Consider the following 144,179-nt stretch of genomic DNA (forward strand, 5'->3'; position numbering starts at 1 on the left):
TAAGTGAGAACAGGAACTAATTAGTCTCCTGCATGTTCTAAAACATTAAATGTAACTATAAATGGATAAAAAGTATGATGTATTGTTCTTTAGTAAATAAAAATTGTAATCATTGGTAACTAAACAGTTTGCTACAAAGCACTAACACTGGAGACTCCTTCCACAATGTGAAATAAATGCCGCCACCACCATTTTTAAAAAAAAATGTAAAGCGTCCGCTGTACACGTCCCGGTGAATGAGCTGTTGCTATAGAAACGATAATGTATTAGAACGAATGCATTAATGTAAACCTGTGATTTGCAGCTGCATTACTGTCGGAGCTGCTGTTCTAGAAAATTAATCAACACCTTCTGACCAATCAGGATCAAGAATATTACAACCAACCGTAACACACGGGGCATGGGAACATTTTGGTAACAAAAAAAAAAAAAAGTATCACAGCAGGAGCAATTACGAAGGAACACTATTTATGCAATAAAGAGCTCGAAAAACAAACAAAAAATGACAGGAAATGACTCACACAGAGTGAGCTATAGTCCAGAGATAAAACCCTGACGTATGAAACAACCTGACCAAGCACAAAAACAGCCAAGATACAATGTTCTGAAGCTCTGGCTTTAACTTCTCACCCTGCGTGACTCATCCAAGTGCTTTAAAAAAAACACAATCCACGCCAAAAAAAAGAGGCGCTGTCTCTAGCTGTTTGCCTCAAGTGCGTGTTTACCTCAATCATTTGTTCTCTGTCTCTCTGTCCATTATTTATCCCCGATTTACGCTCCACTTAACAGAGGAACAGATCTGAAATGTTTAAACGTCACGTTTGTATGTCTGTATGCCTTTCACGAATCTGAGGCAAGTTTTTAAACGAGGCACAGAAATGAGTCACCACTAATTGTCTGTAAACAGGATTTCAAAAAGCCCATGAAGCCTGTTGGTACATCTGTCTAAACAGGACAAGTGTGTGTGTGTGTGTGTGTGTGTGTGTCTGTGAGAGAGAACACAGTGAGAACACTGATCAAAGAGAATTAAAAAAAAAATCCATGATCATGCAGTTTGTACAAGTTTTAACTTGTATCATTAGCAGCAATAACGCATTCGAAGCAAATATTCCCATCACTCGTTTAACGCTCCTGTTGACCTTCACCTCAGGCCTGGTTTACACGCCTGCGTATTTGTGAACACGATTCTAGCGAGTGTGAGGACCCCAGGCAGGAAAATGCTGTGCTAGCATTATATTCCACACGCTAGATGTAGTGCTAGTTCAATCTTCCCAAATTAGATAAACCATCGTTCCATCACGTAAGCTTTTATACGCTGTATGTAGCTCAAAAAGACCAAGACGGTTTGAGGAAAATGACGAATGTTTCCAACCAATTCGACGAACCAATTCGTTTATGAAAGCCAGCTAAAGAATGAAAATGACACGCTCTTAGATAGCTGCTTGCTACAAGGCTGATATTGTTCCACATTAGCATGACATTACTTTATAGCTTAGCCTACAATCATCATCCATAACTACTACGTTATTCGTTTATCTCCACCAAATTCTACATTCTCTTTTCCACGTCTTTCTTTTTTCTTTTCTGGCTTCCAGACAGGTTTATTTCGCTCAGTCTGAAAAGCGTGACAATTCAAAATAAACATACACAAGTCCCTCATGTTAGCAAGATGGAGCCTGTTTGGGGGGGGATTTGACATTTTCATGCTTGGCCTGTAGCTATGCCTCTGGTGCCACATACACATCATCTTTCATTTTTGCACGTAACGTGAAACTATGGGGCGGAAAATAAAACTGCAGAATGAAAGCAGAAGTAGTAGATCAATACGACTTATTCTGTGTTGCAAATCACAGATACTGCACTATTAGGTAATGAAGTTAATCTGATAAGGGACAGTTTGGGATTTTTCAAAAAAAACAAGTATATTTAACACTGGATATTAAAAGAGGATATATAATAAGCCCCGCCCACTGTATATTCCATGAAATGCAACGAATTTTATTTTTGAATTTTCATTTGTACGTAACAGTCATGTTAACTACTCCAACACTTTCGCTAAGTAACCTAACCTAGCTAAACTTAACCTCAAACACTATTTTTTTTTTTATGATTTGAGTACTAAAACACATGCTGCTGAAAAATAATAAACAACGGCTTGGCGTGACAAAGCAGAGTTCTTGTTAACACCCCAAAGTTGATGATTTTCCTGTAACAGCACATCCTGAAGTGTTTTATTCCTCTAAGTACATTTTTTTAAGTGCTACAACTAACCCCAATGTAAGCAGTGAACTGATATATATTTAAGGTGTATAACTGTGGAACACTTCAAGGTTGCCAGTTGCACCAGCGTCAACACGGCACAGCGTCGAGGGGCTTGTAACGAGAAAGCTCATCCCATATGAATGGGTTTTGGTGACGTTTGTATCAGAGGTGTTCATTAAAAAGGGTGTTCAGGGAGACCTCAGGAGATCTGTGCACACTGTTTCTAAAAAAATATTCTGTAGGATCTTCTATAGAAGCTTTACATCATTGCATTTAGAAACGGCTGACTAGCTGCTGAAACATTGCTGCTTTTCTTCTGTATTCATAATTCAGTTAATAACGTGTAAAGATGTTAATATCGTGCACAGGAAATGGAAAGACTTCGATCAAAATACCAACAAAGATGAGAAAGCAGCTTAGAGAAAAGTGTTGTATAAATCAAGATATATTTTTACAATTCAGAAAAATAAATTGAACACTGAAAGAAGGAATATAGCCATGTGCAAAAGCAGATTTTATCTTTAATCTTTTTTTTTAAAAAAAACTTGGTGGTGGTAGTTCTTGGGATTACAAACAAAGCTTGAAGAATAAAACACACTATAATAGCGCTATATATAACTGTGTAAGACTGTTTTGGTCAGATTTTGTTAAGTGGCTTTGGGTTTGACAAAGCTGCTATATAAATATAACTTACTATTAGCATTTATGAGCACAAATTGAACAAGGAAAGGAGGAATATAACTATACCCAAAAAATAGATTTATGGTCCAGCCAGTTGATCAGTAATCTTTTTTTTTTTTTTTTTAAAGTCTCTCATTAAACACTTGGTGGTGGTAGTTTTTGGGTTTGCAAACAGAGCCCCAAAAATAACACACAATAGGCATTATTATTAAAAAAAACAACAACAAACATTTGACATATATAAAGTGCATGTGTAAAGTTCTAACTCATAAAACTATATAGTGTTTAGGTTTACAAACAGAGCCTCTAAAGGACAACATAACATTACACGTAACTTTTGAAGTCTTGAATAAAAAACTGCACTAGAAAGTATGAGAAAGTATCACAGGAAAAGGAAATACTTCAATCAAAGCTAACAAAACAGAGCCAACAAACCCCTGAACCCGTTTAGCAGGAATCAGCCTAACACACTGCGTTATTTTGCTTCATTATCAAGCTGTCCTAGCATTTAAACCCAAACTGGGACGTGTTTGGAGAGCTGAAGGTCGAATGGGAGCGAGGGATGGAATGGAAAAGTGCAGATTCCTGCTGAGAGCGAACGTCACACACACACACCCCTCTGCGGAGAGATGGCATTTCCTCAGTGAGGACGGAGTATAAAAAAAAAAAAAAAAAAAAAAACACCATGAACAAACGCACAGCCACCACACAGCAGTCAACTCAGAATTCTATCAGAAAAAGCCATCTTTTACATCCGTGAAGATCACAAACTCATTATAAACATCGCTACGGAAGCCATTCAGGGTGGATTTTTCTTTTAACATAGCACTAATGGCTGTGGCAGTCTGGGTGATTAGCTTTTTATCTTAGCTAACATCGCTCATACTCATACCCAACGGCATTTCATTGTCCGTCTTCCCAAGAGCTGCTGTTCCATAATCATCAACCATTATTTTATCTGATTTGTGTGGAACGGTACAACAGTTGTAGTAAGCTAAGTTGTAGGTCTGTAAGTTTCCTCACTAACCGCCAGCAATACACGAGTGCTGTTTTATTTTTAATCTGTTTGATGACTTACATGATGTCATTACATTACACGCAAAATTTCAACAGTTTGTAAATAAGTTTATTGTTTTAAATTAAATAATTAATGTAAAGATATCACAGTGTCCACAATATCCATCAGAAAATGTACTGTGAGACAATTCATCACGATCTCCATGTTATATCATCATATAAGAATATACCTGGGTCCTGGTGAACGAGAGAGGACTGAATAACAGATTTGCTGATTCATACTCTGACTTGCTGAATATGAAAATTTGGCGCATTTTTGGCCAAACCATGTCTTTAAGAAGCTTAAAAAGTGCGTAAACTCCTGGATTAGAAAAATCATATCACAGTCAATGCTAACGAAACAAAGTTAAACTCTTCAATACAGAGCTGTAAACAACAAGATGACAAAAAGTATGTGTGTGTGTGTGTGTGTGTGTGTGTGTGTGTGTGTGTGTGTGTGTGTGTGTGTGTGTGTGTCCTTAAGATTTTTACATCAAGACGATTTGACTTTCAGATTCCTGGACTACAGGAGCTGTCGCTCAGAGACACGGCAAAATACGGAAGCATGAATTTGGATAATTATTTCAGAAAGAACAATAAAGTAAAAAGAAGAGGTTGGACTCAAAAATAAAGTCTTATCAGTTATTTACTTCATGTTGTCATGTGATCAGTATCAATATACTCAAAATATCAATGTATACAACAGATTAGCACTTGAACTTGAGCTTCCAGCCGCCAAAAACATGAAAATTAAAGATCGCAGGTTCTTCAACTACCAGAATGGTTAAAAAGGTTAAAAAGAAAGTCGTGCAGAAATTTTCAACACAATACACTTCATCCTCAAGTCACAGCTTTCAAGAAAACCAACACTATTTTGAGTTTACACCTTATAATCAGCCGCCAGAGCAATTCAGCAGCTAATTATAAGGTTTACGAGACTGTAAATCTGTTAGAGAATCTGAGCAAGGAGTCACGGCTGAATTCGCTATTAAAAATGTACAACTGCACGCCTTTGGATGTCGATATTTACACATAAAAGCATCTGTTATCACATGGTTAAGCTTAAAGACAAATAAAATCATACATTTAAGATATTTGCACCAATTTATCATGATTTATTTCTGCAGGCCACAAAAAAGTTCAAAAACAGTTCAAGGACGTTTGTAAGGAAACAGTGCTGTTGCCTGCCTTTTCCATGTTAAATAATTAGCAAATGTCTTTTTTTTTTTAAAAAAAAAAAAACATATTTCACATTATTTCAATGTGTTTTCTCATATTCACATAGTTGATTTATTTATGTTACCTCTGAAAAGACACCATTTCCCATTTGAATGTCCAAAAAACCCATTTTTTCTGCAAGAGAGTCTTTGTTTGTTAAATATTTTACATGACATTTACAAAAAAAAGATGAAAAGACAGAAGGAAGGACTAAAAATAAAATAAGCACTAAAAGTTTACTTGACTATGCATTCAGTTTAATTATTTCTGGACGCAACAATGGAGTTGGATGTTCGATACTCTCAAAAGTGCATTAAAATGTTATTTATCACAATTTCAATTCTGTATCATGTAAATTTCTATCTGAGTTCCAGCTTTTAAAAGAACATAAACATGTTGCTGAAGATAAAATTATTCAAGGCCTGATTTAAAGTATGCAGCAGTAAGAGATATCATTGTCTATGATACACAAAATGTATCACATCATTTAGTTTGGCTAATCGAGCGCCAAAACCAGAGTCACAAGGTCAAAGGTGTGTGTAAAAGTTCTCTATAAACAAAAATTACTGTTAATATTCACAAAAATAAACTGAACACTGAAAGAAAGAATATAACTCCAGATTTCACCCTCTAGTCAGTCGATCAGTGCTGCAAAAGGTCAAGTTCATTTTTTTTTTGAGTTGAAACCTGGTGGTGGTAGTGTTTAGGATTACAAACAGAACCTGAAGAGTAACACACACTACGATATCGCTGTATGCAACTGTGTAATGTTGTTTTGGTGAGATTTTGTTAAGTGAGTGTCAGTTTCATAAAGGTGCTGAATAAATATAACTTATTTTAACAGTTACAAAAATAAACTGAACAAGGAAAGATGAAATATATAACTATGCACAAAAAATGGATTTTATCCTCCAGCCAGTTTATCAGTGCTATAAACTGCTATAAACAGACCCTGAGAAGCAACAGATACAGTAAATGATATTATAAACATTTACGAAAATAAACTGAACATGGAAACAACATGTTTCTGCATGGAACTATGTGGAAACTACATACTACAACTGTACGCAAAAAAGGTACGATTTTATCCCCTAGTTGGTTTAACTGATATTAACAGTGCAGTTGTTCAGTGCTATAAAGCTGCTGTAAAGTTTGTTTTTTTGAGTTGAAACTTGGTTGATGGCAGTTTTTGGGATTACAAATAAAGCCTGAAGAGTAACATACACTACAATAGCTCTAATCATGACCAGTAAACTGTGTAAGATGGTTCTGGTCACATTTTGTTAAGCAACCTTGACTTGACTAAACTGCTGTATAAATAAACCCCATTATTAACATCTATTAATACAAACTGAAGATGGAATATAGGGTGGAATATAACTATGCACAAAATATTTTATCCTTTAGCCAGTTTATCACTGCTATAGAGGTTTAAAAAAAAAAAAAAAAAAAAACACTGGGTGGTGGTAGTATCTGGGTTTACAAAGAGAGGCCCAAAAGTAACACACACCATAAACATTATTATAAACATTGACAAAAATTAACTGAACATGGAAATGAAAATATAACTATATGCCAAACAATAAAAGACGTCATCCTCCTGCTGGTTTAATCAATAGAAACAATGCAGTTGATCAGTGCTGTAACTATTTCTTTTTTAGGTCCAGTTTATAAAAACACTTGGTGGTGGTAGTTTTTAGGGTTTACCAACACAGCCCCAGAACCACACATAGACACACACACACACACACACACACACACACACACACACACACGCACAGCAGTTTATGTAACTATTAAAGCCCTGAATTCTGCTGAAAGTAGAAGAAAGTATGACAAAGTACCAGAAAGCAGCAGAAAGGTGACCAAGGCTCTGATCAGACCTCACATAATGAACTTTTTTTTTTTTTTTTTTTTGCCCAGCAGGTTGCTGTTTAACTCTGTAATGTGCAGTGTTGGATATTAAAAGCTCACACATGAGGCATGAAGCTGATGTCCAGGGTAAACTCACCTCTACAGTGTGAAAGGCCAGTTAAAGGTTAAAGTGCAGTGAGGTTCAGCTCCAGCATCACCTCCACACTGAGAAATGAAGAGCTACTCCTTCTCCTTCTCCTTCCTCTCCTGCTCAAGTCCAACAGGTTGATCCAGGCGCACATCCGAGCCCCAAATCCTCCGATTCCCCTCCAAAACTCCCTCTCCTGCTTCTCTGCACACTTCTCTGGTACAGTAGTAATCCTCCCAAACGTCTCTCGGTGCTTTTTGTCCGGCTTTAATCACTCAGAGAGCGAGTGCACTGCGTTTGCGCTTCTTCTCCAAACTAGTAAGCCATTGCAGCTGAGAGGGATTGGCTTCCCTGGGGTTGCCAGATCCTTATGATTCACTAACATCCAGCTCTCAGAGTTGCCAGATCCTCCCATTTTACGCACTTTTTTTTGAGGGTTGCCAGATCACCTTTTTCCACTTAGGCTTGAGGTTGCCAGATTGGTTGGTTTCAGTGATGCTAGTCCAACAGGCTTAAAAATTTACCTTGCTGGTAATATGCGAAATTCCCAAAAATATATTTTTGTTGTTATATTGAACGACACATTTATGCTATTTGCAGTATAACACATGACTACAATGGCCTGCTGTGTGATGAGCAGCTGCCATTTTAATTAACTCCTTAAACTCGGCTCAGTCTGGTACCGGCCCGACAGCCATTTTACATTTTTTGGTGAATTCAGAAACTCATGCATGCATCAGAATAAGCAATATACTGTGTGAAAGGCATGAACTTCACATTGCATTAAAATGACCAACTATTACTAACTAATGTTTAGTTAAAAACAGATGCCTATTTTTATTTTTAAATGCATAAAAAATATCAAAACATTTTTAAAAAATGATTCTGTCCCATAGCTTTACAGTTTCTGTACTCCAGCAAGCTTTTATCTGCCTTGCTGGAGGTGAGTTGCACGTAGAAAATCCCCTCTAATATGCTAAATGTACATTTATTAAGAAATATAGACATGCCTAGAAAGAAATATAGGATTTGTAGCGACCAGGAACTGTAGTGTAGTGATATTTAGCTGTGTTTAAATCAGACATTTTTGTGCAATTCCTCCTCATATTCCAGATGATGTGATGCTACATGCTTTGTGCTAGCTCAGGGGTGTCCCGTCTAATCCACCAAGGGCCAGTGTGTGTGCAGGTTTTCATTCTAATCAAGCAGGAGCCATACCTGAGTCCACCTGTTTAATCAGTTGTGGCTTCTGCTTGATTGGAATGAAAACCTGCTCCCACACGAGCCTTCTCCGGATAACACTGGACATCCCTGTGCTAGTTATTAGCACCAATTTCACTTGATGAAGCAAATAAGCAAGACCAGCAAGTAACATCTCAATATCTTTTTTATTTCTATTCAATTTGTAGAATCTGTGTGCAAAGTATGTTTGGTGCAAGAGAGACAAGGAAACCAGAATCGCTCTTCTGTTCAACTTGCACTACAGAAACACTGTTAGACCTGTTGTAGAGATAATGTTACCATCACATTAGCTCCAAACTGTTCAGATTATTTGAGTAAAAGTTTAAAAAATGAGGTGTGTACAGCTGAAAACATTCCCCTAAAACTCTTTCATTTATTGGATGCAGAGCCAGCAGTAGATAAATGATTAGATAATTATATTAATATCTAATTTGAAACATTTTGTGCATCACGTCCAGATTTTCTGTTAATCAGTCCAAATCTCCAGAACTCACGTCATTTCCGCAGCACTACAGCTCTGTCCTTTGGCTTAGTTTCTCAGCTCACATCTACAAAAAAACTCAAGACATGTTTGATTCATTTTCTGCAGACGAGTCGACTCAGAGTCTCTCAGACACTCTGAGACCCCGGTGTGAGCGCCCGAGTGTGTTCTCACCTGACTAAAGAACCTCACCGAGAAGAACACACCAAGGTTCCTTTCAAATGTAATAAACACTGGATATGCAAACGCGCCTTTAGAATAGCAAGCTCTGGCGTATCGGCGTAATCTTTAACAGAACTTTTTTATATGTCTGGAAATTTTGAAATGTTTTCGTGTCATTATCTTTGAAAGCCAGTCTACACTGGGTCTCGCAAATTCCCTCCTCTAAAATGGAATAAAATGCATATTGATAAAAGATTTCATATTTTGGTTGCATTTTAGTTGCATAATAATACACATTACTGTGGAAAAAAACAGCAGAAGATCGAAAAGCAGACCAGATGTTATTCACTTTAATTACATCAAGGATGAAGAAAAGAGGGGAAAAGCTGGCAATCTGGCATCCCTGGCTGCTGCTCGTGGCTGGGAGGAGATGAGGAGTAATGAGACACCTTCCTGCCATTGACTACTGGGTGTTTGCTGTAATGCAAGATCACAGAGCAGAGTTACCAAATAAATAAATAAATTAATTAAATAAAAATAAAATTATTGGCTAACAAATGACTCCAATAAACTTTAACTGTTTAATTAATTAATTTTATTTTCTTTTATTCATTTAAATAAAAAAATAAACATTATGTTAATTAATTATTTGCCTGCATTTATAATTTGAAGTATCTCTCACTGATTTATTTGTTTGTTTTGTTTGTTTGTTTGTTTAATAATATAGCCCACAAAGCATCACAGCAACATTCCATGTGTTTCTATAGCAACCTTTTGACCTGCTGATGTTTCCTGAGTCTGATATCAGTCGACCAATGAGATCACAGAGACACTGTGACGTATTTAACCTCATTATCCTAAGGACAAGAAAATACAGAAGTGAATAAATAATTACTACAGAGGTAATGACTGAGGAACTCAATGAATATGAAAACAAAAATAATAGATATATCAATGATAAGGAAATAAATAAAAACAAAAAGAGTAATGAGGTTTTAAAAAAGGAGCCATAAATAAACAGTGAACACAGAAATAGTCGTTATTGATTATTAATTAATTAATGCATATATTTAATATATTTATAATCAACATATATATATATATATATATATATATATATATATATATATATATATATATATATATATATAAAACATCAATATTCATATATTTATTCACTGACATATTCATTATTTTCATTTCTACGATTTTTTTTTGATGCATTACTTAAAATGAATGTAATTTTTTTTTCTTACTTTTTTTTCACTTTTGCTTTTCAGCTCTTCCACACCACACAAACACACAAGCGGTGTCTCTATAGAAACTACTTGTCCATCGGGAGCAAAACACAACGAGGAGGTGATGAAGTGTCGTGTCCACTGGGGCTTTTTGTCTTACTTTGTCTTCTCCTGTTTCAAAAACACAAACTCGTTCACCTTCAACACTCACAGACATGCAGAGAGTGTTTGCACAGCAAAGCATCAGTTAACACCTACAGTACAGTGTGGGATGAACGGTGGATTAATTAGTCTGGATTTAGTCTTGAACTAACATGTGTAGTATTAAATAACTCCCTTAAATGAACAACTGAAAGTGTGTGTAACTCCGGCTGCGTTCTAAAAGACTGAGACATGACTGAAGAACTGGATGAGTTCTGGGTGAGACTAACTTCTATGTAAGGTATTAAACACTCTGTGTCCTGCAGTTAAAGGAAAATAATCAACGATGGGGTGGTGTGATGAAGCGGAGTTACTCTTACCACCTTGAAGTGGATTATTTTCCTTAAACAGCACATCCTGAAATGTTTTATTCCTCTTATACCACAGCAATTTGCCACATCCCACTCTTTATCCATTTACAGTATAGTTACATTTAATGCAACAAGTTAGTTCCTGTTCTGACTTACATTATAGCAGCTATAAACAGTTGTTCCCTCACCAGTATCTCTTCTTTTCTCTCTTGAAGTTAATAAGACAAAACAAACAAACAAACAAACAAAAAACCCACAAAAAAAAAAAAAAAAAACGTAGCTTGTCATGTCACCAAGAAAATTAACATGACAGAGTGTAAAGCCCTGAAGACTTTCATGTGGTGGAAAAACCTACCGACTATTGCACTGATACTGGAGACTCCTTCCATAAATGTTACGTAAACATCCCCCTATAGAAAATGTCACTACATGAACGATTATACATCTGTTACGTATCAACACTTTATTTCACAGTGTAAGTTGTTACTATAGAAACGATAACGTATTAGAACAAGCGTATTAATATATACCTGTGATTTTCAGCTACGCTACAGTCAGAGCTGCTGTAATAGAAAATTCAACAGCACTGGTGTCACACTTGAAGATACCTCAGCCTTGTAGTTCCACCTGAGAAACTGAACATCTTGGTTGATTCAGTACAATTGCACGAAACAGAAAATTAGATTTTTTTTTACTGAAACATTCCTTTAATTTTCTACTGTAGGTGTAAACACAACTCTGGTGCAGATCCATTAGGTATTCAAAGTCATGCGCCCTCCTCCTCTTGTCTCTGCTCGGTTGCCAAAGACGTCCTCAGGAATGAGACATAGGCATTCAACCTCTGAATTCCTTGGCCTCGTCTCAAACGGCCCCCATTTCCCCTCCCCCTCCATCGCTCGCCTATTCGCTCACCTTTGAACCAGCGATCTGAGTAACACACACACTCTCTCCCGCATCACTGACATCATCTCTGTTTCAAAGAGAAGGCATGTTTTCTCACATATCAGCCCACACTCAGGTTTTTCTGCATGTTTGTGGAGGACACTCATTCAGGACGCCTCAATACATCACACTTTCACAGACATGGTGTGTTTTAGCACTAAAAGCTCATGAGAGGTTGTAAAAATGGCAGCTGATTTCACAATGTTTCCATAAAATGTTTCCACAGAAATGGATCACACGTGCAAAAAAAATCACACCTGCAACATAAACATTTCTCAGGAAATGTAGTTTCAGAGATGTGTATGTGTGTGTGTGTGTGTGTGTGCGCGCGTGTGTGTGTGCATGCGCACTAGAGCGTGTTGGCACGGTGTGGATGACTAAAAGAAGAAAAATGCCGTTTCTGGCCACAAATGGCAGGGTAGGCAGGATTTTAAACATCACACTCTGGAGCAGAACCCGGAGCTGAGTCAAACGGGGCCTATTTTAAACCCAACCACAGAAAGAGAGAGAGGAAAGAAAAGATGGCGAAGGAAAGGCAACAACACGTGATTATGGACTGAGATTTGATCGTTTTTTTTTTTCCTCAAATGCAGAAAAACACTGTGTTACGTCACCAAGTTTACTTAAGATATACATCATAAAGATGATCAGTTGATCTATTTTGGAATTTCATTGCCTCTTTTCTAAAGATTCTTTGAAAAATACCCCCGCAAACACACATTTTTATGTTTTTTTGCCAGATTTCCAGTGTTTAAAGATTTGAATAATCAATGGCAGGTATTTAGTTCTTGTTATGAACATGTAGACTTCATTATTGACTTATACAAATCCAGAGTATCTTTTTTGTTTTCTTCATTTACACCACAATTTTTATAACAGGCCACTGTGAGGATAATAACATAGAACAGCATACAACACACAATACACAAAAATACAATAATATAATAACACAGTGTAGTATAGTACAGTATAGTATAGTATAGTACAGTATGATATAGTATCATTATAGCAATGGAATATTTTAATAAAGTGTAATATTGCATAGTTTTGCATAGTGTTGTTTAATATGGTTAGTTGCCCTGGTAAGAGCATCTATCAGATGTATAGTATAGTACCGTACATTAGGGCACAATGGTACACAGATGGTGTGTGCACAAGTAAATCTAGCCTTTTCCCTTCAGGGTCCATCAAAATCCTGAATGCTAGTGCAAGAAGTCGAGCTTTCTGAATCCTGATTGGTTGCGTCTTTGTGAAACACGTCATGGGTCTTTTTCAGTTTACACAGAGACCGGATTTTCTCCTCTGAGCAGACATGTGATTGAAGCTGTTGCAATGTGATGAGAAACTTCACTAAATATTTAAAAAGTGGTCTAAAAAGTGGTTTAAAATAACTTACAACAACTTTAATACTATAGAATTACACTTCTGAGCAAAAAAAAAAAAAAAAAATTAGCAAGATAGATGAAGGAGCTTAGTATGGGAGCTTTTCCCTTTAGTTGCTTTAAACGTTTAAGCCTTGTGGCCCTTGATGGGCTGCATGAGGTGGGGAGGATAACCAAATAATCACTAATCTTTTAAGAAAAATAACATCCCAGAAGATATTTTTAGAAAATTTTTAGAAAAACACAGACATGTGTTAGTTTGAATTTTACGTCAAACATTTTAATCATTATCATGATTTTACCTTTGAGTACAAAAAGACTATAGAAGTGAATTCCTGTTTCTAGCTTTTCCCCAAACAAACAGCAAATGGAGGCACAGGAGCTCTCAGGAGTGCATCTGTTTCATTCCTGCTCATTTACTGACCAGTGATTTGTTGTTAAGACCATTAAAAGCTTCATATTTGCCCTTTTGGGCTTGGCCCTTTGTTTTTTTTTTTTGCCCAGGAGTGTACACTCTCTCTATGTAATAGACAATAATTAACTAATACTATACTATAGAAACGGCAGCAAAATTAGAATATAATAATACTTTAATATAATGAGTATATTATTATTATTATTATTATTATTATTATTATTATTATTGGTCCAAGCATGAAGTGCTGGAATTCTTGTAAATTGTTATTTTTAAAAAAAAAATATTATTTTATTATTTTATTATTAATAAAATAATAGCAAACTATAACATATTTTGAATTATTATTCCAAAATATTTGTTCAATATATATTTAATTTATTTAATTATTTTTGAATTGTATTTTTTTAATTCATATTATTTTATCCATATCATTTAATATTATTGGCTCAGTGTTTATTGTGATTCGTGAAGGAATCATTCGGGTTAATAAACTGCAGCTCTGCTCATCATGTTCAGCCTGTTTACAGCAGGAAATGGTCTGTCTTGCTAATTTCTTTCGGTTCAAGTACAGTGTGTGAGTTAGAAGCAGGCGGGCCATTTCTCAGCAGGCCGTGCAGGTCGGCATCTTGGGGGAGGTAACACAGCACAGGTTTGGCTACTGGCCGAGAACATGAAAACCTCTGTGGGGAGACCAGAGGGGAGAAAAAAGAAGGGAAGAGCGGAGGAGGAGAGCAAGCCGTGTGATTGGTGCGCTCAGTAATGGCTTGTCTTGGCTCTGCAGATTTGCTTCAGTCAGCAGTTTTACTGCTGCTCTGAAGAACATGAAGTTAAAACACCAGTTAACCTCGAGAAAAAAGTCGCAGATGAAAACAGAGAGAGAGTGAGAGAGAATGTACTGAGACAGAAATACTGAACTGCTTTTAACATTATGGTATTACTTTACATTTGTATCCCTTTATAGCTTTAAAAGAGCAAAATGAATTTATACAGTGAAACGTATCTAACAATCAGGAAGATTCATAGCTACTAGTTTAACCCTGTACAACCTGCATGCTTGAATCATCACACACTCGCCTCAACGGACATCGTCTGGCTTAGTAACACCATTTTATTACACAGTTTCATATAGCGTAATAAGCCTTATTGTGCTTCTAACATACAATTTCATCTTCACACGTCAGTGCCTGGCCCCCTACCTGAGTCTGTGGCGTGACACCAAACTCAGTGCTGAGGGGAAAAAGTGTTTAGAAGCTATGAATGTTTTCATTTCTGTGACTTTATTTCCCTTTGTCCATTTTTTTAAAATAACAAATTACAGTTTCAGGCACCACAAAAACAAATCTGAGATACTGAACAACTCCATTAAGCCTTTTAACAGCAATAAATGTCACTGCGATGATTTTTGCAATACAATGCTAAACTGGTAGCTATAAACTTCCATGAATTTAGCTTTGTAACATTAGCTTTGTTGTTGCTCTTGTGCAAATCTGTCTCAGCTGATCAACTACATTTAAGGTAAAGGGGGAAAACTGTGTTGTATTCTTAGCCAAACCTTTCTTTTGTATTCGATATAAGCAATAAAACACTCCATGTCATGCTGCTATTGGAAAATAATCAACAACAGGATGGTGTGATGAAGCCGGGTTACTGTTAATACCTGGAAGTTAAATATTTTCAAAGAACTCCACACCATGAAGTGTTTTATTCCTCTTATACCACATCAATTTGCAAAGTACATATTTTTATTCATGAAAAAACAACATGTCATACTTTTTATCCATTTATAGTTACATTTAATGTTGTGGAACTTCAAGAAGTTAGTTCCTGTTCTCACTTACATTATAGTAGCTATAAACAGTCATTCCCTCACCAGCCTCTCTCTTTTTCTCTCTCTGTCTTGAAGTTAATAAGTTAAAAAAAAAAAAAAAAGCAGCTTGTCATGTTACCGAGAAACAGCAAAGCGTAAACTCTTCTGTCCTAAGAATATCTGAAAGTCTAAAGTTACAGCTTTACCTCTGACTGTTATAAAGCTCTAACAATGGAGACTCCTTCCATAAATTTTAAATAAATGCTTTTATGATGTGCGTCTGCTGTACAAATCCCTGTGCGTGAGCTGTTACTATAGAATCATTAACGCATTAGAATGAGCACATTAATATAAACCTGTGATCTGAATTACAGCTGATGAAACATCATAGCTGTGCTGTTATAGAATCAAATCTTCCGACTGAGCAGATTCGAGAATTCAGTCAGTGCTATGGTGTAAATAAAAATGGCCTACTTCCTATCGTATAGCAAAAATCCTCGAGTTACACTGATAGTGTTGAAAATATCCCGGATGGTAAGGATGAACATATTTGGTAATATGAGTGTAATATAAGACGAGTTTAGGAAGTGTCATGAAAGAAATTATAACCACACCAGTCATTCTTGGAAAATGTGAGTCTCTGGAGCATCGGCTGAGATAATTTACTGCAGCAGGAAGTTGAATTGTACTTGCAAAAGCTCCCAAGTGAAAAAAAAAAAAAACAAAACCAGGAGAAAACCACAGCAGGGGATGTGTATCAGTATCAGCATTAACATCACTGCCTCTTTCCATCTCGATAAATCACACACTGATGGCCACACGGTTGGATTTCAACATTTTCTCATTTAGAATGAATCATTTTTCCAGCGATTTTGCTGAATGGAAATTACAGTAGCTGCTAGAGCACGATGATGAAGCGCACTAGTCGAGGCTATACGGAAAGTAATCATGAGCTGGGACTGAACCTGTGACCTTTAGACTCTCAGACTGTAATGAACAGTGCTTCTGATGAGTCGTGGTAGATAACTTTACTTAGTCTACGCCCTTCCTGTTCCTGCCATGCAGGATCCACATAGAGATTGGTGTCTAGTTACGATATCAAAGAGATGCTCTTTCCTGTGTACTCAAGTCCTTAAGTCCAAATAATGAATTTAACATGACAATTAACCTTCAAAATGATAAGTCACAAAAAGATTAGCCTTTTTTTTTTTTTTTTTTTTTAAATAACAGTGTTAGAAAGCACAAAAAAACAAAGCTGAGATACTGAACAACTCCACAAAGCCTTTTAACAGCTAAAATTGTTGGCTATAGACTTCCATTGCTGAGCAACTTGAGCCTTGTTGTAATGTAAAAACTGAGTCATGTGTCATTTCTTTCCTATAACTTGGGTAATTTTCCTATGACCTTAATTCCACCTGCGTCTTCAGATCAATTTAAGCTCACTCTGTTTGTGCTGGAGCGCAAAAGACACACAAAGTGCAGACATTGTAAGGATTCAAATAATCTGTCATGCTATAATACTAAAATAATCAGTGATAAGGCGGAGTTACTGTTACCATCACAAAGTGATTATTTTCTATATCAGAATGTCCCGAAGTGTTTCATTCCTCTTATACGCAGCAAGTTGTCCACAACTGCAATTTTTTTAAAGCATGCCCTGCCATAATTTTTATGCATTTATAGTTATATTTTTTAAAATGTTTATTCAGTATCAACATGCTTAATGTACAGTGCACTTTCCTGAGGAAGATAAAAATACAATCATTTTACAGAACATTGTGTTACATGGATTTGCTTCAAATGACCTTTCCTGTTCCTCCTCAGAAGTTTGTGTGAATGAGTTTAGAGGTGGTGATCGCAGCAGGGTGTGTGTTCATGTGGTTGCAAAAGATGGATTGCATTTGACCTCCACAGTGACATCACGTTCATATTGACATCCACAGCGAGGTCACATTCATATTGACCTCCACAATGACATCATGTTCATATTGACCTCCACAATGAGATCACATTCATACTGGCATCCACAGAGAGGTCACATTCATTTTGGTGTCCACTATGACGTCTTGCTCATTTTGATGTCCACAATGACGTCGTGTTCATGTTGGGGGCCATGACTTACTGCTACCAAAATTCGGTTTGTATAAACTGTACTACACAGGGGATGCGAACTTGTGCACTTGGCTCTGTGAAACAAAAACACTAAGTTAATAAATATGACACATAAAATAACATTATAATCTCTAACCTTGTCTCTCTCTCTCTCACACACACACCCACACACACACACATATGATATAAATAGTGTAATTATATAAGTAGGTAGATACAAAGGTACATGGCATGAACACACACCTATCGATGTGTACAGTCACACTGATATATCATCACACCCTTCAGTTACGTAATATCCCATTTTTTACAATGATTAAAAACAAATGTTGCCACCTGAAAAACAAACAGCACAGCGTCAGAGGGTTAAAGCTGATCTTATCAGCGTGCCTCGAGCAGGGTTTGGAATGAGTCCAGACCAGACCGGCTTGTTCATGAATCAGGAAGCAATTAAACCCCGAGTGCTTCCTTCCTCAGTGACGTCCACGTCCACTACATTTCTAGTGCACTACTCTCCATCTAGTGGGTCTGACGAGTTATTACACGGACGAGCTTCAGAGACTGGCAACTAATTCTCATCTTACATATAAACTCTATCACCTTCTTTACAGTTGCTTTGCATCTACACCATTACAGTCTGAGAGTAGGAGTGAAAATGCTTCTATTTCACATTCTTTACTGATTTAGTGTAAAAGTTTTCATTACAAATTATAGCAACAATTTGAGTTTGGCTTTGGCCCGTCCCCCTTTTGCGTAATGACTGTAACTATAAACAGATAAAAAGTATGACTTGTCATTTTGTAATAAATGCTTTTCAGAAATTTGGTTTTCTTGCTTTTTGAGCAAATTATCATTTTGATCATTTTAACAGTTTAAGGTATTTTTTTTAAATTTAAATTTAGTATTGGTATTTTCCAGTCTAAAATCTGTTCATCCTTTCTTTTCTTCATCTCTTTCTGTTCTCTACATCTCTTTCTCTTAGTATTCATCCTTTTTGCTACAAATATTTGCCCTTTAAAAAAAAAATTAACTTTCTCTAGAAAGTTTTCTCTAGAAACATTAAAAGTTTTAACTGTAAGATTTTAAGAAGAATGTCTTTTCCTCCCCCCAAAATTTAAAATCCAAAAACGATTTTAAAAATTACATTTAAAAAATTGAGTTTTATATAAGTTTTATATTGACTTGTTATAAAACAAGGCATTTATATTTTCCAGTCTAAAATCCATTAATGTCCATCCATTCTTTTCTTCATCTCTTTTTCTTTGTGCATTTACTTTTTCAAATGTTTGCTTTTTTAAAACCTCAGAAACTTTTTAAACTTAATGCTGGATAAGATATTTATCTAACTTTTCAAGAAATGTTAAAAATGTTCATTACAGGCTTTTAAGAAAAATTGTTTTGTTCAATCCTTACATGCTTTCAAATTGAAAATGTATTTTTTATTCAAATGTTTGACACTGATAAGCCAGTTAAACATATTTAAATATTTTAATTTATTTATAAATAAATATTTTTTAAAAACTGAAACATTGTTTTTAGATTTTTAAATACGTATTCATAATGCATACAGTTGCTGGACCATTTTAAATTTGGTTAGAAATTTTCTCAAGAAATGAATCTAAAAACTAAGTGAAGCTTCATGAAAAGGTTTTAATGCAACACTTTTAGCATCAGTGCAGAGCTGCTCACTTTAACAAATCAGTTTTATGTGAGTAATTAGGATTATAGTGCTCACAGAGGCATGATGAAAAAGACCTTATAAAGAAGCTCAAGACTTTTATTAAACATACAGGACTTTTAATAGATATCTCACTGTCTCCAGGTGTCCAAACGTCACTTCTTCCTCTCTCTCTCTCTCTCTCTCTATCTCTCTCTCAGTCTCTCCTTGTTTAATATCTGTCAGATGTGATTAACATCCAGGAGATGTAATAAATGGAGGTTAAAAGATGTGATAAATAAATGAAAAGGAAAACTACATTAGAATCGACTGATTCCATTGTCAGGAGCTGTGTAAGTCAATCTCATGCAGTAAAAAAAAAAACTTTTTCATGTTTTTTTTCACACACAGAGGAAGAATAAGGAGTAACACAATCCTGAAATCTGATTGGTCGAAAGGGATTGATTAATTTTCTGTAACAGCACGGCTCTGATGTAGTGCTGATATTCGAATCACTGGTTTATATTAACACGCTTGTTCAAATACAATATCATTTCTATAGTAACAACTTGTATGATGGACGCTCCATATAATTTATTAAGCAAATAGAAATGTGTAATCATTGATACGGTGTAGGTTTTTATTTGTAAGGAAACATTTGTTTAACATTTATGGAAGGAGTCTCCAGTGTCAGTGTTTTTTAACAGTCAGAGGTAAAGCTGTAACTTTTTCTAAAGTTTTCTGAAATCTTCAGGACAGAGGAGTTTACACTGTCTAGCTTCTCAGTAACAGAAACCACAAGCCTGTTTTTTTTTTTTTGTCTTATTAACTTCAAGAGAGAGAGAGAGATACGAGAGAAGCTGTTGTTTCACAGATGATCCACATCATTAAATGTAATTACAAATGGATGAAAACTATGATGTGTCATTCTTTAGTAAATACATTTACTAATATTTTTTGCTTTTGTAATATTTTCAGTACAATATTTCAGTAAAATAATCAGCATCAGGGTGGTGTGATAAAGCGGAGTTCCTGCTACAACCTGCAGGTTGATGTTTTTTCTACAACGTCACGTCCTGAAGTGTCTTTACTCCTCTTACACCACGGCAATCTGATAATGATTATTAATCATTTTTATTTATTAAAGAAAGACATGTCGTATTTATCCGTTTATAGTTGTGGAACTTTGGTGAAACAAGATATACTCAGAGTTTTTTTTTTTTTTTGTATTTTATGGCTTTCCACTTCCTGGATGTTGTTTGGCCTGATTGCAGCAACTTGACCCTTTTCGACTTCCACATCCATCCAGCCCATTTTGTCCCTTATGGCTTTTCATAGCCTCAGTCTCTCTGGCGTCACGAACAGCTCCGTCCTGTTGCCACAGCAACCCCTGCTCCCTCCTAGTCTCCCCCTGTTTTTTTCCTTGCAATGGTACATCCAGCATCCTGCAGCACAATGGTCGCAAGAGGACAGCGGACTGTGTGATTCAGCATCGCCTTTCTCGGCCACCTCTCTCTCTTTTTTTGTTCTTTAATCTTTGTTTTTCATCAGTCTCTCCATTTTTTTCCGCATCATCGTGGTGTTGATCCATGTAGCCCAATCGGGATGTTGTGAATAAGAGCGTGAGAGTGTGTGTGTGTGTGTTTGTGGGAGAGAGAGAGAGAGAGAGAGAGAGAGAGGACCGGGATCAGCTGGCGCGGAATGGTAGGTCGATATGATGCTGATGCTGATGCTGATGCTGGGGATGCAGGGTGGGGTGATGCTGTGATGCTGCTTCTGCTGCTCTGTAGATGCTGATTGAAGGTTAAACATGTTTCCTGTAGTTCCAGTGCCTTTAATTCCTTGAAAGCCAGAAGATGATTGTGATTGTGTGCGTCGTCGTTATTTGCGATTAAGTCTCGCACAGTATATCGTGGGTTTTGCGTCATCGCGATATTACCGATACGATGCTGCGGTATGATGTATCGCAAAATATCCCTAAACGTGTTACTGTGTGATTATCCTGACCTATCTTCAGATGCTGTGTGTGTTTGGAAGAAACAGATGGCTCTGACACACATGATGCAAATACAAATGCAAAATAAAAACCACACAGATCGATTGGTTTAAAATCATTTGGATTAAGGAGATTGTAATATAGAGCAGTTTTATATTATGACCTTATGACATTACCTGACATCATATTATATTATTGCTTCTCGGTGATTCTGCTGCATCCGATTTTCCCTGCACCATGAGTGTGTTTTTTTTTCTCTGCATCCGTCGTGTTCATTTGGCCTAAACACTACCCGAGAGGTCAAGTGCTCGCAGGGTGCGAAAATGAAAGATGACAGAGATGTGTTAAGTGGTTGACCTTTTCAGAAATGTTCTAACAGCCCGTCTGTTTGAATTACATTTCAGTAGAATAAAGATTACGCTGAAGATTGTTCTCAATGTGGCTTGTTATGAAATCCTGAGCATTTTTCTGAGAGATGCGCTGAACTCGTGGTGTTTTTCTCCTCTGGCTTTATTGTGGTGCACCTGATTGCTGTCTTTTTTTCCATCCTCTTCCATCTTGGAGCCTGGAAATGAGCATTTTTGTTTTTGCATTCTTCTATTTACCACACAAAACAATCTGTTATGTTATTAACAGTAAGATTAACCTGATTTCCTCATGTTTTACTATTATGATAGATTTGAAATGAACTCATATCGGGCTGTAGTCAGCGGCCACAACTAACAAGTTACGCTAATATTTTTATTGTTGAAGTTCCTTGTATTCAGAGTCAGGTTACGCAGGTATCTAAGTCAATTCTTTTTTTTTTTGCTGTCAGATGTAATATGATATAATATCGTGAGAATGAACGAGAAGACGATATAAATTGAGCAGTGAAATAACTCTCATAAGAGTCTAGTATTTTGCCTATACATTGATGCATGAATAGTCCTAAATTTGGTTTCATTTAACAAAATGGCTTCCACACTCAGTATTCATTATTCATCAGCTTATAAAATAGCACTTGATCCAGCGCGTCCTATTATTTTTCTATTTTTTGTTCTTATATCATGCTCTGACAGTTAATGGTACGCACAACTTAGCGTAGCCAAGAGATAAGGACAGGAATCTGCAATCCTGCTACCTGAGACACGCCCCTGTTTTCAGCAAATCCCGCACAGCTGCCTAATTAGCGCTCAAGTCTATAGTTGAGTCTGGGGTCTAGATACTAAAGAATTCAATTTCGGCATTAAATTCTCATCATGCACTTGGAATATGGCCCATCATTACTGACCTGTTTTCACCCATGTGGGATAGCTACTCAAAGCAAAACATTTTGAAATGTTAGATTTAGAAGTTTGATGAGATTTATTTTATTATTTGTGTCCATTTAAAAAATTTCCATTAGGCTTCTGTGTATGTTTTAGCAAAAATGACTCTAAGGCTACAACGAAGCTTAGACCTGTTAGAGATAAAAAGAGATACATCAAGGAGAATGCGGAGGAATGGATAAAAAATGGAGGAATGGATAAAAAATGAATGGATGGATGGATAAATGAATTAATGGATACAGAAATCTTAAGAGGCGCAATGTCTTGAGAAGCCTCTAGGTGTATTGTTTTCAAGGTAGATAGATGGAGATTGATAGATGGATGGATGTTCACAGAACACATTCATTCAGTGGCCTTTTTTGGTCTCTCTCTCTCTCTCTCTCTCTCTCTCTCTCAGCTGTTAGCATTCCTTTATTGTCCGAGTGTGTGATGGCAGTCGGTGCGAAGGATGTCTCAGTATGAATTATTTAAAGGCCTAACTGGGGGCTCCTTAATGCATGTGGCTCGAGCTTTTCCGCAAACACTCTCCCTCGTCAAACTGACCTCACTCTCCAGGGACGGACTCGTTTTCTCAGCTGAGCACATAATGGACCTCCGCTTCAAATGGCAAGTCGGCAGTAAAAATTCCCCAAATTCCCTTTCGTAAGCGTGACGCTCATGAAGATCGCTGGCGTGGTAGTGACCAAATCATTTGACCAGGAAGTAATGAAATGTGTTACATTGGACTGCAGAGCATTATACTTTTTATAGTAAGGCATTTCAGTACTTATTATTGTGTGTGTGTGTGTGTGTGTGTGTTTTAGAAAATGCTTCTTTGTTGGCATTCATTAATGATATTGTTTCAGTTTATGTATTTGAGCATTTGAGCATATGTTATGCAATTTCAGATCTCAGTGAATTATTATTGCAGGGTTTTACTTGTGCTAATCAGGTCTTTATATAATTCAGCAGTAGCTGGAAAGTAGGATAAACCATATAATTAATGCTAACAAAACATCTAAATTGCTGTTAGAGACGTATAAATAGGACAATATATCAGTGTGGAGCTACTGTGATAAAAGAAATGTATAAACCTGTAACTACACAATAAATGTTATATATGTATTTTTATAGTTGAATAGACAATGATGTAAAAAAATACTTTCAAAAGCAAGCATGCAAGGTCAAATTTTACGGATATCATTACACACTAAACAATGTGAAATGTAAGGACTAAAACAGTCATTCCCTCACCAGCCTCTTTTTTCCTCTCTGTTGACGTTAACGGAAAAAAACACACACAGCTTGTCATGTTACCGAGAAACCACAAAGCGTAAAATCCTCTGTCCTGAAGATGTCTGAGTTTTACAAAGAGCTGACACTGGAGACTCCTTCCATACACGTTAAATAAACATCTCCTTACTTCAAGAAAACTTCAACATATCAACGATTGCACTTGTTTATGTGGAACTTCCGCTGTACAAGTCTCTATATAAGTTGTTACTATAGAATCAATAAAATACGAATGAATGCGTTAATATAAACCTGTGATCTGCGATTTGATAAAACAGATCCTATTGTTACCAGGTTATCATAAATTTCCATACCACGTCATTCATATTTATTATACTTACAGTTAATACAGTTAATAACAGATAAATATCACTGTCATAACTATCACAATGATATTATTAGGCTACAGTTTATCAATCTTGTTTCACTGAGGTCTTGGTCTTTCAGCAGGAAAGCGTATAAACACCTGCATATTTACCTTATAAAACAATGATTTATATATATAAAGTCATATTACCTAAGGACCTTATCAGAGAAATGGTGCAAATTATAGGACATATTTTAGTGTTTAAACCTGAAACACATGGTATATTAGCTACTAGAAGGTTCAATTTTGCCCTTTAACCAATCTCTAAACACGTTACTGTGTGGTTTAGCACCCTCTCTCCCTCAAAATGGCGGAACCCTTGTAAGTTTTTGATAGCGGTTGATGCTAAGTTTATTAGAGTGTAATTTTACGTGTACAAAGGTCTGAGGAAAATGTTGGTCTTCTCTACAGTTTTGTATCAATTTTTTTCTGTCACATGCTGTTATATTGTCTGTAACAGCTTTGTGTGATCTAGCATGCCAGATAGCTAGTGTCATTTTAGCTGTCATTTAATAGCAGTTGCAAGACCATGATTGAAATGTTTATACTTTTGTTTTAATAAACCCTTAAGGTGGAGATGAGGGTTCAGTCAAGGGCACTAGATGAGGGAAAGTCGATGTGTATTAGAACGCAGCCCAAATCAATATTATTTGAGGTCGAGGTTATTAGTGTTTTATTATTAAGCCATTAACCCTCATTATCTATTCTCTGCTTAATTAGATATGGAAATATATTGTGTGTCTCTCCCTTTCTCTCTCTCTCTCTCTCTCTCTCTCTCACACACACACACACACACACACTTCTATACAGTAAGGTGTCAATGCCAATGATGGATGATGTCATTTGGTTGTGACAAGGTTCTCATTATAACAGAAATCAGAAGCATTGTGGGGCTTGACCTCACACACATTTTTATTCTCTCTCTCTCTCTCTCTCACTCTCTCTCTCTCTCAGCAGACGGAAACCCAGACATTTGCTGAAAGGCTGTAATTACAAAAGTATTGCTTAAAGTAGGAAAAAAATCATTACAATGTATCTGGACGTTATTACAAGTCCAAATAATGATGTTGTAAAATATTTATAAGGTGTATGACCGACTGTCGTTTATCTGAACGGTTCTATGTTTGAGGCCTCATGGTTCATTAATGCACTGCGGCTCTACGTGGCAAAGTGGAACAATCTAGAAATTGAGAACTTTTGGCATCTCACAGCTCCAGGATCCTGGGTTCGATCTTGAGTTCAAGTTTCACATGTTCTCCCTGTGTCCGTGTGGGTTTCCTCTGGGTTCTCCGGTTTCCTCCACAGAGACGGGCATAGAGAGAAAATGAGAGAGAGACAGAGTGTGTGGGAGGTTGGTCTGCTGTCAGAATAGCTTGGAGGAGTGTGTGTGTGTGTGTGTGTGTATGTGTGTGTGCACACATGGTGTGATTTTGGTTGTGCTGATTAGAATGAGGGGAGATGGAAGGATGAGAGAAGGATGAATGGAAACAGAAAGTGAGAGAAACTGAATAAGCAGCGCTGTGCAGAGATCTGTAAAATGATTCAGGGAATTGCAGCATCAGCACGCTATTCTGTGTGTGTGTGTGTGCGTGTGTGTGTGTGTGTGTGTGTGTCCTGTATCCCATTATTTCTTTAAATCACTGAGCAACATTTGGTTAATGATGCTTGTTGATCATATCTGTGTGTGTGTGTGTGTGAGCTTCGTTTTAATTCACACACTGAATAAAAAGGTAAAACGAATATTCATACATCGCTTGTGGGTGTGGCTTGTCCCACGTTTTTTTTTCTTTTTCTTTTTAATTTCTGATGAGAAACGATTGTTTGGATTTGTCGCTTTATCCGATCGCCAGGATTAGTTTGGTGAAACTTTTAAATTTACACATGGTTCTTTTACCCAAAATGCAATCAATCAGACATGTTTGGTGTTTGAAGATAGCTTCTTAGTTTTCTACTGGAGCTATGAGGCTAATCTAGCTAACAAGTAATTAAAGTCTCTCTCACCCCAAATCTTTTCTATTTTCCTTGCTTTAAACATTATGAAGCTGTAAATGTTTAATGTAAACGTAAAACTAGCTGAGTTACCTTGTATGCTACTGACATTCTTATTAGAAACCAGCATTTTTACTTTGTTGCCTAGCAACAAGCCAGTCATGGTGGTATTATTATTATTATTATTTTTTTAACAGAGACGATTGTAATTTGAAACGAAATATTTCATCACTTCACCTTTGTCTCTAAACTTTTACCCCGAGTCTAGCGTTTTTCACTTTTGGTAAACGCACTGTGATGAAAAATAGAACAAATCCGTGAGGAATATCAACATTTTCCTCGGATTAGTTTGTAAATCTCAAGGAAAAGATTCTGTACCTAGATGCATTAGCATGAATGGCTAAATCGTAAACTCGACGTTGCCAGTTATGCAACAGAACATTTATTTTTGTCCTCCTGATGCTAATGAGCTGTAGTGAGTCACCATGTGTTTGTGTAACGAGGGAAGATCGTTCCAGCGGGATCGCTGTCTAACCTTTACTGCGTCAAACTGTCTGTGTCTCATTCTCCGTGTTGGAGTGTGTGTTGTGTCTGTGGTAGATGAGAGAGAGAGAGAGACAGAGAGACAGAGAGAGAGAAAGACAGAGAGAAAGAGAGAGAGAGAGTATGGAGGTCACGAGGATAATTGGTCTCACTCGCCTGCAGACCATCACTCAAACAGATCCTGTGCATGTATGTGTGTGTACAAAGTACAGAATAAAACATTCCCTGTCATGCTGTTATAGGAAATTAATATTATAATATATTAGCTTTTAAAGTGTTAGCATAATAGTGTGTTCAGAACCTAACTAGCTATGTACTGTCTAGCTAGCATAAGCTAATCTGAATTGTTCATAATATGCTAATCCATTCATCCAGTGTCCATGTTATAATGGTTTTCTTTTAAATGCACGAACCTACAAATGTGTTTTTAATCAGATAATTCTGATAATATTGGTGTTTGGATCAAACTTGTTAATGCAGTGCTAAATTTACATTTTCCAAAGTATGATGTGGTATTGTGGAAGTTTTTAGCTGAAGAGCCAGCTAACTAGCTAACCTGGATAGTGTCACTGATGAACAAAATAGTTTTGGTTGTTATGGTAACATTATAAGTTGACAGCTTTTGCTGATGGTAAATAAATCAGAGAGAAAATAACAATGCAATTCAAGACCTAGATACTGTATCTATGACTAATAGTGATTAGCGGTTAACTAGCCAGCTAGCTATTTGGAAATAAGGGTAGTATTAGCAGGTAACTAGCCAGTTAGCTATTTGGAAATGAGGGTAGTATTAGCAGGTAACTAGCCAGCTAGCTATTTGAGAATGTGTTTTTGTGGAGATACAGCAGCCCAGGCTTTAGTAAGGTTAACATTAGTGTGTGTGTGTGTGTGTGTGTGTGTGTTTAATACAGAGGTGAGGTGTAAAGTAAATGGAGTGAAGAGTGCATTAGCATTCAGGAGCTTCTGTATGAAGTACTGACAAAGGATAGTGAGAGGGAACGAGAGTGAGAGGCGGATGATAAAATGAAGAATTATAGCCTCTTTGCAGCAGCATGGACCAAGCTGGTGTAAGAAACGCTCTGAAAGATAAAGACAGATGGAGAGAGAGAGAGAGAGAGAGAGATAGCATAAAGTGATGTGTATATACTCTTAAAGCTTCTAGAGAGGAACAGAAAATACAGTAAAACACACACACACACACACACAAGCTGATTATAATGCACCTATACGTCATTTATTTTTTTTTTTTTTAAATCTGCACCAGTGGAAAATAGACTTGAAAGAGAGAGAGAGCGAGAGAGAGATAGCATGACTCATTCCAGATGAAGTGCACACACACACACACACACACACACACACACACACACCCACACACGCCCAAACAGACACACACACACATGCAGAGTATAAAATGGAGCGATGCTGCAGCACACACTAAATCTACAGAGTGGAAATGAAGGGTCAGTTAAAATAGCCTGGGCCTTGTGGGATAGTGTTCTCTAAAAATTCACTCTCTCTCTCTCTCTCTCTCTCTCTCTCTCTCTCTCTCTCTCTCTCGTTCTGTCTCTCTTTCTCTCTCTCTCTATCCCACCTCATTAACGGAACACACTCACATAACATTTTTCAACCCAGTCTATCGATAGACTGTAAACAACAGAAACCCTGTTTACGCTTTACCTCCGACTGTTACAAAGCGTTGACGCTGGAGACTCCTTCCAAAAATGTTAAATAAACATCTGCTTACAGAAAACTTCACAATATCAGCTGTTTATTTTAAGCATCCCCCATACAAGTCCATGTGAATGAGCTGTTACCATAGAAACGATAACGTATTACAACGAGCGCATTAATATTAACCTGCGATTTGCCTTGCAGCCGGAACTACTGTCCGAGCTGCTGTTATAGAAAACGAATCGACACCTTCTGACCAATCAGAATTCAACAGCGCTGTGGTATAATAAGCGTTGAATATATAATATGCTACTATATAACAAAAAATTTTCCAATACAGTAAAAAGTAGTTCCTATTTTGTGGTATCCCAGTGCCATCAGAGCCACATCACTGCAGGATTCTTCCATCTGAAAAATAGTCCCATCTTTAAACATACACAGGTTTCTAGTTTAATTTATAACTTCTTTAGCTGAAGAATATTACAAATCATACGTTTGACATAAATGTTTATTGCCAGTATTACAGATAAAAAAAAATCCACTTCCGTTTTATTAAAACAGAATGGATTTAATACGTCTATTCCTCCATCCTGTAAAAGGGAAGAGTGGTTGATGATAAGCCCACATTTAAATTCATACTCACACACTCACATCCCCCTGGGAGGACAGGTGCAGTGCTGACGAAGGCTCCTCATTGGCCGCTCGGGCTCTGCCCCCCACTCTGAGAGAGCCGTGCCGTGATTGGCCGAGCCCAGCGAGAGGCAAGCCACGTTGTTGCCACAGTGTGTAGAGGAAGTCTGATATTAACCGAGAGCCTGTGGGCGGCCTGGATTGACATTTGCTTTGTGCGCTGAAAAGATGCTGTCTGTGTGAAGGAGTCTGTTCGGCTGTGCTCTTATTCTCCTGCGAATGTGGAGGAGGCCGAATGCAGTGGGCTGGATCATGTGTAGGCTTTCAAATTACCACTAATAACACTAATAAGTGAAGCTCAATTCATCCGCTTTGTGATAAATACAGAAAAAATAAACCCCAAACTATTGCTTCAAATTAGCCGAGTCTTGTTTGGTTGCTTCTTTAGTTTTGCATCTAATGCACTCTCATTTTCTGTTTAAATCCTCATTCCTATTTATTTTCAATGTTCAGTTCTGCTACGCAACCATCCGTCCATCTGCTCGTTCATCCATCCGTCCGTCTGTCTGTCTGTCTGTCAGTCACCGTCACACAAATGGCACATTTCAGCAAGTCATAAGTGTCCTGACTGCAGTGCGTGATAGAAATAATTACAGAACATCACTAGGACGCAGTCAGAATTAATACTCAAATTACAGACATCAGTATTCAGATCTCTGACGTAACTACAGACTCACTCAGAAGGGGCGGAGTTTGTGTAAAATAGAGGCATGTCTCTGTGATTTCTGAACTTTAACTTGTTTGATTTTTCTTGCATGATATCAGCTCGAGCGAGGAGCAGTATTAATTCCAGTGGCACCATCTGACAGTTTGATGTAACAATAATATGTCACGCTGAAATTCAAGTTCTGGGCTATAAATACACTCAGAAAACTATGGAATGCCTTTTGAGGCCAATATTAACTACATAAATATAACATTATTAATTAATTAATACTATAGTCCCTTTAAAGGGAACAAAAAAGTTTTTTTCACATGGAGGATATGGGAGGAGATATGTCTTAATCTGAGACGTATCTTAATTTTTATAGATAAAATTATTAATTAATTTAGTGAGCTGTAAGTGTAGGAAGCGCATGTTCATTCAGTTTATCCTTCAACGTGTGGGCATGTTTTCTTTACAGGAGAATTAGCAAAAACATTTTATCGATTTGACAAATCATAATAGTTATTTAGTAGCTTGTGGCTTCATTAAGTAAAAATAATTGCTACATAACAGGATGTGCTAGATCAAATGCTATTTTATAAGCTGCTGAATAATGACTAATGAGAGAGGAAGACATTTTGTTACATTAAACCGCATGTTATATATATATAACATTATAAGCAGGCGCATAAGTCATCTCTGAATATGCAGAACTTTCCCAACATAATCATCATCATGCTGAACATGCTTTCCACACACTCAGTCTTTACTCTACACGTACACTGAAATGATTTATAATCCCACTATCCGGTATCTCCCAGAAGACAAGAAGTTCCCTTTTGAGTCAAGATTTCTTCCTCATATCATCTCAGGGAGTTTTTCCTCACCACTGCTTGGTCATAATGTCTATTATTAAACGTATTATAAGAATAACATCAAACTGAACTGGAAATCCCAGTGCATGTCCAATTGGTTGGATGAATTTTTGAGCAGTGATTACATTAGGGGCTTAATGAAAGCGCTGAAACAGTTGTGGGCAGGCTGATAACAAACCCCAGGCTCAAATTCACAATCCTAATCCAGCTCATCATTCAGTATTATAATCTTAGGGATTTGATGAGTGAGAGCGCTTCATGCTCTTTTTTGCTCTCGCTGTCTGCTATGTTTCCCTAAAATTTTATTTCTCTTACTTTCATAGACAATCTCTCTCTCTGTTCTTTGTCATTTACAGGTCAATGTTTAGAAACTATTAAACAATTAACAGAACTCTGCAGGAGCTGTATGCACACTGTGTGATGCTAATCAACATGTTATGCTAATCATGCTACTAACCAGTGAGATTAGCTTCCCTTACTAACTTAGCAAAGGAGTTTTTCAGTTCAGTTTCATTTAAAGGAATGCTAATGCTATATAATGTATAGACATGTACATGAATAATAACAAGCTAAAAGCTAAAATTCAAAAGCAAGTGCTAGATCCAGCAATGTTAGCTAGCTACCTCAGATCAGATAGACTTTTAAGTTTCTCTTAAAACTAAGAAAACAAGAAACCATTTTGTCTGAGTGATGATTGGTGAATGGTAATCTTCCTCAGATATATTAGCATCTTTTCAAACCGCTAACATGTAGCTACTTCTTTTTAACACACAGCACTTTTCTAGCATTACTACTGATGTAGCTGATTATAATAACATGACAATTAGCATATTAAAGGCTAGTTTCATGCTGAAACACTCTTTTACATTGGCAGTAGTGCTTCTTAGCCTGTTTGATGCTAGCCAAGGTTTTTTCACATAAATAATTAATTAAATAACGGTTCAGTAAAATTGATCTGTTCCAGTCCCGGAGAGAACCCACGTGCCATGGTTCTGTGGAACCCCCAGTTTATCAAGCATACGTTATTGATTTCTTGGTTAATGAATGTGCATGTACATTCTGTTTGTTGTGTTTTCTGCAGCTGTGTTCTGTTTCTAAAGATGCTTTTTTTTTTTTTTTTTTTTTTTTTTTTTTTTTTTTTTTTTGTGGATTGCATTCGTACCTCCATCTCAAGACGTCTAATTAACAAACACGGCTGCAGAAAGACAGGTTAAGTGCGGAGCGTAGGCATTGATCAGCGACAGCAGAGTGAAATAAAGGGTAGAGTAGATGCAGGTCCAAAAGACACGCTCGCCCAGTGAGCTGAAAAAATCTGCAGTAAAATGTCAGTACATTTCTCTAGTTATGTGATTTCCACATTTCTGAGTCTTGTTTTGTAATTTCTCAAAAATGGGTTTGGCTTTTTTTTTGTTTTCGACCCTGGTCTGTCTGTTTTCGTGATCATTATGTTGTCTGCTTGGACCGACATAATGGATCTTGACTGACAAATTCAGAAACGCCTGAATAAAGAACACTGAAAAAATTAATTTAAAAAAAGACAATAATGCCCTGTGGCTGTGAGTCAGAACTACAGAGTCCTGAAAAGGCCATGAAAATAATATTTTTATTTAGTTTTTAACCTGAACCTGAGGTAACAAATCAGGTCGTGAAATCATAACGCATGTGCACGATTTACTCTCCTCACACTCTCAGTTTTATGTGAATTATATGTGAATTTATTTTCTAGTAATTCTAGAAATGTGGTAGTGATAAGATGTGAAGTGAGAAGATACCGAATTATTATTATTTTTTTGTTACTTTATAATTCTAAAATAGATACTGATAGATACTGATACTGATTTAAATACTAGCTCTTCTTTAAAAAATACTGATTTTTTAATGAATCTGTATCCTAGTTATTCTACAATTCTTAGAATAGCTAGTAAATTATTTTAAAGAATTTTTTAGCTATTTTACAATTGTTTAAATAGATACTAAATTATTATTATTATTATTATTATTATTATTATTATTATTATATTTCAGTTATTCCAGATGGTTAGAGTAGATTTTGGTTCTTATTTTAAAACTGTGAGAATAGTTATTCTAAAATGTATGTGTTAATTCATTTTCTAGTTAAACTAGCACAGGTAATTATTTTTCTAGGTAATTGAAAATGACTAGAATAGATAATTAATTTCTAGTTGTTGTTGTTTTTTTTTAAGTTATGTCTAATCATAGAATGATTAGAATGGTTGCTGAATTATTTGTGGTTATTGTAGAATTGTTAGCGTTAGATTTAGGTTGGACTAAATCATGAATAGTTTTTTGCATTTTAGATGAGGAATGGACTTTCTATTCACGATGTATAAAATAATGTATAGATAATGAATTGGCTTTTGTTGCTATTTAAGAATTGCTCGAATAGAAAAGTGATGGAAGGAGGCATCCTTACTGAAGCGCTATTGAACAGATCATGCTAACAATAGCAGATAATGAATGAGTAAGACTAGATGTTTAGGATAGCTAATGAATTCAGAACACTTCCTTATTAGCCATTTTACAGACATTTTTAAAAAATAATTATATCTCTTCTATTACACTGACATTTACAGGGTAGGGTGTTGCAGATGACTTTTATGCTAATCACGATAACCTAAAAAAAATAATTGGATTATTACATTCCATAGATATATATAGAAATATATGTATATTAGAAAGACACTGGTGTTTCATAGATTGAGTCTATTTTGATATTTACCCCTCAGTGAGGAAACCAGGGAGTGGGGGGTAGATACACCCCTCCTGTACACTGACCTACAGCCATAATAAGCTCCACATAATGAGTGGAGTATTGTCAGAAATGTCAAGCATTCAGGGTTTATGGAGGTGGATGCTGTGTGTGGCTTTTTCCTGGAATTTTTCCTGAATTTTTACCAGGCGTGATATCTAACAACACGCTGTGTGACACTCATAGAGGGTTTCTACGAACTGGGGCCTGGACCAAAACTTATAATGAACTCGCTATACAGTTATTTTCCAATTCTTATATCTGTCTTTGCCGTAATTTTATAGCGAAATTAAATTCCGGAAAAATGGAACCGCTTGTCAGCCTGCCCTTTATTTGCCTCCACATTTAAAGCATTCAAGAGTAATATGTTACGGTTTCTATAGTAACAGCTCATTTTCTATGGGGGTGGCGGTCACTACATATATACTACCCCTAAACAACATCCTAATAATATAGAAATTATTATTATAGAAAAAGACAACTGTATAATCATTGATATGGTGAAGTTTTCTGTATGGAGATGTTTGTTTAACATTTATGGAAGGAGTCTCCAGTGTCAGCGCTTTGTAACAGTCAGAGGTAAAGCTGTAAATTTCCAACATACGCTTTGTGCGGTTTCTCAGTAACATGACAAGCTGTGTTTTTTAGTGGTGAGGAAACGACAGTTTATGGCTGCTGTAACGTAAATGAGAACATTAAATGTAGCTATAAGTGGATAAAAGTATGATGTTCTTTAATTAATGAAAAAATAAACAAAAACAGCCTTAAGAACAAACAAAAACAGCCTTATGCTCTAGGAGGCGGGGCATAAGTGTCCTTTTTTGTCCCAGGCTTGGAGATTTCACACCACAGCCCTGGTGACCTTGATGTTGTGTGTGTGTATGTGTGTGTGTGTGTGTGTCTGTGTGTGTCTGTGTGTGTGTGTTTGTGTGTGTGTAGTGGATTGGGGGGTTGGGTTGGGCGTTCCTTCCCTTTCAAGCTGTCACTGCTATTCTCCGATAATGATCCTCCTTCCGTACTGCACCTGCCATGGGCCTGGTGTCGCACATCACTTCCTTGTGTGTGTTACTTGGTGTGTTTTATGATCTGGGAGTCATCTGTAAGCCAGACACACACACACACACACACACACACACACACACTGAAATGGGGCAGATGGCAGGAGGTCCCCTATGGTGGCCTCAATCCCCAATCTTCATTGATGCATACACAAGCAATGGTTTAAATTTGATAAACATGCTGCAGTTTTTGAATCTTAAATCTATTTACACTTTCTGTGACGGCCGTTTGTATAAAGACCTACATTCATAACATATTATAATGCATTCATTATACATTATACAATATATATAATGCATTCATTATTGTAACACATTATACACATTGTTATACTTATTTCTGAAAAGGCATTACAGTTTATAGTAATGTTTATAATGCATTTATAAATTGTTAACAGAATACATCATGAGTAATGTTTATAACACATTATATCGCTAATACCGAAGAAATTCAGTTGCAGTTTGCTTCATCGATTATGTTTAGTCTAAAGTAGATTTTACGCTGTGTGTGATTCCTTGTGCGTTTTTTAAGATCGTTACCTGTCACACTGTGCAATCTTGTCTGAATTCTGTAACAGCCTGAGTGATAACGTGTGTGAGGCGTGTGAGATGTGTGAGATGTTCCAGGCCTTGAGTCGAGGTCATGTCCTGTTATGATTTGTGAAGTGAGAGGATTGAAGATGAGGGAAATGGAGCTGCTACTTCTGTATAAGATATAACCATTAATCAAGCCACCGTATCAATAACAGAGACGGATTTGCTTCGTTGCTGGAGTGAAATCCATTTTGCAGAAATTCACTCATTTTCTCTTTTGAGAAATCCTGATTTTATATTGATTTTTGACTTACGAGGAAAGAAAAAAATCATTACAGCTTTTGGCGGTTCTTCTAAAGAAAGCAATATTTGGAGATGACTTGTGTGCACTCAAGGGATGTTCACATTTTAGACCGATCTCTCATTCTGAGAAAATCGCTTATTTATCTTTGTTCTTGTGCTTTCTTATCTCTCTCCGTCTGTCTGCTCGCTCTCGCTTTTATCTCTCTGACCCTCGCCCTTTCACAGCCCCCATCCTGGCCCTGTTTATTCTGCTCTCGGCATTACATGAGGCATAGTGGAAGCGAGGTTATTCATTTCTTTGCTGAAAAAAATGGTCCAATGATTTACACCAACATCGACCAAATACCTGAACAGCACCTTAAATTAAAGCAATGGTTCAGTGAAAAATCAATGTGTTCAATGTGTCCTTAATGTGGCTAACAAAGAAGTCATGATAAATCTGTTCTGCAAAGACACGCCCAATAATTCTGGATTCTGATTGGTCAGAAGGTGTTGATTAATTTTCTTTAGCAGCAGCTCTGACAGTAGTGCAGCTGCAAATCACAGCTTTATATTAATGCACTCGTTATCGTTTCTATAGTAACAGCTCATTCATAGGGACTTGTATGGAAGACGCTCCACATAAATGGATTAAAAATGTGTGTAATCGTGTAGTTTTCTGTCAGGAGACATTTATCTAATACTTATGGAAGGAGTCTCCAGTTTCAGTGCTTTGTTTGGAAGGTTTTCCCCCCAAAAAAGCAAGTGTTCAGGACAGAAGAGTAAAAAAACAAAACAAGAAAAGCCCCAAGCAGCTGGATTCATACACATTTCCTTTCTGAGTGTGGATTATTGACTGGATTATTGATTGTATAAGATACAATCCTTTAAGTATACTATCTTATGAGTTGTTTTTGTGAACTCTCAAATTACATGAGACATATTTTCAATAAAAAAAGATGATTAAAATAGTCTTCCTACATAAAATCCATTCACAAATTTTCCGTAATGAATGTGAACAAACGACATAATTAATGTCATTAATTATCATCTGCATCACTTCCAGCTTTCCAGTACAACTCTGCCTTCAAAATATCAGGAGGCGGAGCCTATGAGGTGAAGTAATCCTACTTTTGACTTACCTCGGAAAAACGGGAAGTCTGAGGCTGGAAACACGTCATTTTGTGCCTCCTCAAATCGTTCAAGAAAAAATGGACGCCTCAGTGTTTGTCTTTTGTTAGCAGCCAGCTAGCCTGAAAACAGTGATCTGTATAGACGGCGTTATAGATTGACACTGTTTATGCTGTGAGCATGCTGAGACTAGCATGACCAAGTAGGAATTCTGAGTTGAGGGGGTGTGTTCTTTGTTTTTTCCGGAGATGGGAAATTATGAGTTCGAACCTTTAATCAAATGCAGTATAATATTAAACTGAGAATTAATATTACACCAAACATGACTCGCTGATCGACTACATCTGGAGTATGGGGGAAATTCTCTTAACATTCCTTTAATGCGTTTTTATTTTGATCTTTTTTTTCACCAAGATTTTGTCGTACGACAGATAAGACTACATTTCACACATAAAGAACGAGAACAATAGAAAAAATTGAGCCGAACAAGCTTTTGGAAAAAGGCAGGAAGACAACAAAGACGTTTTTGTAGAGAAATCATCATCATTTCCCCCTTTGCCCCTCGTTTCATGCCACATTACCTCACCTCCTTTTCCGCGCCCCTCATTTGCATATTCATGTAATTACACACTGCATGATGAGATGATTAATAAGCACCGAGGAGATCAGTGGGGTTTCTGGCCAAACTCGGATGACGAAGGTGATTGATATTCCGTCTGTCTGAAGGCTCGGTGCTAACGCTCAGATGAGTTGTGAGTCCTCGAGGAAGAATTTATGGAATCGTATGAAATATGGAAGATTGGCTTTCCGATAAAGAAGGACTTTACATTATTCTTAAAACCAGGGAGACGGTCATGTGACAGGAAGGAGCTTTGCATACATTATTTATAATTAACATGTCTGGCTTATAAATATGCAAAAGAATATATTTATAGCCTTTTTTCGTTACTTTAATTAAAATAATTCCCCATCATTTTAATCGTCAAGTGGCCCATGTCTCATTACGAATATGTCCTCAGCATGTCTTAAGCATAAATAAAACAGATTTGCTTTACGAGTCAAACTGAAGTCTTTAAAGCAGCCGTTTGTCATTTTCAGGCGAACTGCAACTGCAAAAAATAAATAAATAAAGAAAAATACACTCCTCCCCCATCCATTCAAGTGATCACACTTCCTCTGTTGAAACATGTTCATGTCTTTTACAGAAAAGAGAGAGTACTGGAAATGAGCTGCATTGTTCCAGCAGTGGGCGGAGCAAATCAAGCTCATTTCTGGGCCAGAAAAATGTAAATCGAAGTTTAAAATTAAAAAAATAATGAATTCTGTTACATGCAGTTCTGCAAATCTTTTTTTTTTTCTTAGATATGTTTAAAATGGTGTCATTATTATATGACTAGAAGAATGTTAAAAAATGACAAACTGCAGCTTTAATTCTGACAGAAATGAAGATGAGAATTTGTGGAAAAACAGATTATAAGGAAATTCAAATTGACTTCAAACTTATGAAGTCATTTTTTTGTCTATGTGTTTTCCTTTCTGAGTTCGTCTTGTTTTATTTGCAGTTCAGATATGTCTTTTTTTAAATTCATGCTTCAGATTTGTCTTTTTTTTTTTTTTAACCAAAGCGTTCGGAGTCTTATTAGTGATGCATCGTTTATCTGAACCCTGAAATGCCGCATCCACCGAATGTCAAATCCTGACTGGGGATTTATTCTACTTGAGGAACCTCTTGGCGTTCCCCCTCCCCTATCTGTTTTTTTTCTAGTCATGTCTCAGTAATCGTATTATATATTAGACGGAGAGGGCGCGTGGTGAAAGCTAATGCCCTGCTGCAGCAGGAAACGGTGTGTATTCAGTGATAGAGTCTGTCAACACTTCAGCACGGCACCAATAACACAGCTTCTTAGCTTTTTTTCCTGGGAAACTGAAGATACTGTGTTTTAAGACGTCTGTTTTAGCGCTGTGGCAGATGCTAGTGGAAATTAGCATCATGTGGAAACACAACCGTTTGTCACAAAGCGTCACAAACCATCACACATCCGTCTGAGACACTGAAGATGACGTGATGCTAATCCGGTAGCTATAAGCTTGCGTTACATTTTAGCTACATTAGCATTGGAGCAAATGTTAGGCATCAAAATGTTTCGGTGGTAGTTTTGCTCATCCAAGGTATTACACACACACACACACACACACACACACACACACATACACACACACACACACACAGTGGTCTTGGTGGTGTGTCTAGGTGATGGACATTCTCCATCTGCTGTTTGGTCCTGAGTGAAGGATCATTCGATGTCACCTGATCATCACCACTTAGCAAAATGAACTTCTCATGTGTCTCAGGAAAACACACCCACACACACACACACACACACACCAGGGGGTTACTCAGGCAGCAGGGGGGAACAAACTTGGTACAGTCCTCCACTCATCCACTTCCTTCTCTTTTATCTTCGTCCTTGTCCGAGTCCTTGGAAACGGGACTTCCTGTTCTCTCCATCATTTCCACATTTTTCACAGATCAGTGATAAATTCACACACTCACAGCCATGTGTCAGATTTATCAGATCTCACTACGATACACTGATGCGTCCCTGACCTTCCCACGATCCTCTGCCTGACCCACTGACTGCTGGAAATAGATTCATTTCTTAAAGATTCCTTCTTTAAGATTTCTTGTTTTATTGTTATTTTTTTCTTTCAAACTCTTTTTTTTTACACTTTTACATTCTAGATTTTCTCATTTGAAAATATATTAATATATAATACAATTATTACATGTTATTGATTTGGTGGAAATGAAAGGAGATGTTTTGTAACATTTCTGGAAGGAGTCTCCAGTGTCAGCACTTTTTTAACATTTTCCATCATGGGAAAGTTTTGGTATTATATTGTAAGGGCACTTCAAACAGCGAGGGGAAGTGGCGAAGGGTGCATCATTTATATTAAAGAAATCTTCATAGGTTTGATACAGAACTGCTGAAATGTTATCTTTTTAGATTTTGGAAATATTACAATATTGACAAGCCATGTTGATATGGAAACTGTTTATGACATCTCTATAAAGCCCAGTAATACAAAACCATTTATTTATTTAACGCTATTGTGATTACTTGCTGTAGTTTTTTTTTCTAGTCCAGCAGCAAGCTGAATCATTAACCTCAGGGTGCTTTTAGTGAGTCACACCTACAGAATGCTTTGTAAATTCAGAATCTCTCGCACTACATCTCTTCATTTCTGTCTTTCTCTCGCTCAGTCTATCTGTGTGTTATTTCTACAGGTGTATTGTCCAGTCATTCCCAGCTGAAGCTCGCCCTGCGTATCAGCCGTAATGCTCGTTATTTTAGAGGCAGTCTGGCTGAACGGCGCTGCAAATGGCCCTGTGTGTGTTTGATGGTGGCCGTTAGACGAGAGAATGGACACACCGATGCTGTCATTCAGTCCCTAATAGCAAAGGAAATAGACATTTCAGACTCGACCTAGCTTTAAAGTGCGCTGCATGTGGTGTTATTTAACTGACTCTCACACGGAGAAACGACTGCTGCATTCAAGTGCATGTCTCGATTCTGATTGGTCAGAAGGTATTGGTTAGTTTTCTAATAACAGCAGCTCTAAGAGTAACGCAGCTGCGAAGCACAGATTTATATTAACACGCTATGGTTTCTATAGTAACAGCTCATACTGTTCCTCGGTAACATGACAAGCCGTGTTTTTTATTTCTTATTAATTTTGAGCGATTAAAAAAGAGAGGCTGGCGCAGTTTATATATGCGTTAACGTAAGTGAGAACAGGAACTATGATGGACATTGCGTAACATTAAATGTAACTATAAATGGATAAAAAGTACAATGTGTTGAACACGAATGAATAAAATCATTGTAATTTCTATAAGAGGAATGACACACATTGGGACATGCTGTTATAGGAAAATCATCAACGTTGTTGTGGTAGCAGAAACTCTTCTTCATCACACCACCCTGTCCTTGATTACTTTCCTATAACAGCACGACATGGAGTGTTTTTTTTTCTTATTTATCTTCCATCGTGATGAAAGTTCTCGGTCCAAATCACGAGTTTCAAAACCGTTTCTGAAGCTCCCACTTGTAACTAGGGTTGGAATCTGTATTTACAATAATTCCCAAATTTGTGTGCACAAAAAAGAGGAAGTGGGCATGTTGCAGGTGATTTACAAGGAGTACAAAGAGTATTTACGTGAATTACATCACATGCATAACGATCTGTAAATACAGGTCTTGAATGTGCGTCTAGAGAGACTCCCGGGAAGAATGAAAGTGAAAACAAAAATAAAAACGTCGTCATCGTTGGATGTATGAATGTGCAGCGAATATCTAATATAAAACCAACTTTACCACGGTTATAGATTATTGTCATAATTTAAAGAAACTTTTTGATCAATTTTGTGGTACTGAGGGATAATCTCATTATAATGAACTTCTGCAAATTTAATACATGCCCTTCAGACGTATGAATTTGCACATGCTGTCTTTGTTTTAAAGAGTGTTTTACAGTAAAAAGCCCACCATTACATATTGATTGAGGCAATCCTGCAAAACAACACAGCACATGCTATTTTGTTCATTTGGAAACAAAAACATCAACAATCGCCAACAGACGCTGTTAGTAAATCAGCTTACACCTTTACTGGGCATTTTACTGTAAGATGCTGTGCAATAATCGTTAATAAATATTTCTACTTTATTGCTGAATTCCTAATTGCACAGTGATTTTAACAGCTGTCAATCATATTTAATCATCTCTGAGTAATCCTATTCACAACGAACGCCTTCTCAGGAAGACGAGTACAGCGTGTGCTTTTGGCTGAGGATGATGACGCATACGCAACTTCTGCTGGTGCCTGGAAAACTCTGATTAATATTTAATGCTGAACCGTGGGGTGTTTTATAAAGGCAGTGTGTGTTTAGCCCATCAGAGCCTGGCCTCCTGTAACAGGAAACGCTCGGGGAAAGCAAAGGAAGTCATCAGCCTGTGTTAGCATACTGCTATTTTTGGAAACTTCAACGCTGTCATCATCATCATCATCATCATCATCATCATCGCTGTGCAGGGTTGATGTAGATTCTAAAGATGAATCTAATAAAATGCAAGACTTTTATTCCCTCAGGATTTAGATTCAGAGATGAAAGCGGCAGCTTGAGGTGAATGCGTTTTCTTGTTTTTTTCACACTTAGGAATTTGCTTCTTCCACCAGCGCTCATGAGGGATAAAGCCTGTGAAAACAGCTGGAGACGTTGTTACACGTGGGCTTGTCTCTTTAACCGTTGAAAGTTTGAGAAGAAGATTTATCAGGCTTTCATTTTACGTACACAGTTTCGAATGCACAAAGTGACTTTGTCATCAATTCGCTTTTCTTTCTCTTTACAGAACAGAACAAATGCTGCCTGTGTATACAGCTGTGCATTTGTATTGCTTTACTTTACTGGAAATTGCCAGTTTTCACATCCACTAAATAATGTGATTCATTTGGTTATGGAACATTAGGAATGTGTAATTCATCGTATTTTAATAGTGATCACGATTTCCTCAAATGTTTAAATATTATTGATGAACTTAGATGAGATGGTGGATAATATCGGAAAAATATTACCACAATTTTTATGATAAAGAATATCTCAAAATTTAGTTACGCTAACAGCAAAACAGTACAACAGCTTTTAAAAAGAACTAAACAAAAACACATTTTTAACATTCAGTCAGTTACTGAGAGCAAAAATGCAGGTGAACAATGATGCAGCCAGACGTAATATAATTTATCACAATATCAATTTCATATTATCTTATTACCCAGGATTTTATTTAATTTTTTTAATTGAATTTTTAGAAATTGCATACAGTATAAAAACTATACTTTTCTGCTGAATTAAAATTCAGATGCTTGAAACATTTTTTTGTAAGTGTTAAATTTATGATTTTAAAATTTGCTTCATTTTGATTAAATTCCTATAAAATACTTGAATAAAAAATATTAATTTTTTTCACAATAAGCGGGCTAAATAAATTTTATTACAGAACAAACTTTTCAGTGAAAAAAAGGAATGGCATTACAAAATGCAGAAATTAGTGAATTGGCTACAACCTTTTTATTTTAATGCTTATGAAAATAATCAAAATTAAAATGATTATCATTTTTGGTGCTATTGTACATATCTGTGAAATGTAAACAAATATCTTAATAAAGCACGATCAATAAGGTTCATTGATTATTTTCCTATAAGTCCACTCTCCTGAAGTGTTTTACTCCTCTCACTCCAAAGCAATTTGCCAAGGATTACATTTTTAAAAATAAATTAGCACCACATCATTACATATTTTATCCGTTTATAGTTACGCTTAATGTTGTGCAACATCATTAAAACAAGTTCCACTTTAATCGCTTAATTAAGCATTAATTAACACCTTCTGACCAATCAGAGTGCTGTGGTAGAAACCGCAATATCCTACAGACCTGTGGGGAAACTTCTAATCCATTTATCTTTCATTCTCAGTTGTTGTGTTTTTCTGTTATAACAGAACTGTTCATGTACAAGCTGAAGGTCTGCTTCATACAACAACTTGAATTCTCTTCATTGTGTGTGTCTTTCAGGTATTTATGAACAGACATTTCTTATACAACTGCAGTGCACCAATCCTGGATGTGAAGATTGCCTTTTGTCAGGTGTGTGTTCCATACAGGTAAAATAAAAGGTAGAGTATTCATTCACTTCCATTCTCCTGCTTCATTTTGTTGTCAGTGTGTCACTGTCTGAAGTATTCATGTGCCAGGGTTGCCAGATTTCAGCCTGACTACAGCTTAAAAAAAGAAAAGAAAAGAAAAAAAGAAGGCACAAAAGACCTGAAACTGGTACAAACAATGTTGGTGGTACGTGACAGAAAAGTGAGAGTATAGATTAAATGCTTCTTTTGTTGAAAAAAAAACAAAACTCACAAGTAATAGTTTGAATCACCTGACTTTTCCTTCGTGTTCTCTTCGCATCCCATCTTTCTTTATTTAAAAAAAAACAAAAAGCACGGAACTACGTACAGATTTAATTCTCATTTCTCCTCACCGTGATGATGTCGCTAGCCTACCTATGTAAAAAATCATTACTGTAACATCTGTACAGTTCCCACTACAACAGAAATGGGTCTGTGTATTGTAGATACACTGTCTGTGCTTACACTTTCCCTTTGTTTGCTATTGCTAATGTTTGCGGAAAACTGATTAGATGTGATTTCTATTATTAGAAAGATCGGTGCAGACTTGCTTTTTCCAACCTTTCTCCAAAACTGGTCCATTTTTGTATAAAATCTGCCACCCTGGCAACCCTGGTGCTAACTTTCAAGTGCTAGCTTTTCAAATAAAAAAAAAATCAACTTTTCAGAAATTGTTAAAATGTGTCTCATTTTGTTGAAATCAGGGATTAGAAATGATTTATTTTTCATTTTAGGAGCAATATTTGTACGTTCCTGCTGTAGCGTACTATTCCCTCCTTCTTTAGCCGGAAACTGTTTAGAACAAAATAAAGACAATGCTTAATAACGTTCTTTACGTACGATCGCGACTCTGCTTATAGGAAGCCTACGGGGTAAATAAAACCAAACACTGCATTTAACTAGAAAGATATATTTGACATTTCCAGCGCATCCTTTTACTTGATTTGTTGCTTGCAGAATTGTAGGAGAAATACTTTGTACACAGATTTTCCGCCGCCCCGTCTTTGAAATTCTGGCTACAGCGGCTAGCTAGCAGCAGGAAGTGACGAATTCTGGACAGGAATTTAGGGCTACTGGGAAAATGTTTAGGTTTAGGCTGTACTTTTTATGTAAAATCATGGAAATGGAAACACAACCTTATTAACTGGTTATGCACTTTTCAGAAATAAAGTTTTCCCTCTAGAACAATGAAGAGTGGTTGTGTTTGCATTTTTGATTAAAAGAGCAAGTGGCTGAATATTTGTAGGATTTATATGGAATTATCATCGTGACCAGCAGATGAACTGATTAGAATATGTAATTGATCCAAACACATTTGGCATCGAGTTCTACTTGTTTTGGTTCTGGTTTTCGTTCCCTGTAAGGTTTCTAATCCATTATTGAAACACTAACTTATTAGCTAGCATAATTATCCAATGAAGTTGTGTGTGCCAGAGCACTTGTGCTCATTAAAACCCTGTGTATACACAGGTAATGAATGTTACCCGTATTCTAATCACACCTGCCCTGTGCTTTAATAAGAGATAGCATTTAGCGAAAGTGTGTGTTAATCAGGGCAAAATTAGTGTAGCCACCAAATTAGCAGAGGTCCATCGTAGTGACGGATGAGTCCCAGGATGAATATATTCTCTCTCCTTCAACAATCGTAAACCATCAAACATGTTATTGCAAAACCATAGAGACATTTAATCTGTCTTTTATACTCAACTTAGCACACGCTTGAACACTCTTTCACCCCAAATCGATACTTGAGTATCCATGTGCTCAGTTATATCACATAAGAAAAAAAATACTGAAAAATAAAGAGATATTAAAACTTTCTGCTCCAAATCAACGAATTTAAAGGCTCCAGTGTGATTCAGTGTCTTGTGTTTGTGTGTTGTGAGGCTGTGGATGCTGGATGGCCTTTGCCAAAGTCCACATCAACACCCACATGTGTTTATCTATATTTCATGCTCGCAGTTTATATTTAGTCTCAGTCCTCCAGCTGACCTGATGCTCACTCTTCATTTTAGTCCGTTTCTGTCTGCTGTGATGCTAACAACTTACACTGAAATAAACAGGGGATAACTCCTTAGCTTTAATGGTGTTTGTTTTCTGGGTCTTTGTCTCTCTGAGTCGCCTCATTTGTCTGTTCATCACCCATGTACTCGTATAGAAACCTAATCATTTTAATTGTACAGCAGTTGGCTATTGTGAACATTGGACTCTGGGAACATGGGACACTGGGAATATTTGATATTGGGAACATGGAACACTGGGAACATAAGACGCTGGGATATTTGTCTGGGAACATCAGGGTTAAGAAAGGACTGTAGCAAACACTTTAGCTTAGAAAACACTACAGTGCTGAACTACAGTGCTGGAAAATGCTCTTGTCTTATATATCCTTAGTAATTGTTTTGTAATGTCGACGAATGCTTCTTTTTCCTCACAGGGTTTTGGTAAACAAGTTGATGTGTCTTATATCGCCAAGCATTACAACATGAGCAAGAGCAAAGTGGACAACCAGTTCTACAGCGTGGAAGTCGGAGACTCCACCTTCACGGTTCTGAAACGGTACCAGAACCTCAAGCCCATTGGTTCTGGGGCTCAGGGAATAGTGTGGTGAGTACACACAGTTCTCTTTATTTCCCACACATACTTGATTTACATGATATGGTTTTGTTTTTATTCTCTTTGCACATAATAATAGTGAAATTAGTAATAACATAAAATGAATACGGGTAAATTAATATGATATTTGACATGTTAAAGAAGCTAAGATTTGCATTCTCTTGTGATGTAAGATACTGGCAACATAGAACCTACAGAATGTAGAACATACAATACTGGGAACATAGGGACCTTTGGATACTTGGGAACATTAGACTCTAGGAATATTGGGTTCTATAAACATAAAAACTCTGGGAACATATAGTCCTGGGAATATTGGACACTGGGAACAAAGAACCCTGTTAACATAAGGTCCTGGGTATGAAGGACTCTGGTCACATAGGGTCTATTGAAACATTGGGTCACATAGGGTCCATTGAAACATTGGGTCCTAGAAACGCCTGAACAATGGGAACATAGGACACCAAGAACACAAGTCCCTGGGAATATTGAACCGTTTGAACCTAGGATAATGGGAATATAGGGTTTTAGGAAAATAGCATCCTGGAATTGTAGATTTCTAGGGACATAGAATAAGGCCTTAGGAACGTACAACCTTGTAAACACAGAACTCTAGAAAATCAGAACACTGGGAACATTAAGCCCTAAACCATAGAAACATGGACATTAAGAACATAGGACAAGGATGCTAGGCACATAGAGCATAGGAATATAAGACCATTAAACAAATTAATCTGGTAATATGGAACCTTGGCACCTGTGAGCACTTGGCACCCTGGGAACATATAGGACACATATAGGGTCCACAGGAACCTGTGGTTGTAGGGATCTAGAGACAAAAGACCTTGGGAACACTGGGCCCTTGAAATGTGGGACTCTGGTAACACAGGTTCTTTGGGAATGAAACACTGGGAATGTAGAGTACTGGGAACATTAGACTCTGGAATATTGGGCCCTAGAAACATAGGACCCTGGGAACATAGACCCCTAAAACATAGAAACTTGAGAAGATAGGACCGATAAGAACATAGGACCCTAAGATGTAGGACCCTGGGCACAGAACCATAGGAAGATCCCTGGAAAAAGGGAACCCTGGGAATGTAGGACTATGGTAGCATAGGTTATTGGGATTATTAGATGATGAGAACATTGGGTCCTAGAAATATAGGAGCTCTGGGAGCACAGAAGTGTAAGACATGGGGCTGTAAGATCTTAGGGTTCAGACGCTGGGAACATAGAACTTTGGGAAATAGGATCCTGGGAATATACTGTAGATCCCACTTAACGTTTAGTTTTGAGCTTTTCTTTAAAAACTGATAACTCAAGGTTGTGTGTTCCAGAGCTTTGGAGCAGAAAATCAAAATGCTGCTTCAACATATTTTCCTTTGATTTACTTCGGGGATGTTCCACACTTTAACAATGTTTAACATTAAATGCCTGCTAGCAGTCTGCTAATACACACCACACGTGTACACATCTCTGCAGGGCGTACGGTGGTATTAGATGCTTTTGTTTCCTCTCTGACAGACGATGAAGTAACAGCCTACAGTGAAATGACGCATGTGTTATAACTGTAACGTGCATTTATTCATGTTTTTACGGTAGGTGTGCTTGGTACAAATAGAACATTAGCATTGTTGTGGCTGCACTTGTGTTGCATTAGCATTAGCGTGGAGCTGCTTTGTTATTATTAATAACTGTATGACAGTAGATTTATTATAAAGAAGGTTAACATAAATATATAAAAATAATCCATTCAGAGAAGCCTGCCAAGTCGAGCACATCTCTTTTGTCGCTTTTTCTCTTTTTCTTTTGCGATGATGTTTGAAGCGCTCGAACTTCCTCCCACAGAGTCGTGGGAAATCTGACTGGCTGCTTCTTTGAAGATGTCCGTCACGCGGTTGTCGGATGCAGCGTCCTCCTCCTCCTCCTCCTCCTCGTCTTCATCGCTTCCTTTTCTCTCTGTCACGTTGAGTTTTCTCTCTCTCTCTCCTTTCCCAGGCATTTTGGTGGTTGTGTAAAGCAGACTGGACAGCTAATGGAGTGGTGTGTGTGTGTGTGTGTGTGTGTGTGTGTGTGTGTGTTTAGTTGGCTGCAGCAACTCGGCCTGGCGGACACACAGCCATAATCTAATTTAGTGGCGTCTCCTCAGCACCGGTCACGTGACTCGGACTGCCTGCCAGATTATTCCAATCAACACATCATTGAGAGAGAGAGAGAGAGAGAGAGATAGAGAGAGAGAGAGAATGTGTGTTAAGGATCAAGGATAAGAAGAAAAGAAGGAATAAAAGAGGTAGGGGTTCAGAGGGAGAACAGAGAGACAGAGAGAGAGGGAGAGACAGAAAGAGAAACAGAGAGACAAGGAGAGAAAGGAAGAAAGAGAGACAAAGTAAGAGAGACAGAGAGAGAAAGAGAGAAAGAGAAAGATAGATAGCATGAGCTAGGGTTACAGATGAAGGAGAAAAGAGGAAGAGGGGAACTAGAAAAGAAAGAGAGAGAGGGACACAGAGAGAGAGACAGAGGAAGAGAGATCATGAAATTGTTTTTTTTTTTATATTAAAGTAGCTTTAATGTATGAAGAGAGAGAGAAACAATGTGGGTCTAATTTTTATTTTTAATATAGTTTAAAATATAAAGTTAAAATATTCAGAAGTGTAATGAATCGCCGTCATGAGAAAAAAAATTGAGTCAGAATGTTTGAGCACTTCCAAGGTCTGGGGAGTAAAAAAAAAAAAAAAAAAAAAAAAAAAATCTGTAAGTGACTTATTCATTTTTTGTTCCACGCTGTACAGGACAAATCCTGAGAAATGAGAGGAAGTAAGTACAGTTACTGTGTACAGTGTACAACTGCAGGAACAGGATCAACACAAAAACAAAGTCATTTAATGCGAATGTTTTTTCACAATTATCTGGTTTGATTCGTTGGATTGAGTGTGACAGCGTTCTGTCTTCTCCGCTTGACATAATGCATAATGCCTCATGCAGAAACGCACAAGCGAGGCATCGTCTTTGGCATCTTCCCACTTCTCTCTGATGGGTCACTGTGGCTGCCAAACGCAAAAAAAAAAAAAAACACACAAAAAACCACAAAAAAAACCCACTCTCTCTGGAATATTCTTCTGTTTCCATGGACACCGAGTCTGTTTCTTTATCCATATCCATATCGATCTCCTGTTTTATAAGCTGGGGTTTTGTAGCTATTTTAATTTGACATGAATTTATTAACCTTCCGTTGTCTGTATTATAATTTGGTTGAGTAACGACCTTTAATTTTTTTTACTCGGGTGACATTTGTAAAGTAAGAAAGATGTTAAACATGCAGAAAAAATAATAAATAAATCACCATTCTGCAAATTAATGTTTCTTTTTAGGCTAGCAAATTTCTGTCACTGTCGTGTGTGTGTGTGTGTGTGTGTGTATGTGTGTGTGTAGGTGGGCATGTTTCCAACAGTGTATATATTCACGTCTGTGTGTTTCTGTGTCTGTGAGTGCGAGGGTGTGTGTTGTGAGAGTGTGTGTGGAATACACTCCAGAATTAGCAAGCACACAGCTTTAGCCATCTGCTGCCTGACGTCCTGCAGAGCGGTGGTACACTTTCTATAAGCTACACAAATTCTGTTCAAAAATTGAAAAACAAACATGTTACAAAATCATGATGCTAAAAAATCTGTCATTAAAATAAACATTTACCAGAAATACATCCTTAATTATGATTTAATTCTAACTAAAAGCTTTCCTCCTGATCAGAGCTGTGTGGGCGTGGGCATAAATTCATCACAGTATATATAGCTAGCTGGCCAGCACTGCATCTAGGACTTGGAAGGCTCTTCTGGGATGGCTTTCAGAGGTGTTCAGTGGGGTTGAGGTCAGGGCTCTGTGCAGGACACTCGAGTTCTTCCACTCCAACCTTCACACGCCATGTCTTCATGGAGCTCGCTTTGTGCACAGGAGCATTGTCATGCTGGAACAGGTTTGGGCCTCTTAGTTCCAGTGAAATTGTAATACTACAGCACACAAAGACATTCTATACAATTGTGTGCTTCCTACTTTGTGGCAACAGTTTGGGGGAAGAGCCACATCTGGGTGTGAAGGTCAGAGTGCACATACTCTTGACCACAGAGTGTATATACTACAGTGTATAGATAGTGTTTATATTAAGGGAACGCTTTGCCAGCGAAATAACGTTAACTGCAATTGTCCAGAGTCCCAATGAGACAGAAAATGGTGCTTGGCTAAAAAGACAGAGATTATAGGAAATTGTGCCCTTATTTATTTTTTCAATTTCATTAAATACACCATTTTTCATATTTAACGCGAAAGGTATGAGGGAAGAGAGTGTGAGAATGTCAGTGTGATTTATTATAGAGCGCGCACACACACACACACACACACACACACTTCATTGCTGGTGATTCTGCATTTTCAACGCTCTCACACCGTATCCCCATGTGGCCACCACACAGACGTCTGACTTTAATTTCCCATAATCCTGCCAGACACACAGGATGTTGCTGAGCCCGGCAGTTTTTTTTTTCTTTCTTTTTTTTTTTTTTTTTTGTAATTGTTGAGAAATTACTGTAATATTGTAATACTAAAGGTACTGAAATATATTCACTGGGGTATTTTTTCTACTGATGAGCAGTGGCTCGAAGGTTAAAGAGTGTGGATAAACAGAAAAGGAAAAAGAAACGAGATTTAAAAGCATTTTCAGATGATCTCTAAATTCTGCTCCAGTCGAACCAGACAGCCGTGTAAAAACACTGTGTCGAAAAACACTGCTGTACTCATTTTTTCATTTTTATTTCACTTCACTGCTTTTGCTCAGACCTTTCTACTTATTGATCTGCTTTCATTAAACACAAACATGTTGTCTTTTCTACTTTAGACATCATCCATCAAACACCATTATACATGTTTACAAATACAAATAACCACCAAACACCAAAAGCAATATCTTCCATTAAACGCTAATATTATAAAACTAATTTATTCAGCAGCAACCAACCTTTAGCTGTAACCAACAAACACCAACAAACACCAACAAACCAACGTTTATCAATGAACACCAACATTCAGCTGCAAACACCATCTGAAATCCAACAAACATCAATACTAGCATTTACCATCTAACACTAAAGTTTACCACCGAACAGCAGCATTCACCAGCAGACACAACCAACAAACATTCAACACCAACATTCATTATCAATATAAACATCATCCGACACCAATGTTTACCAGCATTCAGCGGCAAACACCATCCAACAAACAGTAACCACCAACACCAGCATTCAACATCTGATACCAGTGTTTGTCAGCATTCACCAACAAACACCAGCTTTACACGGCAAACACCATCTAACAAACAGCAAACACCAAGAATAGAATTCATCATATGACACCATCACTGACCAACAAACACCAGCTATCTCTATCAAACACCATAATTCTCCAACACACACCAACATTCATTCTCCAGTAAACAGCAGCATATGCCATCAAACACCAACATTAAACATTAAATACCAACATACGCCATTAAACACCAACATTAAACATTAAATACCAACATACGCCATTAAACACCAACATTAAACATTAAATACCAACATACGCCATCAAACACCAACATTCACCATTAAATACCAACATACGCCATTAAACACCAACATTAAACATTAAATACCAACATACGCCATTAAACACCAACATTAAACATTAAATACCAACATACGCCATTAAATACCAACATTAAACATTAAATACCAACATACGCCATTAAACACCAACATTAAACATTAAATACCAACATACGCCATTAAACACCAACATACACCATTAAACACCAACATTAAACATTAAATACCAACATACGCCATTAAACACCAACATTAAACATTAAATACCAACATACACCATTAAACACCAACATACACCATTAAACACCAACATTAAACATTAAATACCAACATACGCCATTAAACACCAACATTAAACATTAAATACCAACATACACCATTAAACACCAACATACACCATTAAACACCAACATTAAACATTAAATACCAACATACGCCATTAAACACCAACATTAAACATTAAATACCAACATACACCATTAAACACCAACATACACCATTAAACACCAACATTAAACATTAAATACCAACATACACCATTAAACACCAACATTAAACATTAAATACGAACATATGCCATTAAACACCAACATTAAACATTAAATACCAACATACGCCATTAAACACCAACATACACCATTAAACACCAACATTAAACATTAAATACCAACATACACCATTAAACACCAACATTAAACATTAAATAGGAACATATGCCATTAAACACCAACATTAAACATTAAATACCAACATACACCATTAAACACCAACATTAAACATTAAATACCAACATACGCCATCAAACACCAACATTCACCATTAAATACCAAAATACACCATTAAACAATAACATACACCATCAAACACCAACATTAAACATTAAATACCAAAATAAGCCATTAAACATCAACATTCACTATTAAACACCATCACTCACCATTAAATACCAACATTCTCTGTCAAAACTATAATTCTCCACCACCAACATTTTCAAGTGAGCACCAACATTCACCATTAAATGCTACTATCACCGAACACCAACATTCACAAAAACTCCTCTACACATGATATTCACCAACATCCAACATTTACCAACAAGCACAGTAAATCTCCAACACTCAACACTCACCATTAAATCCTAATATCACCAAACACCAGCAGTTACTATCAGACACCAACATTCACTGAAAAAACACCAACATTCTCCATCAAACACCAGCAGTCACCAGTCAACACTGGTCTTGGCGCACGTCATTCTCCAGCACACATCAACATTTACTTTTTTGATCAGAAAGTCCAGCAGTGTTTTAAACTATATTATTATTCTCTTAGAAGCAAATAAACCCATTTTGAGACCCTGCAGTCCTTCAGGGATGTCTTTTTTCCCCAGCCTTTTTATTATTTAACACTGATTAATTTAGTTATTTAGTAGATTTCGATAATTATAGGTAAATTAAGTCACTTTGGATAAAGACAATAAGACGATAAGGTTCAATTTCATATGGAGAGAGCATTTAATAGAGAACTCATTTTTATTTTGTTCCATGTTATGAAGGTTGTAATGGTAGTAAGCTTCTGGGCTTTCGTTTGTTTTCATCCTTGGCGATTTAATATATGTATAATAAATTGAGTATTTAATTTCATTTTTGTCAACTGTATTTGCTTTGAAGTGTCGGTACATAGCGTGGTTTAAAAAGTATTTGTAATTTTTTTAAATGATTTATGTATAGCTTTTTATTTATTTGATAAAAATATTCTATTAATTAATTTTTGGTAAACTGTAGAATCATCAGGAGCGGTTAATATATTTATTAATTGATTTTCTTAATTAACTGATTGATTGATTTGCTTTTTTTTGTCATTATATCTTTGCTTTTCTTTACAATGGTTCTTCAAGATGTCATTTTTCACCACAGTTAATTAATAAGAGGAATAGTGCACTTCAGGATGTGTAGACTTGTGTTGTCCGAACTGTTCATTTACATATTGCACACTTCTGTGAACTCAGTGTTGCAAAGTCTGATACTGAGATAACAGTTTGTGTGTGTGTGTGTGTGTGTGTGTGTGTGTGTGTGTGTGTGTGTGTGTGTGTGTTGACAGTGCTGGATATGACGCTGTCCTGGACAGAAATGTGGCTATAAAGAAGCTCAGCAGACCTTTCCAGAACCAGACCCACGCCAAGCGCGCGTACAGGGAGCTGGTGCTCATGAAATGCGTCAATCACAAAAACGTGAGTAAATCATCTCTCAAAAAAAAAAATTAAAATGTCTTGGATGAAAACTAAAACACTCATGTGCTGCTCAAAGCACATTTTAAAATAACCTTTTTATTGGAATTCTGTCATTTTTAAATCCGAACACAGATATTTGGAATAATAAACAGATACAGACATTGCATTACAAGAGAGAGAGAGAGAGAGAGAGACAGAGAGAGAGAGATACAGAAGGAGAGAGAGAGAGACAGGGATAGAAAAAAAGACAGATATAGAGCATTACAGAGACAGAGAGAGAGAGAGAGACAGAGATAGATAGAAAACAGATATAGAGAGATTTAGAGGCAGAGAGAGACAGAAAGAACAGAGAGAGAGAGAGAATCATGGATAAAGAATCAAGGCAATGTTGCATGCTTTTCATAGATCCTAACTGTCAGAGTACCATAATGCACCAGTTATTCCCCCCACCTTTCTCTCTCTCTCTCTCTCTCTCTTTCTCTCTCTCATGAATCAGCAGTGTCCTTGACTCACTCAGAACAGAGAAACAATGAAAGACAGGATAGCAGGACACGATTGAACTTAGAAAGAGGATTTTTTTTCTCCTTGCAGGCCGTTTGCTCTTGCATTTTCCTAACCAGATCCTGTTCTCTCTCTCTCTATCTCTCTCTCTCTCCCTCTCTCTCTTTTCTGTCTTTCAGATCATCAGCTTATTAAACGTTTTCACACCGCAGAAATCTTTAGAGGAATTCCAGGATGTGTAAGTATACATTAAAGACTTGCACACCACACACACACACACACACACAAACTCACACACTTCATGTGTTGGTGTTGTAGAGTTCATTAACGCTCCTGACTTACATAACTGCAGATTCCATGTGCAGTCTTTTCATTTCAGTGTTATTGATCACAGGGCTACATTACACCTACAGAAACTCTTCACAACTAACAGAACTTACACAAAGGTTTATTCCAACAGTTGTGTGCCTTTGGGTTTGTGTGTTTGCTCTTCCTTCGTTCATTAGCATGTGTGTCAGTGTGTGGTGATGCCAACACGCTAATTTATTCCTCTCAGACTTAATCAAGAGCAGAATCGATTGGTGTTTGTAATGAACGGGATCATGCAGTAGACAGAAAGCGGCAGGGAAGCGTCTCTTCTCCGCTTAGAGCTCAAAACAAATGACTTCACCTGCAATCGAACGCTTAAAACCGTAAACCTGTTTAGAAAACACAATAATTGTTCAATTTAACAATGCTAATTATGGTGCAAGGTGAAAATGTTCCCATGAACGCTGGCAAAATAAAAATGCACACAGTGTTCGAGATCTACAAGGCTAACGTGGAAAGAAAGCTAGCAGTTTAGCACTGTGTAACAATATTTGTGTAAAAACGTAAAACAGCAGAATACGTCTAAATAAAGCTTCAGGTCACGCCTCACTGAAGAACTGAGCTACGAGTATGTCGCTTGTAAGAAATGACACACACGGTGTTGTGCTTTTATAGGAATATAATCAACACCAGGGCGCTGTGATGAAGCAGGGTTACTGTTACTGCCTCAACGTTGATTATTTTCCTCTAACAGCATGTCCTGAAGTGTTTTCTTCCTCTTATACTACAGCAATTTTCCAATGAATCGAAGTTTTATTGATTAAGGAACAGCATATACGTTTTATCCATTTATAGTTACATCTAATGTTGTGGAACATCCACGATATAAGTAAAACTAAAACTTCCAGCTTTACCTCTCACTGTGACAAAGCACTGGCACTGGAGACTCCTTCCATAAATGTATAATAAACATCTCTTTACAGAAAACTACACCATGTCAGTAATTAACAAATTAATATAAACCTGTGAGTTAAAGAAAAGTCATCAACACCTTCTGACCAATCAGAATGCAGAATTCCACAGCACTGTGGTATAATGTGTATCATAAACATAAAGATACTGGACAGTATAAGCTTCCATTACCTGCTAGTAGAATTAGCCTCGTGGCTCTGCTGCAAAACTAAAATTTTTTTTTAAAAAAACAAAAACTAGTTTTGGGCAAATTGTGTGCGTTTCATTTTTGGCTGACTTGTTATTTTAAAAGCGCTGTAAATGAAGCAGACTTTCCGTGTTACTGCTGACTTGGTCACAATCATTAATCAGCAGCTCTGTTCTCGGCGTGAGAGGCCGTAAAGATTGTCATTGATCGTCAGCGGGGGCTTTGTGCTGAGATCAGGACGGGAATGAAGACGTTTCACTCACGGCAGAACAGACAGCAGGAGTTCGTTGTCAAGCCGGAGGTGATTGTCAGTGTGTTATGAGTGGATAAAGTACCCTTTTATGGACTTCTCTCTGGTGTAGGTACCTGGTGATGGAGCTGATGGATGCTAACCTGTGCCAGGTGATTCAGATGGAGCTGGACCATGAGAGGATGTCCTACCTTCTCTACCAGATGCTCTGTGGCATCAAACACTTACACTCAGCCGGCATCATCCACAGGGTGAGAGAACCAAACCCAGCGACCAAAATGACCATTCAAAATGAGCCTCGGAAGCTCCACCCACAGCCACCTTAGCGTTTGAAGCAGATTGTACACTTAAGACCATTTCAAACCAGACGTTTCTGTCATATGAAGTAATCATGAAGTGTCACGTCACATTTCAGTCCACATTGGCCACGTCAAAGCATTGCGCTGCCCATGTTTTACGCTTCGGCTCAATTTTTTTCCACTTGTGCATGAGAATGAACCGTAAACACCACGGAAATCTATTGAAATGACAAATTCGAACTTTCTATATGATGCAAACTTTAATTAAGTTCATAATCTAGAGACATGTCATGATTGTGTAACCTGTAGTTGTGTAACAAACCACAGCATGGGTTCCCAGACTTTTTTAGTTCCCAGACTTCCAAATGTAAGCAAACACGTGAAACCAGACTCAAACTGCTGCTCATGCTGCATCACAGGGTGGTGTAACACACTTGGAGGAAAGTGCTATCTGCCCTCTTCCGCATACATGAACTCAAAGACGTGTACGATTTGTTAGTGTTGCTCTGATTGGCTGGAGCCCTGGCTTGTGAGAATAGGTTCGTCATCAATGTCAATCACTGTACATTCTTTAAAAAATGTTTCTCTTCAGAGTTATAGCTTTTGTCAAGGATTGTACATAGAGCCTTTCCAGCTGGCTTTACACGGTATAATTTTCACTCTCGCTGAAAAGAACCGCACATAGTAAAAGAATTCTTCTGTCACGAGTTGAAAGAACGATGGCCACCTTAGTGCCGACATAGTTGTGGCAATTTCAGAATTGTTTTTTATTAGAATCTCAGAAGGAGAGCTTCTATAAACCTGCTTTGTGGAAATATCCCTAATCGTATTTTTAAAATGACTATACAAACAAAACTGAACTGGATCGAAGAACCACTTGCGTGTAGAGCAAAGCATGTAGAACTAGCGCTAGAACTAGCAAGACTTCTGGTATCTCTCTCTCTTTAACTTTAGCTAGCTTCCTTTCACTGCATTGTAGGATTTGAAACCTAGCAATATCGTGGTGAAGTCGGACTGCACGCTGAAGATTCTGGACTTTGGGTTGGCGAGGACCGCCGGAACCAGCTTCATGATGACCCCATATGTGGTGACGCGGTACTACAGAGCCCCGGAGGTCATTCTGGGCATGGGGTATAAAGAGAACGGTAGGACACAGCAGCACTGGTGCTAGTTCTTTATTAAGCCTTGAGTGTGTGTGTTAGTGTGTGTGATTGCCTCTGCATGTGTGTAATGGCGGTTGGTGTATAGATTTCCTGTCACAGCCAGACCGCCGGAGGTCTCACTGCACTACTGGCTTTAATTAGCGGAATAGTCGTTAGCCCCTGACTTTTCCAAGCTCACTAATTATTTCACTGAGCTGATTTAAAATCAGTTCTGCTTCAGAAATCTCACTCTATCTCTTTTTACTGGTGACATGCTAATGCTAATGCTAACCCACTGATGACATGCTGATGCTAACTCTTCATTTCTCCCTCTTTTCTGTCTTCTTCCTGCTTCTATGCCTGCAGTGGATATTTGGTCAGTCGGTTGCATTATGGGTGAAATGGTGCGCCACAAAATCCTCTTCCCCGGCCGAGACTGTATCCTTACAAACAAACAAAAATTATTACTGTTCTTATAAGGTATACTGTGATACGGAAAGCTGACCTAATGAAACGGTTAGCCGTATGCTAAACTGCTATAGATGATTTAGGTGAAACTGTCACTATATTTCCAGTGTTGCTCGTTGAGATTTCAAAGAAAACTTACCTGTTGCAGTTAACAGTCATACTGAGTGCACTTCTTTCACTGAATTCTGGATTCTGTGGTATAAAAGAAATAAAATACATGACAAATTGATAAATACTAGGTCTAAAAATGGCTGAACTTGGTCGAAAATAAGGAACAGAACACTTCAGAACATGCAGTTGTAGGAAAATAATCAGCTTCAGGGTGGTAACAGAAAGTCTCACCAACCCATAGTTGATTATTTTCCTATAAAAGCATGCCGTTTTGTTTTATTCCTTACATTCCATTACACTCATTGTTTGTTCAGCCATTTTTAGACCCTGAAAATAGAATTAAAATATAGTTTATATATATATATATATATATATATATATATATATATATATATATATATATATATATATATATGTATATATATATATATATATATATATATTTTTTGTGATTTTTTGATTACATTAGCTGTCATTAGCCATATACTCGGCTGGCTAGTTTCCTCGATCTTGCAAGCAACTTACCGAGCTAATGTTAACAATTACCAAGGACTCTAATGAACTTTATATGGTTTATATTTTGGTTTATATTATTTCACATAGTACAGATTTCTTTTATTGGGTTGAGAAGTGAATTAAACCTAAAGCGTAGACAATGTTTACTCTGTCCTGATTGGTTAAAAGCAATGCATACTCATTTGCATAACGGTAAGCTCTGCTGAACTTTATCTGCTGCACGGCAAGCTAGATTGCTCAGCTAATGTGTAAGTGTTCACATGCCATGACGTTAATGACACCTTTAAAATGGCTAACGCATTCTTCCGTCCATCGTAGCGTAGCAGAACATGCTGATTCTGTATTCATGAGCTAAACGAATTGTGCAGTTGGCTAGCTAGAGAACGAGACTTTTAGTCTCACACAAGAGACTTTTTCTTGCTATTGTCTTTGCTGGAGTGGAGGAAAATCCGGTGATTATTGGCAGTCGTTGGTTCATGGATCAGCTAACGTTAGCTAACACCAGTTTTTTTTTTTTGGTCATTCTTCTAAAAGGTATGAACATTTGCAAGAACTTGCTTAAGTGCAAAACAAACTTTGTTGCTTCGACAGAGTGAATTTTTTTTTCTGCTTTCTTATTAAAGTGAAGTAGCATTTTTATACATACGTATAGTGCCTCTAACACTGCCTCACCACTTACATACGTAGCTAAGTGATCAAATTGATTCACTTAGTGTTAAATGAACTCCAGACCCACTTTAGTCCACTGAGAGTTCATTTGAAGCTGTAGATTTAGCGTATAATCGGTCTAATGCTGTCTTTCTCTGCAGTACTGCTTTTGCCTGTTGTTCTCATCTTTCGTCAGCTACCAAAGACAAACAGATTTGTCAAATCATATTTCTCTAACACGCTTCCATCATTCTCTGGTAATAAAAATCCAAAACTGACGGAAAGGTGTAGAAATGATAAAACAACACACAGACTGAGTCAATAATCAAATGATATTCATTAAAGGACGACGACAGTACTACAATGTGACAGTGTGTGTTAGGAGTGTACATGATGAACATGATGGAAAAAAAAGGAAGCAAGCAGCACGTGAACTAAACATTCACATTGAGATTCAGTTCATATCTGAATTTCTCAAACAATCAATTTTCATTTTATATTCCTGAATTATAAAATGTATTTTCCACATGTCTATTAAAGGTACAGTCAGCATTATTTTATTTGTGTTTTGTGCAGACCCCACGTCACGTCTGTTTTCCACCCACAACCACGCCATGATACACACTGCCCACATTTCACTGACAATATGATTGACACCACTTTCTTGTGATTGGTTGCATGTTGGTGGCCACATCGTGCTTTTTCTTCTCCTGTTTACAACCGGCCGTTCGAAGAACAGGAGTTTCTCCTCGGGAGTTTCAAAAATTGTCCAAGGTTGTAATTTACTTGCTGCACCTTTAACGACTAAAAACAATCATCTTGGTAGTGGATTAAATCCAGACCGCTTGCTCGCTGACCATTTCTGCTGTTTATTTTTTTATTTTCACAGCAGTTTGCTTGTGTAGCGCAGCCTGCTGCTGGGTGGAATGTGTTAATTACGGTCCTGCGTGATTAGGTAATTGCAGAGGCAATACGAAGTAAACCAGGATTAATTGTGTGTGTGTGTGTGTGTGTGTGTGTGTGTGTGGTGTCTCATGCACACACACACACTCCTGAAAGTCTCTCATAATCCCATTACTTTTCTGAAGGAATATTTATGATTCACAGCATCCGCATGTTCCAAGTGTCATCTCTGTGTGTGTGTGTGTATGTGTACATTTGGTAGTATTTTGTCTGATGATAGTTAGTTCCCTTGTTTGTCTACCTCAAAATGGACCTCACTGTAGACAGACAGTGAAAAAAGAAATGGGACACTCCCACATCCGATGACTGTAATGCCCAAAAACGTATGAGACATGATTGACTTTTCACTTCCTGGTGTGAACGCGGCTTCAGCGCTGTTTATCCCAGTGGGTAGTGGAAGTGTGTGATTAGCAGTAGTGTGTGGTAGTGAGTCACTTTCAGTCAGAAGGAACCTTTTCCCATCAGGCCGTCATTTGTGAGGCTGTCTGACGTGCACGCTAGTCAATCACGTATCTGTGTGTGTGTGTGTGTATGTGTGTGTGCTGTAGTGGACATGTGGTCTGTAGGCTGTATCTTTGGAGAGTTGATAAGAGGCAGCGTGCTGTTCCCCGGCACTGATCGTATCCTTCAGACACTCTCACGCCGGTATCAGTAACTAGCTCTTTAGCTTGTAGGTAATGTTTAGCTACCTTAGTGACAGACCCCTGGCTAAAGCTTCCTAGATTTTGCAAACAGTTGCCAAATCTTTCATGATTTAGCTATTGCTACTTAGCTACTCCAATAACAAACCCTTACCCTATTTTTTTAGTTCTATAAACCATAGCTAGCTGTGCATGTTTACCTAATTATCTTCTACGACTGCACATCATTGTAATACCTTAGGTTACAGAGAGATAGGAGCAAACTATCAATCTATTGATGCTAGCTATTCAGCTATTAATGCTAGCTACTTTTGCTTCCTAACAAACTAACATATATGACAGAACCTCATTGCAACACTAGCTAGATAATTTAATAATACGTTTTAGCAGACAGTTACCAAATTTTTAATTATTAAGAAATAATAGCAGCTCACTATCAACATAGCTAACAATTGAACTGTTAGTGCTAGCAGCTCTAATAACAAACCCTTATCATTTAATAGTAGATTATTTAATAGTAACTTTAATCAACATCTTATGATCAGAATCAATAATTTAACTGTTATATGTTATAAGCAAAAATTGTTTTGGGCTATTTAGGATAGATTGTGGTCTAAGATGTAACCAAAGATGCAATCAAACTAGCGTAGCTACCATTTTCATGGCAGGCAGTAGCCAAGAGACGGCTTGGTGTCTCAAAGCCCTACATAAATAAAGATAGAAATACATGGATGATCATGTGAAATAAAACATACTGAGGACTCAATTCTGTGAGAATTTAATCGCAGAGGATATGAGTTTATGTTATGTCACTTTGGCAGCAAAACTCGATTAACAGCTTATAATTTCAGTCAGAAAGCCATCATGTGAAAGAAGTGATGTCGTCTTTCTGCTTGCATGCAATTTGTGTGGTGTCTTTACCAGACTGCGATGGAGAGAGAGAGAGAGAGAGAGAGAGGGAGAGAGAGAGAGCGCGTTCCGGCAGGATGAGGTAATGTGTTCTCGGATGCCCGTGTCATCTGTGGGATCATGGGAAACCAAGATAAAAAACACAGTCATGTGACACCCCAAGGGGAACCGAGCTCCCTGCAGCCACGCTCTTCTTCTTAGCAACGTATATTCTGGCCTTCTGTTGCTAGGCATCCACATGCGTGTACACACACACACACACACACACACACACCTCTCTTTCTGTTTCTGTTAAGCAGACATGTTTGTCACACCTCGCCAAAAATCCGCCATTTAACAGCAGCAATGTCAGGTGGAGGATTTCTCCTTTAATCTCTCTCTCTCTCTCTCTCTCCCTGTCTCTCTCTTTTTTTTACTTCTCCTTCTCTCACTCGGTTTCTGCCCCCTCCTTCGCACTCTCTCATTCTCTCTCTCTGCTCCAAATTGAAGGTCCTGAAGGATTCTGAATAACTGTCAGAGCAGAAACTCAACAAAAGGTCTCTCTTAAAGAGCCAAAGAAATTAGCAATGCAGATGAAGCCCAGGATAAATCTTACAGAATGCTTCATTTGGCCCAGTTTATGCCTTCATGGCATCTACCACAGCTACAGCATCAGTACTGGTCCATTCATCCACCTGTTTATATGCAAATTCTGAACTTGTGCCCAAGAAACCAAGACCTGGTGACCACAAGGTCATGGAAAAATGTTCACGGGGTGTCTGGAATTCAGTCAGAGTGAAGGTTTTTATTCGCTTTTTGAGGCTGTATGAAGACATTGTGAGCAGATAAAGGATATAAAGGAAATACTTGAGCAGGGTAACAGAAAAAGCCAGGAGTGGTATGCAATATGTTGTTGGGCAATGCTAGAAGGTTTTGAGGTCAAATCCCAAAGACGGTCACTTAAACATAACCCTTAACACCATAGCTTATTTTTTAGTTATTCATCTCAAAGCCCTTTTTTGGATCAAGGGACTTGTGGACTTAGGTGAACCTCAGGGCTATGTCACCTGGATATAGATCTAAGGGGAGAGGTCAGGTAAAGAGCTATCCTAATGACCTCCATTAAAGGTACAAAAAAACTAAGTGTACCCTGCCCTGATTAGGGTTACTAGCCAGACAAGGGGCCTGGTGTCTGGGCCACCCACATAACTCAGTCATGCTCAACCCAAAATGGCCAGATGTAGCCATTTTGTGGGCTCGCCACCTGCAAGATGAGAGAAAGGGCTCAGATGCAATGCCAGTCCGAGGGGCAGGCATATGTTGCACAGTCAGTCTAATCTAGACCCTTGCAATTTAAAAGCAGCTGCAAGAAGCTCTGGCTAGAAGACTGCTGGTGTCTGCCATGGTGGTAATTGTAAATGAAGGGAAGCTGACAAATTGAATAATACTCATGGAGTATTCCCCTGATTCATGTGAGAGGTATATGGGAGCCAGAAGGGCTGCAGCAAAATCAGTTGCAGAAGCAAAAGGTACGAGTTTGATGGTTCCCGTGAGATGGCCCCAAAGATGTTCAGTACCTCAGGAAGGGGAGATCAATCCATGCACAAGCTCTGCTGAGCAAGTGCGAGGGAGTTTTGACCTTTACTGAGATATTGTTAAAGTGATGGTGGGAGCACCTTGAGGAACTCTGTAAGCCAGGGGACATGCTGTCCCTTCAAGAGGCAGTGCCAGAAATCTCTGGTGTTTTGGAGTCCATCTCTGTGGGTGAGGTTACTATGGCAGTTAGAAACCTTCATAGTGGAATGGCTGGATGCTGGACAAGGCTGGCGTTGTGTACTTGACATACCTCTTCAGTGTTGCATGGAGAGCTGGAGCAGTGCCTTTGGACTTTTAAAAAAAATAATGAGTTTGTTCCAATTATACTGAAATGACACTTCTCGGCCTCCCAAGAAAAGACTATTTTTAATCTAGGCTTTAGATAATTTAACCTAGGATTCAGGAGGAACAATGAGTTCTAGCACCCAGGGCACCCAGGGCATGGAACATTGGATGAGCTGGTTACTTGTGCATAGCTTTATAAAGCCTTGTGAATATGCTAACCCAGTCTACATGTATTTTGTGGATTTGGAGAAGCCCTATGATCATGCAACTCATTTGTTTGGGTCACTACTTTTTGGCATTAATTCACAGGTTTTAAGTTGGGTGCCAAACTCCAACAAGGGGGTCTCCACACCTGCTTGTGGTTTTCATGGTTTTCAAGGATATCAAAACACTGCCAAGGTTGGAAAATTGCCCATTATGGGGGGATAGAGATAACATCCCTGATATTTGCAGATGATGTACTTTTGACACCACCTGGGGTGGACCTCAGACACTTACTCTAATGTTTGACTGCTGAGTGTGAAGGGGCTGGGATGAAAATCATCACCCTGCCCCTGGTGGAGGAGTTTAAATACGTTGGGATCTGCCAGGTCAGCAGCACCAGTGCTATAGTTGTGGTATCAGTCTGTGGTGGTGAAGCAGAAGACGAGATTTTGTATGAAGCTCTCTATTTGCTAGTCAGTCTACTACCCTATCATCACCTTTGGGTAATGAGCTATGGGTGGTCACAAAAAGTATAAGGTCATAAGTACAGGCGGCAGAAATAAGGTTACTCTGCAGGGTTGCTGGGCTCTGAAATAGGGTGAGGAGTTTGACGATTCAGGAGAACCTCAAAGTAGAGCTGTTGCTCCTCTGAATTGAGAGGAGCCAGTTTAGTATGCCCCCAGATCAGCTCCGAGGAGAGCTGTATCAGGCATGTCCCACTGGATGGAAACCCCTGGGCAGACCCAGGGCCCGCTGGAGAGATTATATCACACAACTGGCTTGGGAACGTCTGGGGATTACCCCAATCTGGTTTGACCTGTTGGCACTGCAACACTCTCCAAGAAAAAGGAAAATGATTGGATGAACGAAAAGCTTCTATCTTTCGGGTTTGTCCATTTATACTGAACAGTTCATTTTTATGATGCATCATCTCATTATTGTATATAATACTGAAGAAAAGAAATTCACATCTGTGAAGGCTATGAGTCTACATGATTAGTCCTGCTTCTTAGGGGTTGATGTTTGGGGCTTTTTTTTTTTTCGTCTTTTTTTCCCTAACTGTGGTCATGCTCAGACATCGATCAGTGGAATAAGGTGATTGAGCAGCTTGGCACGCCATCGCCTGAGTTCATGAAGAAGCTCCAGCCTACAGTGAGGAACTACGTGGAGAACCGACCTAAATACGCTGGTCTCACTTTCCCTAAGCTGTTTCCCGACTGCCTGTTCCCTGCAGACTCTGAGCACAACAAACTCAAAGGTATATCTGTGTGACCGCAAGGCCAGCAGTTATTTTTCTCTGTTCAGTATGCTTTTCTTTACTGTCTGTGGGTGTAAAACACTCATTTCTGTGAGCACTTGTAAGATGAAGGACCCCTAACACTAATTACTTTTCTAACACAATAAAATAAAGTAGATAAACATCTACTCATTAAATAGTTCTGTCTGTGTTTTTCCTGTTGGTGCATCTTTGAGAATCTCTTGTGATTATATTTATACTGCATTTTGGGAATATATGAGACATCTATCAGGCACAGAGACATATATTCAAATTTTTCACATTAGCCTAATTGTAATATGCCCACTTTTTATGGGAAGCTACACTACTTAACGCTGAAAATCTTGGGTGTTGATATAAGCACTTGATAGTATTCTCATGCTATGGCCTGATTTTTCATTAAGCCTACTTAAGAGAGGGTTAGTTAATTAGTTGAAATTCTGAAAATAAATATTTTTAAGTACCTATAAAAAAAATAATGAGGTTACTTAGAAGAAAAAAAAAAATCAATAGATTTGTCTTAAATGATAATCGTAGACACTTCCCTAAATAGACAGCACAGCGAGATAGATGTGTGTGTACTCTAACATCTCTCTCTGTGTCTCTGCAGCAAGTCAGGCCAGAGATCTGCTTTCTAAAATGCTGATCATCGATCCTGCTAAGCGGATATCAGTGGACGAGGCCCTGCAGCACCCCTACATCAACGTGTGGTACGATCCGTCTGAGGTGGAGGCGGTGAGTATCAGATCCACTCAGTATTATCGATCAGTAAACCTGGAGTCATGCGTAGCTCGGTTATTTGACCCGATGGCCTCAAGACAGAACAGAGTGGGATGATTTTATATAAACTCGCCTACTGATACACATGCCAGCAGCACAAAAAAAAAAAAAAAAACAACTATCTAGCTATATTTTAAGAAGGAAAACTTATCCATAAGCATAAGTGTTACTTTATCTGCAATCAAGATCAAGACTCCCAGGTTAGGTTTCACTTTAATTGCAAATGGAAAGGTAGCTGAAGTTGCTTTCATAATTTTTTTGGTATATAATCTAATGTAAGCCACAGTGAAAGTGAGCTTTACTGAAACCAAGCTGGGAAAGTGGAGATGGAGAGCAGCTCTGAATTTGCCAGAGCCAGAGAGTTGTCATTTCATTGTGTCGTAACTTGTCGCTGTTGCACTGCCCTAGGAAACGAATGGTCACCTTGTCGTGTGAACTCCGGCTTATTTATTGTAATGTACCATCACTTTAATGAACATACAGTCCATAGAAATATAACAAAATTTAACTCATCTGTTTGACTCTTCTCTCCCCTTCTCCACTGTCACACTTTCACTGATGAAGGCCAAAGATCTTCAGATATCCATGGTAAATAAAATTTTTGGTCCAAAAATACGCTTTGCACCCACAAACCTCTCTCATCTCCAACAGATTTGTACAGATATTTAAAGTACGCTACATGTGAAACAAATGGAGTGGAGTTTTAAGGCAAAGAGAATTAAGTAAAACAGCAAATGTGTTAAGCCATAATCCTGCCCTGCCCCTTTGGGAATTTAAGTACCTCCCACTTTACATACTCTTCACATCGTCCTTGAAGGGCTGGTTGCCATGGCGAACATGGATGTACAATATGTATCAGCCATAAAAAAAATTAAAAAAAAAAAACAGTTGATTGTCAGTTGGTTCATGTCACGCATAGTTTAACTGAGGTCACTCTTACTAGACTGACTGAAATAATTCAAGGTGATTTGCAGTTGTTTTTTTCTTCACTTTTTATCTCTCATTGAAGCATATTTCTCATAAAGCACCTTTTACTGTTCATGCCATTGATTTAAGACTCCTACTCTGATTCTCCTACGCTTACTAACATTTCAAAACGCCAACATTCATCCTCAAAATCTGATCTGAACATTCACTACCAAATTGAAACCAATATTCTCCAACAAACACCAGTTCTCTCCAACAAACCTTCTCCATCCAATGCCAATAGTCACCATAATTCATCATCTAACAACAACATTCACCAAACACCAACGTTCATCATCACACTCTGACATTTTCTGACAAACACCATCAAACACCATCATTCTTCATCAAACTCTGACATTTCCTCAACAGAACACCAGCATTTACCATCAAACTCCCACATTTCCACAACAAACACCAACATTCATCATCAAACTCTGTCAATACCTCAACAAACACCAACATTCTCTAAAAACACCAGCATTCTCCATTGACACCAGTATTCTCCAACAAACCTTCTCTATCAAACACCACCCTTCATCATCAAACTATGGTATTTTCTTGCCACCAACATTCTCTAAGATTCCCCAGTATGTGCTGTCCATTGAAAACAACATTAAAAAAAACACCATTTCTTTCCAACAAACCTGAACCATCAAACAATCACTATTCACCACCAAACGCCACAATTCAGCATCAAACAATCACTATTCACCACCAAACACCACAATTCAGCATCAAACAATCACTATTCACCACCAAACGCCAACATTCGCTATCAAATATCAAAATTCAACAATAACTAGAAACAGATGTCAGGTCAACACTGCAATTCATGAACACATCTCCAACAAACCTTCTCTATCAAACACCACCCTTCACCAACAAACACTAACATTCACCATCAAACACCACCCACTACAAACAAATGTCAGCCCAAAACCCCAAATCCTAAACACTGCAGTTAACACAATCTACAGCATCAGATAAGCACATGGGTCATGAAAGACACACCTGCTTCTGGTAGCTGTTACCTTTGCTTTGTGCCGACTTTATCTAGGTGAACTTTGACCTGTGAATTCACAAGCCTCAGCTTTGTGAGCCAATAGAAAACAAGTGGGCGGGGCTGTGGGCTCTTAGTTGGTTAAAAAATGAACATATTATTCAGGAGTGGTTTCTCCGAAATGTTTCTTCTTTTCTTTTCTTTTTTTTTAATTTTACTGTTAGGGGTTTGTGGTCAAATACTGAATTTTTCTCCCCTCTTTTTATATAACCTCTTTATTACAGACTCTGAAAAACAAAGACCATGAAAAGGGATAAAGTGATATAAAAAAAATGACAAAAAACAACTTATTAAAAAAATCTCAATGTAAGTTACATCTATTGTAACTTATGAACTGAATCAGTGAGTGTTACAGCAGGGTGTGTTAAATCACACTCTGCTTTGGCTCTCAAGGTCACTTGAAGATCACAAATGAATAATCTGATAGTTGTGATACACGATCATGTGACATCACCACTATGTTTTCTACTTACATTTTAGGCTTTACGTAGGCAACTGCTTAGCATCAAATACTGGTTTAAGTCCACAACCTAGCAAAGTTAGCTCTCAAAGTTATCTAACACAGCACTGTAGTAACATTAATCAGCTGCCTATATAAATTATCAAAAGTTATTATTACCTCTCTAGCAGTAGCTAGCTAAGTTTGCTAGCCGGGGCTAATTTAGATAATATTAGCTAATTTAAAGTTAGCTAATATTATAATATATTGTGTAAATTTTGAAGTTCTTGAGATGGCTAGCTAACACTGATTAGCAAGTTTACTGTGTCATTAAATTCATTATGTTATGCTAAGCAGTGCACTGAAGTAGAAGCATAGAAGTGATGATGTCACATAATCAAGTTTGCGATTGGCTTAAGTTGAATTTAAGCTCCGCCCCTTTTTAACCAAGTGATTCTTTCATGTCTAAACTTATGTCTAAATTTAAAATGTCTAAAATGTATTTGATATTTTCTGAATATGTGCTGTTGTGTGATAAATCATACTGTGCAAAATTCATCTAAAAATATAAATTACAGCATTGTTTACTATACAGAAAAAAATATTCCCATTGTATTTCAATTGCAAGAATACAATTGAGGTCTGAAGTTCAGTTTGCTAAAATAAAATGACCTTGGCATCTTATCCATTTCGGTTTCTCTCCCTTCAGCCTCCTCCTCAGATCTACGACAAGCAGCTGGATGAGAGAGAACACTCCATCGAAGAGTGGAAAGGTAAACCCATAATCCGCTCGAGATTCGGCTCCACTCCTGTAAGCCCTCAGAGATCAGGTTAATCACACCGGAATTTCACATCGGAATGTCAGGGATTAAATCTCTGACGATTTTAATCACACTAGAAAGCATTATAGACGAGACCTGCACATCAATCCCACCGAGTCTCTGTGAAATAATACACAATAATAATAATAATAATACACAGAGTAATACACAATAAATATGTATTAGTGCATGGGCCGGACATGGGAAGATGATTATTAGCTCTTTTGTCTCAACTGACATTAGCTTTGAGGAGATGAGGACAGGTTCAGAATTTTTTTTATGTATTATTTTATAAAATAATAAACTAGAGCACTAGACTCCCTTGTCATTCTCAGGTTGAATAAATAAGAGAAGGATGGGAATGTAACACTGCTAACATCACTATTTTATTCCAGATTTGCAAACCCGTAAAGCCATTTTTACAGGAATTCTTTAAATTACTGGAAGCTACTGAAGAATGAAATGAAGTGGCAGTTTGAGGAGAGGATGAAGGGTGATGAGAGTTATAGTAGCATTGCACAAGGGCTAAAAATATATAATATAATCACACTTTTAGATAAACCTCAGACTGATGTCTTTTTACCAGCTGTGTGTGTGTGTGTGTATGTGTGTGTGCGCTTCTCATTGAGAAAAACGTTACGCAATATTATTTGCAAAAAGACATGGTGGTTAAATTGATTTTTCTCCTCTCCTCTCTCTCTCTCTTTCTCTCTCTCAGAGCTGATCTATAAAGAAGTGATGAACTTTGAGGAGCGAACGAAGAACGGCGTGGTGAAGGGACAGCCTTCTCCTTCAGGTACTCTCACTGCATAGCCTAAGCTCTCTGTAAGTGCTGCTTCTCACGCTCCTCCTCCTCTTTATCATCCCTCCATCCTGTCCATCCCATCCATCCCTCCATCCGTCTTCCTGTGACACGAATCAAACTACGGCCGGTTTCATGCACTCAGATTAAACCAGATGATTCGAATTATCCATTAAACTAAATTCAGCTAAATGAAATGAACTATTTTAGGGTTTTTTTTCTGCATGTAGGAAACCAGGCCGTGTTGTTTCGTATATCTGAAGCATGTCAGATGTTCGTGAATTAATATCTGAACATACCAACAGCACACAAATCCATTATTGTTTTGTATGAAATAAAAGACCCAAATGCTGTTTATAATGATTTAAAGGCTCATTGAATGCATCTTTAACAGCAGTGAGATCCTGCAGTCCCACTTTAAGTGTCTTCACCACGGTGCTGTTGAATTCTCCATTCTGATTGGTCAAGAAGGTGTTGATTCATTTTCTATAACAGCGGCTCGTAGTGCAGCCGCACATCAGTGGTGCAGGTTTATATTAATGTGCTCATAAGAGCTTAATGCTCCTCGTAATATAATTCTAATAATAAACAGAATAAAATGAGTTGTTATTTATCATGTTGTTATGTTTTGTGTATGTTCCGCAACACTGAATATGTTGTGTAGCCATAAACGGATAAAAAAGTACATTCTTTAATAAATAAAATAACTGTAATTATCGGCAAATTGTGTGGTGTAAGAGGAATAAAACGCTTCAGGACGTAGTGTACCTGGAAAATAATCAACTTCATGGTGGTAACAATAACTTTGTTGCTAAGAATCATGCTGATTATTTTCCTATAACCGCACACCCTGTTGTGTTTTTTTTCAACTACAAAGTGGGAATATACGAATATTTTTGTAAGTTACCATATATTCGTATATATACAAATTTAAGCTCAAAGTGGAACTGTATCATTATTCATTTAACATTCAGCTTTCTGCTACCGTTCCACTTTCAAACTTTAGGAGGCGGGGCCAGGAAGGGTGGAGAAATAAGTAATGGCAGTTGTTCAAGATTTCAAGATGGCCGCCACCAGACATACGTTTAGAGTAAAACAAACAAACAAACAAACAAACAAATTTCAGGCACCAAATATTTCAGATAAATGGGGAATTGTATAAATTTGCTTATATATTTTTATTAATATCCTTGTGAATTTTTATGTGTGTTTGTGTGAATACATGTCCACACACACACACACACACACACACATACACACACACACACACACACACACACACACACATACAAATAATTATAATTAAGACATGATAATTATGATAATCCATATAAACACCTTTTACTAAATTACTAGAAAAGACTTTACTAAATTACTACATTAATTTTGCATTACATTAAGTTTTCATATAAAATCTCAGGTCAGTTATGAATTTTGACAATTAACCACTGAAATGAATTATATAATAATTAATTCATTCATATGTTATTTGTACTCAAACATGTGCAGATCTTCATTATCTTTCACTATTTGATTCATTATTTAAAATTCATTATGTAAAACACAACAATTTTAATTATCGATTTTGTTATTTAATTTGTTAGCATGATTAATTAAAACTGAAGTTTATTGCTTGCATGTTTATTTATGACCCCCAGTCATTTTTACACACTTTTATTTAGACTTTAGTACATTACTGCATTAATTTTGCGAACACTTTTGGTCTGTAAAAAAAGGTCTGTATTTTTTTGGTCATTACCAGCCTGCGTTTTCTCACATGGCCCGAGGAGGGCGGTGTTTTATTGAACACGAATGCATTATTTCTTGGCTGCTGTCCAAATGGCTGCAGCGCTGCAGGAGACTCTGTGTCTCATTGTGCAGCTCGGATAAACTACACGTCTGTCCTCGTTCTCTTGTGCTCTCAGGATTTCTCTCTGTCATGATACAGAGGCTACACGAGCATGTAAAATCTCTCCATGCAGCGCCATTTCTTTTAAATCCTCACATCTGTGCATCGCTCTCAGTATCAGTCTCACTCTCTGTCTCACTCTCTGTCTCACTCTCACTCCCCCCGCCTTTAATTAAGCAGATGGATGGTGCTTGTGCTGAGCCGAGCAGACGCATTGCAGCTCGACAGCTCCAGCGTGGCTGTATTTCACCGCAACGTTTAGGCTGAAATTGAGCTCACTGCTTGATTGACCGTGTCATTTCACGCACAGAAAAAAATACTCTCTCACTCCCATTATTTAGATTTTTCCCAAATTCAGTAAAGTATCAATAAAGTACATCTATCTATCTATCTATCTATCTATCTAACTCATTGTGTCTTACTAACTAGTTATCTCAAGATATTATCTCATTATCTCATTATTTTTACATAATAGCTCATTATTTTGACTTAGTAACTCATTATTTCATGACATTATCTTGTTGTTCTGATTTCGTAACTTGTTATTTTGACATTCTGACACGTTATTTCAAAATATTATCTTGTTATTTCAAATTAGTATCCCATTATTTTAACCGTTACATCTCTCTATATATAATAACACGTTATTCTGATTTACTTACTCGCCATTTCAAGACATTATCACATTATTCCGATGTACTAAACTCTTATTTCAAGACATTATCTCATTATTCTGATGTACTAACCTCTTATTTCAAGACATTATCACATTATTCCGATGTACTAACCTTTTATTTCAAAACATTATCTCATTATTTTGATTTAATATCTCATTATTTTGACTTAGTAACATGTCAGGATCTCATTATTTCAAATCACAAACATACAATAATGAGATATTAAACTAAAATAATAAGATAATATCTTAATATAGCAAGTTATGACTTGTTATGAGCTTGTAGAGTTTTTTGTTGTTGTGTCAGTTCCACAAACACTGCAGCCTGAGGCTTTGAGGCAGCGTGGTGTTCTTGATCTTCTGTATCCCCTCTGGCGTGAGTTCTGCCCCGAGTGTTGACCCGACTAAACACCAGCGTTTGTTTAACGCTCCCAAACCACACAACTGAAACCGACGCCTCTCATAAATTCTGCTTCTCTTTTTGATTTTATTGGGGGCTGCTGCATCTCGTGTCCCTCGTGGCGCTGAAATCATAAACGGCAGATTTATGACCTGCTCAGGCCACCGTAAACATCCTCTATATGGCATCATGTGTACGGCATCATTTATTCTGGCAGGTTAGAGGAAGAGGAACGGAGGTTGCAGGATAAAATGTGGGGAATTGGGTTTCGCTGATTGGATGCACTTTGATCTGATCTCGTTCCTGCTCGAGCTCGCGTTAAAGCGCTGGTTCGGATTTAAATCAAACTGGTTGAGAAGAAACACTAAAGTATAAATAGATCATAGTGATGTGAATTTCAGTGAAGTAGTTTTACCTTTAGCTTTAGTTCAGTGGTTACAAACCAGGACGTCCCCTATTTACTGATTTATTTATTTATTTTCATTTTTTATTTTTAACATTTTAGTGTTACGTCACTCATTAGGAAATTATAGATTTTCCTGAAAAAAACACAAAAGTCTTCAATGTAGGCAAACTTAGCTAATCTTTATTTTCCTATAACAGCACGTCCCGAAATGTTTATTTCCTCTTATACCACAGCAATTATACCACTAACAATCGTTTATTATTAAAGAGTGACACGCCATATTTTTATCCATTTATAGTTACAAAAAATTGTGGAATGTCTGTGAAACAAGTTTGTTCCTGTTCTCACTTACGTTATAGCAGCTATAAACAGTCGTTTCCTCACCAGTCTCTCGTTTTTCTCCGTCCTGAAGTTAATAAGACAAAAAATGCAGCTTGTCGTGTTACAGAGAAACCACAAAGCGTAAACTGAAGATATTACAGTTTACCTCGGACTGTTACAAATCGCTGATACTGGGGACTCCTTCCATAAATCTTAAATAAACATCTTCTTACAGAAAACATACCATAGTTTTCTTTGTCGAGCATTAACACTTTAAAAAATATATGTTTATTCTTAGTTAGCGTGCACTGTACAAGTCCCTGTGAATGAGCTGTTACCATAGAAACGATAACGTATTAGAAAGTGCACATTAATATAAACCTGTGATTTGCAGCTGCACTACTGTCAGAGCTGCTGTTATAGAAAATTAATCAAGACTTTAAATGTCTAACCCTAACCCTCTATCAGAATAGAGATTTCAGTAGCACTGTGGTTTAATGTAACAATATAAAGTGACACCATTAGAGGTTCATTATCGTTAATGAATTCATTATCATTAATGAATTAATGATCAAGAGGACAAAAAAGATGCAGTAGAAGCTGTAACTTAATTCATGTGACCATTTAGCATACTTTACCTATTTAACAAAATGATTTTTACCGAATTTAGCCAGAACAGAGCAGTGATTCTCTTAACATTTTGCAGTGTGGACATTGTGCTTATTTTGCCGTCACTGATTTACTGACCCCTTTCCAGTCCTGTTTATTTTCATGTCCTGCAGCTTTTTTGCTGTTCTGAGAGCACACTGGCAGAGAGCGTGCGGTTTGATATTTATCTCGCAGTGTATCAGCTCCATCTAGTGTCTCCGTGTCTCATCAGCAGATATTCCCATTTTAGGCTGATGCAGGATCTAGTGATTTGAGAATGAGTCGACTCTTCGAATTAGCTCCTTAAGGTTAACGTTGAGAGCCTAATATGAGCCGTTTTTTCTTTTTCTTTTTCTTTTTTATTATATTTTTTAAATTGTTTAATATAGATAGCAATGGCATTACTCCTGCAGTGTAATTTAATCAAAATGTTTGGAAAGCTCATTGCAGTGTATGAGCCGTTTGTTGTATTAGTGTAAATTCATTCCATTCATTTCCAGTAAACTTATTTAGGATGCTGTTATTATTAATTAAATCAAATAAAACTTTTGTTTCTTCATCTGTTCTAACAAGAGAATGTCCTCTGAGGCAGAAACTTGTGACTTGTGTCCTCTATGTCATTGATTATTCTAAGAAATGGTTTCTTTCAAAATGTTTCAAAATTTGTCTTGTCTGGAACAAAATAGCACGGTGGGAGTCAAGAGTCGACTCTTACTGGTGAGCTGAGTCAAATAATCTGATTCACTGATTCACTGGAATGAGCCATAATTCCCATTGGGATCAGCCTCTGTTGTTGAAACCACACAAGCTGAGTGTTGGTGGTTAGCACTGGTGGAAAATACACAGCAGATAAAACAATATGAAAATGTCCCGCATTTCTCCAGGTCTCTTTTTTTGAGAGTTTACTGAGCAGCCATGATTCTCAGAGTTCCATGATCTTGTCCTTCATCGTTGCAGTCTCTGTTGTAGTCTTCGTTGTCTCTCCTCTCACATGTCATTTGTTGTCACTTGTTTCATTCGTTCATCACAACACTGACATTTACACTATGACAATTACTATATGTTTTTAGCCATGAAAAAAATCTTTATGAAAATATTGTGAGGTCTCGCTCAATATTCTAGCAATATGGAAAAAACACGAGGATATACAGTAAATAAAACAGCTAAAAAAATGGGCTCCCAAGTGGCCCTTCGCACTATCGTCAAAAGAGATCACGAGTTCGAATCCCCACAACGCCGTCCATGACCTGGAGAGCAAAAGAGCAAAGATTTGGCTGAGCACTGTGGGTGGGAGGGGCATACTCTCTCTCCCCTGTCAATCACAGTGAAACTAGCCAATTGTGAGCATCTGTAATCTCATGCATGTGGAAGAGGGTAGATAGCGCTTTCCTCTGAGTGTGTTCCGCTGCCAGGTGATGCAGTTGGCTAGCTTCATGTGTTTCAGAGCAAGCACATGCTAATTACCCTAATGACTGATTTAGGGAGAAAATGAGTATTTAAAAAAAACAAAAAAAAACACGTTGTTAGCATACGTAGTTTTCCACTAGTTTGCTTCAACACACTTGACTTTAGATACCATATTCTGATTATTTAGTAAATCAGAGTTTAAATCAGATTTAAGGTGCTTCTTGACGCAAGGGAAACACTATGAAGACATGAGACATGTCACCCAGCCATGTGTCTCTCCTCCCTCCACCTCATGATTCTCCTCCATTTTTTTTTGTTATAACCATTTCCTTCTCTCCGCTCCTTCCCCGTAGCACAGGTGCAGCCGTGAACAGCAGCGAAAGCCTCCCTCCATCCTCATCCGTCAACGACATCTCGTCCATGAGCACCGACCAGACCCTGGCCTCCGACACGGACAGCAGCCTGGAGACCTCGGCCGGGCCGCTCGGCTGCTGCAGGTGACTAACCGCCTGCCTGCGCAACCCCGCCTTCTTTAGGAGGTGATCTGAATGATTTCACAAAAAGAAAAAAACGCCTATCCAACGCCTATCTGATCCACTACTCTGCAAAAAGAAGTTGCTCAAATATTGTCATTGTAATCCACAGATTGGATTCTGTTTAACGATAAATTTAGGAATAACGGGAAAATAAATAATAAAGCCTGCATTATTGTTCAAAGCAAACTAAGAAAATGGAAAAAAGATGCTGATGTATGTGTATATTTATGAATCCCTCACTAGTTGCTTTGCTTTATACTCCCTTCATATGGCATCTGATAATGAAAAAAATAATGTAATGCTTACCGAGGCATCTCTGTGAAGTGTACGTTAATACGTTAACCTGGATGATCCCGAGTAAACTGCAAGCTTTCTGTGCTCCTTCAATCGATGTGGCAAGGTGGGCTTTTGTGTTTCTCACTACTCAAATATATATAAACATGATTTCCCCCGTTATACGACAGTTATGTTTGTGCTGAACCTCTTTAACCAGAGGAATTTGACCCGAAGACAATGTTTTTTTTCTGGGTGTGAACGTAAAAACCCCTCTATCTCTTGTATATATGTAATTCTGTACAGCTGCAAGGCATGAATGGGACTGACGGCCAGTATCGGGAGTTGTCTTGCGCACCTTGCCACATCACCGCTTTGACCTTTAGTTGCCCTTGCCTGTAGTCTTCTTGCATGACCAGAGAAAAAAAATGAAACACTAAATATAAACATAACCCAGTATATTTGTATACCATGTAAGAAAATGAAATCTGCTGGAAGCTGCGAGGCGAACGGAAGGGTTTTACGCTGGCGAAGTGGTCGCGTGTGTGTCCTTGTATTCTGCAGGAAGCCATTGTGAGGGAACAAGTACTATCACACATAAACCTCCATCAGGGTTGCCAGGATTGCAGTTTTTACACCGGATTGGGCTAGTTTTGGGATTTGGGAAGGTTGCGGTTGTAAGAAGCCGGAAATATCTTGTTTCCACAAACACAGGCGATGGCAAACAAAGCGAAAGTGTAAACGCAGACAGCTTATCTACAATGTACAGAACCATTTCTGTTGTAGATATATTGCAAATATTAGAGTGGAAACAGAAAGAAAGAGGGAAAGAAAGATTAAATTGTATCTGTGAATTGCAGATACTGCAAAGAAATGCGCGCGCACTACGGTGAACTTGTTTTCCACGCAAAGACAGACTAAAAGCGTCTCCTTTTCTCAATGCCCAAAGGTTTTTGGGCTTTTTTCAAATGTTCTTGGGCTGGAAATATTGACCTGGCAACCCTGACCTCCATCCTGCTTTTCAATTTATTTATTTTTTTACAGTTTCTTAGTTTCTACACTTGCATAGTCCATATTTCCTCAGAGCGTGTTGAGTGCACTATGAGCGTGCATGTGCTGAGATTAAAATACATCCACTGTTTCGCCTTACTCGCTGCTTTGCATGTCACTCCTGACCTTTGACACCTCAGATCGGTTCTCTTATGGCTGTTGCATGTTCAGGAAAGGGCTTTTTTTCCCAAAGTCGAGCAACTTCGAAGTGAGCGCTGTGTCAATGATACCTCATTCTCTTAGCTTTGCATTCGAATCATTTCATTTTTGCATTCCTGGTGCACGTCCATCTAACTAGCCATCGTTGCATTTTTGACATTTTGTTGTCTGAATGGAATCCAAATGGACTTACTACCTAAAACAAGGAATCTGAAAGAAGTGGGCTTTATTTATTGAACGCATGCGTTTGCCTGAATTCGGGTAGTGCCTTTGAAATAATGCAGTTTCCTCTTATTTATCAAAATAATTCCAGAGCAGTGAAGTGTGGAGGAAGTTCAGGCGAGGTTGCACAGGCAGTGGCTTTGTCACAATTTGAACATTGCAGGTAATTCAGAGTTGTCGTACGTTGGCGGTGCCTGGTTTGTCGGGTCTCTTCCTTCTTCTAACCTCTTTGTCTAAGTATGCACATAATCACCAGATCTTAAAAACCATCTCCTTCCCTGTCCTATGAAAAAAAAAGAATGAACCCTGACATATAATTGTTGCATTTCTAAATAATGTATTGTAAATGAAACCTCAACCTTTACTCACTCGCCTGATGTTTTTTTTCAGTTATAGGTTAATGATAAGCCTTATTCAATAAATGTCATGACGTACACAGTAAGAAAATGGATCATATAATTTTTGTTTTGTACCTGTACTTGTCTGATTTGACCTGTGTACCAAATCATTTTAATAAAGGAATGAAACGCACATTTTTTTTGTTTGCTTATACCGATTGTTAAATTAATTAGAGCCATTTCTGATTCTTAATAGTGGTCATTTTTTAAAAACTGTATTGTCATTCTGCAATTACACTGCATTTAACATTTACTGTGTCACATAGTACACTTACATTTTGTACAGGCCCTGCTGGTGACATCCCTACTTAATAAAAAATAATGTGTGGCCAGGACGTAGTAATGTGTGGGAATGAGATCATTAATCATGACACAAGGGAATGAGATAATTAAGTCATAACCATGACATAGTAAAGTAAGGGAACGAGATAATTAAGTCGTAGCCATGACTTAGAAACATGAGGGAACGAGATAAATAAATCATGGCCACTACTTACTAATGCAGGGGAACGAGATAATTAAGTCGTAGCCATGATTTAGTAACATGAGGGAATGAGATTCTAATGTTCACATATATACAGTGTTTTACAGTAACCACCAAACTCTTAACTTTTTCTAATTAATAAGAAAGTGTGCAAGTAAACCTCTCTAGTGTCTACACTACGAAACCAGACAAGTGGCAGCTTTTTTCCCCTCCAAGCGTGTAATGGTTACCGTAAAACCCCATATGTATTTGAACATGCCCAACATGAAGATAAAGCTTTATTATTAAATTAAAATAATAAATTATTATTATTTTTAGTTGATCTTGTTCCCACACATTACTAAGTCATGGATGCATTATTTTTATTAAGTAGGGATGTCACCAGGGAGCGCCGTAATTCTGAAGTCAAATTTTATTGGCCCTAACATTCAACCCTTAGGAATACCTACAATAATGATTAAAGCCTCGATTTATTTTCTTCGTGGTACTGTGCATGTAGAAATTCTACACTTTCAAAGTGTGCATGTCTATCTAGGCACAATTGATGGAATTGTACCTTTAAGTGCTTACTATCTAATTGAAACATACCATTTTATTTACCCAGTAAGGCCACTGATTTTATGTGTTAGTGTTGCAAAGTTTGATTTTTGGGCTTTTTTTTTGGGCATTTAATGTAACAAATGTCACAAATATAGCTTAAATTGCATTTTGAGGAGAAATTTATTTGGCCCCAAGGGTGAACCCTGAGGAATACCTAAGAAAATGATTATTTTGCTTTTCTTTTTCTTGGTACTGTGTGTAGAAATTGTATTGTTAATTCTGAAGATAAAAAAATGTAGAGGCCAACCAAACATCTGTAATTGTCTTATTCCCAAAATGAGTTTTATTTCTATGACATTTAAGTGGCATATATATATATATTACTCAGTACTAACTGAGCGCTAATAGTCACACTTAAGAAATCTCTCCAAGGCTGAAATCTCTGAAGTCAAATAACCAAGTATTTTTCTTTAGCACCATTCACACAATCACCATTGAAATTATTATATATTTATTTTCTTAATTTTCTTTTGCATGGTAAATACAAGATGTGCAGTTTTCTGTTGTAATTACTGACATTTGAAACACTGACGTTGATACACAGGTGCCGCCATTAGCTTTCGCTCTTTCCTGAGAAAGAAAAACACAACAATGTGAACATGATCACACTGTGACGGGTTCTGAGAGGTCTCCAGGCTATCAATAAAACACTTTTACAACAGGGTGCACACACACACACACACACACACACACACACACAAATACACAACATATAGTAGCGTTTGTATTTCAATTGTAACTAGTTGTAAACTGTTCTGTTGTGTATTCACTTTGATTCATTAGAATAGGATGAGATGAATGTGGTGCGTTGTCATGTATTTTTTACAATCTATTTTCCAAAACACGACCCGTATATATATATATATATATATATATATATATATATATATATATATATATATATATATATATATATAGCATTAACAGCTGGGTCAGAAACAGGGTTGATCTTGGTTTTTTTCCCAAATCTTCCAAATCTCTTCAAAATGGTGCCACAAATATTATTCATTCTGTGCTGATGATGCAAATCTGAAGATTGGTGTGTTTTATAAAACAATTCATTCGTAACATCCTGTAAAAGTTGGAGAAATATGTGTCGTGTGTTTGAAAACCCTGACACAAATTTCTCCAAACAAACCTGACATTTGTATGTTGGTGTTTACTGGACAATGTTTGGCCTGGATTTTAGTCCTCAGAATATGGGAATTTTTACTCAAAATGTCTCCAGAAATTAATGACAGTGTTGTGGTTAACATTAATTGTCATCTAATGTGATTTTCTTTTATATTAATTACATTTTGACTCTATGCTGCTTTATATTCATTTCAAAGAAACAAGCATCTGTTGCTTTTTCAGGCATGAAAGAAATAAAAATTAGTTGTAATCACACTGAATTAAGAGCTGGTATTATTAAAAATACACAGGCACAGTTGGCTTAACTGTACCTTCAGTTGCTTATAAGTTTAACTGGAAGGTACCATTTGTTTTGGGTTCTTTTGTTTACTCGGAAAGGCCACAGTTCCCTCCTCGCCTGGTGCTGGAACCGTGGTCCTGACCGATTTACCTTTCATAACAATTCTTTTACTTTTTCTGAGAGCGTACACTGAGGAAGTTTAGTGCTGTGCTGTATAGTTTGATTTTGTGGAAATCGATAAGGGAAGTAGTTTTCGATACGTCGTTTGACGTTTCAACACTTTCACATTAAAACTCAGCATTTTGCAGTGCAATCGGTATGATTTTGCTAAATACTACAGCTAAACAAAGCAAAAAAAAAAAAAAAGCCAGTCACACTTTACATTAAGTGTCTCTAAATTATAACCTATAAATAATACATATAAATAATACAAGCAACTAGAATCTAACTACAGAGGATTTGCACTGTTACACACGGATTGCAGCAAAACGTCTTATGTAATTATGTTAAAAAGTGAGTCAGGTCATTTGGCTCACCCATAAGAGTCGACTCTTTCATGACTCATTGCTCAGCTGAAGTATCTGCAATATTTAGACCTGCAATAGTTCCATGAAATCTTACTTTATCTTCTAATGATCCAAAAAAAATTGCATTGCATTTTATAAAATCAGTTTAAATAATTGTAAAATCAGCAAGGCACTACATGTGCGTTCACACACACACACACACTTCAAGTATGAATTTCAGTTCTAAAATCTGATTCAAAGCTGTCGTCTGTAACACAATCATGTATTAATGCGCCAGGTTTAAAACCAATAAAACCTTTACACATAAGCTGTAGCTCTGTCCATGGAATACACTAATCATTTATGTTATGTTGCTTAGCAACCAAAGCTCACTGATAACAGACTACATTGCATGGCAGAAGAATTGTTTTTAGCGAATATTATTGAACACTGGATTTGTTTTTGTCGCCATTTTATAAAAGCAGTAAGCCATTCGATGATGTGTGTTACAGTGATTTTATCAGGGGTAAAGGGGTTTTATTCCTCTTCATGTTGTACTGTAACGCACGCCTTCTCACGGTTTAGTGCTTTATGATATAATTACAGAAATAAAGTTTTGCTTCTGTTCCTATAGTTCCTCATAATAAATACATGGGAATTTCTATGTAATGTACTTCTTCTGCTATGTAGAGTAACTTCTATATAAAATGGAGAGTTCCTGTGTAATTAGTTCATACACAAAGTCACAGAAAGAAGATCGAAACGCAACATGTGTGTACTTCTATAAGATGTCTTGCTGTATTCTGTTTGTAACAGTGCATAAATAGTTAGCAGTGTGTATAGTCGATGTGTAAGACGTAATATAAAGTGGGACTCAACAGTCATTTGAAAATTTTCCCCATTACATTTTTTTGTTAAAGTGTCGCTCAGGTCATACGACGAAAAAAAACCCTCTTAATTTCCACAAGAATGATTTTAAGATGTGCGAATATCGACAGGTGACATTAAGACTGGGGGCCATATTGTAAAATATTTCATTTAACAGAAGGATCAGAAGTATTCTTTGTGTACGATGACAATGTTAGCCTCTTTGTTAAAACAAAATCGTTCTGATTAATTTTTGTCTTATTTAGTCTATATATGATGGTCCATACTACAACAAACACAATGTGTCATCGAAAAAAAAATTAAAAATGTACTGTTGTAATTTGAGGTCAAAATCAACACAGCAATACAGACAGCACTAATCAGTGGTCTCACAGTGGAATCACTAATTCATTTGTACGCTCGATTTGAAGGGTTTTTTTTTTAAGCTTCAACCATCATGATCACGCAATAAAACAACTATAAGTACAGACGGGAGGTGGGGACTCTTCTAAACATACGTGTGCGGTTGTACTGTGAACGTAAGAACTCATGGTGATGTAAAATTTAACTGATTTCTTGGAAAAATGGTCTCTTTCTTTCTCTCTCTCTCTCTTTCTCTCTCTCGCTCTCTCTCTCTTTTCTGTCAGTGAGCCATTCTGTTCAGATTGTAAGATTTGTGAGACGGATGAATCTGACGGCATTTTTCATTCTCTTGTTAAGATTTTAACAAATTAATATACAAACACATAAGGGGACAATTTAAAAAAAAAAATCAAGGTACTGAAAAGAACAGCTTCACAAAACGCTGTTGGCACTCGACATTTTAAAGGTACTCTATGTATAAATAAATATATGTATGTGGTTGAAAATAAACACTTCCTTTGACCCTGGAATTGAGGACTTCCTTTCTTGAGTTTGTGTCACAGTCATTAAAAATTTTCACTTAAAGAAAAAATCCACCCTGAATGACTCACATATTAAACATTATAATTAATATGTACTCTTTACTGGCGTCCAAGATTTGTTTCGTATTTCATAATGGTTTCCTACATTACCCACAATGCCGTGCTGAGAGTGGTGCAGTGGGATTTAACCCTCGCTTCATCTCTACCTAAAGAGAGTGATGCAGCAGCGCTTTAGTGCTTTAGTCCAGTTATCACACCTCCTCACCTGTACAAGAGCAGCAAATCAGATCAACTTCTGCTCCAACTTTCATGCTAATACCGCCATTAACGGCATCACGCTCATCATCTCGTAGATCGCTGACTAGCTGAGCAGAGTCTCTGCATCGTATAGCTGCATTGCATTCTGGGATTTCAAGTCCAGCGTTTGCACCAACTTCTCCTCTACTTCTATGCTGGATTTCTCATTAATCTGACACTGAATGTTGCTGAAAGAAAGATAAGAAAATGAGGAAAAACATTCTGTTTTTTAGTTAACAGCAAATATTGTTGAAATGTTTTTCTCCTAATAAACACCACTGTAACTGCGCTAGTAATAACAATGTCCCCTCGTGACATCAGTGTGGCACACAACTGCCAGTTAAAATACAGCACCAGCCAGCAAACTAGCACCAGAATCCCTGGACACATCACAAATATTTCAATATAAACAGATTTCAGGGTGGCGTTTTCCTTTAATGCCAATCGACAGCAGATACCATGTACTGAAACTGTGATATTAGATTGTACAGTTATCATATTTTAAATTCAGCCCAGTGTTAACTATATTTGGTCTCCACCAAACAGAAGTATTTTAGAATTAACCCCATTATTTCCCACACAATGACACTATCTGTAAAATGCACAATTCAACGTGTTAAGTGTGTTGGCTCTCCAATGAATGAATGAACTAATGAATGTTTGGTTAAAGTGTTATGAATAATATTTGCTCTTTTATCAGCACCAGAAATCAAATTAAAAAACAAAATCCATTTAGATTAATTCATACCAATTTGACCTTTTTAGTTCACTGGTCTTCACTTTTTCCCCCCATGCTATTATAATGAGGATGTTTTAAATGTAAATCGGTCTTGTTCTTTTGGTTTAATTAGCTCCTGGGATAAATCAAGGGAAAATGACTCAGACCAGCTGTTACCCTTGAAGTGAACTCAAAAACATGGCCTCATGAATGCTGTAATTACAGCACAATCAGCCAAATGCCTCTGTTAGACTAATGCTGCATTGCTGCTCCCTGTATTATTCATATAAATTATACAGAAACACACCATTAGCTCTCAGCATGGTAGCTCATAAAATTTACTTATCTGTTTCACCAAAATGGATTTTAAGCCCTTTTTTACTGTCAAATAATAATCCTGCAAAATATAATGGAAATTAAAATAAATATATTTGTATGCCAGTATAATTCACAGTCAGAGCTGTGTCAGTGCGGGTCAGATCAGAAATTGGTTGGAAATTTGTACACATGCGTCATATACCAGCTCAGATACATCAAACGTCATCACAACCCAACTTCAGGCATGAAAAAAGTCTGGTTACACAGTGACTGGATGGAGTTACAGCCAGTCAGAAGAGAGAGAGGGAAAATAAAGCAACTATTAGCTTCTTTCATGCTGAACAGTTAAGGAATTTATTTCTTCTCTAATTTGGTGGAAAGCGAGTGAATGGTAGATGACATTCAGCTAACTTATCCCTACTGTGGAGTTTGTAGTAGGGAAATTGTTGACCTAGGGAATTTATGATTGACAGGAGTGACTACGGGGAGGTGTTGGTGAGTTTGTCTATTTTATTTATTTATTTATTTCAAGCTCCATTATATAGGCCAAGATTGATTCATCGAGAGTGTTTGCTTGCCTGTTCTGTCTTTTTATCCTCTGGTGTGGTACTTTAGCTAGCTAAATATCATGCTAACACTACATGGGCTGTGTCTTTTTGACAGATTAGAGAACAAAATACAGAAAAAAACACAGATCAGGTAATAAAAAAACACAAATCAGCAACAACCTAGCTTTATAGTTTGGGTCTGTATAGTATATTTTTGCTAGCTAGCCAAAGTTATTGTGCTAGCTGTGAGCTTGATCTAGAAATGCACGGAGCCTTCCATTCAGCCCACTCTCTGGGTTATATTTGAGCTAACTAGCTAACGTTAAGTGACTACTGTATGTGCATTATGCAGTTTGGCACACATACTTAACATTTACATCATGGAGGAAGAATGCAGTATAACTGACATTACAAAATGTTTGTCTGTAAGTAACTTGCAATATCATTTTTCAACCAGAGAGGGCGACGTTCCAAAATCTTACCCCCTGTGGCTGTAAACAAGGCTTTTTTATGTACTTGATTGCATTTTCAGCTCCAAGTAAGCCAAGGCATATAGGATGCCTGCCCATGGCTCCTTCTTTCAACTAGCAGAAATCCCTTCCCATGGTGTTAACGAAGCCCTTTTTAATTTGAATCGTTCTGTTGCCTCCAGCAGGACGCCGCCATCTTTTGAGCCTTTTCCCATTCAAAAACAGAAAGGAAACAGAACTCGAGCCAAAGAATACACGACAAAGGACTATCCTTGCACAAATAAATGCCATTATGTACACTTGGGTTTGTGTTCTTTGGATCAAGCGTGGTGTGAAAATATTCCTGGATCCTTTCCCTTCTGTAATAGCTCAGAGGGGAACTCGCAGACCAGTCATTCGCTGTCAGGCTGCTCTAAGCCTATTATCTGTGAGTGAAAGGTGCAGAGAGAGGTTTTTTTTTTTTTTTTTTTTTTTTTTGAGATGATGCATTCCTCAAGTCCTGAACAGTCAGTGTGACAACAAGCTCTTCTCTGGGGTCTTGGATGAAAAGATGACTGATTCCCTGCTTTCTATACAGTTCTATACCAAAGCTTTTTTCAGGTCTTGAGAGGGGGAAGAGGAGTAGGAAGGGGGCTTATGATTGCGGCGGTTTGGTGGAAAAGAGTGCTAGAGCGATTAATGAGCTTCATCACTGATACATATATTCAGTATATAATAAACAGACAGCTCCATGTGAGGTTCAGCTTATGGTTAGAATCTCTTAGTGGCCTATAATATTATATTTACTCTACTGATATACATCAAATTAGAGGAGAGCGCAGAACTGTTTTATTTATTTATTTAATTCCTGCCCAGTCCTGAACAAAATCTGACCAATCCTGCTCAGTTCTACAGAAAGTCTGAACAGTCCCGCCCACTCCTACAGAAAGTCTGACCTGCCCCCCAACTCCTGCACAAAGTTTGACCAATCCCATCCAGTCCTGAAGAAAGTCTGACCAAAGCTGTAGTTTTTTATCCTACATTAGCCACCATTCATGTAAAGTGCAGCTCACGTTAAACATTGGCACATCCCTTCCTAATGTTTAACACAACCGAAGCAAGATTATAAGATTCTGTTTCCTTGAACACATGTCATGTTCATCTAGCCATTTGCCTTTGGTTAGATCAGAGAAATTGAAGCTGTCAGAAAGATGACAAATTTCTGACTCGATGTTGACATGAGCTTTTTTTTTCAGCTGAAAGGTGCTTATTACGGTTATTCCTAAGTGATATGAATGTTATAATTCAAACTCAAAAAAAAAACTTCATATGTTGCAACATCTTACTTTCATTGGAAAATTTAAGACTTCTGACATGTGCTGGAGGATGTCCTTAACAAAAACCTTCAATTTGTCTCTACAAATATACACTCGGACCACCCACGACCTTCTGGGAAGCTGAACACATCCATTATGGCTAATAATAAAAAATAAAGTCTCACGTTTAAGTAAGGTCACATAATTTAATTTGCATTGTACAGAGTGTCTGTGGCTACAGTAGGCTCAATAAAGCGTTGAGAGAAGGTGGAATAAAATGCACCTGAAAACACATACAGGATGAAGAGATTCCATACAAGCATGAATGAATATGATGTTTTGCTGTTGGGCATGTGCTGGTAATCAGGACTACGACAAATCATGAAATTCAACTCACATTACATCGTTATTCCCCCTTGTGTTCTTTTCAGTTGGAAGGTTTCTGAGCAGCCTTTGTTTTCCCGAGTTTAAGTCTGTCTCACTGGGCAGATAGCATGAGGACAGCTGTTTGGCACATTCCACATTTCGTCTCATTTTGCTGGATGCCCTTGGAGAAGTTTTGAAATGTATCCAAGTCCATAAAATTTGAATAACATTACAAAATGTTGTAATTTCCCAGGAATGTAGGATACAATATTATAACAGTATTGTAAACCCTGATGAAAAGTTAAGTAATGATCAAAAGCTACCAAAAAAAGTCCAAACACAGAGACACATTTGCAAATGATTTAGACTTTTTAGACTTTTTAGACTAAGGTGAATGAATTGATCACAGCCATGCAATGAGTCATTCCTGACTGACTCCAGCATCAGTAAATAGCCTTAAAACATGATTATAAACATATTTTATGCAGGTTTACATTATATCTGTATCTCTCTGAGTCTGTAAGTATGGCAAAGCTACTTCTGTGCCTCTTGAATTAGTGAATCTTTTCAGTCATGACTGAGATTCACACTACTCACATTCAGCTGGTCTGTATTTGAATCGGTGAATCTTTTGGTCATTACTGAGATTCACTCCACTTGGGTTGGGGTTTGAATCAGTGAATCTTTCAGTCATGACAGAGGTTTGCTCATCTCTTGCTCAGTGGGTCATTGTTCGAATCAGTGAATCTTTCAGGCATTTACCAAGGTTCTCTCCTCTGATATTCAAGGGCTCAGTGTATGAATCAGTGAATCTTTTGCTCATGAGAGAGATTTGCTGCTCTTGTTCAGTGGGTTGGGGTTTGAATCAGTGAATCTTTGAATCAGTGAATCAGAGAGAATCTTTCATGACCAAGATTCTCTCCTCTCACATTCAGGGAACTAATGTTTGAACATTGTGCAAAAAAAATTTTGCAATGGAAGGAATCAGAAAATCGATCTCAATTAATTATTTAATTCGAATGAACATAAATGACTCAATTCACTGAAAAGACTAAAAACTATATGATTTTGAGCGAAACAGATTTCTGATATTTGTTACCTACATCAGTCCCATACCTTTAGTGCAAAATTAAAGAAGCAAACATCAGACACAAACTGTGTATAAATTTGGGGATAATTTGATTGATTTTGTAACAAACGATATATGAAAAGCTGAGTATCAGCACATGCCCAGTTGGGTAACCTTTGACCCTCAATTTGACTGTTAGCATTTCTCAGTAAAGAAAAGGCTGTCATGAGAGGTGACTGTTACCTACACAGTGTTTACCAGATGTTCTAAAACATGTACAGTTTCTTCTCCATGCTTTTGGTCATGGGCCAAATCCAGTACGTGTGAATCCAAAATGGAGCCTGGAAAAAAACAGCATCAGCTTGAGTTTCAGTACCATATTGGCCAGAAAAACGCTAAGTGCAAGACTAAAGCTTGGTATAAAAAATGTGACACACCAATAATCCTCAGTTTAAATATCAGACATACATTAAAATATTTCAGTTTGCTTTTTATACATACATCTGCTTTGCTTCAAAATTCTTCAACATTGCTTTGCTTTATATACACAGAGTACACAATGACACGGAACAAGGGAACAGAGATCAAGGACATGATTTGGTTGGATCACAAATGAAGATGCGACATTCTTGGTTCTTCTTCATGTAAAGCTCTAGTCTATTAAAAAGCTCAATAACCCATAATGCAACAGTCTTCAACAGTTCTCTTACATCCTTCTTTGGGTAAAGAAACATTCTCTAGTTGTCCCTGTTTTTTTACAGGGATCAAACTTCACTTCCAAAGAACCTCCGACTCCTTTCTTGGATCCAAATGGTACGTTCCAGCTCCCCCACCTGTTCTCCCGCTGTTACAATCTTATTATGCCATTACTGGCTGGTCCAGTTTTCACATTTTGGCTCAATGGGCTTCCTTTTTGACAGATTGGTCACATTTGAAGCCTACACATTCCCAGATTTCCCCGTCCAGGTATCCAGTTCTTGGTCTAGTCCTGCTCACTGGATCCAGATGGTGTTGGCTCTTTCTGGCCTGCGAGGATCAGCGGTCAGATCTCCGAAGGTAGAGAAGAACTGCTCCATCTCCTTCTGCAGCATCTCATTGCGCTTCTCGGCGTCGTCTTTGGCGCGCTCTGCGTTACGCAGTTTGATCTCTACCATCGTGTACTTCTTGCGCTCCTGCTCCAGCTCCTCATGCAGGTTCACCAACTCAGCTTCCAGGTCCACGTTACGCAGCTCCAGACTGTAATGTTTTAATGAGGATAGAAATGCGTTAAAACACTCTAACAGCAGCTGAACTGTCCTAATGGTTGTGGCCTAATATTCTATTAAACATGCTTGACAGTAACTCCGCTTCATCACTCCACCTCATCGGTGTGTTATTTTTCTATAACACACACACACAGTGTTTTATTCCTTATGTAATGTCTTACTTAGTGTTAAATAAAAATAACGTAAATAGTCTCACCTCTTTACTCTGGTCTCGTACTCGCTCTTCTGTTTGAGCATCTCTTGCTTCAGACTGGCCACCAGACTGTGGAGGGCGCTGTGTCCGCTCATAGGAAATGCCACCTCGCTGTTCTCACTGCTGCTCGTCCCCCTGCTGCCTCGACCTCCGCCATTGGCATTGGTGTTAGCATTAGCGTTCCTCCTCTCTCCCTCGTCCAGCAAAGGGTCCTCAAAGGTAAAGTCCTGCTCGGGGCATGTAGTAGTGGACGAGCGACACGATGCAGAGACGTCCGGCAGCGAGATCTCGCAGGACGACGTGGACCAGGTGGCGCTGTCCACGCTCTGCTTGTCCTCACAGCTGTTGCTCGTGCATGGCTGTCCCGGTGAGCATGGCGTCTGCTGTACGTGAACATTGTCATACGTCGAGAGGCGGTTCTGTTGCTGCTCTGCATCACGGCCTTTGACCTCCCGCAGCGTCACACCTCCAGGAGGAGACCAAAGTCCGTTTCGGCTATTCAGGGACCCATTAACAATGTCCGTGCTGCACACGCCCATCCTCACTCCACCATTCTGCACACCCATCTTGGTACCTGAAGATTTGAGTGCGCCAGTGCGACGCATCTGTAGCGTACCCGTACCCACCAGGGTCGGACTCTTTTCCTCTGCTGAGGATGAAGATGACGAGCTGAAGGAGCCGTTGGTGACAATGCCGCTGCCTTTGATGAACGCCGGGTTCTTCTTTACAGTCAGAGGAGGGCTTCGGGTCACTTCAAAGCGCGGCACAGTAGGAACATTTCTTGGGCTGCCCGAACGAGGTGAGCCGTTATCCAGAGAGACCCGTCCGGGAGAGTCAGGCGCCTCCCAAGTGCACTGACGGACGCTAGCGGTGTTGTTATTCTCTTTATTTTGCAGTTGTCCAGTGGTGGAGCGTTTCAGGGGATCGTTGTTGTTGTTGCACGACTCAAGAGCACCAGGACTGTCCTCGTCCGGGGGAAAGAGAACGGCGTGCTGGCCGATGAGAGCGGCCATGAGCTGCTGCACCAGAACTGCACCTACACAAACCAAAGACAAGGTCAAAGCAAAAAAAAGGCAAAATTGTTGACCCTAACCTTGTGGATTTAAATCATATTCTACCACTTTTAGATTTTTTGGCATTAATTTTGCTTCTGCAGCACTTTACCTTCCATTATAGCCACAGGATCCTCGACTTTGGGCCTCAGAATATTCGGACCGAAGACCGTAGCCAGGTTCTGCACACTCATCTTATTCACTCCTGAGTAAGACTGTACTTCATCTAAGAACCTGAAGGGAAAAAATCAGTTTTAATCAAAAGAGAGAGAGATATTAAAAAAATGTGAAATTATTTGAAATATATATGATGCTGGATACCTGCATATGTATTTTAGCAGATTATAGTTGACTAGAGGTAGACTTTCCACTTGTCTCCTTAATTCCTTCATTCCCTGGAAAAGGAAAGAGATAAAGAGGTCATTTTTATTAAAAAATGTACTTTTGGGACTACAAATTACATCCTTAAAATTCCTTAGATAATCCTCCTGTGGAAAAAATACATTTGTTGTTTCCCTGTATCGGGACACATCGTTCAAAATTGAGTCGACTCATTGAATCAGGTCTTTTATCTGAGAGAATGAAGAGTTGATTCACATATATGAGCCTTTTTTGTTGTTGTTGTTGGCAGACGTGAGCAATGCAGTTACTCTTGCAGTGTAATTTAATCTTAATTAAGTAATCTTCTTTTCAGCATGTGAGCTGTTTGTTAGTATGAAATATGACGTGTTTTTGACTCTTAGCTGTGTTTGTGGAAGGATCCATTGCACTGTTACTTAGAAAGGAGATAAGATAAGATTTCATTGAACAATTTCAGCCATAGTTACACAAAGAGGAACAATCACCAGTCAAAATATTGCAAACTTTGTACAGGTTAGAAAAAAATGACAATGATTCATTTGGGAGCCGAAAGAGTCGACTCTTACAGGTGAACTACAGAATGATCTGACTCATTCTCTTTATACACACTTTGTGACCAAAATGTGCTGTAAAAATAAATGATTATTATAATTTCATAGTACTAGTACACTTTTTAACTAGTCTTTATTTGACTCTTTATTATAGTTACAGCAGTTGCTAGAAAAAATAAAGCATCATATATGAAAAACAATTGATGCAATAATGCCATGCTGAACTTGAACAGTTGTAAAATCATTAATATTCTGAGATAGGATACAATATAAATGAGATATAATATAAATCTGCTGTAAGTGCTGTGCCACAAGGATGAGCAATAAGGCGATATATTAATATTGTGATACATTAACGTTGTAAGTTAGCGTTTTCTGAGTTTCACGGATATCAGTATAGTGCCAGTTGGACATATAATTTTGTACCAGATTCATTTTCTCTTCATTTCTTCATTAAATTTGTAAATTTGGAATAAAATCGCAACATAAAGTTTCTTATAATATCTTATCACTGTGCTCTTGATAATTTTTTTGGCAAAAGTCAGCCAAAGTTAGAGCCATAAAGATTTTTTCATACTTTTAGTTAATATTTTGGTGTAAAATATTGATAAGATTTATAACATTTGTTCTTTTTTTCCACAAAAAGTCAGATAAAATCTTTTCCAAGGGTTTATTAATAATTCCAAGGTTTTGATATTGCATTGCATATCGTGTACTATCAACAGTGCTCAAGTATTGTAATATGATTTTAAAAAATATTCTGTCACAAAACATTGGCCATAAAATTTGGTCATGTCTCTCACCCCTACTGTTCCACTTGACCATGTTCAGGGATTGTATTTGCACGGTAATTATTCAATACTAGACTTCTTCCATTTCATTATTATTAGCCTGTGTATCATTTATCAAGCTAACGTGAGATGAAATACAGAAATCGATATTCCGACTTTAATGGAGTCTCGTATTGCAGAGTTTATCATGGTCGATATGTTTTTTCTTTTTTTTTTTTTTAGTTCTCCACAATAACATCATTTTTAAACTTTCTACAAAAACTCCTGCTTCTAAAACTCTAAAGGGCATGTCTCAAAAATATGAGGTAAAAGAAAAAGTAAGCATTCCTTTATGGACTCGGGCTAGCACTCGAACTGAATCTAGTGCACTTTGATTACATTTGCGCTCTGAAACTCTCCGGAGCCTCGGGCAGGCCGAGTGACGGATCACAGCGGGAGAGGGAAAGGTGAAGCTGAAAGTCGCAGTGAAAGCATTTCCACTTTCCATGGTCTAAGCCTCAGAGCAAGAGCAGGATAGAGGGATAAGAAATGAAAAAATGAAAAGACTGCAGGGCGACAGTGATATGCTGAGTCGCATACGATTGCCAGAAAGGACAGAGAATGAGAAAGGATGGAAGTGACATATTGTCTTCATGGCAAATATACAGCAGATTTTAAAATGAGGAAGCATTTGATTTGTCACATCAGAGCATCAGACCTAATTTGCATGGAATTGAGAAAATGTCACTTGTCGTTGTTGCTGTCGCTGAAATCGTGGCTGTGTGTCGCACATGTACACAGAAAATGAACGATCGCCCGTCACTTTATCGCTTGCTCATGTGAACACGGGGCTATACAGCCTTTAGACTGACACTCACTGCTTCCTGGTCCTTGCTAAACAGTTTGGTGCAGGCCAGGAACTCGTCGTACTTGCAGAAGGGGATCACGGGTTCAGGAAGCTCCCTCAGATAGAGCTTCAGCAGAGATGCCACTGTGTGCACGTCGGTATTACTGCACGGAGAAAAACAAAGAATAAAGTAACAATCAAATATTAAATGGAAAAGCCAGAGGGATAAAGAGGAGGTGATAAAATGGGCATATGGTGCATGGAATAATAACCACTCCGAATAACATTTCTCAGAGGCGTGAAACGGCTCGCATCCTTTTCACAGCGTCTAAATATGAACTGTTAAATATGCAGCGTGTCTCATTTTCTACTGACGCTAAAAAAGCAAGAAGACAGAGAATCTGCTGTCGGGATACCAATGTCTTGACCTTGTTAGCGATACCGTATTGAATCCTGCGCTACCGTCATGAGAAAAAAATCTGTCACTTTGATTAATTGCTAATTAAAAATAATTGACAGCCATAACATTTGCTGCTTTTTCATTCCATGTGTTGTACACCATTAAAAGTACACAGAAAGCTCACAGTACATTACTGCCAATGATTATACTATAATCCATCAAATCCGAAGCTAAGATCCCTACAAAACACATAAAATCTAATTTCGCCACTTTTTTACAGAAAAGGAACGATGCACTGAGTGGAAGCTTTTGACTGCTTTGTGCCAGACGTGAAAGTGGCTGAACTGCACAAAATTTTGACAGTCTGCAGACATCAGCATGAAGAATTCTAAAATTAGGCTCTCACATGCTGTTTCTGATACAGCCATGTTTACTGGAAAGACATAAACTGTGACAGAACTCTGAGACGTTAGTGGTGTAGATAGCGTCTAGTCTTCCGAACTTAGCTATTTGTATCGTATAAGTTTGAGTTTATGAAAAGCTTGCAATCCTCATGCACTCGAAAGTGTTCCTTTAGCATATTTTTAGTTACCATTTTAACTATATAATGTTTATAGTTGGCACTGAAAGAACAACTTCAACAACCAAAGACTAAGCAAACACCTAACAGTTCATGCTAGCAGTGACTCTAGCTTGGATTCAAATTTGAGTCTCTGCTAAAATGTTCATCTAAGCTAGATTCTTTATCAGTGAGGTTTCTGTTTGTGTTTTGTTATGTCTGGATTTTGAATTATGTATATGCTTTGTGTATTTTAAGCGCTTACTGCCTTCCCACCCCCTTGGCTAGGGGTTATATCAAGCTGGGATAAGCCTGTACATGCTCACCCGTCGAAGGCTGGTTTCTCTCCGCAGTCGAAGGCGTCCTGCAGCTCTTTGACGAGGTTGGCCTGCCCGGGGAGACGGAATAGACCCTCCTCCTGCAGCCCCCAGCGTCGGATAAAATCCACACACTGCTCCACCAGCATGGGGGCCAGCTTATTCCCGTACCGGCGCTCGTACCGCACCGTTTCCTCCAGCTTTTGACCGAAAATACCTGAAACAGTAGAAGTGCAGCATATGGGTTATTGAAATTGAAATGTCTCAGATAAACAGTGTTATATTATTATTATAGTAGCTGGAGGTAGCTGGAGCTGAAAATTTGTACCCCCAAACCTTAATATTCAGAATTCCATCATCTGAATTCCCACTACAACAAATCTTGTTTTTTAATATCTGACTATCCAACGAGTAAATTTGACGTGATGGACATTATCCGTAGCATGCTTGAATAAAAATATAAAATTATGCCACAGACAAAAAAAAAAACTAAACAGTTAGTCATGTTAGTTGATTGGGTTTCCTCTAGGTGGCGTTCATCATGATAAATAACAACAGTCACTCAAAATGGTTGAAAAAATGAGTGAAAGTCATTCAGAAAAAAAATCAAGAACTCATTCCTTAGAACAACTCTCGAATAAATGATGAAGGTTGTTAAGAGAATCTGAGTTCTGGAAATTTGCTCCAGAATATTTTAAGTCCAGATTGCAAGGTTTTTGTGGATTTCCTTGCCATACTGAAAGACAAACAATTGCTGTATAGATCAGACGGTAATGGAAATACATAAATGTCATAAATGCAATATGCCAGATGCGACCCACAGGTCCAGTGTGGCAGTGAATAACACTTGAAAGGCCTGTTATGTAATTCCATAATTTAATGCAATTTGATTTCAGACTGTAAAATGCCTGAAAGAGGGTAGACACAGTAAGAGGGAGAGACAGACAGCTGGTCGATCATAATTTCAATACAGGCAAGTATGCTGATTTGTCTGCTGTTTATTGACGGCAAAACCAGGCAGACTGGATGAAAGCCTCCACAAATACATGCAACGTATAATGTACCAGAGATGCTTAGCAGCTAGCCAGTGGCATTGAGTCCATTATGTAATTATTATGACTTTAATTTCATTTTATCTTAACTTCCTTTCAGGAGCTTGAATAAATGTTTTCATTTGTAGGCCATGGTGGACGAAACTAAATTAGCAAAATATTTGCCTTAATGAATAGGCAATTTGGGAAGTAGTACAGGCCAGGGTCTAAGCAAACTATGCAGATCACTTTGGCCTCTACAGCGTGATTCCCAGGAAATTGAAAGTCACTTATGGAATAACCATTGTATATGGAAATAGGGCAGGAAATGCATTTGTAAATCCCAGTATACTTAAAATTTCCCAAAATTATTTCCCAGTATCACAAACTTTACAGACGTGGCTGAAAATTGTATGAAGTCACTATATTATGTTGGAAAGTTGATTTCAACCTAAATGAGCGAGGATACATCTTGTGAATGGTACAGACCGGTCATGAATGGAACCATTCAGGCTCCTGAGCTCCAGGGAGGAGACGTCCAGGTGTGAGATAAGAACTGAGACTTTCCATAGTCCGGATGCAAGATACTACATACAAAGGCAGAGTCTGATACCCAGTGCCTTCCTGAATTCTCTGCATTGACTCTTATCTGACGCTGATAAACACTCACCAATTAGTGTATAACTATGAGTTTGTTCAATCTTCAAACTAAAACTAAAGCCCCCCAGTGGAAGAGGGAGTAAAGGAAGAGGAGGTGTGGAGCTATGAGCATGCATGAGGTCCACACAGCTTATGGGTTTCTCATTAGATTATCATTACGCTTAACCAGTGTTTACTCACTAAGTGATCTTTATGTAAACATGAGTGCTGTGTAGACCAATCATGTTAGGCCACAAGACTTATGAACAGCTTCCTTAAATCTGTCTAAACAGAGAAGTATTTCTGGTATTTCGTATTTTATTTGCCATGTTTTTTAAATGTGTGTTGATGCGTGTAGTCAGCTTTACTCTTCTGGGAATCTCTTTAAGATCAGACAACTTTCAAAAACAATCAGCACCACGAAATCCTCATTTAAACATCGTTTCCTCCACTCGACTTTACACGTGATGTCATGCACACAATAAATTTTCTTTCAAAATCTCCCGCAATACACCAGCTAACCGCACAGAGTGTCCGAATATTTTCAAAACTCTTGGATAGTGTATGATTATCTTTATCTCTCACATTGCTTGAAGTCACAAACTGTCCTTTCTTCTTCCCAGTGATCAGAGTCTTGTATTTCAAAAGCGATTTCAGATGTGGTGAGCTTCCTCTCGGCGATTAGCATGTTCAACTGCAGAATATGCTAACAAATCTACTTAAAGGGGAAAAAGAAAAAGAGGGATTAAAGAAGTAGCTTCCTGCTGCATTGCCTCCCTCCTGGCACGGCTCTTTTGTCTCAGTCGCTCAGCCGGATAAAAACTGAGATTCCCACTTAGAGAAGCTCATGTGCCTAACATACGGCAGGGATTAGGAAGCTTTCTGAAAGAGTTGGACTTTCCGGTCTCGGAACTCGGACGCTCTTGGATCGGCTGTTTTGGTCCACACGAGAGTGTGATTTCAGTGTTCTCACTTGCCAAAAGAACCGCAACGAGGAGAAAAACAAACCAGAGTTCTGTTCAAATGAACGAAACACTGCATATGTGAAAGCGCCCTTAGAGTTTATACAGTTTGACCTTTTGATTTCATGTGGGAAAATTTCAGAATGCTGTGAGTACAGTCAATAATAAACAGTTTCCTGATGTGTAGGAGTAAAACTGTGAGGATAGGGAATATTGAGGAATCCTGGAGGAGTCCAAAGGCAGGAAAGAACATTTACCCAGCTTGCGTCTTGTGGATTTGAAGTGCGGGATAAAGTCCTCGTGAGTGTTCAATACGATGTTGTTTCTCTCTCTGCATTTAGATTTGGATGAAAGTTGTTCAAGCCCTCAGGCTAGCGATTAGCAGAGTGCCCTCTCTGACTTTCACTTCTATTTATTTCCATAAGCCTGAATGGCAGGCAATTAATGGCCATGCACACACACACACACACACACACACACAGGTGCTGCCAAGAGTTTGGAGATGTCCAAGCCATTTCATACAGATCCATTTAGACAAAGGCATCTATTGTCCTGCTGTTGGACTCACTCTTATGCTTATCCTGGAGGAAATCAAATAAAAGCATACATGTGGTGTATACACACACACACACACACCCCGGGACCCTCGAATTATCTTTAAGCTAGAACATAATAACAAACATAGAACTATAAAAATGATAACATATTAAACATATAAAAAGGAGTGCATTAATATAAACCTGTGATTTGCACCAGCACTACTGTCAGAGCTGCTGTTATAGAAAATTAATCAACACCTTCTGACCAAAGACTGCGAGTTTTAACAGAGCAACAGTATTCTGCTCAAGTTAGAAACACACACGCACTCATTAACCTCAACACGATATGTGCTGTAAAGGAAATCAATACAAGGGCTTGTAACAGTCAGTCACACACACACACACACACACTATCAGAGTATACACAGTTCACACTGTGGGAAAATTAGGGAGGGAGGTTTGATTACATCTCTGTACTTCTTGCTGTTTCTCACAGTTCAGAGGTTTTATTTTGTGTGCATTTGTTTTAATATTTTTCTGTTACTAAATCTGAAATACTTCCACAAGCTAAAATAGTTATGTAGTTAATGACGGCCTTAACAAAACATTATTTCTACTCGTTTTTAAATCTGCTAGGACTTTCTAAAGAGGGGAAAATAAGAGAAAATTCTTTTGATTTTGTCTCAATATTATTTCATCCATTTATCATAAAAAAATCAAGCAATTTCCAGTTGTTGACAGAAAATTAAGCAGATTTTCCCTCAAACATTCAAACCTTGATTTCAAACCAAAACTAAAAAATACTTTCATGATTTGATGTCGTTTCAACTCACCTCCTCCGAACGGGGCCCATATGACCCTGCGGATGGTTTTAACCCAGTCCTCCATGTCATTCTGCGTGCTGGCCATGAGCAGGTACGTCTCATGATTGGACGTCATCCGCTCCCTATCGCCCCCTGCAGAGACGGAACAAAAACCACCTGTAAACTCTCTTAACCTGTAGAATTATTCACTTTCCGGGGATCGATCTGTACATGCTCTTCAAGAGTCCGCTACAAAGCACTGCGCCATCATTTATCAAAAAGTAATTTTGTCAAATTTGATTTCTCAGCTAAGAACTTCATTGTGCAGTAATACAGCTCGATAGAATGTGCTCTGGCCTGGAAGCGCCGTGGTCGATAAAGCGAAACATCTCGAGTGTAATAATTCAGTCAATAACAGAGACGACAATAATTACTGTTTAGAAAGACTTCATGGTGAAAATGAGGCAAGTAGAGCGTGAACAGGATATTCAGCTCAATAGTTCAGCTCGCAGTTCTCAGTCCCTTAACGGCTGAATAATAAAATCCTGATTCGTTTCTCACTGCAATCCAACTGAAAACCAGCGTCGATTCTGCAGCATTTACACACAAAACAGCTTCGGTATTCCTATTAAATTCACCGACCAATGAGCATAGATGTTGCAGCACATGACATCACACACAGAAGAAAAAAGGGAGAAACAACGTCAGGAATTCAGTGTTGCAAAGTTTGAAATGACTTAAATTAATTTCTAAAGGTATAACCATTCTGATACAGTATTAAAAAAAAAAAAACCCACTGACGCTTCAATTCCTTTCTACTGAGTGTCTTCCTTTGGCTTTTTTTAAACTACTTTTAGGGATCAAAATTGCAAAATTAGTATTTTTAGCACATCAAATATTGAGTACTGTAAAAAAAAAACTGTATAAAACTGTGTACAAGAGTAAAGGTGAGACGTTTTAAAGGGTAAGACTTATGAAGATATGCGAGTTTCCTAAAACGGAAATAAAAACACTTAGCACATGGAAGGTAATTATAGTGCTTCATGACACTGATGTCCTCCTGCAGGTTTGTATCTGGACCTTTACCACATTTTAGGCTAAAGATGGAAGGGGAACCGGTGCGAGACCAACCCAGAGCTTCATTACAGAGGAAAAACCCAAAACAACACCAGAGACGTGGCCAAAGCGATCATCAGTGACCAATTAGGCTCCAGTAATTACAGGTGGATGCTAATAAGCACCTTTTGGTCTGTAAAGTCTTGCTCCGGAGCTCGGAGTGTGTTATTAGGCCCAGACTCGTGTGTAATTTACATTCTCAAGCCGCTGGAGGGAGAGGAAGTGGGTTCAGACAACTTGCTCGTCTCTGTCTACACCTGATCGACTCTGATGGGTGTGTGCCATGCAGGATTAAGGGCCAAAATACACACAGCTAACCACCAGACACACACACACACACACACACACACACACACACACACACACACACACACACTACCTGTGCTGAAAACTATATCTGCTCAGCCGTGGTCGTGTGGTGGCAGAGGCGTAGGATTTAGTGTATTTTTATAACGCTGACTACATCACTACTCACTCACTGGACGTTAAGTTGGATCGTTTGGATCATTTTCCTTCTTATAAATTATTTCTGTAGCTGATAAATAAAAATGATTGATAGGATGTTTTCTTAATGTTTTCACTGCTTTGCACATTATTTAGTTTATGATCATGAAAAGGTTTTTAAGTATCGTGATATCATTTTTTTCTTACCACCTTATAAAAATTTTAAGAACGTCCACTGGCTCATTTTATAGAAGGTGATATGAATTCAGAAAGATCTGAATAATGCGGCTTGAAGAGCAGGAGTCAAATGTTAATATGACATTTAGGATATCCAGCACAACATTAACATATCAAACAGTCCACAGAACACATTAAAATATTCAGACTCCAGAGATTTCACCCCGACCTTTAACTCGTCCATAAAACACAATCATCATGATTTTGATTTATTACACTTCAAAATTTTGCTGTGATTAAACAATATTGTACTTTATACAGCAATGGCAAAAAAGGTTTTTTTGTTTGGTTTTTTTTTTTTTTTGTTATTAAAATCTTGTTGATTTATTGTGCAGTGATTGAACTGAATCAAATTTTTGGAAGAACAATCTGTCTTTCAGATGACAAAAATATTATATCTCGATACTTGAAGACATTTTTCCAATACACAAAATGTATATATATTCTGTATGTGTGTATATGTGTGTATACATAATATATATATATATATACAAAAGTGTCTACAAAAACAGTGAAATGGAGAAAAAATATAAAAATCAATAAAAAGTATTTGTTCATTTTACACACACACACATACACACACTAGCTACTACCATTCAGTTTGTTTGTAATTATTAAAAACAACATAATCTAATGATATCCATGATATCTGAGAAAAGTATACTCAGACATCACAGTATCAATATTCTATCCTCACATCCTTTCAGGACGTTATTTACCCAACAGAAGTTTGTTAGATAACTTGCCGAGCATGATGTAATTTCCTTTTCAAAGCCACAGCAGGAAAGTTGATTTCTTTCCACAGAGATGTTATTTTATGAATCAGCGCAAATGGACAGGCGAGTTTTTAAAAGTGTCTGAAGGTTCGGTTGGAGGTTGTCAAAAAGACCAGACGTCTAGACGGTATTTTAAACATCACACACAGCGCTCGCTCTCCATCAGTGGGCTATGAATCAGAGATGAAATTAAAATAATTTCTGCTCATACACATACACATACAATAATAAGTGTTATAGTTGCTCATCATCTACACAGACAGAGAGTGTGTGTCAGTGACAGACTGTCTTACAGCTTAGCCGTTGGTCACAGTGTAATAATCAGTGATGTGTTCTTGTAAAGAAACTTCTTTCCCAGTTAACTTACAGGAATAAACTCACAAGGACACGAGAACAGCTGCGTACTTGCCTCTTAACTTTCAACTAGCAACTACATAACTAGCTAGCTAAGTTACCACGGGAGGTTAGTGCTAGCAAAAACCAACAAACTTCAGTATTTATGCCAAATGTGCATTGTCCACTTCTAGCCTTATTTTTAAATCAGATTTGAAAGCATTGTTAAGCTAAAATAAGTCAAATATTTGCTAAGTAGCACACAATACAATCATGTCTTTGGTCAGGTTAGTCGAGTGTATGCTCATGGACAAGCCAAACAACAGTAAGAGAACAGCGAGGCAAAGGTCTGGTGTGATGCTACGTAATAACTAGCAGCTCCTCCATTTTTATTATCGAACAAAGACACCATTTAACACTAATTTAGCTAAAAAAACAGAGCGTTTTCAGGGGTGTGCTATGTCATCGTAGCAAGGGGTCAAAAATCATAAATGATATGGATGTTAACCTAAAGTTCCCGCAGGAGGCTAGCTAGCTGCTAGCTAGCTCAACAAACCCCAGAACCAACATCTGTATTAAACACTACTTATACCAAACAAGTAAATATTCAATAACTGCATTGTTCATTTTTAACAAGTTCACATGAATTGTACAATTTTTTAAGTCTTGTAAAGATCTTACTGGCGAGACACCAAACAATGCATGTCACAGATTTAGGTAGGATCAAGAACCTGAACTCCTGAGACACAAGAACAACCAAGAAGGCATTATTATTATTATTATTATTATTATTATAATTATTATTATTATATGACGCTGCTTGTACAGTTACAGGAAGGATATATGAAGGTACAGTAAATCCTGAAAAAAAACCTCCAGCAACATTCATGATCCTTTTTGATTTTTTTTCCCCACTTCTCTCGAGGCTTCTTCTCTCACCACTAAGCCCTGGCCGCTTTGCTTTTGTGATCTCTCTAATCCAGCTTCAGAGACGCCACTCCAACACGCTGCCCTGAAGCACCTATTGACTCGGCTCTTACTGCCCCGCCTCTTTCAAACACATTGATCTGCTCTGGCTCTCATAATGAGCTTGAAAAACCTCGGCCTCTGTTTTCCTCATTAACCCTTTAGTACCAAAATGAAACGCTTTCCAAGCGATGTTAGGAGGAAATTGTGAAGCTTGATTTCTATAAATGTGGGTCTCAAATTGCTAACAACTGAGACGCAGCACTTCCTGAAGTGTTTTATTCCTCTGATGCGACAGCAAATTGCCAATGATTGTATTTATAAAACGAATGACGCATCATACTTTTTATCCATTTATAGTTACAGTTAATGATATGGAACATCCCTGAATCGAGTTCGCTCCTGTTCTCACTTACGTTATAGCAGCTACAAACAGTCACTAAAGATGCAGCTTGTCTTGTTAACGGGAAGCTGTAAAGCGTACCCTTTTCTCTCCTGAAGTCTTTCCTATGTCAGAAAACTTAAAGTTCATCTTTTTTATCCATTTATTGTTACATTTACTGTTGTGTCCATGAAACATGTTAGTACCTGTTTCCACATGTTTTAACAGCACCAGCTTTCAGCTAAATGTATTATACAGCTGCAACAACTAATCAATATTATCAATAACATGGATAATAAAAAATATTTGGTAAAGAATCTTGTTATGGATTAGTTAACTTGACAACATTTTCACTTCCTCTCAACATCACATATCTGAAATCAGGGAAATACACAAAGCAGATGATGCAGCGCTAGGTCGTGCAGTACAGCCAAAAGGAAAAAATATGACAGCATATTACTTTAGAGTGACCTCACAGTGGGCTGATTAATCGATTAAACATACATTCTTTAGATGCAGCCCCAATATACAGTATTTATGACTGTAATAACAAGGCGTAATGTCGTGTAAGCACCAGCGCTTAAAGTTTTGGCCTTGACCCCAATCCACAATCATTACAACTGTTATCAGTGACAGAACAGACAGCCTGAACACCAAACAGTGCAACAGCAACCTATTAAACCCCATCTGTCAGAATAATGCATGGTAATGATAATGGTGGGGTGAGAAGCTAGTGGAGAGAGGGAGAGAGAGAGAGAGAGAGAGAGAGAGAGAGAGAGAGTAATGACATTTCTGATAAAAGAAGACTTGCAATTATATTATCTAATTAAAATGTATCCATTAAAGCAGAGATGGGAAATAAGTCAGCATAATGTCAACATGTCGATTGCGTAATTTTTCATCGCAGCTCTTATTAAATCATTTACTGTTTGTAGGCATTAGATAAAATAATACTGAAGCCGTTTGTACACAAATCGGTACCTTTTACTCACAGTTTTAACCATCGTATTGTAATCAAATGGGCCTATTTCAGATTTCAGGGGAACGCCGGGTCCCCACTTTGCCCCAGACTACCTTCATGGTACCGTCATTGCTACGCCTTTTATACCTTTAGTTAGAGACGTTACAGGGTTCTTTCTGCAGTTAGGGAAAAAACAGATTTAGACAGAGTACAGATTTAACAAACCTCTGAAAAAATTAAGCACATTACTTAACTGTATGCAATAATAATTTCTATTATCTCTGTACTTTAATAAAAATAACACTTTTTTTATTAGAATTATAATTAGATTTCTGTTGATATTTTTTATATACACTGTGTATTTATAAAATGTGAGCCTCGTGATAAATCTAGTGACTTTTTAAACAGATGTTAGTGACTGTCCTGCACTCGATGCAGTTCTCCAGCTCACACCACAGCTCCTGTTTATACGAGCTGAGAGCAGCTTCACTCAACTCACCACCAGTGTGTGAAGCCAGTGAGAAATCACTGATCACCATCGTTTCCAACAACCAATCACTGATCACCATCATTCCCCACAACCAATCACTGATCACCATAATTCCCCACAACCAATCACTGATCACCATAATTCCCCACAACCAATCACCATCGTTTCCAACAACCAATCACTGATCACCATCATTCCCAACAACCAATCACCAACATTCCCAACAACCAATCACTGATCACCATCATTCCCCACAACCAATCACCATCATTTCCAACAACCAATCACTGATCACCATCGTTTCCAACAACCAATCACTGATCACCATCATTTCCAACAACCAATCACTGATCACCATAATTCCCAACAACCAATCACCATCATTCCCAACAATCAATCACTGATCACCATCATTCCCAACAACCAATCACCATCATTCCCAACAACCAATCACTGATCACCATTACTCCCAACAACCAATCACTGATCACCATTACTCCCAACAACCAATCACTGATCACCATCGTTTCCAACAACCAATCACTTATCACCATTACTCCCAACAACCAATCACTGTTCAACATCGTTTCCAACAACCAATCACTGATCACCATCATTTCCAACAACCAATCACTGATCACCATCGTTTCCAACAACCAATCACTGATCACCATCGTTTCCAACAACCAATCACTGATCATCATTTCCAACAACCAATCACTGATCACCATCATTTCCAACAACCAATCACTGATCACCATTACTCCCAATAACCAATCACTGATCACTATTGTTCCTAATGACCAATCATATTCTGATAAAACAAATCATATTGTAACACCTTCTGATATCGATATGCAAATGATCATGCTGAATCACTGAATATGGTAATTAGCCTATGACGTCATCTGGAGACTTCTAGCAACTCTTTGAGCTTCACAGACCCCACGGTGAGACCCATGCAGTTAGAGGACCTGGAGGCTATTTAAGATACATGTAGCTGCTCTGTAGCTTTATTTCCTGTGGATTGTTTATTGTTTATCCTGAAAATATCCTGCGTCATGATTTGAGATGTTTTTGCCAAAATCTTCACACATATACACTGTTGCAGAGATGCAAACCCATGCAAACACACAGGCTACACACCCTATCACTACATTTTGCCTAACCCACACACCCCCAACACACACACACACACACACCTGCCCTGCTTCCAGTCAACAGGGTGAGATACCCATCAGAAACAAGCTCGCGCTCCGTTCAGCGTGACTGCTTTCCTTCAGATTCCTGAATGTTTGCTGTAAAAAGAATTTATGATAGAAGATAAAGCCCCCCAAACACACACACATACACACACACACACACACACACACATTCTTCTTACCATGCTATGTAAACAATACTTGAGCTCACACACGCACACGCACACACACACACACACACACACACACACACACACAGACAAGCGCGCGCATTCCTGATAGGTTACATTCGGTAAACGGCAAACCGGCTGCCGCGCGACCCCTTTACCGCTTATATTATACTGCGCACGAGCGTCCAAACTCCCCCACTTTCAGCAGTTGGAGTAATTAATTAAGGCATTAAGGTATCAGTCATTAATAATTACTCACTCTGAGTGTTAAGATATCATATCAAATCCAACAACAGTCTCGTGCACTTGGAGGAACAAGGCCCCGTGATACCGGTTTTGGCGTCAACGGAGAGCACCGCGCGCACTTACCGACGCTTCTGCTGGGGATCCAAGCGCCGCCGTCACGTGAGACACGGCCGCCAGACGGGGCGCGCGCACCGGGAGCAAGCAGGAACCCCAAAAAAGCGTGAAAACTCGAGAAGAGTAACGGAAACCCGCTCCTGCTGTAGCTCCGCGAGCTAGAGCTCCACCGTCCCGCCCTCTCTCTCTCTCTCTCTCTCTCTCTCTGTGTGTGTGTGTGTGTGTGTGTGTGTGTGTGTGTGTGTGTGTGTATACACTGTCAAGAGCGCGAGACCGCCCCGGAGCTTGGAACGGATGTGACTTGTGTTGCGCGTGCTTTCTGTATCATGGAGAATGCATAAGCTGCTGTTAGAGGAAAATAATCAACGACGTTATGATGTGGTGAAGCGGAATCACTGTTGCATCCCTAACGTTGATTATTTTCCTATAACAGCACGCCCTGAAGTGTTTTATTCCTCTTATACCACAGCGATTTGCCCACGATCACATTTTTTTTAAATTTAATAAAGAATGACACTTTTTATCCTTTTACAGTTACATTTAATGTCGTAGAACCTCCACAGAATAAGTTAGTTCCTGTTCTCACTTGCCTTATAGCAGCTATAAACAGTCGCTTCCTAACCAGCCTCACTTTTTCTCTCTCTTGAAGTTAGTAAGACAAACAAAAGCTTGTCATGTTACCGAAGTCGTCGAGTTACAGCTTTACCTCTGACTGTTACAAAGCGCTGACACTGGAGACTCCTTCCATAAATGTTAAATAAACATCTCCTTACTGTAAGAAAACTTCACCATACCTGCAATCTGTAAAAATCTGTTTATTATCAGTGGAACGTCCGCTTCACAAGTCCCTGTGAATGAGCTGTTACTAAAGAAACGATAAAGTATCAGAACCAGAGCATTAATATAAACCTGTGATTTACAGCTGCACTACTGCCAGAGCTGCTGTTATAGACAATTAATCAACACCTGACGGCTTTCCGACCAATCAGAATCCAGGATTCAACAGCATTCGACTGTAGTATAAACAATTTAAGACACCAGGTAGAGAGACATTTGGGATTTGGTGCATGTGTTAATGTGCCCATTATGATATGACATTATGACATTAGGCCATTGACACACTCACACACACACACACACACACACTAACACACGCGTCTCACTCGTTGACCACTCATATGTCCGGCATTCCCTGCTCGTCCTGTTGTGCACATGTAGCTGTCCGCACTCGTCTTCCTGCGGAAAATCCAGAACAACTGAGCTGCTGTTCTTCCCCCACTCCTCCGTCTCGCTCATCACCAACGGCTCGATGAGTAACGCAGCTAACAATCTGCTCTGGATTAATTATCAGCAGCTGCTGTATCGGAAAAATCATCTCACATTCTGTGTATGTGTGTGTGTGTGTGTGTGTGAGCCAGCAATGCCAGAAATCACTGACTCAGACACACACACACACACACACACACACACAAACACATGTCAACATCCTGAATGGCGTCTTTAAGTAGTCGCTTGATGAACAAAGCCTGAGTTTGTCCTCCATGTTGGAGTTATTTTAGCTTTAGCGCTAATGATGTTGTTGAAGATGCCTCCATGGCTGTTAGTAGGTATGAGGACACTGAAATCTGGACCACGCTACTTTCTGTAATCTATCTCCTCTCGCCACATTCAATACGGAAACAGTGACATCTTGTGAGGATCGGTTCTCAGCTGACCTCAGAGCAGCTCAGGAGAAACACTTAAGGTCCGCCCTTACGCTGCGTTCCCCTAACACTCAGAATGCCGAATTCCCAACTACGAAAAACTAAAGAATTCTCGATTTAGAAGTCCTACTCATAAACTCCCCTCATCTTCGAGTTCAGCAAGTGACTGCAAATCAAAATGGCCGCTCACAGCATCAGCAGTAAACACAGCAGCACCTCTTAACTTTAAATGATTTATCCTGTTTATACACGTGTTCGCTTTAGATCATCAACTTACAGACATATTCTCTTGTTAAATCTGTAACACTGACTCTACAGTTCACTGATTTGAGGAGGAAAATGTACATCAATCATGACAGTTAGCTGGCTAGCTAGTTGCTAACAAAAGACAAACATGGACGCGTCCATTTTTTCCCCACTTTGTAGCTCGAACGCATGGAGGTGGAAAATGACGTAAGTTCCGACTTCCCACTTCCCAGTTAAGTGATAAGTGAAGATATCTTGAGTAAAGGCAAAGTAAAATTGTCTGCCAGTTAGATAAGAATAAGACAATTTAAAGCTTAAAATGAGTAAAAAATATTTAGAAATAGGCTTAATAATCTTACATTTGTTTAAAAACAGTCTATCAAAGAGAAATATTAGTTGAATTTGACTATAGTTCAGATATTTTTACTGGCTATTATACATATTTTTGTTTATAATAACACTTTTTTATTAATTGCCGTACTTTTCCCTAGAATATAATTTTCGTTTTGGATAAGCAAGTTGAACGAGAACAAATTGTAAAAATGTAAATTTAATAAAGGAAATAATGAGTGATATAATTAACAGTGAAAACTTCAGTAAAATATAGATCCTATTCATAGCCCTGCTCAAACCGTAGCCTTTCTTTGTGAGGATGAATTGTTATGCGAAAGTTATTTTGACTCCTGCGGGAGTACAATCTTAAAAGCCTCACTGCACATTCTCTCTCTCTCTCTCTCTCTCTCTTTCTTATTCAAATAATTCTGCAGCTACTGGGACAAAAAACACACAGCGGTCTTATTTCCTTTGCATTTTCCTGTTTATTGCACTCTGCGTCCTGCTCAAAATTCCGGATATGAGACGTGTGTTTGGTTTCCTACCTCCTTCTCCTCCCCTTCCTCCACACAAATTCGACAGAGAATCAGTAAGAAAGAGAGTTTCAACTTCTTTACATAGTAATGTACGCATGACTGCACTCCTTACTCCTTAGTTATTCGTCCTAATAAAAACAGTAGTTTCTATTAAGTTTTTAGGAAATATAACGTATTTATATAATAATACAAAAATAATCAATAATCAGCAAATCATCAATCACGGTTAGGAAAATAATCAGATCATGCGCTTAAGAAATGTGACGTGAGGAAAACTCCACTTTTTACACATCAGTCATTCGATAATCGGCTTTTAATTAACGTTTACCACCATGACGTTTATTAGTTTCCTTTAACATCATGTTTTATTCTTCTTATACCACAGAAATTTGCCAACAATTACAATTTTTATATATTAAAGAATGACATGTCATACATTTTTATCCCTTCATAGTTAAATTTAATGTTGTGGAACGTTCATGAAACATTTGTGAGACAAACCCTACAGCTGTAGTCTGTTTAGCTAGCTAGCTATCAAAGCAACATTAGCATGAACTCACCAAATCTAAGCTAGACTTGGTAGTTAGCAAGTAGCAAGCGAGTAGCAATGCTTTTATACATTTCTGAAATTAAAAAGATTAACTCATTTCTAAGCATGTGATGGATTGCACTGTTAGGATGCTACTCTGTCTGTCTAGCGCTAGTTTGCTTTTGCTTTTCGTCACTGTCAATATGACCTATTGACCCTTTAGTCACCTTGCTAGCACTTGTTTTAATTAATACAGTTAACCAGTTAGCCAGCTAGCAATATCCATTGTCTTTTAGATAGCTATATTAGCCACACAGACCTTTTTTCATGCTAAGTTATATTATATTTTGCACAGCCACCTGTGCTAAAGCCCTTTATACAAACATCAAGAGTATAAAATCTAAAATTAATAAAACCCCTGCTGTTTCAGTTTCTGTTTTGTAGAAGCTGAGGGTTTTTGCAGTTTTACGTTGTCAGACCCAGACTCTGCTGATTACTGCTCATCTTCTGCCTTGTGTTTGGAGCAGAAACAACCATTTAGAGGCTTTAAATTGGAAAAAAAAAAGAATTTGCTGATATTGGTGTTATCACTGCAGCTAACATGGTGAAGGAATAGTTTTTACAATACACATTTAGTTCTAGTTTCTGGGTTTTTACAAACAAAAAAACCTCACTTTTTCTCTCCACTGAGCACCAGCTGACCGAAATGACCATTATTCATGTTCTAATATTGGACATCAAAAACAGCAGCCTATTTTCTGACTTCCCGCTTCTTCTAATTCTCTGGCTTCCTTAATAAACCCATGTGTTTCTAAAGTGTCTAAAATGGTTCCTGGGTTCCTGGCTTGCTAAGAAACATTTCTAGGCTCCAAGTTCCATAGCCTTTAGGTTCATCAGTTTGTAAAGAAGTTCTTTGATTCCAGGAAAAGTTCAAGAATGTCTGGAAAACAATGTCACGGAGTCCCTGAAAAGGTTCCTAAGTTCCTTCCTAATGTCCTTGGGTTCATCAGTTTGTGAAGAAATTCCTGAAATTCCTTCTTTTTTTTAATTGAACTCCTGAAAAAAAAAGTTTCTGGGTTCCTGAGTTCCCCAAAGAAGTTCCCAAAAAGTATCTGTATTTCTAAAATAAATAAACAAATAAATATCAAGTTCCTGGTTCCTGAAAAGATTTCAGCAAAATTCCCTTGATTCCTACAAAAGTTCCCCAGTTTCTGAAAAAAAAGGTGCCTGGGTTCCTGAAAAGGTTAATCAGTTTCTGTAGAAGTTTCTGGGTTCATGAAAAGGTTCCTAAGTTCTTTATAATGTTTTTGGGCTCCAGAGTTCCAAAGAGATTGGGGGCCGGGAAAAGTTCCCCAGTTTCTAAAAAAGTTCCCGTGTTCCTGAAAAACAGTCTGTGGATTCCTGAAAATATCCGGACATTTCTAAAAAAAAAAAAAAAAAAAAAAGCCCCTAGGTTCCTGAAAAGGTTCCTAAGTTCCCGAAAAATGTCCCTGGATTCATCAGAAGTTCCATGATGGCTGAAAAGTTTCCAAAATATCTACAAAACAGTTTGTGGGTTCCTGATTCCAGAAGAAAAGTCTTTGGGTTCCTGAAAAGTTCCCCAGTTTCTGAAAAAGTTGATGAAAAGGTCCTTGGTTTTCTGAAAAGGCAAGTAAATAAAAAGTGCTGCTAAAAAAGTTCCTGGTTCCTGAAAAAAGTTTATGGTTTGATGGAAATGTCCCCAGTTTCTGAAAGGATTACTGTGTTCCTAATTGTCCATGAATTTTCTGATGTTCCTGGATAAATGAAAATGTTGCTAAAACGTTTATGAGTTCCTGAAAAAAGTTCATGTGTTCCTGACATGGTCGCTGAGCTTCTGAAAAGATCTCTGAGGTAAACATGCACCTAGAGCACCAGGAGTCCTGGATCATGTGTCCTGAGGCTGAGACTTTTGGGTTTGAGCTACACTGGAAGTTTTTCCTCACAGGCCACCAGAGTTCCAGCTTCACTTCTCGTTACAGCTGTAATTTATGTGTTTAACGGTCAGGTCAGACTGGAGCTGGTTTTTGTGGTCCATGTTGTGTGGTGCGAGTGCTAAAAGGTGAAGGACCTCTGTGTTTTAGATGTTACAGGAAGTTCAGACAGGCAATAACATTAGCGGAATACATGTAGATCGTTGTGATGCAGATATACGACTCCTGTCACAGCGGGAGGTCTTGCTAAATGAACCAGCCCTGCCTCAGTTAAACCACATAAATAAACCTGATTCATGTCCGACACGTCCAACACGACTACTGTCTTCAGCGGAGAAGGATGTGTCTCTGATACCGATCATAAACCACAAGAGCAAATTGGTTGTAGCTGCTTTCATGAGGAAGTGAAAACGTTTCCTCAAAAACATCATAACATGCAGAATAACACGCTCTCTAACTGCATTAACAGCAGAACCTCCAGAGGTTTACTGTATTACACCACTCTCACCCTAAAACCACTGCTCCAGAGACAAAATAATATGACAAATGAGCAAAGAATCGTGATTAATGTTCATCGGATAATTAAATTGTTCCAGAGTGATGGATTGGCTAGCCGCAAGCTGTCCAAAAGAGCTGTGTTTTAAAATGCAGAAGTAGCATGTTAGGACCACTTCCAGGATTAAAAAATGAGAGAAGGAAAAAAGAGTGGCCTTGTATTCATGTAATTGTGTACTCTCACTTATCAGTTGCAAGGATTAGCGGAACATGAGAGCTTTCAAAACAACCTGAAAACACGGACTTTAAATAAAAAACTGGCCTATTACATCCCAGTGGTGTTGAATTCTGGATTCTGATTGGTCAGAAGGTGTTGATTCATTTTCTATAACAGTAGTGCTGACAATAGTGCAGCTGCAAATCTTTAAAAAATTAAAAAATGTGTGTACTTGTTGATATGATGAAGTGTTCTGTAAGGAGACTTTTATTTAACATTTTTATGGAAGGAATCTCCAGTGTCAAAGAATCAAACTAGAATTAAAAAAAAATCAAACTATTAATCAAACTAGGAATCAAAGAATCAAGCTTGAAATCAAATCATGAGTCAAAGAATCAAACTAGGAATCAAATTATGAATCAAAGAATCAAACTAGGAATCAAAGAATGAACCTAGGAATCAACGAATCAAACTAGGATTCAAATTAGGAATCAAAGAATCAAACTGTGAATTAAAAAAAATCAAAGTAGGCATCAAAGAATCAAACCCGAAAGGTTCTCATGTCCATTTCAGTCTTTTTGTCCCATTTTTCACAAACAACTGTCAGAAGACAATCCTATCACATGAGATCTTTCCTGTCAGACAGTTTGACATATTTTACATATGGACAGAACTAAGGTTGGGTTGCTATTTGTAAGAACGGCACATCATTGTGTTATTGTGTTTTGCACTGATTATACTGAAAAAAAAATCCCTTGAAAGAAAACCTGCCTAAGGATATAGAGCAATTCACTGTTACATTGAGGAAAGGGTTGCATTTGCATTTAAACTACCTTGTTCCACTGTAAGAGAACTCTTTAATAAAGGCATGACATGCAAATTTTCCCAGAAAACTCACAATTTAGATTTGGCACAGCTTGAATCAACGAAATGTGCTTTATATGAATGGTTTTCACAAGTCGAGGCTGTAAAAAGACGGCTGTTCTGCTGGCGAGCTCCCAGGCGGGAAAGGTGAATGTGCTCGTCTGAAGCCCGGCAGGAGGCCTGAAGTGGATAAAGGTTCGTCCTGGAGGTCACCATCAGCTAATAACTGCTCTGTTTGCCTCCTGCTGTGTCCTCCATCCATCCCTCCAGTTTTCCCTGTGCTGCTCAGATAACACAGCCCACTTCCCCCGTCACTGAATCCAATCACGAGCTCGTCTGTCAGCCCGAGCTGCCTGGGTGGACGCTGTGATGGGTAAATACATCTCTGTCAGAGGACAGATGTGCAAATACGGGCTGCAAGAGATGATGGAAAATCTGAGAAGTGGAGCCAAGAAGGTGGGGGAGAGTGGGACAAAGAAGAAATCTCGTCCAATATATCGTGTCCCGACGCAAGACAGTCAGCCAAACCAGTGCTGGACATCAACGTGCCATGCTGTGCCACACTATACAGCCTCTCCATCAGCGCAGATGCCCGTCATTAAGATGACAGCCGTGACTCAATGGATTTGTCTCGGTGTATGCCTGAAATGCATAGAGCAGGAGGGAATGGACTTTGTCCACCTGCTGCTGCCATTATGCCACATTCGCACAGGCACCTGCTCCTGCGTCGTCTACACACACCACATTAACCTGTGGCTCTAATCTACAGCTCCCACAGACCACTGAATCAGCAGGGTTTAAACAGAGCGCAATTCTGAAGCTTCATTTATCAATCATTTAGGAAATTTGTGTGTAAGCTTTTTTTTTCGGCCAAACCGAGCTAAAAGTTTCGGGCCACGTTTCCAAAAGTTTCAATAATTTTCTTTATAGTTGTATGTTGATAAACTGTTAAATATCAATCATCCATAAATTACCGAGCATATTCACGGCAGAGCTGATTTACATTTAGCCACGCCTACAAAACTCCAAAAAAAAGGCAAAGCTCACAGAGAGCTGAAAACGACAAAATGATGACTAAACTGTGATCCAGCGCTTTCTGTCATTTTTCCTGGATACGTCCTTTTCCTGATTCTGCAACATGACTAGTGGAAAAATAATTATTTCCACTATAACACAGCGCTGTTTAATTCGCGAACCTGACAGTAGTTCCTTAAAGGTGGCAAATCACAGGTTTATATTAATGTGCTCATTGTAATACGTTATCCTTTTCTACAGTAGCAACTAATTTACAGGGACTTGAATAGAAGACTCTTTACGTAACCAAAAAAAGCAAAACTTATAATTGTTAATGTGGTCACGAGATGTTGATTTAATGTTTATAGAAGGAGTCTCCACTGTCAGTGCTTAGTAACAGTCAGATATAAAACTGTAACATTACGTTTTCCACCATACGTTTTCCGGACAGAGGTGTTTTCCGGTTTCTCAGTAACATCACAAGCTGCAGGTTTTTTTCTCTTATTAATTTCAAGGGAGAGAAAAAAAAAAAGGGAGGCTGGTGAGTTAATGACTCTTTATAGCTGCTATAACGTAAGTGAGAACAGGAACTAACTCTTTTCACAGACATTCTGCAACATTAAATGTAACTATGATAAAAAGTGGACAAAAAGTATGATGTCATTATTTAATAAATAAAAATGAATTGTTGACAAATTGCTGTGGTATAAAAAAAACTTCATAACATGCTATTAAAGGAAAATAATCAAAAATTAAATGGAAGTTGATTATTTCCCTTTAAAAGCACATCTCATTATGTTTTGCTATGGGATTCTGAATGTTATGTAAGTACTGAGTTAACAGTAATTACTATGCTACCATAAACCGCAAACAAATAGGAACAGGCATAGGAACAACTCCGCTAGTGCATAAAATCACAGCAGTCACAAGAGTTTTAAGTTCTAATGAATCTGAATAAACTAATTCAAACATTGTGGGTACAGAATGTTTCTGGTAATGGATGAGGAAATTGTAGCTTATAGCTTCCTGAACCCAACCTTCTAATTTAAGCATTTGCGAGTCTGAGTGTAGGTGGAGTGAATGTGAATGTGAACTGAACTCTAACCCCAGCTGTTGCTCTGAGGAAACACTGCGAATAAAAACAGATGTTTAAATGATGTGTGAATTCGGGCTCTGACAGTTCCTCAACCTCAGCAACATCATTCCAGTTCATAATTGGTCTCAAGTAGAGATGTGTGTGAGACTGTTTTTTTTTTATCTCACTCACGCAGTTATTATTTTAGTTTGTACCCACTCACACTATTTTGGAACAAATTTAGTGCACAGAATAATAACAAACTAGTAGCCAAATCTAAACCAGCATGAGCCTGACCAGGCAGTTACTAAGGATGAATATGGTAAATACATCACGCATCGCTACACATTCATGCTGATATTAATATACTTGGTCTTTGAGTGACTTTTTTGTTGCGTCCTGCAGGATCCCAGTCCCGATGCACATCTCTACTCTCCCTCCTTTCTGGCAAGCTTCCAAAAAATAGTGCTCCTCCTATTTCTTATCTGTATTTGTATTTGTTTAGAAAACATTATCTGTTCATTCTGAATAACGCATTCATATTCGGTTGCATCTCTTGTGGGCTGAATTACAGCTAGCTAACTGGTAAATCAGGGGTTGACTGATGTCTTCACTCAGACTTGTTGGAGCGTAACTTGGCTTGTAATTCGTAGTTACTTCTGCTCCAGAAACTCTTAAATGCAGCAAGAATTCTCTACAGAATGTAAACTATGAAAGTAAAACTGCATTGATTCCTTACCCTTCCATTTTCTTGTTTTGGTGCATTAGCTTCAGGGTGATTTGTGTGTGTCCGTGGTGTGTGTGTGTGTGTGTGTGTGTGTGTGTGTGTGTGATCAGGTGGTTTCTGAACTCTGTGTCTCCTCTTTAATGAGTGACCAGGACTACATTATAGCCTCATCCAGGTGGAACCAGACAAAGAGCTTCTGTGTGCTGGATGTATAGAGACACATTCCCAGGCCCCATACACCCCCAAACACATAACTAGCACAAAGAAATGCAAGGTCAGCCTCTAAGGAGAAGAAAAAAAAAACATTTTTGGCAAAGGCAACAGTTTCCTCAACACGTAGCAAATGTCCGATCCAACAGTACGACATTTCGGTATGAAATACTGCGGAAGGAACAGACACAGGCTGGAAGAAAAACGGCCAATTATGCAGACGGCAGCATTGTGTTGGTTTGGAATAGCCAAAACACATGCTACTTCCTGGCTGGAGCCTGGGGACCCTGCTGAAGGAGCTCTGCTGTAAATGCCTGAGGAACTGACAAGCACCGAGACGCTCAATCAACAGAGGTAGAGACGCAATAGCGCTCGCTAATCTCAGCTAAAATACTACAGTCAGCTGATTGAGGAATAATCATTAAGGAAAGTGATGATAAGAAACTTTTACGTGTGTGTGTGTGTGTGTGTGTGTGTCCATCGTTTATCAGGTTTAAATAGCAAAAAACAATCAGCACAAAGATGTGAAAGAGACAGATTTTGGCCAGATTAAAAGTTTGCAGCTCTCGGTTTATATTAATGCGCTCTTTCTAATACGTTATTGTTTCTATAGTAACAGATCATTTCACATAAACAGATTAAAAAACGCTTGTAATCGTCAATCTGGTGAAGTTTTCTGTAAGGAGATGTTTAAGATTTATGGAAGGAGTCTCCAGTGTCAGCGCTTTGTAACAGTCACAGTAACAAACTACAACAGACTTTTTGAGATCAGATATTTGCCCCAAGAATCATGATGTTTGTTTTTGTCGCAAATAGCTAATGCTAAAAACCGGATGAATATTAACCAGATGTGAAATCAGATACAGATGTGGCTTACATTCGATTGGAAAAAGTCGAGTGGTTTTATTTTTGTTTGTTTGTTCGGGTTTTTTTGCAGTTTTGAATTACGCTAGGTTCAACCAATAATGCACGTTAATAACGTTTCTAGGGACAGAGCTTCATTTTTTAAATCTTTATACTGACTGTCTGCAAATAACAAGAAACAAAATCCAATCTGCATTAACATTAACATATCTACATTCATTGTTATAATGCAGGTTAGCTGGTTAGCAAGCTAGTTTGTTTTTAAGCAAATATCATCAATAACATTTCACCATTAATTTTTAAATATGTTACAATTCTCAGTCACTGTTTTGAACATATGCAACACGGACATAAATTAAACCCAAGAAAGGAGACACGGCCTCATTGTTCCAGGCACAGACTCCTTACTGCTGGTTCTCAACACTGCTGTGGTGTTGTTTTTGTTGCAAATCTGTGAAGTCAAGAAGCGCCTCTGAAATTACAGTGGAAAAACAAACATAAAATCTGAAATCTTTTGAAGATTAAAGAGTCATGTGTCCAGAAATCCACTTACAAAATCCCCTCAAATCTTATGTATGTCAGTCTAAATGAAATCTTTTTCATTTTTATGTAAATGATGTGATTGAGAAACAAATAAATTCATCGATCTGTTAGCACGCATGTCCTCAGTTTGGTGTAAAAAATTCAGATTCACTTTGAGGCAAAAGAAAAGTTCTGCGTCTATCAGCTCCTGATGATCCATGTGTCAAAATGAAGTAAAAGTACACAAGGAGTTGCTAAACATGATGTCATTACTCAACTCTCTCTCTGTCTCTCTGTCTCTGTCTCTTTCTCTCAAATCCTTAAAGAAAAAGTGTTACCTGAAGAAGACGATGGAAACCCGGCAAGTCCAAACTGAGATAATGGAGCCTGCTGCTGCACTACGGCCATGATGGATGGATGGATGGAAGGATGGAAGGAGCTCCAGTAAAAATGAGGCTTTCCTGGAGCTTTAGCTCATGCTGACATGGCCCAGAGTGAGAGAATGTACTGAAGAGAGAGAGAGAGAGGGGGAAGGCTACACCCACTCCTCTCAATAGCCTTACACAGGGAACAATAGGGAATCCCAGCAGGCACTTTGCTCGCTGTTGAGCGAGGAGGCCGGCCCACGGATCAGCGGCCCCACTGCTGATTGACAGGCAGATACCTGAGAAAAACCCAGCCTCCTCATTAACTGTGATTTGTGGGAAACACGGTACAATGGCGTGTGTCACCGTTGAGCTTTGCAATAAGACACGGGACCCTTGGAGACACCATGTTACAAAACGCCATGTAGCAAGAGCTATTTTGGTGCACAGCCAAAAAAAATTTGCACAACTTTCCCGTCACTCCAAATACTATTATTGGTGTCCTTCATTTTTACAATGGAGCTGGCAATTAATGGAAGTCTGTCTCACCCAAAATCTCTTCCATAAATACTATACATACCTGCATCTTCGTATACTTGCCCCAAACACTGGCCAATAGAGAGATAACTCAAAATAACCAGTTTAAGCTGAATTAACGAGATACTAAGTCAACAACATAATAGCTTGAAATGACAACTTATCAAATAGAAATTACGGGATATAATGTCAAAATAATTATATAATACCTTGAAATAACAAATCAATAAGTGGAAACAAAGAAGATTAATGAATAATGATGTCATGAAACAATGAGATATTAAGTTGAAATAATGAGATAATAATTTGAATTAATGTCATAATATCTTGAAATAATGAATTATTAATTTGGAATAAGTTATTAAGTCAAAATAATGAGATATTAGGATGAAATAGTGAGTAATATCTTGAAATAATGAGATGTTATTTCAAAATAACTGGATATTATGTCAAATTACTACAACATAATATCCTGAAATAATGAGTTGTTGAGTTTAAATGATGAGATATTCACTCAAATTAACACCATAGTATCTTGAAATAATACTTTATTATATTGAAATAAGTTATTCATTCAAAAAAAATGAGATATTAATTTGAAATAACAACATAATGTTTCAAAATAATAAGATATGAAGTTGAAGTAAGTTATTAGGTTGAAATAATGAGACATTTAGTCAAATTAACAATATGGTACATTAAATTAATGAGTTATTAGGTCAATAAACATGATATTAAGTTAAAATAACTGCATAGAATATCAACATTTTGTCACACCTCGTGGTTCAGGGCTTCAGTAGTGTAGAACGATACCAAACAGCATTTCAAAGAAAGTGATTCCAGTTGTCTAAGATGGCTGCACCATAACGTTCCAGAGTAACCGTGACGTTTTGTTTAGAGACGACAGTAAGTCCTGCTCTGTCCTAAACCACATGCGGTTTGACTTTCATTCATGTTTTAGCTACAGATACAGTACAAAGCAATCAAACTTCAGACACCAAACACGTCATTGCCGCTCAACTCCACGTGAGCTTACAGGGAAATTGTGTACATCTGATTTCCATTTTGCTTCCTTTAACATGTATTCCTGTCATCTACTGTTTTAAAATCCTGTAGGTTCTGGCACTGTAAATCAGCTGTACTGAGTCCTGACCCCGAGATCCAGCTCGTTTGCCATGACATCTGTGGAGATCTCTGTGGAGATCTCTGTATTCGCTCAGTTTGTTTAGGAGATAAGCTAATCAGAAGACAAGCGCTGGAATCTTATACTGAAGCGCCGACCTCGCAGAACAAAGTCGAATAATCTGAACCGGAGCCTAAACCAAGATAACTGTCTCGACTCCTATTGCTTTACATGGACAAAGCTACAGTAACATCAATATCGGGATTACAACAGGATTAAAAAAAAGCTGAAGCTGTTTAATTTTAGCAGATATATAAAATAGAAATGCAAAAAAAGAAAGCAGGACCAGTGATAACGCATGACACATAGAAGAGTGTACTTAAGTATCATTTACCTTTTAGGTAAGGAATAAAACACTCTGTGCCATGCTGATGTAGGAAATATATTAACGATGGGGTGAGGTGATAAAGCGGAGGTACTGTTACCACCCTGAAGTTGATTATTTTCCTATAACAGCACATCCCAAAGTGTTTTATTCCTCTTTTACCACAGCAATTTTCCATCAATTACACTTTTTTTTTTAAATTAACGACATATTGTACAGTTTGTCCTTTTATAGTTATATTTAATGTTGTGGAACGTCTACAAAACAATGTAGTTCCTGTTCTCACTTTCATCATCTTTTTTTCTCTCTCTCTTGATGTTAATAATACAAAAAAAAAAAAAACACACAGCTTGTCATGTGACCAGAAGATGTCTGAAAACTTAAAGTAACGTCTTTATGTCTGACGGTTACAAAGCGCTGACACTGGAGACTCCTTCCTTAACCGTTACACAAACATCTCCTTACAGAAAACTTCACTATATCAATGATCGCAAACAACAGTTTTTTTTAAATGTGTGCTCAGGAAAATTTCTTAAAAATAAATGTTTAAAAAATAGACACTGGTATAAAAATTGATGTACACTAAGGTCTCCTTCACTAAGACGGAGTGAAACTCTCAGGTCAGATCAGGTCGGGTTGGGTCAGGTCGGGTCGGGTTGGGTTGGGGTTGAAAGGCTACGTGAGTTGATTTAGCCCTGCTGAGTCATTCAGCTTGAAATGAATGATGCCACCTCTCATTAAGGCTCCCAAAGAGTCTGAGAGAGGAACCTGACACCATATTTAACATATCTCACAGTCGCTCATGCTCCAAGTTCATAGCCGTAACTCTAAAAGTACAGCATAAACTGTTCTCAGCTTCCAGAACTAGCATGATCATGACATTTGTAGGAAATAAACCACTGACCGTACTCCTATAGGAGAATAATGTGGAGTATTTATATAAAACCAATTTTAGGAGCTTCGCTTTCATCATTTTACCAAAATACCAAAAAGGATAAGCTGTAAGCTCATTTTTCCTTATGCTAAGCGAAAACTAGCATAGCACGAGGGCTGCCAATTTCACTGTCTATCATCCACACTAATAAAGTGTCATGGTAAAGATGGGCTTTTAGACGTGTGAGAGGTTTAATATAATCTAAACAGGTATATTTAGTAAAGTAAATGTGAGTCGTGTGTTAGCATGCTTAAACACAGTAGTAAAGTAGCTAGCGCAGCACACCCTGAGTATGTAATAGGTGTTGTTACACATCTAAAATGTTCTTAGACAGTGCTGAAGTTTAATATACTGTATCTGTAAAATGCATTCATGTGAGTAGCACTTTAAACATTTAGTCATTTGCCAAAATGCAAATAAATCAATAAAGAATGCAATAGTTCCATCAGGAAGCTATTTTATACCTTTAGTTAAACTAAGCTAGACATGTTTTAATAAATTAGTCACTTAATAATGTCTAGTGGTTATAGTTTTCACCCCTTTTCTTCTAACAAACGGTGCTCAAATTCTGACTGAAGCTATAATTAGAGCTACAGTGTTTCATTTCACAGCGCTGTCACCACCTGGGTGTAGATTTCTGACCCGATGCCCACACCAGTGATTGAGCGTGCCATAAATCAGACAATAAATCCTCTATATTTGGTCCGTGACGTATTAAATTAGGAACGGATCCGAACCTCTCGGCTTTGCTGTCAGTTTGTGGGACGCTGAGGTCATTTCCAGCCATCAGGAGACCTCATCACATACACACCATCGTCCCTGACAGCTCGGAGAGAAGCTGGTGGGGAAGGCTGGATGTTATTTCAGGTTTGTAGCACATGAGCGAGAAGGAAGACCTCGTTTTTTTAATACGCTCAGGAAGAGGTTCTGTTTTGTAAAAATGAGATGCATATGAACAATGTGTATGAAATTGATGAAATGAAATGTCTGTGTGCCACCTGCTGCAGCCTGCTGAGTAAACTATACAAAGCAAAAAAAGATTATACAGACGCCTCCTGTGAGCTCGGGCTCTAGCCGAGGTTCGGTTTGTGCTAGCATGATGTGATTAGCCAGCTTTTTCTGTGTTGACTCAATTCTTCAATTCTGAGCCAAAAAAATTAAATAAAATAAAAACAGATGTACTTTTTTGTACACCTCATATAACATGGTGTCTGGTGTTGCTTCATTAGTATAGCACTGGAGCTACAAGGCTATTTTTTTTTTTTCTACCAAATTGGTTAAATAAAAAAATGAGATACGGGGCTACAGAATGTTTTTTCAGCAAGTAAAATGGAAGATTTTGTGTGAGACTGTTACTCCATTAGCTATATTATCCTTATTGCTAAAAAGTCTAGGCTGATTTACGACACTCTTGGGGGTAGAAAGGATTCTTGAGAAAACCAATACAGGTTTTTTGGTCACAGTGGAGCTTGTAAACTTTAAAAAAAGTTACATTATTCAGAATTTCACATGTTGGAAAAGAAACACAAAACAAACATGGAGGACAAAACGACTCTTCTTTCCACTGAGTGGATATTATATTAGTAAGGAGATTTATGACGTTGAATTAAAAATATTTTTTCAATATTTTTCAATATTACAATTTTTCAACTAAAAATAGCACCGTGTAGGCTATATTTTTGGAAAGTTCACTGTGACTAAGTGATGTGACGTCACTCAAGCAGCACAAATTCTCTTGATTTTCTGACTACACAGCTACAGCGAAGACAAACCACCTCCTCATCACCAGAGTTACACTAATCTGTATTTTATCTGAATTATTGATCTTAATAAATCTAATCTAGAGAGAAAGCTAGGCTAGTTAGTTAGTTGATAGTAGCTAGGACCGGTAGCAGCGTTGTTATGGTTACAGTGTGAGTGTCACGTGAGCTGTTTTGTTGCTAGCGATTTTTCTGAATAATAAAAAAAAAAAGGATGAGTGTCTTAAGGGAACCTAAAAGCAGCCTTAAGGGTGTTTTTTAGGAATAGTGAAGGTCATTGCTTGCAAAATGGCTTCTACTTGAAAATATTGGATAAAAGCAATTATTAAAATTGAAAAGCGAGATTTTGTTGTAGGTTCTATGTAGAACCTTGGGACAAGCCAAAGAACCTTTTATGGTTCCATATTTATCCTTTTTTTCTACAAGTGTACATTCAGGTTAAGAGGAAATTTATGTAAAAGTATTACTTGAAATATGAAAGCCTATAAAATTGGATCAGGCTCTGAATCCATGTGCTGTGATCGCAGAACAACACGGGGACCTCCGACAGGAAGTTCAGCTCTAACACAGTGTACAAGCCAAACACCTGTTACAGCACACGCAATGCCAGTCAAAGTGCTTTCCCCCAGGGACATCAACACAATGCCACACAGGCGATACTGCCAAAACCAGGACTTGATTAATTGCGCCAGGAAGAATAAATAAACACCATTTGAACAAGAAAGCATCGCAAGAAGAGTCACACGTCATTTGGTTCTCAAATGACTCTTTGAACATGACGTGAGGTTGGGATTAAGGGAACGTTATAATCACCATGCTACATGGTGTTTCCATGCCGTTTGCGTAAAAACCAAAAGCCACACCTCATGACCGACTGTCATTAGGACATTTAAAGGTCGAGAACTGGCCGCATAAATATCTGTAAATAATGTAAGACTTTTTTTTTTCTTTTTTAACAACAAAAGGTTTAAGAATAACTTTAAAGACCACACCAAAACAAGAGACACACCAAAGCCACCCAGTGACAGAAGAACATCCTGTGTTTATAATGTTTCACTCATCTAAAAATAGGTTCGGTACCAGCTGAGTGGCCGAGAGAGAAAACGAAAGAGAGAGAGAACGTGTATACTAACATTAGAAACCGCTGTATGTGAATTCTTCTATTTACAGGCCAAACCCACGTAAGGAGACCTTTCAAAATTTAGGGGAACGCGCAGAAATTTTCCAGGCTGTTTGACAACGAGTTCTTCGCTAACAGTCACGATATTTTAACCCAGAAGCCACCATATATCCATATGATATGATATAATATGATATGATATGATAACAATATTATGATACATTAACATCATGATACATTTCTTGAGTATTGTGAATATGTGCTTCTCCACATGGAAGGAATAAAACCCTCTGTGTGGTGCTGTTATAGAAAAATAATCCACAACTGTAAGTTCTGCATCATGGGACCGTCTTCAGGATAGAGTTTTTTCTGTTTCCTTGGTAACACTTGTCTCGATACTTTGGATACAAATTTAATTGCATATACGTATTAACTCCAAGAGAGAGAAAAAAATAGAGGCTGGTGAGGGAACGACTTTATAGCTGCTATAACGTAAGTGAGAACAGGAACTATTGTGTTTCACAGATGTTCCACAACATTAAATATAACTATAAATGGATAAAAAATGTTTGACATTCTCTAATTAATAAAAAAATGGACAATGTCAAATTGCTGTGATATAAGAGGAATAAAACACTTGCTGTTTTAGGTAAATAATGAACGTCAGGGTGGTTAACATTAACTCCACTCCATCACACAACCCTGTTGTTGATTATTTTCCTATAACAGCATGACACATAGTGTTGTATTCATCACATACTGCTCAAAGCTATATCTTTATGTAAGAAAACTAATAAATGAAAACTCTTTAGACTTCAAGAGCCATTCTTTAAAGAGCAGATTATGAACATCTACTTGCTTTGCAGTGGAATCAAAAGATAAGTCTGTTGTTTTTACCCATCATGCATTGCTGCCCTGATTGGGGTTGTTTACTCAGGTAAAGCTGCTGGCTGCATGACCCCAGGCTGAGCAGCGCAGAGACACGGAAGCGCTGAAAGGGCTGATGGGAAAAGTGCTGACTGGCAAGAGGGAGGTTTAGGGAATGGTGCAGAGTTTGGTATTACGTCATACTGTTTCAGCGAGACCACTGAACACACACACACACACACACACACACACACAATGGCTTAAATGTCAATGAACACAAAACATCATATTAGACATTGACTGAGATGTAGTGTTGTCCAGAAATCATAGTTTCTAGAACATGCTACAATATTATACAATATGATTTTAATTCCTAAGGCACCAATTCGATATTTAATGACATCACTGATTCTGCTCCAATACGATGCGATTTCGATTCATTAGGCAACTATTCAGTATTGACTATAACTCTGATTCCGCTACGATACAATACAATATCATACAATCTCGATCCATAAGAAAACAATTCAATATTTGATGATATCTCTCATTCTGATACGATGATACAATTCGTAGCCTCCGATCGATATGTGCTCAACATTTTTTTCAGAATCATGGATAGGTCTAGCGTTAATTCATGAATGATGATGATGTAGAGAAGGACTATTTTAAAAGAGTTACGGACAAATCACCTTGCTAGCTTGTTTACACATCATTTTAAATATATGAATCATTTCTCCTTTTTTGGTAATAATTGATTTTCGATCGTTGAATTAAATTAATTAAATTGATCCAAATCATCCCATTGTTACACCCCTAGTGGTCAAGCCTTATTAGAAAATAACCACCGTGTCACCTCAGCGGCTCCGACCTAACAACTAACAACAAACTTTGCTTATATTTGAACCAATTATACTGCTAATATTTATCACATATGAATCCTAACATTACAGCTCAATTTTACAGCCCTCTTCTCTTCTTCTTGTTCCTGCTTACACATTTGTAACAAGTTTAAACGAAATCCACAAAAACAGAAAGCATTAAACGTGTGAAACTTTGGTAATAGAATACAAGCAAACACGTCGTAGATAAGGCGGAGAAATGCAAACGATAATCGCAAAGACTAACAGCGCAAATCCTCAGAGCTAATGAGCAACAGGTGAAAGGAATCAGGATTCTTATCCAGTAACAGGACCAACATGAGACAGAACCGGGAAGTGGAGGAAAATTTAAAAATTATTAAATGGCATTAATCTTTAGCTTAAACTTTAGTATTTGTAGAGCAGAAATCTTTTTTTTCTTGAAATTCAGGTGTGGGATTAAAACAGGTGGACGGAGACTCCATTAGTGACAGCTGAGACCTCATGGAGAACATATGAACCTCTGAGTGTGTGTGTGTGTGTGTGTGTGTGTGTGATAAGCTTCTTCTTATCTGATGTAGACTGCAGGGCCTCTGGAGAGCGATGTATAGCGGTGCTGTTCCCCTTATAGGAGTGTGCAGTCATGAAAAACTCACATACACACTGGCTCTTTGTGACACACACACACACACACACACACACACACAATAATCGAGAGTCCGGCCGCGTTACTGCTGATCAAAAGACAAAGGATGCCATATGACGCATTATAAGCATGTCTTAGAAACAAAGCTTCTACATTCATCTTTATTAACATGTCAGAGAGTGAAAGATACTATATTAAGCTTTATAAGCATATTTCCAGGATATGATTATAATCTTTATATAGTATTATAAGCATGTCTTAGAAACAGCATAACTATATTACAAACTATCTTAAGATTAAGACACTATATTACGCTTTATAAGCATAACAAAGACCCTAAGCTTTATACACATGGCAAGTGGCAAATGCATTGTGTAAAGCATTATATGCATGTAATTAAAAAAAAAGCCATTATAAGCATGCCTTAGAAACAAAGCTACTGTACACTGTACAGGAAAAATACGAACTATATGAACTATATCACTATATTAAGCATTATAAGCATATACTGTGACAGTGATATATTACTCATGGAGATAAAGATGTTATGATGATATAGTAAGCATCATAGCATTACAAGCACTAAGACATTAAGACACAAAGATAGCATATTAAGCATTATAAGCGTGTATGGTGGTAGTGATATATTACTCGTAAGCGCGTCGTAGAGACAAAGATGTTGTGATGATAATAAACATAAGAATACACACGTGAGACAAAGAGACAAAGACGCTACATTAGAGACAAAGACACTACGTTAGAGACAAAGATGCTACGTTAGAGATAAAGACACTACATTAGAGACAAAGACGCTACATTAGAGACAATGACGCTACATTAGAGACAAAGACACTACGTTAGAGACAAAGACACTACATTAGAGACAAAGACACTACGTTAGAGATAAAGACACTACATTAGAGACAAAGACGCTACATTAGAGACAATGACACTACATTAGAGACAAAGACACTACGTTAGAGACAAAGACGCTACATTAAGCCTTTATAAGCATGTCTAAAAGACAAGATAATGTTAGGTGTTATAAATGTTTATAATAAGAGAAAACCTTTGCTGTTGTTCAAATAATATGGAAAGAACTGTCAATCTGAAGGGGTGTGTGTGTGTGTGTGTGTGTGTGTGTGTGTGTGTGTGTGTGTCTGCCAAAAGGAAAGTCTTTAAAAGCATCTCCTGCTGATCTGGTTTGAAATCCTGCCAAGAGAGTAATGCTTCACTTCTGAGCCAGCAGCAGAGAAAGAGAGAAAGATGAGCGACTAATTTATTTTATATCAAACTCAAACAAACAAACAAACAAACAAATAAATAAACAACACACAAAGCCGATAAACCACAATCGGAGGTCAGAAATAAGCGAGAGCTCAGTAAAGCAGTGGAAACGTGAGAAAGACGTCCAAATCTTTCAAATGCAAATGAGTCGTTTTGTTTTTCTCCTCCCTTTTTCTTTTCCTGACCAATAAAACATTAAGTCGAGTATTTATGGGATGGAAAACAGGATGGTTGCCATGACACCCACCTGAGTTACAGTTCAAATCCATGGAGGAGGAAGTGACAGGAGAACGCTCCACTCATCTGCTCAACAATCCTGTCATCCACTCTTCTGCTGGTGTTTATTCTTCTTCTAATCTCTTCTCCTTCTGTTCTCTCCTCCTCTCCCCTTTTCTTTCCCTCAATTTGTTCTCTCAATCCCTCTTCTTTTTCTCTCTTCAGCTCTTCTCTTCTTCTATTTGCTCAATACCTGCTGTATTTCTCTTTTCTATTTTTGTATTATCTCTGCATCTTTCTCTCTAATATCCTCTCTTCTTTTCTCTTCTCTTCTCTTTTTTCCTCCCTGTGTTATTTCAAATCTCTTTTCTTTTCTTTTTGTTTCTTCTCTTTTCCTTCTAGTTTCTCAATTCCTGTTGTATTTCTCTTTTCTATTTATATATTTTGTTTGTCTCTTCTCCTCTTCTTCTTCTCTTCTTCTCTTCTCCCTTGATTTTTTCAATACCTGCTTTCCCTTTTCTGTTTGTTTTATCTCTCTGTTTTTCTTCCTTCTTTTTTCTTCGTAATCCTGCTTTTCTTTCCTTTGCTTTTTTCCTTTTCTTTTCTCTCTATTCCTTTGATTCTCACTCTCTTTCTTTTCTATTTGCATTACCTCTATTTTTCTTTTCTGTTTCCCTTTTTCTCTCTTCTCCTTTCTTCTTACTTCTTCTCTTCTTGCTCTGTTTTTGTTTTGTGTAACTATTGTCTATCATTTGCTCTCATTTATCATCTTCTCTTCTAATTTCTTTCTCCCTCTATTTTCATAAAACATAAAATCTCTTCTCTTCTCTTCTCTTCTCTTCTCTTCTCTTCTTCTGTATTTCTCTACTTGTTTTTATTTCTCTCTCTTTCTCTGTTTACTTCTCTTCTCCCTTTACTCCTACATTTCTCTTCTCCTCTCAGGGTTCTCTTTCTTTCCTCTCGCTCCTTGTTCCCCCTCTCCAAACTGTACAAGGAAGATCAGAAATGAAGAAGTGTATGTGTTTATCATGCTCCACTCTCCTCTCTCTCTCTCTCTGATCTCTCTCTCTTTCTCTCTCTCTCTGATCTCTCTCTCTTTCTCTCTCTCTCTGATCTCTCTCTCTTTCTCTCTCTCTCTCTCTCTCTGATCTCTCTCTCTGCTCTCCTCTCTCTCTCTGATCTCTCTCTCTTTCTCTCTCTCTCTTCTCTCTCTCTGATCACTCTCTCTGCTCTCCTCTCTCTCTCTGATCTCTCTCTCTTTCTCTCTCTCTCTTCTCTCTCTCTGATCACTCTCTCTGCTCTCTCTCTCTCTCTCTCTCTCTCTCTCTCTGTCTCTGTGTCTCTGTTACAGCCTGGAGGAAGCGGCGTGATGAGAAGCTCGTAAATCAGGAGCCTGCTGTCCGCCTCACTCTGGGCTGGGAATCCAATCGAAGAGCTGGCACAGAGCCAATCAGCTCCCCCTCTCTCAGCTCTCTATAAATACAGCACGTCCGCGGCCACCAGCGAGCGAGAGCAGAAGGGACGCGGCTCCTGATCTAACGCAGGCCTGTGGTCAGCGAGACATTGCAACATATGGATATTTTATGAGGTTTATTATTTCCACAAGCTTTTAAAGCAAAACAGCGATAAATCAAAGGTGCACAGTGTTCACCACTGACCCTAAATGTCGCTCAATAAAAACATCTTTAAGGCTAATGTTGCTAACAAGTAATGTAAGCTTATAGCTACCAGTTTAGCGTTGTCTAAATCATCACACGCTCACATCGAATGGCTTTCTTTATCTCACACAGACTTGTTGATGTGGTTTCCGACACTGTATCACACACTGATCTGTTTATAAACTGGTAACTCAGTGTATATGAAGCATTATAAACACGCCAAAGAAACAAAGGGTCTATATTCTAATTGGCTTAAACGCTATATTAAGATTTATAAGCTTATCTTACAAAGAGACAAATATGTTATATTATCTATGCCTTATAGACACCTTATTAAGTGTTATATGTATGCATAAGAGGCTACTTCACTGAGCATTATTAACATAAAGTCTAAAAGAAGATCATGTACTGTATGAAGCATTATAAACACGCTATTATGGTCTACTTGGCAAAGACATTACATTAATATATTACAATAAGATTAGTAAGGGCTATTTGTCACTTGTCTATCAGGTATATTTAATATAGTATATCTACAGTAGCTCTAATAAACTGACAACTCAGTGTATATGAAGCATTATAAATGTCAAAAAGACAAAGGTTCTATATTTTAATTTTGTACTAACATTATGAATGTATTAATAAATCATTATACATATGGACTTCATCATTTTCTTCAGGAAATAATTTTCTTCTTTCTAGTTTTAATACAGATTCATGTAACCACAAATGGTGTTATTTTAAAGTGAGTGTGATTTAGATCATTTATTACTGGTTATAAGCGTCCATTGCTTATTACAAAACATGAACTGAGGTTAAAAGGAACATCGTGTACATTTCCTGTATCTTTAAAGCCTGTAGATGGAAAAACCTGCGATCAGACAAACAGCTTTAACAAATCCTCTGCCAAAATGTGTTTATTTTCTTTAAAGACGAAACCTTCACACACATTCCTGTCTCATGATCCGGCAAAACCACTGCAGTGTCGACTTCAGTATAAACTCCAAATCCAGCCGTGTGTAAAATATCGGTGGTAATGTGAGCCACGCTGATGGAGGTGTGAGAACTCAGTGTGTCAGCCAGAGGCCTCCAGCTCGGCTAGCGTGTTATATAAACGTCTGAGTTTTCCGCTCATGACCCCATCTATCCTATTGTACTGTATTTCTACTCCATGAACACACACACACACACACACACACACACATGCACTCATCAACCTCTCCTCTTAGGGATAAGTTCTTCAAGAAGAAGAAGAAGAAGAAGAATGGATCAAGTAGAGGAAATAACATTCCAAAAAGGTCATTCTGTGAAAAAGATGTCCTTATTTTTATTTTTAAAAAAAAAGAAAGAAAGAAAATATGAACCTTTCTACAGGCAGGAAAAAAAACAATTAAAAAAGCTAAATACTGGAAGGTGCAAATCACATTTAAGCTGCTAATTATTCATCAAAATGTTTCATGCTACATGATCAGAAACACACATCTGCACAGCTTTACACAATCCTATGCTGGAGTTTACACTGTTAACACATCACAGTTTACATAAGCTAATTTTCAGATAACGTGATGGTCACGAGTGGACAAAAACAGTGAAATAATAATATTACTGATGAGTTCTGAACATTTTTAAGTATGTAGAAATGTTCTAGATTAGATTTTTCCAAAAAATCTGAAGTGGCCAGACTCTGTATTTCTGTCTGCAGTAACTCACCATAATATCCTTACAGGAGAATTTACATCGTATCTGTTGTATATATTGGGAAATTTTTAAGTAACTCTGATTAAGTAACTCCGATTAAGTAACTCTGACAACATCCATACAAACATGATGCACCGTATTGCCTTTACATTCACTTCTTTTCTCTTTTCATCTCCCACACACACACACACACACACACAAACACACACACACACACACACGAGTGAATAGTTATGAGTAACCTTTTTCAAAATGTCACCTCTCTCAGAGATGACTGAGAAGAATAATGCATAAAAAACAATTCTTCATTACTGCCATTCACATTAAAGGTTAATAGACCATTAATAAAAACTTATAAAAGGGGAAAAAAAAGTCTAAATAAATAGCACTCTTGCACTCAAGTGCCTTTGTTTCCACATTTAAATGAAGGTGTTTTGCATCGTGGCTGCTGGACTTTTCATGAAATTCAAATTCAGCTTTCGAGCAGGAAGGCCATGCAGAACCTTATATTATCTTAACGGCAAGCTGTCTTTATGTGACACATTGAATTTTAAGTTCCACACAAGGCTGTGCATGAAACGACAATCAAGTGACAAACACACCAAGATGCAGGACATTTCATTTCAGCTGAGGCATCCCAAATAAAAAAAGAGCAAGAAAGAAAGGCTGGCATGTCATTTTTCTCCTCCGAGCACACGGTAGATGAGCATTAGGAATTCAGCTTCAGATGGAACTGTGATTCATTCTGTGCTGAGCAGAGGGCTTTTAGCTGAGCCGTGTAGGTTTCACAGCAAGCCGGAGAAATGCAAAGGTTTATGTGAAAGTTGTAGTTTGCGTTGAAAGAATTGCAAAGAGAAATATTTCACCTGCTAGCTAGGAATCAGAATCGAAGGAGCTCTTTTTTGAAGTGAAGACTTCATTGGATTTTCCATTTTAACAATCATGTATGCATGTCGATAATGTTCAGAAAAAGATTTTATATATAAAAGGTGAATAAATAAATGAACTGTTGCAAACAGCAGAGAATACTTTAGAAGCTACAGACACTGCTGGTGATTGGTACTGGAACACAGTGTTGCCAGGTCCATGGTTTTCCCACGTAGCCATTGTGTGTGTTGCTGAGAAGTGATCTGTTTTGGTCCATTTGTCCATTTTTTGTAATATTAAAACATTAAAATCCACATTTTTTAATAAAACAGTTTAATCTACTCATTCCCAAATCGTTTTATTCCAACCTCTCCACTGCCTTCTTTCCATTTGCTCTATTAGCTAATCTTCTACCATGGCTAAACTGGATCCTACTTTGGGGAAGCATGTTTTAAATGTTCTACAAGGCCTACGAAGCCACAACAACCAACTCACATTACAAATCCTTGTGCTTTGGCAATTAACAATGCAGTGTTAAATCCCCTGCTAAGTTAATTACCATGCTAACACTGCTCTGAAATCTCTTGTGCCCCTGACAAGCACCATTTCCCTGCCAGCAGGTAGGAGCAGATAATGTTTAGCGTACAGTGTTCCTCACACTTTCTCATGCAGCAGCAAGGTTTTCTCTTTGAAACATTCTCAGGTTAAATCTCATTATGTGGAGGAGTTTTTTTCAGATAATCAGGCAGGGCAGTTAAGAACGGAAAGTTTGACGTCAGAGCTCCAGAACTCCAGCGGAGACTCGTCACTCATCAGCTCTCCGTTCCTGCTGAAATTCCACTTTTCATTCTAGGAGAAGTAGTTTAAAATCTCCGGCTGTCACAGATGGTTATTACTGGCAGCTGTTATAGAAAATGGACTTAGATGCAGATCATTACTGAGCTCCCGTGCTGGGTAAGAAGACGAGTCCCTCAGTGAAAGTTTGGCTTGAATTTTAGATGAGCGGCTTCAGGTGTTTGGATGGAAACCTTTACTGATGGACAAAATGGAGCAAATGGCCACAAGGGGGCAGAGTAGAGGTTTTATTTTCTGTTGATAACCTTGAACTGCTTTATGCCTGTATTGTATATTGGAGAAAAAACATCTAGAAATGAGTAAATATAAACAATAAGTAATAAAATAAAAATGGCGTGCTAGGATAGGAAAATAATCAATGATGCAGTACTGTTATTTTCCAACAATGAAATGTTTTATTCCGCTTATACCAAAGCAATGTGTAATTTGTTCTGTGTAAACTGTACAACTTTTTTAATCTATTATAAAAAAAGTCCTACTTTTTATCTGTTTACAGTTACATTTAATGTTGCGGAATGTCTGTGAAACAAATTAGTTCCTGTTCTCACTTATGTTATAGCAGCTATAAACAGTCGTTCCCTCACCAGCCTCTCCTTTTTTTTCTCTTGAAGTGAATAAGACCAAAAAAAAAAAAAAACGCAGATTGTCATGTTACCAAGAAACCACATTAATATAAACCCGTGATTTGCAGCTGCACTCCTCTCAGAGCTGCTGTTATAGAAAATTAATCAATACCTTCTAACCAATCAGAACTGAGAAGATGGAAAAAGCATGCTAAAACTACACAAGAAGCTCAACTTCTGTATAAAAGCCTCTTCGCATCAAAGAGGAGAAACCTCTAATGATTTTTCTCTAAGGCTAATAGAGACGTTTCCTCTGTGAGATTATTCGGAAACATTAATGAAGTTAAATCAGCAAGTTCTGCAGTTAAACACATGATGTAAAACCCTGAAATGTCTGCGCTAAGCACTGCTTCACATTTACAAGATCTGTACATGTTTACAAGTAAGTCAGAGAAAAAGAGATTGCCAAGCAAAATTACTGCAACAGAATCCTAAACAGTTGTTATGGGAATGTTATGAAAAAAAGAATGCATGGCTTTTTCAGACTTTTTGATCATAATGGAAATGGATACTAACAAAATCTGCAAAGTCAAGCAGCTAATCAGTGATGTATCTCAGCTGCTGGCTCTCTGTGCCTCCACGCTGCTGTTCTGAGGACAGCGGGAGCTGAACAGTTTTTCCCTCTGGCTCTGAAAACTAATAACGTTCATGAATTATATAAAGCGAACACTTAGAATGAATCAGTATTCATTTGCAGTTCCCGGTTTCTCATTAGCGCCTAAAGGTCAAGAACAGCAGCTCTAAAAATGACATGACATTTTTCTTTCTAAATGAAACAGTGTGTTCAGGAAACTCCATGCTCTGAACATCTTTCAGTTTCCCTGCTCTAATAAATGCTTTAGTTACTGTGACCGATTACTGGGACAAATTAACATCCCCTCACACTCACACTTAGCATTAGCGTGCAACGTATCCTTCACAAATGTTACGCTAATTAACTGTAGCCTGCGCACGGCTTTTTCAGTAACAAGCACAATAAAGGATTGTAAAGTCGTTGATATAGTTTTACTTTATACCACAGCACTGTTGAATTCTGGATTGTGATTGGTCGTCAGGTGTTGATTAATTTTCTAGAACAGCAGACAGTAGTGTAGCTGCAAATTTATTTATATAAATAAATAAAGGTTTATATTAATGTGCTCGTTCTAATACGTTATCGTTTCTATAGCAACAGCTCATTCACAGGGACTTGTAAGTTCTCTGTAAGGAGATGTTTATTTAACATCTATGTTAGGAGTCTCCAGTATCAGTAAAAGTCAGAGGTAAAGCTGTAACTTTAATCAAACTAGGAATCATAGTGATTATCAAAGACTCAAACTAGGAATCAAAAGAAAACAGAAAACAGATTAAAATGCGTACTTGTTGATATGGTTTTCTCTAATGAGACGTTTGAATCACTAGTGTCAGTGATTTGTACCAGTGAAAGCTGTAAAAACTGTAACTTCAGTCAAATAAGGAATCAAATTAGGAATCAAATAATCAAACTAGGAATCAAAGAATCAAAATAGGAATCAAATTAGGAATCAAATAATCAAACTAAGAAACAAAGAATCAAACTAGGAGTCAAATTAGGAATCAAATAATCAAACTATGAATCGAGGAATCAAATGAGGAATCAAAGAATCAAATGAGGAATCAAATTAGCAATCAAAGAATCAAACTAAGAAACAAAGAATCAAACTAAGAAACAAAATAGGACTCACATAATCAAAGTAGGAATCAAATTAGGAATCAAATAATCAAACTAGGAATCAAAGAATCAAATGAGGAATCAAAGAATCAAACTAGGAATCAAATTAGGAATCATATAATCAAACTAGGAATCAAAGAATCAAATGAGGAATCAAAGAATCAAACTAGGAATCAAATTAGGAATCATATAATCAAACTAGAAATCAAAGAATCAAATGAGGAATCAAAGGATCAAACTAAGAATCAAATTAACAATCAAAGAATCAAACTAGGAATCAAAGAATCAAACTAGGAGACAAAAGAAAACACAAAACAGAAAACAGTGTGTAATTGTAGATATGGTGCAGTTTTCTGTAAGGAGATGTTTTTTTACCATTTTTGGAAACAGTCAGAGGTAAAGCTGTAGTATTAAGTCAGGGGTCTCCAGTCTTATCCCACAGGGCCAGTGTGGCTGCAGACTTTCATTACAGCCAAACCAGAGGTGCACTTGATAAAACAAGTGGAACTGATTAAAGAGGTGTGGCTCCTGCTGGTTAGAATGAAAGCCTGCACACCGGCCCTGTGTGGATAAGGCTGAAGACCCTTGCTTTAAGTATTATCTTTTCAATAAACATGTTTCTCTGTATCTCCATGTCTTATTAACTTCAAGAGAGAGAGAAAAAGAGTGGTTGGTGAGAAAACGACGGTTTAAAGCTGCTATAACGTAAGTGAGAACAGGAACTAACTTGCGGTTTTATCCTGGTCAGAGTCACAGTGGTTTGAATTATAAATGTATTCATATTTTGGAAAATAGAAGCAACTAAGTGCAAAAAAACATATCGTAGGAAGATGCAGACAAAAGTAATAACTGTTGGAGCAGGTAGGAGTCTTGCACACTCCTTTAGCTTCGAGCGTAAAACATGAAAGCCGTCAGTCGACATTGTGTTCGATACGACATCAGAGCAGCTTGATGGACTCGCTTTCAACAAATCCTCTGATGTCTGGTGTCATCCTCCAGCACTGAAGCGTTAAAGTCAGAGACTCGTATTCTCAGGACACACTTCTCCTGAACATCAGTGTAATTTGATTAGTACTTTATATGTAGCTAATGACTGAGGCTAATGATTTTTTTTTAGCTAACACTCAGTTATTAAGTCTTTTATACTGACAATTTAAAGGCACACTGACAGTTGAAACTAAACATACCAGTCAGAACCTCCATGGCTTTCCTTCATACTGAAAAATCTCAACATGGCGTCATTTTAAAACTTTTGAAAACAAAGTGCTACCTTTGTTCTTCATTTCTGGAATGCATTAACCTGAATTGGCCAAGGGTGCACATATTTTTAATGGCATCGAAAATGTGTTTTTGATATTGGAAATACTCTTTCTTGATCTTGAGGACATAGAGATAGGGTGTTTCTCTTTTCTTCTTCTTTCCCTGCGTTCCCTTTCTCTCCATTTTCTGTATATTTTTTATATAATAACTGTCTTTACTTTCTTTTCTCTTGCTGTATCTAGAGTCTCTCTCTGTCTTTTTTCTTTTGTTTGTTCATTTACACTTGCAAGGGTTGTGTTTATAGACAGAATAATTCTACAGCGTAATCCAAAAACAGAACTTCTTGTAGTTGGTACAGCAACATGAGGTTTTATATACACTGTTCTGCACAGGCTGCAGTGTTTTTGTAATTGTTCGCTTCACCACTTGGAGGCACTGGAGTCATTTTATTAATACTTAAGACCACATCTGCTAAGAAACCCTGAGAGAAACATTAGTGAAGAATCACAGAACGGTTAGAGCACGAAGTCCATCGTGAACATCAAGGTCAAGAAGTGATTCACGCATAAATATTAAAAGTGGGATGTTTGTGTTATCTTTTCTTTCAGCACTGTCTATCTATTAGGTGTGGTGAATACAGGAATAAATATATAACAATATCATTTATATTAATAAATATTCGCTGATATTCGTGTATATATACACCAATGATATACACCAAGTATATGAAAAACAGCTGTGTTTTTTGGGAAAAAAAATTTTAATTAAAAATGACAAAATTTACAAAACCTTGTTTATGAAGGAGACAATAATCAAGTAATTTGTTCAAGCTATTGAACAAATCAAGCTATTTGTTATAAGTACAATCTATCTATCTATCTATCTTCTTCTCTTTCTTTCTGCTTCTTTCTTTCTTTCTTTCTTTCTAATGATGATGATGGTAACCTCCAGCACTTCTCTGATGTTGGAAACTTGTTTGAGAGATATTTTCTCAAAATGGTAGTTTTTTTAAATTACTGATTAAATCCAGACACGTCCTGCTTGTTGACTCAGATGTTTGGACCCAACAGCTTCTTCTGTAATCTGTAGCCAAGCTTCATTATGGACTGAACTGTAGAACGTAGAGATTTGTGACTCTATGAACCAATAATCAATACTCTCACATGGTGATAAATCTCATACGATGACAGCCCTGATTTAGCCTTCTGGCTGAAACGCAGGATGAATGGAACAGACAGCTCGAGCGGCCAACACACTCCTCCAGCTGATTCCTGCTGATCTCAGCATGATCCCTTCAGAGACGCAGAAGATTTGATGTTCCGCAATGGTCTGTTTTTGATGACTGATTAAAGTTTAACATAGGTCTTTAAAGTGGATGCAGACTTTTGGACTGTGAGTAGTATAGGGTACAGAGACTTAGAAAAGTGCTAGCATCAGCTTAAAGTAGGGATTCTCTGCTGCAAGCAGTTTTTTTTTTTTTTTTTCGCAATGGATGTTTTGCATACATGATATTTATTATACTAAATAGATACGATAATGCAGGCATGGACCAATCAGTAGGTTGTGTGTCCAGGATTTTGTGTCTGGGGTTTTCATTTTTTTCATAGTTGCATGTAGGACATGGAAGTTCAACAACCAGAAAAAGAACAAAACACTCTGTCTTACTCCTCATTGACTTTTGCAAAACAAACCTTTTCATTTGGTATGTAGCTATATTAAAACATAACACGCTTCATGGTGATGTATTGCATCTCGATGGTGTAACTATTGCTCCCACTACTCGCTCTGAATCGCACCTCCTGCTACACTACCCTGACTCACAATAGAACAATTTTCTGCTAGGTGGATTAATTAGTGTGCATGGATTACAGATGTTCTAATCAGGGTCAGGAATGTGCATGTACATGGAAACAGCACAAATCTGGCAATTTACAGTCACCTTGAGAGGAAATAAAGACACTAACCAGACTCAAATATCCTTTACATGCAATGAGAGCTAAATCTCAGAGCTCAAAATCTCAAAACAACATTTTGTCGAAGTCAAAACGTAAAACGTTAGCCAACAATAATATGCTAATATTGTTCATAACTTGCTCACTATGTTATAATGTTATTATATTACATTAGATACTGTATGTTACAAAACATGGAACTGGGAAGCACAGTGGAGATCTGGAGATTTTACTTCCTTGGTGGTTTAGGTAATGTATTTATCAGTTGATGTTCCTCTATAAATGGCCAAAAGTATGTGCACCCCTGACCATCATACCCATATGTGGTTCTTCCCTAAACTGTTACCATAAAGTTAGAAGCACACAATTGTATAGAATGTCTTTGTATGCTGTAGTATTACAGTTTCCCTTCACGGGAACTGAGAAGCTCAAACCTGCTCCAGCATGACGATGCCCCTGTGCACAAAGCGAGCTCCATGAAGACATGGTGTGTGAAGGTTGGAGTGGAAGAACTCGAGTGTCCTGCACAGAGCCCTGACCTCAACCCCACTGAACACCTTTGGGATGAACTGGAACACCGACTGAACCCCAGACCTCCTCGACATCCCAACATCAGCGCCTGACCTCACTAATGCTCTTGTAGCTGAATGAACACAAATCCCCACAGCCACGCTCCAACATCTAGTGGAAAGACTTCGCAGAAGAGTGGAGCTCATTATAACAGTAAAGGGGGAATAAATCTGGAATGAGAAGTTCAATAAGGACATATGGGTGCGATGGTCTGGGCACACAAACTTTTGGCCTTATAGTGTATTACTGAGCATGTAACAGGGTTTGAGATTTTGAATTTTGGAGCTGAATTTGATTCATTGACCTTTTTTTTGGCTTGTTTTGTCACATAGACACGGCAACCCTATCTAGACCCCTAATAAAATGGTCAGATCCCTGGAGGTGTGCGGACCCAATTTGAGAATCACAGCTTTACAAGCTGTCATTTTTTTTTCTGATAAGAGGTTAAGAGGTGTTCAGGAAACAGCCTCCTTCACTCCTGCACTTTTTGTGTTTGAGAACACGGCCCTTGTTTTGGCTCTGAGGCTCGTCCTGCTAACAAGCGCTTCTGTTCAGAGGAGGCCGGTCAGGATGAATGTGAATCCGGTGTGTTTCACACCCAAGGTGAACTCCTTCACAGGCTCACTGGCAGGAACACACACACACACACACACACACACACACACACCTGGACCTGGTCCAGTCCCCTGATAGGAGCTAGGACACTAAGAATAGAGGATCCTCAGTGTCTCGGAGGCCAAAAACACACAGATGGTCCTCCGGCTCCGTCCCAGCCCTGTGTGTGTGTGTGTGTGTGTGTGTGTGTGTCAGCAGCTTTTTGGCCAGATTTAGCACTGTGGAATTTGTTTGTTGGCTTTTTCCTCTCATTTCTCTTCGATTTTTTTTTGTCCCTGGTCTTTAGGCGCTCTCTTGTTTTGCAGCGAAAGGAAGTGAATGCCGAGGAAGACGAGGCATCGCCTTGACACCCTCAAAAACCAAGAGGAATGACTAAAAACATTCTTTCTGGCTGCCCGGGGATCTTTATATGACCACTTTTTCTTTTTTTTTGCTAAAATTTCACATAGTGGCTTGGATAAGTCATATCCCCAAATGTCATCAACACAAAACATCTCATTATATCTGGGACTGGAACATGGAGCAGGAAACTGTGGTGCAGGAATGAGTGCGTTCTTTGTAAAGGAAGGATATCAACAGTGTGAAAGCAAAGAAAAGGCTGAATGTTAATAACGTCCTCGCATCTACACACCTGCTCCTGCATGCACTGATCGTCGGCTGCTGTGTGTCAGTTTGTAGACAGATATAAGTTAGCGGTACTGATTGACTTCGATCTGCTAAAATAATAGACACAATTGATAATAAATTTGATAATAAAAACACTGCAACAAATTTCATTATCCATTAGTTGGTCTGTGATATGAAGCACACTGTGGGTTACGGCGCAGGTAGAGAAGCTATTTGAATTAATTAGTTCATAAGCAGTTAGAGCCAGAGATATTAATCAGGACAATTCTGTAACAATTGTATGTGATGAATCAATGGTCTCTGGTCTCTGGCGTGTCTACGCTTCATCACAAAGTCTCACTGATTGTTTTTGTTATTGCGCATTTCTGAGTTTCTTCGTCTTGTTCTCGTTGCTTTTTACCAGTTTATCTGTGTAATTTTTCATTCATTCATCTTCACTAAGCGCTTTATCATGGTCAGGGTTGCCATGGTTTCCAGAAATGATCCTGGTAACACTGGACGCAAAGCAAAAGAAATCAAGAGCTTAACCACTTAGCTACCTGCTCTGACCCGCCCACTTTGACCTCAGATTATTATTCTTCCTATTCCTTCTTTCTTTCTTTCACAATCTCAGCCTACTTACAATCTCTGTCTGTCTGTCTATCTATCTATCTTTATCTCTATCTCTGCCTTCCTGTCTTCCATTCTCTATTCTCTCTCTCTTTTCTATCTATCTGTTCCTGCTTCCTATCTTTTCTCTTTCTCCCCATTTCTTTTCCTGTACTGTACTGTACTGTACTGTACGACTAACTTGGAAACTGAATTCCCGAGTGTGTGAGAGATGGTGTTGGTGTTATTATTGTTTTGACATAATAATTATGACACCAAAAAAAGAAATTCATTATTTTCTACTTTCTCTTATTCTTCCTCCAGTCTTCACACTGAATATAAGTGACTATATGAATGCGACTCCTGGTGTCTTTCGGGGTTAATTATCTCTAATAACTTTCCTCAGTGTTCAGTCGAGTGCAGATTAACGAGGCAGAAGTAATAAGGCAATAAAAAGTCCTGACTCGCTGCAGGAGGGATGGAAAGATGAGAACGAATCTTTAGAGCTTTAGATTGAAACTTCTTCTGTTCTATAATCACACATTCACAGTGTGTGTGTGTGTGTGTGTGTGTGTGTGTGTGTGTGTGTGTCACTGCCATGACAAACTTGCGACATGTGACAAAAAAGCCCCACATCACTCTTTCTCTGTTTCGTTTCTTTGTTACTGTCTTTTTTTACTCTATTTTTCTCCTTTATTTCTTTTCAAAATCTCAGGCTTCCTGTCTTCTATTCTTCATTCTCTTTCTCTTTTCTATCTATCTGTTCTTTCTTACTATCTTTTCTATCTCTCTCCCCCTCTTTTCCTTTCCTGTTCACCAGTTGTCTCCTTCATTATCATATTTCCTTCTTTCTCTACCTTCTGTCTTTTCCTTATCTATCTATCTATCTATCTATCTATCTATCTATCTATCTTTGTTTCACAATCTCAGCCTTCCTGTCTTCCATTCTCCATTCTCTGCTATCTCTTTTCCTTTCCAGCTCACAATTTCTCTCCTTCTTTATCCTTCTGTTCTCCCCTTTCTCCCTTCTGTCTTTCCTTCTTTATCTATCTGTCTATCCTCAACATTTTCCTTCTTTTCCTCTCTTTCTCTCCTCTCTCTCTCTCTCTCTCTCTCTCAGCAGCAGCGGTCTCTTTCTTTTTCTCTGTATTATGTCGGGCTTAAATGGGAAATAAATGACGTCGCTGTTGGGAACACGGCGCCCATGGCCTGAGAACCCAATAACGGGACACACACAGGGAGAAATATTGACCAAACAAACATGGCAGCGGCGTTGCGGCGGCCTCGGGAGGAAAGCGCCTCAACCTCGTCTCGCCTTCACTGCAGGCGGCTTCACAAACGGGCAATAAGGAGCGTAATGATGAAGCGTTCATCACTGACCTCCCTCAGAGCAACAGCGGCTCGACTCACCGTAACAAATCCCTGCTAATATCATCACTGTAAAAAAATCACAGACAATATTGTTAAACTTTTACTCATAAATACTGCAGCAGCAAACGAACACAATATTTATTACACGCACCAGCTCCTCCTCGGTGCTGTACAATCCTGCATTCACACTAACAAGCGACAAAGTCAAGATTTTCTCAATCCTATGCAAATTCGGTACGACGCTATAAAGTGACAAATAAAAATGATTGGCTCAAATGATTCCTCTGAACAATTCTATGGCTCATGTGGGCCGACGTTTCTTCAGTTCCCTACTCGCAACTTTAGTTCCTACTGGCACTTAGTTCCCAATTAATGTTGCCGCACAAAATGGAAGAAAAATAAAGCTTGGAAGGAAGAAGCAGAGATCATTGATGCCTCTGGTAAGTGTATGTAGCTAGTACAGTTAGCTTGTTTTGCTAATCTAATCAAAAGCTAAGCATTAAGACTCACACGTAGCATGTAAATAAAAAGAAACTATTTCCACAATGATTAGTGCACTATTTAATTTGTGTTTAACTAGCTCACTGTAATCTGTGCATTTTTTTTTTTTGTTGGATCTAAAACTAAAAATGTTGAGTGCTGCATGGTCACAAGTGACAAAAGTAGTGATTGCTGCACACCCTCAAGAAACAAACTACAAGTGATTCAGCAATAATTCATCCACAAGTGCAGACGTCCACACGTCCTCACAGTGCTGGATAAAGCCTCCCTTTAACTCACCGATCCATTAGTAAACACGCTAATAGAGAAAATCCTATGTTTGTCCTGCACTCGCTAATGTAAAACTGATACCCACACACCGCACTGTGGACTTTACGATAGCATATCACTTCTGCTTTGTTTCCGACAGGAAGCTGGGTGCAGTGGGACTCTGGGAAAATGGCCCGTAGTCCTCAGATCCTCTGACTTTGACCTTGGCAGATTTCTCCTCCTTCTAGTGCTGGAACAATGTCAAAGAGCACGATGGAGAAGGTTCGAGTGGACCATAATTAAAAAGAAATCTTTATTCTTTGAACTAAAATCTGATTTAATTATAAACATCCTGAAGTTAATTATTTTCCTATAACAGCACTTCCTGATGTGTTTTATTCCTCTTATACTACAGTAATCTGCCTTCGATTACATTTCTATTCATTAAAGAATATGTTTTCAAAAAAGATACTTAAATCTGCAAAACTAAATTTGTATAGTTTTGCATTAATAATTAGCCTTTAAATGGTGGAAGGATGTTTACGAGTTTAGGGCTCAAAAGTGCATCATTTCCCCTTCAGAGAGTTGTCAAATATTAGACCTTTAAATCTAATATAATATAAATCTAATATATAAATCTAATATATAAATTTATTTATATATAAATGTAAATCTTTAGGACTCCCAAACTTAAGGATTTCTACTGCAAACGAGGCACCAGGAGAGAGAGAGAGATTTAAAGATGTCTCAATAAAAGGCACCTCACTTATGATGAAATGAGCATGATTAATAATGAGTCCATTAAACGCTCATTAATAACCCATACACGCTCGACAGGAGCGCATCGATTTCTCAGCTCTGTTCATCACTCAGCAGGTGCTTCCCTCATTAAAAAAACACAGTTTTCACTTCCTCGTTCATTCCTCTGTCTTCTGCATCGGCTCTTCAGCTCAGTCTTGACTGTAAGAAGAACCTCAGAGCATCGACCGCACCCCTGCGTTGTTTTTGGTGCAAAAAAACACTCCATATTCAAAACACTGCAGCTATTCTTACACGCTCGATGCACATGATCGCACCTTTTCTTTTGCCCCAGGTCTCAAAGTTCGATGCTGTGCATCAAATATTTGATTTGAAGTTAAGGTTTCTTAAATGAAAACTGAATTTTAGCATTATGAGTGCAAAAATTTGCATCCCGCGACCATCTTTGTAAGAAAGAAAGAAAGAAAGAAAGGACAATGTAGCTGTATTTTAGCATTTATATTTTATAATAAATATACAAAACATTTTATTTATGTGGATGCATCCTATAGTAAGATAACTATCCAACAAAAAGTTTTTTAAAAAGAAAAAGAAAAAGGCATGGCTTAACTCCCGATCTGAAGAAAGTTGTTTTATTTATACTGTATATAAATATATAAAACATATTTTCATTTTTTAATATTTAATATAATACAAACACACACCTGACCCTTTTGTTATCTGTGATAATAAAATCTGTGAAATGTAACACACTGTAAATGTCTAGTTGCTACAAATCACATTTCGTCTCTTATAAAGACTTCTTTATGTTGTCCTAAGGGTGTGCAAACTTTTGCATTCGACTAAATTCAAACCAAAACGATTCCCTAATTCCCAAATCATTTCTAATTTTAGGCCAAATTTAAAAAAAAAAAAAAAATCAGATAAAGTATCTGACTAACGCTAGTCAGCTAAAATTGGCTAGTTTTCATTTTATGCTAGCTATAACACACAAAAGAGCAGAGAATTATGTAAGAGAGGCTGTTAATTGAAGCTGTTAATATTTTAATATTAGTGTCAACATTTACAACAGTATTTAATTGATTTTAGTATTTTAAAATGTTTATAATGGTGTAATAAATTTAAATGTTCAGATTTGGTGAAGCAGTGTGGCTGCCTAGCCTCCTTACTAGCTAACTAGCATGATTTTTAAACGACTAATGATGCAATGATGCAATTTTAACTTCATTTACTACATTTTTTATTCAGATATGTTTGTATCCT

General features: G+C 37.9%; 3 protein-coding genes and 2 long non-coding RNA genes across 20 annotated transcripts in view; 1 reads left to right on the top strand and 4 right to left on the bottom strand.

Moving 5' to 3' along the window:
• The window catches only part of ptpn13 (protein tyrosine phosphatase non-receptor type 13), a 68,815-nt gene extending 61,228 nt beyond the window's left edge, over positions 1 to 7,587 (bottom strand). For 3 of the 5 annotated variants that reach the window (XM_034311092.2, XM_034311090.2, XM_034311089.2), the window contains exon 1: positions 7,229 to 7,586. The gene's annotated coding sequence lies outside the window, so the exon portion shown is untranslated. Of the gene's footprint in view, positions 1 to 7,228 lie in introns of all 5 variants that reach the window. The other 2 variants (XM_034311093.2, XM_034311091.2) reach the window with 1 other exon arrangement.
• Positions 7,588 to 9,487: 1,900 nt separating this feature from the next.
• On the bottom strand, positions 9,488 to 10,511 carry LOC117599198 (uncharacterized). The gene is made up of 3 exons (XR_004579641.2): positions 10,361 to 10,511; positions 9,876 to 9,961; positions 9,488 to 9,581 (listed from the first exon to the last, which is right to left on the bottom strand). It is a non-coding gene; the product is annotated as an uncharacterized LOC117599198 (long non-coding RNA).
• Positions 10,512 to 20,591: 10,080 nt separating this feature from the next.
• Positions 20,592 to 80,537, top strand: mapk10 (mitogen-activated protein kinase 10). 9 transcript variants are annotated; one of them, XM_026928818.3, is made up of 14 exons: positions 20,592 to 20,876; positions 42,938 to 43,038; positions 45,485 to 45,654; positions 53,403 to 53,532; positions 54,213 to 54,271; positions 55,864 to 56,002; positions 57,030 to 57,195; positions 57,559 to 57,630; positions 64,588 to 64,770; positions 65,399 to 65,523; positions 66,133 to 66,156; positions 68,746 to 68,809; positions 69,576 to 69,653; positions 75,785 to 80,537. In XM_026928818.3, the coding sequence occupies exons 3-14, from the start codon at positions 45,533 to 45,535 to the stop codon at positions 75,925 to 75,927; spliced, it is 1,305 nt and encodes a 434-aa protein (XP_026784619.1). In that variant the 5' UTR covers positions 20,592 to 20,876; positions 42,938 to 43,038; positions 45,485 to 45,532; the 3' UTR covers positions 75,928 to 80,537. The 9 variants fall into 9 exon arrangements, with proteins under 9 accessions (XP_026784619.1, XP_026784620.1, XP_026784614.1 ...); XM_026928819.3 differs by having other exon boundaries at positions 42,938 to 43,026; XM_026928813.3 differs by having other exon boundaries at positions 42,938 to 43,009.
• LOC113535502 (uncharacterized) lies at positions 57,211 to 58,089 on the bottom strand. The gene is made up of 2 exons (XR_003403612.3): positions 57,800 to 58,089; positions 57,211 to 57,635 (listed from the first exon to the last, which is right to left on the bottom strand). It is a non-coding gene; the product is annotated as an uncharacterized LOC113535502 (long non-coding RNA).
• Positions 80,538 to 86,678: 6,141 nt separating the features above from the next.
• arhgap24 (Rho GTPase activating protein 24) overlaps positions 86,679 to 144,179 on the bottom strand; it is a 103,884-nt gene continuing 46,383 nt past the window's right edge. Inside the window, exons 1-8 of one of the 4 annotated variants that reach the window (XM_026928741.3) lie at positions 127,065 to 127,557; positions 98,240 to 98,362; positions 94,245 to 94,452; positions 92,991 to 93,123; positions 90,753 to 90,826; positions 90,544 to 90,665; positions 89,383 to 90,415; positions 86,679 to 89,157 (exon numbers count right to left, since the gene is read on the bottom strand). In XM_026928741.3, coding sequence (XP_026784542.3) covers positions 88,914 to 89,157; positions 89,383 to 90,415; positions 90,544 to 90,665; positions 90,753 to 90,826; positions 92,991 to 93,123; positions 94,245 to 94,452; positions 98,240 to 98,362; positions 127,065 to 127,086 — 1,959 coding nt within the window. In that variant the 5' untranslated portion in view covers positions 127,087 to 127,557 and the 3' untranslated portion in view covers positions 86,679 to 88,913. Of the gene's footprint in view, positions 89,158 to 89,382; positions 90,416 to 90,543; positions 90,666 to 90,752; positions 90,827 to 92,990; positions 93,124 to 94,244; positions 94,453 to 98,239; positions 98,363 to 105,655; positions 105,858 to 117,271; positions 117,833 to 127,064; positions 127,558 to 144,179 lie in introns of those variants that run through there. The other 3 variants (XM_026928740.3, XM_026928742.3, XM_026928739.3) reach the window with 3 other exon arrangements.

Source organism: Pangasianodon hypophthalmus, chromosome 15 (assembly GCF_027358585.1).
Source record: "Pangasianodon hypophthalmus isolate fPanHyp1 chromosome 15, fPanHyp1.pri, whole genome shotgun sequence".
Taxonomy (NCBI): Eukaryota; Metazoa; Chordata; class Actinopteri; order Siluriformes; family Pangasiidae; genus Pangasianodon; species Pangasianodon hypophthalmus.

Excerpts from the sequence above, each read along its gene's own strand:
- mapk10 (XM_026928813.3), top strand. Across the intron at positions 57,196-57,558 it reads CATGGGGTATAAAGAGAACG|TGGATATTTGGTCAGTCGGT; the intron begins GTAGGACACAGC and ends CTATGCCTGCAG. Across the intron at positions 66,157-68,745 it reads AAGATCTTCAGATATCCATG|CCTCCTCCTCAGATCTACGA; the intron begins GTAAATAAAATT and ends CTCTCCCTTCAG.